This window comes from Xenopus tropicalis, chromosome 3 (assembly GCF_000004195.4).
Source record: "Xenopus tropicalis strain Nigerian chromosome 3, UCB_Xtro_10.0, whole genome shotgun sequence".
NCBI classification, from domain to species: Eukaryota; Metazoa; Chordata; class Amphibia; order Anura; family Pipidae; genus Xenopus; species Xenopus tropicalis.
This window is the reverse complement of record NC_030679.2, coordinates 19,424,422-19,568,600: the sequence shown is the minus strand read 5'-3', so window position 1 is coordinate 19,568,600 and position 144,179 is coordinate 19,424,422. Positions and strand designations below refer to the sequence as shown.

The following is a 144,179-nucleotide window of genomic DNA, read 5'->3' as shown; positions in this document are numbered from 1 at the left end:
AGGATTGTGCAGGGCTGGGGCGTTTGTGGCCTGCCAACAGATCTGGGCCTAGGCTTGCGTTAAGACCTTCAGAATCAAACATAAAGGGTTGTGAGTATCAAAGCCTCCCAGCCGCAGTGCTGACGTCAAAGGCAAAATCCACAATAAGACAGAGAAAGGAAAATCCACCGTTAATACAGAATTTGTCATTCTCCTAAATAAGATTATATACGGTATTAGACTCTGTTCCATACTTAAATGCCTACATTACTAAGCATGATAAATGAACTCTGTACAGCACCAAAGCACATTTTAAAAGGCCTTTCGGATTGGCTGTTTTGACTACTATCTCCTTGCTCCTTGCTGAGTGGATATGTGTCAGGATGACTCAGATGACTTCATAAATAAAAAGAATAGGGAATTCAAGTATTGGCATTACCACTGGCCAGTCAGACTATTTAAAGAAAAAAGTGACAGCCGATACTTTCAGGATCAGGGAGATCTCAAATTTATTACAAGGTGATTGTGACACTTCACATATGATCAAATGTTTTGGAACACAATAGGCCCATCTTCAGTGATTCATAACCACTTGCTAGTGCTGGGCGCCGTCTTCCCTGTGACACTGACTAAGTCACATGTAGTTTATAAGAGCTACACAGTAGTATTCTGGATAGCCAGACTGGGCACAGCAACAAACCAGCATCAGGGTTCTGGTTTAGGTAATACAAATGTAGAAAAGGGAAAAAACTTAGTTTATATTGCACTGTCCCATCAAATTACTGTTAAAACATAACTTTTACTTGTATTAAATTAAAAACAATATTGATTAAACTCTCAAACTAGGTATGTGTCTATAGTGATTTCACCAAAAGGTACATGTGGCAACAAAATATTAAAGTATTATTAATAGCCGTATACTACAGGTATAGGAGCCATTATCCAGAATGCTCGGGACCAAGGGTATTCCAGATAAGGGGTCTTTCCGTAGTTTGGATCTCCATACATTAAGTCTACTAAAAAATCAATAAAACATTAATTAATACCTAATTGGACTGTTTTGCCTCCAATAAGGATTATTTATATCTTAGTTGGGATCAATTACAAGGTACTGTTTTATTACTACAGAGAAAAAGGAAATTGGTTTTAAAATTCTGAATTATTTGATTAAAATGGAGTCTATGGGAGACAGGCTTTCCATAATTCTGAGCTTTCTGGATAACGGGTTTCCGGATAAGGGATCCCATACCTGTACTTGTACATGTGACTCACTACCTAATAGCCACATGGGAAACAATACCTCTTTTTGATAGAATGGTTGGTTTATGCGCCTGATGCATTGTATTGTATGTGTGTGAGGCAGTTCAGCCTGTCACCTCCACCAAAAGTTAATATTTAAAGTTAATACAAGTAAAAGTTATGTTTTAACTGAACCAAGGCAACTATTTGATGGGCACACATACATGTTAGGTCACATGAGCCAATGAAAGGACAGAGTTCTGTCTTTTACTCCCACACTTCTTCCTGTCAGGTGATCTCTGAGGGAGCACACTCCATTACAAAATGGCGGCTCAAGGTGCACAATGTAAAAGGGCAATATTTACTGATATATATATTCCAGTTTGTTAAGATTCTCTACTTGGCCACTTAATATGACATAAACTATCTGTTGGTTAAGCATTCATTCTGGGGATTTCGTTTTTCTTTAACCTCACAAAGGCACAAATGTGCTAAAATGCACCAACAATTAATTTTGTCTACTACATGTTAGAAAGCCAAGATTTGATGGGTAAGTGCTTAGATGCATTTCAGAACAGTGTGATTTCTTTATAAATGCACCTGTGGAGAGGCAAGTAGTTATACACCTTGTCTGCTGTTTTCTATTATCCGTATGATTTCCTACAGTGAAGAGTCATTATTGATTCAGCTTATTCCAGTCACTATGCTCACACGGAAACTGTCAGTCTGGGCCAGAGGGAAGTTTTGCAAGATAAAAGGAAATTCTTTCTGAGGGTTTCTGGCTGCTTGTCAGATACTTACTCATCTGAATGCAGATCAGAATTGGGATGGAAGACATTTCTGGGAGCTCCAGCAAAGTCTCACAAAAAGAAGAGAAAAACAAGACTTGTCTAATTCCTTCATTAGACCCACTGTGCCCTCGGTTCCCTAAAGAAGATAACCAAAACTTAATTGCAGATGCAAAAAAATTCACAAGTGAGAATGCCAATTAGAAGCACTGTGTCAGCCATCTTGCACTTAACTTCCATACAGAGATTACTCTGAAATCGAACCCCAGAAGGGGAGACATGCTGCTGCTGCTTAAAATAATACCCCAAAACAATGTAGGTCTCTATAAAAATATATTGCATAAACCAGCTCATAAACCCTGCTTCATCTAAATAAACTATTTTCATAAAAATATACTTTTTTATAGTATGTGCTATTGGAAATAGAAAATTGCCATTTTAAGAATTCAGGGCCACCTCATGGGATCATAGGATTCACAGTGCACACAAACAAGCCAAGGCACACATACATGCTAGGCCCCATCAGCCAATTAATGGGCAGAGTTCTGCCTTTTACTCCCACACTTCTTCCTGTTACAGTTAGAGCTGCATTATTTCTGGTCATGTGATCTGTAAGTGGAGCACACAGCCCATCACTAAATGGCGGCTCAAGGGAAAGGATGTAAAATGTAAATATTTACTGATATATATATATATATATATTTCAGTTTGGCAAGACTCCTTAATAGGTCACTTAACATAATATAAACATAATAAAATCTGTTGGTTAAGTATTCATTCTGGGGGTATAGTTTTCCATTTAAAAAAAGCCAGCATGAAGCAGCACCTACACTTTAAACCTGCAGGGTTTGTGTGTGTATGTGCTGTGACATCATGTTATAAGGTTTATTAGGAGGGGTTGGGAGTTGTATTTCAGAAACAAATGAAAAAGCAATAGGTGTTGGGCAGGCATTTTAAAGTGATTCTTAGTATTCTGTTGCCTAGATGGAGAAGTATTAATCTCAGTGGCAACAAAATGCCCCTAAGGCAGGTAAAAGACAAATTATAAGCCTTTAAGATGGCTGATAAAAGCTCCTGACCGAGTCAGCAACTTATTGGCCTGCGCATGGGGCTCATGGGAGGTCCCACCCAATCTACATATGGCTGAGAATCAGACAAATATCAAGGTGAAGACTGTTATAGCACATTGGCCTGGTCCTCTCCAGACTGGTGTGCATAGATTAGCATTATATATACATAAGATGATAGTTGGCCTTCAAGCAAATAATTGGTTCATACCAAATCCCCCCTCCCGCCTTGGTACCCAAATCAGGTAAAGAGAAGCTTGGTTGGTGACCTCAGCAAACTAGTGGATCTTACCAGGTATGGCCAGCTTTACCTGCATCTGTTGCCAGGGGATAATTTGCACAGCAGATATTTTTTATGTCCTTGTCTAAAAATAAATCAGAAGTGAGCTGTTTAATATGTCATCAACTTAGCCAGGGTGGTTGTGAGATACAGTTACTGTGCGTAATCCTAGTGTTTCCTATCATGGAGCAACATTTGATTATTTGCCTTCCTCTTCTGACTCTTTCCAGCTTTGAAATGGGGGTCACTGACTCTGGCAGGCAAAAAGTCAATAAAGCTATAATGTTATTGCTACCTTTATCACTTATCTTTCTATTCAGGCCCTCTCCTATTTATATTCCCACCATTCTTTCAAACCACTGTCTAGTTGCTAGGGTAAATAAGACCCTAGTAACCAGATAGCTGCGGAAATACTGGAGAGGTGCTAAACAAAAAGTGAAATATTGTAACTGAAAAGCCATACAAACTAAAAAAAGAAGACCAATTGCATTTGATCGTAGAATATCAATGTCTATGTGATACTAAAAGTAAATTTAGGGAGGATGTCAATAAAATCCAATTGCTCTGACTGGTGACCCAGTTAGGAAAAAAACATTTATTTTGCATGTATACCCAGTTTTAGATTAGTAGTTGTTTTAACCTTTGTGACTTGGCATGGCCTAGTTTTTTTTTTCGTCTTTCCTGAGACTTCTCATTAAAAATCAGGTAATCTTAATCTTTTACATCTTTTATATGTTAGGGCTATAGAAATGGAAGAAGTAATAAGAATAACTAGAATGAATGTTGTGCTGAAGGATTCCAGCTGCATTCAGGTCAACAAAGCAAGATAACTGAAGAGTATTCTCTTACTGGGAGACAGACCACAAGCTATTACATAAACCACACTGGTGTCTATTTAACGGTCTCCTCACCTGAATACGATTCAAATGCTTATGTGTCAGAGAAATAATACTGCAATCCAGCATCTTGAAAGCGTTCTTAGTGGAGGGATATCTGATAGCCACCTCATGCTTAATGTTTTGTGTCTAAACATTTAGTTTGGCATATAGATTAGAACTCTCTGCCCATTGTTGGGATGGATGCATGGGAAACAAAAGATACAGGGGCATCTGCGTATTCATCAAGTAATAGAACCCTGGGAAAGGTCAGATCAGACTATTAGCAATGCAACAGAGCCCAATTATTCCATGTGGTAAGCTCTTGTTCAGCCATCGGCACTCTTCTCTGTGGCACCTAACTTGTAGGGATCACCAGCCCATCTCTTCTCTACTATAGTGTTTCCCTCTGAATTGACTCAATCAGTAGTGACAAACCTTAGCACAACTCATTTCAAGAAATGAGAGCTCTGACAATGTACTAAATATTCTTGTTTGAGATCACAAAGTTCTGTACTCAACACTGTATCCTGTTACCTGAGGAATTCTATCAGTCTAGGAACAGTGGGCACTTTTGGGTGTGCAGCATGTTAGAAGTGTGAGTAGCATGTTTCTAAGTACCATCTAATGCCCCGTACTGGTGCAGTCCATATATCAAGGCAGTTATCACATGCCAAGCTATTGCAGAAGTGCAATTTTGAAGCCCGTCAGTAGGGGAAATTTCAGGTTGCTTCAGAATGTAATGCTTAAAGACACCAAAAGTAAGCCAAGTTCCATTAACCATAAAGGATACCTTTACCCCCAAACAATAAAGGTCTCCACAAAAATATATTGCATACAGCTGCATTATTTCCTGTCAGGTGATCTTTGAGGGAGAACACAGCCCATCACAAAATGTTGGGCTCAAGGGAAAAGATGTTAATAGTATATACAGTGGCTTGCAAAAGTATTCGGCCCCCTTGAACTTTTCCACATTTTGTCACATTACAGCCACAAACATGAATCCATTTTATTGGAATTCCACGTGAAAGACCAATACAAAGTGGTGTACACGTGAGAAGTGGAACGAAAATCATACATGATTCCAAACATTATTTACAAATAAATAACTGCAAAGTTACCACGTGTACACCACTTTGCATTGGTCTCTCATGTGGAATTCCAATAAAATGGATTCATGTTTGTGGTTGTAATGTGACAAAATGTGGAAAAGTTCAAGGGGGCCGAATACTTTTGCAAGCCACTGTATATATATATATATATATAACATTTTTTGTATCTGTACTTTACTTTTTTGCACAGGCTCCCAGGTATCAACCCCCTTAGCATGGGGTGCTACCTTTGCCTGGATTTTATATATATATATATATATATATATATATATATATATATATATATATACACACACATATATATATATTCCAGTTTGGTAATATTCTTTAATAAGCCACATAATACATCAACTGTCCCTGGCAGCCCACTGTGTGCTATACTCTGCCTGCCCCTGCCCTATGCTGCCTGTGTGTGTCATACTCTGCCTGTCCTATGCTGCCTGTGTGTGCCATACGCTGCCTGCCCTTAGCTGCCTGTGCATGTCATATGCTGCCTGCCCTATGCTGCCCGTGGGCGATGAACCTGGTGGGGGTTTGTTTTGGGAGTTTGTTGGCATTTGGAAATAGTTGTTAGTGGGTCCCTAAGGTATTTATGTGCTGGGGGGTTGCTGTGCTATCCACAGGGGAGGAGGAACCATATGGATTTTAGAGTGTGGCTTAATATGACTTGATAAAATTCTTTCTTTAACTTTTTTCAAATATGAGTGATGGTTTATATCCCTCAAGTGAGCACCAACCATTTGTCTTTTTGGTGTGCTACCACCATTAATGTGGGTATGGTCTTAAAAATATTTGTGTTAACATGGGTGTGGTTTAAAGTGGGTGCAGTTTAAAAAAGGAATGATCAAAACTGACTTCCATTATCGGCCCTCTACCATGAAGGTCAGAAAAATTGCAGCCCATGGTACCACAGATGTTGGACAGCACTGATTTAAACTATCTGTTGGTGAAGTATTTACTATCTGAAGGTACAGTTTTCCTTAAAGGACATTATTCTATAAATAAAGAGTCATGGCTTACCTTTAGCATCTCTTCCAGCTTTCTTGGTAAATTACTTATTTATATATTTAATATATATATATATATATATATATATATATATATATATATATATATATACAGTGGCTTGCAAAAGTATTCAATTGAACTTTTCCACATTTTGTCACATTACAGCCACAAACATGAATCAATTTTATTGGAATTCAACGTGAAAGACCAATACAAAGTGGTGTACACGTGAGACGTGGAACGAAAATCATACATGATTCCAAACATTTTTTACAAATAAATAACTGCAAAGTGGGGTGTGCGTAATTATTCAGCCCCCTTTGGTCTGAGTGCAGTCAGTTGCCCATAGACATTGCCTGATGAGTGCTAATGACTAAATAGAGTGCACCTGTGTGTAATCTAATGTCAGTACAAATACAGCTGCTCTGTGACGGCCTCAGAGGTTGTCTAAGAGAATATTGGGAGCAACAACACCATGAAGTCCAAAGAACACACCAGACAGGTCAGGGATCAAGTTATTGAGAAATTTAAAGCTGGCTTAGGCTACAAAAAGATTTCCAAAGCCTTGAACATCCCACGGAGCACTGTTCAAGCGATCATTCAGAAATGGAAGGAGTATGGCACAACTGTAAACCTACCAAGACAAGGCCGTCCACCTAAACTCACAGGCCGAACAAGGAGAGCGCTGATCAGAAGTGCAGCCAAGAGGCCCATGGTGACTCTGGGGGAGCTACAGAGATCTACAGCTCAGGTGGGGGAATCTGTCCATAGGACAACTATTAGTCGTGCACTGCACAAAGTTGGCCTTTATGGAAGAGTGGCAAGAAGAAAGCCATTGTTAACAGAAAACCATAAGAAGTCCCGTTTGCAGTTTGCCACAAGCCATGTGGGGGACACAGCAAACATGTGGAAGAAGGTGCTCTGGTCAGATGAGACCAAAATGGAACTTTTTGGCCAAAATGCAAAACGCTATGTGTGGCGGAAAACTAACACTGCACATCACTCTGAACACACCATCCCCACTGTCACATATGGTGGTGGCAGCATCATGCTCTGGGGTGCTTCTCTTCAGCAGGGACAGGGAAGCTGGTCAGAGTTGATGGGAAGATGGATGGAGCCAAATACAGGGCAATCTTGGAAGAAAACCTCTTGGAGTCTGCAAAAGACTTGAGACTGGGGCGGAGGTTCACCTTCCAGCAGGACAACGACCCTAAACATAAAGCCAGGGCAACAATGGAATGGTTTAAAACAAAACAAATCCATGTGTTAGAATGGCCCAGTCAAAGTCCAGATCTAAATCCAATCAAGAATCTGTGGCAAGATCTGAAAACTGCTGTTCACAAACGCTGTCCATCTAATCTGACTGAGCTGGAGCTGTTTTTCAAAGAAGAATGTGCAAGGATTTCAGTCTCTAGATGTGCAAAGCTGGTAAAGACATACCCTAAAAGCCTGGCAGCTGTAATTGCAGCAAAAGGTGCTTCTACAAAGTATTGACTCAGGGGGCTGAATAATTACGCACACCCCACTTTGCAGTTATTTATTTGTAAAAAATGTTTGGAATCATGTATGATTTTCCTTCCACTTCTCATGTGTACACCACTTTGTATTGGTCTTTCACGTGGAATTCCAATAAAATTGATTTATGTTTGTGGCTGTAATGTGACAAAATGTGGAAAATTTCAAGGGGGCCGAATACTTTTGCAAGCCACTGTATATATATATATATATACATTGGTTTATATGGCCAGTTGTGTATACCCAAGAGATGTACTGGAATATAAGAAGTAACTCAAGGTAAGGTGGCACATATGACTTTCATATGCTTTATATCACCAGTGGGAGGTGAAAGAGACTTGTGGCCAAGTCTCTTTCAAAGCACCTGCATTATAAACTATAGTGTTTTTACCCTCAGTGCATTGTTATATTTGAGATTCCCAGCATCCCTAAAGACTCCAGCAAATAATGTGCTTTGGAACATGTGCAACATTTACTAGTGCAAATGCAAGTGAGCCTCATCATATGTACTTATGTACTTATATGCATGCAAATAGTGTCAGTTCTGGGGCAGCAGTGGAAATGGTGTTTGCTTGCCAATCATTAGGTGCAAGCAAGTTCATGCTCACATTCCCATAACTAGACTAAATGGAGCACACAGTTAGCAAAATTATTCTTGTGTCTAGTCTAGGTGATCAGTGCAATTTTGTAAATTCTACTTAATTGCAGAGCAGAAACATTTCAACAAAATGGTGGTGACAGTGTCCATTAGATGGTATTTTTCCCCTGTATTATTATTTTAATTATGTTTTCCATTATGTGTTATCCTATCCTCTTAATGAGGCTTTTTATTGCTGCTATTAGCAATAATGGACTAGAGGCAAAAGGGGGCTTCCTAAGAATTACATAATGCACAGTCTATAAAAGTAATCCCTAGAACGCTGCAGGCATATATTGTTAATGATAACTATTGTACACACAGGGCACAAGCCAGCCATACATTACATACATAATGTCCATACATTACCAGCCTTCCTATATATGCTGCTTTTTTAAAAATTAATAGCATTACAGACATCAAGTATAATTTTACATTATAAATATACTCAGAGATACTTGTCTAACTTTAAAGGTGCTGGATCCCTTTACAAATTAAATTGCCCATAAAAAGTGTCTCCAAAATCCACTGGAAGAGCAGAGAATTATTTGTGAAATTAGGGCTATACACCAGGTCGGAACTACAGGTAAGCAGAAGAGGCACATGCCTAGGACACAATGGTAAGGAGGCACTTGGCATATACCGTATTTTTCACCGTATAAGACGCACTTTTTCTTCCCCAAAACTGGGGGGGAAAAGTTGGTGCGTCTTATACGGCGAACTGCATCTTCCTCTATGTGCCGCGGCTCTCTGCCGCATCCTCGCTTTTATAAGGTTGTGCCCGTGCGTACTGACGTCACACGCACAGGGCGCAACCTTATAAAAGCACAGAAGCAGCTGGGAGTCGCGGCACAGAGAGGAAGACATCACGGGAGCCGGAGGCCGCCGGGGGGAGGTTAGGGGGGAAATGGAAGGTGCTTGGGGGCCCTGGGGGAAGCTGAAGAATGCTGGGGGTGCCGTGGGGGAGCTGGAGGATGCTTGTAGGCCCTGGGGGACGCTGAAGGATACTTGGGGGGGGCCCTGGGGGAAGCTGAAGGGTACTTGGGGGGGCCCTGGGGAAGCTGAAGGATACTTGGGGGGGCCTGGGGGAAGCTGAAGGATACTACAGTATTTGGTTCAGAATCTTTTTTTCTAGATTTTCCTCCTTTAAAATTGGGTGCGTCTTATATTCCGGAGCGTCTTATAGGGCGAAAAATACGGTACCCCTTCTGTCTGCCTAGCTCTAGTTCGGGCCTTCAAGTTCTGCACACATCACCCACTGTTGTCTGCTTCCTGCCACCCATAGGCGGATTTTCAATAAAGCTAGGGGAGGCTATGTTCTAAAGGCTGAATTACTAGCTGAACTCTTTCCACCTGAAAAAAAAATAATTTTGCTTTTATATATTTTTTGTTGTTTTTTGCACTTATTTTTTCTCTTACTTTTGTCAGAGTTTTTTTTAATTTCTAGTTAGTTATAGTGGAGCCCCCATAAGACTGCATAGCTGGGGAAACAAACCAATGTTGTGTATTAGTGCCAGTGGTACAGAGCAAGGGCCTGAATATCTGCCATCAGCACCCACTACTGCTCACTGCATATAATGTGCTGGTTTTGTAAATGCACACTGCATCTCACTGTATATAATGCACCTGGGATGTTGTTACACACTGCTGTTCTCGCTATAAAACACATTTAAGCTAACTGATCCCAAACACAAATGGATGGAAAACCCCTCACAGAAGTGCATTTATGAATACTTTTACATCCTAAGCATTTTAGGGTTAAAGAAGCTCTCCCACAGTATCCCTTGGAGTCAGTGGGAACCCGTTAGTCTTTGTATCTTTAGCCTCCTCAATCAAAAAAATCAGGAGGAAACGGACAATCATAATTGTAAGATGTATATACTAGAATCTGGTCATGGTCCAGTGGCCAAACAATTGGATTAGCCCGTTGACAGCCTCTCCAAAGGAGTGGAATTTTTAAATGTATGGTTAGCATTAGTCAGTTGGCAAAGTTTTATTTAACTTTTCTCCTGCAGCTCCCCAGTTGGGTTGTCTGGTTGTCAGGGTCCCGCTTACCCTTGCATTCAGGAAGTGGTTTGAAAGATCTGAAAGTGACCCCAACAAGCACACATAATTATAATTGCAAGCAGAATAAGGCAGAAAATGTGAAACCAATAACAACCAAGAGCATTTAAATAGCTGCGTAGAATAGTTAATTAACACTAACTAACCTGCAACAGTTCAGGCCAGGGTTTTGAAACAGGAAAAGCCGCAGGAAAAAAGTGACGTTTTTTTGTGTTTTTTTCTGTAACAATTCCAAATGCAAAAACTCTCCACCTAAAACCTGTTGAGGTCATATAATAGTCAATGTCAGATGTCCCTTCCCTTACATGAAAAAATTGTCTTTGCTTCAAACTTTTCATGTTTTTTGGATTTTTGACACTGGTTTTTGCATGGCCCAGAACTAGGGGTAGGCAGAAGAGCCACCTGCATGGGGAGCAATGGTGGGCGGCAGGCAGGTACCTCTTCTTTCACCTACCTTTAGTTCCGGGCCCTTTCCCCTCACTGCATCATCCCCCTCCAGTGGCTCCAGCAACCACCGGCCCCCATGTGCATGCATCGAGGGGGCGAGCCAAGCCAGCCGGGTTGCCTAGGGCGCTGGCCTGGCACTGGGTTTTTGTGCAACAGTTCAAAAAAGTTTCCCACACATGCTATTTCACTTCAGATTTTTTGATCGATGTCTGACATTCATGGAAATGAGTTTATTGGTGGTTTCAAGAAAATAAAACGAGATAAATTCAAGTTTTAGCAAATCTACCCTTAAATTTTAATTTAAATTAACATCTACTATAACATTGTTAGGAAGTAAAATGAAAAATGTGACAATAACCTTTAAAACTCACTGATATGTGTATAATTTTATTTGCAGTGCCAAGTTGTTATATTTGTAAAAAGATCCTTTCATTAAATAAGCTGTAACACCCTAAGGGCGAAGACAGACAGGGTGATAATTCCCCACAATTGTTAAAAAAAAACCCAGTCGTGGCAATTAAAATTCCAGTTGCAGCAACTAATCTCCGCAATGCTACCTCCAAACAAATATATACAACTTGCCATGTGAGAAATGTACTGCGCGGTACAAGTCGCCGGCACTTTAGAAGCGTTTTTTTTGTCTGTCTTTGCCTTAAAGCAAATATATTATTGTAACATACATGCATTTAGTTATTTCTTCCCACTGTGTATAATCCCTATGTTGGCTCACCAAACTGCTAGGTCAGAGCCCAAATGACACAACTGAATAGTGTGTATTATTTCAGTTGCTTTTGTATACATTTCTGTATGTCTGGTTATAAAAAGACAGAGGTGAGCAGAATTCATCAATCAAGTCACACTGATGCCAAAGAAAGTTGTTTTCTGTGACATTCTAGGGTATCCACATCTGTCTCCTGCTGGGCTTGGCATCTGGGAACAGCTAATATGTCATTTTCTTGGAAGGAGAATGTAACATTCCACTACAGAGCGCCTATAAAATATATATATGCACACAGGTAAAGTCTTTATTCAGCTCCTGTGAGTCTCTGCGGAACAGGGGAATAAATAGAATTAACAGGTGAGTGACATTTCATTTGTGTTGGAGTAAATCCTTCTGTAGGGTAATGCCACAGTTTGATCAATGTTTTTAGTAAAGGGAGTCCTCAGCAAACCACACATTTACCCATTATGTCTTGAGGGGTTTCTTGATGGCTTATTAGGTAAAGGAATCTATTTTGTATAAAGATGACTAATATATCACTACACATGTGTAACAAACAAGTCGCACACACACTCTAAGAGAAAAGGCTTAATGATTACATATACCTAACAGTGTAGTGTCCTTCTGGATAAACTCACAGAAACACAATATATTGGATAGACACAATGTTGGACTGAGAAAAACTGTGGATGCTCCATCCCCACCACTTTTCTTGGCCCGCAAGGAGAAAGTAAAACCTACCAAGATTACGGCTTGTGCATGCTCATAGGGGTGCCATAAGGTTTTGCCATGTTGAGGAGCTCACAATTGGGTGGGAGGGGCCCTGAGGTGGAAGCTCTGGTAGGCCTCCAACACCCCAGTCCTAAACTGGGTAGCCAAACCATGCTGACCCAGCCAACCATTTTGATATTTACAACTATAATTTTATTGTTACCAGTGATTTTAAAGTAAGGTTGGCAGAATTTCAAGGTGAAATACGGGGTCATGCTTTGGTTCATTTATGCAGGGGAAGGCAGGGTGCAAAGTGCAAAAAACACACTTTGCACCCTGCTTTTAGCCTAGATGCATTACTGTATGAATAAAAAAAAACTGCAGCTGCACTATGAATACTGTGCTGCCTGCACCCAATACACCCCCTAACCATTTTGAGGTGCAGAGAGCAGCAGGACCCTGGAAAGAAATGTTCTTTGCATGGCACTCTTAGGGGCTGATTTATTAATCCACGAATCCGAATCCCGAATGGGAAAAAATCCAATTGGAAACAAACATTTTGCGATTTTTCGTAAATTGTCGCAACTTTTTCGTAGCCATTATGATTTGCTCGTAAATTGTCGTGACTTTTTCATACCCATTACGACTTGCTCGTAAATTGTCGCGACTTTTTCATAGCCATTACGACTTGCTCGTAAATTGTCGCGACTTTTTCATAGCCATTACGACTTGCTTGTGTATTGTCGCGACTTTTTCGTATTGAGCGCTCGTAAACGGCGGGCAAACCTTTGCGACTTTGCATGATTTTGGAAGCCTCCCATAGGACTCAATGGCACTCTGCAGCTCCAACCTGGCCCAAGGAAAGTCACCATACTGAAGCTTGAATGAATCCGAAACTTTCGTACTCGGAACGACCGCTACGAAAAAGTCGCTACAATTTACGAGCAAGTAGTAATGGCTACGAAAAAGTCGCAACAATTTACGAGCAAGTCGTAATGGCTACGAAAAAGTCGCAACAATTTACGAGCAAGTCGTAAGGGCTTCGAAAAAGTCGCAACAATTTACAACAAAATCGCAAAATACCGATCATTAAAAAAAAAAACGCATTCGGACGCTCGTGGATTAGTAAATGTGCCCCTTAGTGTGACAGTTGTTCTTCTGTCAGGGATCTTCATAATGGACCCCTACTGCGAGCCAAGGTCCAAGGAAAATTGGGGCAAACATATTGACAGCACTATATATACCTTTAGGATGTGTGATTACAGTGTAGTATCAGCTGCCCAGCAATCTCCCTGTGTTAGATAACAGCAAGATGGCTGTATCGCTGTAGTAGTGGTATGGCAGCACAGTGGGTAGCGCTTCCTGCCTGCAGCACTGGGGTCTTGAGTTTAATCTCAGGCAGGGCACTATCTGCAAGGAATTTATACCTTCTTCCCATGTCTAAGTGGGTTTTCTCCATAAACTGACCATAGTGTGTCTTACATTATAGGCTCCTCTGGGGCAGAAACTGATGTGTATGATAAGTTCTGTAAAGTGCTGTAGATATGTGTTGGCATTATAGTAATAAACAAAATAATTACTATTAGAGAGATTAATTTAGAGCCTCTTTTCAAAGGCTGGCAGGGAGTTGTAACTATAGGCCTACTGTATCTTGTTTAATGACAGGGTGACATCAAGATTTCAAAGTTCGAGGAAATTTTTCTTTTGTTATTTTTGTTTCCACCCCCAAAAATGTTTTATACATCTAATTTTAATTACATTTAATTTTAAAAGAACAATTACAAAAGTTTATTACTACCATAATAAAAATTCAGTGCGCACATTGAATTATGAAATGTAATTTGGTGCCTTGATCTGGACGCTTGTATAATGGGCACTAATAACTCTGAGGGATTGTGCCAGAGAGCGCTAATATGAGCAGTGGCCGCAGTGTGATATCCGCTAGTTAATCCCTTATTTCAGGGCAAATACAAAAGTGGAAAATACCATAATTCAAGTATGAAGAATGTTTTATTCATTATCACAGAGCAGCAGAAGCAATGACCAGTGCAAATGCATTTTTGCACAGACACAAGCTCAGCAGAAGGAAAATGTTTTCATATATTGTTTTCTTAAAAGGAAACTGTTATTATAAAAAATCCTCCAGACTTTAGTGGGGTTCCTTAATGTGACAACCCTAGAAAACCCTGCTTTGAGTTGAGGCCTTTTTTTCCTTCATTGACTTTTTCATACCAGAGAACATACCAGCCCCTAGCTCTATCTGTTTCCAAAAGGAGTAGAATTAAATGGACAACTTAAGCTCAGTTTTCCTCAGGTTTTTCTATTAAAAAGCAGTAACAGATTAATGTCTTGTTTCTACATGTACTTCCACCCCCCCCAACCCTGTAATGACGGCTGTTTGTTTAAATTGAATAAAATTTCTTTCATTTGAATAGTACAAAAATTCTATTGGGCTAGGGAGAGCTGATGATTTTATAACTCAACATAACATCTCTTTATAGATGTACTATACGACTTGTGACATGAATCATTTTCATGAGTTCATTTACAGTAAAATTTTTGATTTATTGCACTTTTTAGATTAACAAACAGACAGTCAGCATTAATGCAAACGGTGTATAGTAAACAAGTCATTGACTATTTATTATTGACGGTTGGTTGTATCTTTTTATCACATGAAAGCTTGTTCATTTCATCGGGGTCTGCCAGTGACTTATGCTAAACACATATGCCTGGTATCTGTTAAAAACATACAGCTTAGATGAATTTGCAGGTGGAATGCAGTATTTGTACAGGCACATATTTACCATAATGTCACTAACTGAAGTGACAGGGGAGTTATCACTCTGGCTTCTGGACCCTAGACCATAGCCTGAGAATACAAACTAACTAATACTATATTCAGATGCTGTGACTTGGCTGGCTGTGGGAAGCCCACCAATGAGATCTATGCCCTGAGCCCCCAGGTACCGCTCTAAAACCAGTATGTCATTTTTCACAAATATAAGGGGGCATTTACCTTTCCAGGGGGGCAACCTGGAGCACTAAGGGACAGTTGTAAACTGCATCCCCTGCTGTTCCCTAACTGGCATCTAAATGATACACAAGTAAGGGGACAGGGTGGGGGTGCACTTTGTGCAGAATGGCTTGCTGGTTCAGTTTTGGGGTACTGGTTGCCAGTACCAAATATGTTGCTTGTGCTGATATTAACGCAGACACAGGCACATGTCCCAATCTTGACACAATAACATCAGGTAACGTTTTGTTTTTTCAGCAAAACAGACTACATGGTGAAATTGAGGCATGGATTTGTGGCAAAAATTGACACCAGCAAAATCACAAATCTTTTTTACTTAGGGATCGGTAATTAAAGCTGACTTTTTTAAGCCATGCAATACCATATGGCAGTGCTGTTTAACTGATATGGTACCGAAGCCCAAAATGTTCCTGGCCTACATGTTGGAGGGCCAATAATGGAAGCCACTTTACTTTTTTAAACCACACCTACTTCAAACCACACCCATGTTATCACAAGAGCTTTTAAGACCATACCATTATTAATGGTGGTAGTGCAGCAAAAACCCAAATGGTTGGTGCTCCCTGCAGGGATATCACCCATCACTGATATGTGAAAGAATTCACATTAAGCCACACCCTTAAATCGATAAGTTTCCTCCTCCCCTGTAGATAGCACAGCAACCCCAGCACAAAATAATAAACTCCCAGAACAAACCCTTGCCAGGTTCACACAGGCAGCATAGGGCAGGCAGAGTATGGCACACACAGGCAGAGTATGGCACACACAGTCAGCATAGGGCAGGCAGAGTATGGCACACACAGCATAGGGCAGGAAGAGTATGGCACACACAGGCAGCATAGGGCAGGCAGAGTATGGCACACATAGGCAACATAGGCCAGGCAGAGTATGGCACACACAGGTAGGGTAGAGCAGGAAAGGAGACAGGAAAACCTATCATGGTGACAGAAACCTATCACAACTACAGTCTGATTCTGAGGTGTTAATAATGCAGGGGCCAGTTAGTCTCAGTAGTAGTACCATTTAAGCTTACACAATGGTAAGCAGTCACAGCAGCAAGACAGGTGGGGGGCCATGGGCCGCCAGTAGTGGGACAGCACTGCCATATGGTATACAGTATAAATGTTGGATTTTAGTCAATAACACGTTCCATAGTCATTACTATAAAGTGACGTCTTTCTCTTTCTGTACCTGTGAATAATTTCCATGTCTTTTCTTTTCTTCACATAGAAGTGCTCGAATCTTCAAATTTGCACATTTCACCCCTCTTGGGTAAATGGATAACATGTCCTTATGTTACCTCTTCCTGCATTCTACACTTTGGTAGGCTGCCTGCTGCTGGGGTGAAACAGCACACAGGACGGGCAGGCGCAACACATGTTATAGCTAGTAGTGCATGCTGTCAGACAGAATGTGTGCACATCTACATCCCTCCTGTGGCCTGCCATGCAGCTCATATCTACAGATGGCTTGTAACATTTCAATTTCATGAGCAAAGAAAATCCAGGTAGAAAAATACATATTACTAAAGGATGCCCTAAATCTTATTTGTATAGACTTTGCACTATTTAGTAACAAAGTACCCTTGTTATACTGGCAGCCAAACTGGACTTTCTATGGGTGATGGAGCCTGCTCCTGCTATGAAGAATCCATGCCCAGGCAAAACCTAATGACTCTCCATCTATACAGGTAAAACAGTAAGGTCAGGCATTTTATAAGACTCTATTCTCTAACTTGTTAAACATTTTTTATCGCATCAGCAGACATTGTTCTGCTGATCGGCTGCTGGGGTGGAAAGAAAAGGGGTGATATCACTCCAACTTGCAGCTCAGCAGTAAAGTGTGACTGAAGTTTATCAGAACACAGGTCCCAAGGCTGTGGAACCCTGGGAAATGAAGAATATGGAACATGAAGCTCTATTAACTGATGACAGTATTCCTTTAAGCCCACATTACTCAAAATTACTGACAATTCGTTGACAATGGTTGGGAGAAGACTCTTTCCTGTTTCAGCAACATAATGCACAAAGAATGGGTTTGAGTGAAAAAACGTGGCTGGCCCTGAAGTTAACCCAACTGAATACCTGTGGGTGAAAATGGAATGTCAATTGTGAGCCAAGTCTGATCACCAATATCAATGCCCGATCCCTGTTGGTTGGTAGCAACTCCCACCAACAATGTTACAACATCTAGTAGGAACCTTCCCAGGGAGGTAGAGGCTGGTATAGAAACAAAGGCAGGGCCAGCTTCATATAAATATCCTTGGTTTGGGAATGAGATGTTGGACATGCAGATGTACAGATATTGTTGGCCACATAGAGTATATATTTTTTTGCACCCTGATTCTCCTGGAAACCTTTATACAGCTACTGTTGTACTTGTTCTCCTGTGTTATTGTTCCTTTAATGCATTAATTGAACTTAAAAGCACACTGCAGCTCAGGCTAAAAAAATTGTTTTTATGTCCCCAATTAAACCTGCATATGTCTTGAATGGGAGGCTCGGTGATTATGCAGTCTGCAAAGGAAGTTATAAACTTTTTCTTTCGAGTCTTGGGAAGTTTGTTTGTGCAGTGTGACATTTTACCATCTGTCTTCTATACTCTTGCTTAATTATATCTGTCCCAGTATCTCTCCTTTCACTATTATGCGCATCATCTACAATGCAAATACCCTATTACTCTTCGCTAATGATGCACGAAATGGCAAAACCGCTAACCTTTCAGTATCTGCAGTGGAAAACCCCGGTGTCATTGTGTCACAGACCGACACGTTTTATCAACCAAGATATCAAACCATCTGCAGGTTTTTATATTACACTCTATGGCTGCATTTTTCCTGAATCCAATTAACACTTCTATCCACCATATCCACAAGATATGTATAATTTTGTGGCTTAGAAGCAGAAAACATTATCCTGAATAATCGTATACAATAAGGCAGGGGTCCCCAATTTTTTTTACCCAAGAGCTACAGTCAAACATAAAAAGAGTTGAAGACAAAACAAGCATTGCAAAAAGAAATCAGGGGTGCCAAATATGGGCTGTACTCATGGTTTTTATACAACTGAAGTTTCCTTCAAGCCAGGAAATCAAAAATAAGCACCTGCTTTGAGGTCACTGAGATCAACAACCAATGGATTGGTGAGCAACATGTTGCCCCCGAGTCACTGGTTAGGAACCACTGCTAAGTTATACAGCACAGACAGAGTAAAGATTTCAAGCTTAAAAGGCATCATCAAAGTTGGCAAAATTGACCCCCTAAATTGCTGAAAAGGGGGAATCTCTTTTGTGAGAGATTTTCATGTGATTTTTTGCTCAAACTGTGTGAAAGTAACCCTGCATTTTAATGGTTGCCTTTTTCATCCGAGATTTCAGCCACCCCATAGGAGGGCTTGTAATTATGACTGTATTTTTAAAACTATGGGGCTTGTGCCCATAGGCTTGTGGCAGGAGGAGCTCAGTCTGAATGCCAGTAAGGGAAGTTTTGGGGATATGTGGGCGTATATGTTTCTTCGTTTTTCCAAAGTCACACGAAGTTGCACACATATGCAATTTAATTTATTGCCAGTGGAAAGGCATTTAAGGGAGATTAATCATCTGCGATAGCAGAGGTTTATCGAGGGCTATTCTCTCTATGGGGCATTAGCCTTACAGTGGCAGATGGGGAGATTAGTTGCCCTGCGACAAATCTTCATTGCCGTGGGTGACTAATCTCGCCGCAATGCCATCCCACCGACAATGTAAATCCCCGGTGGGATGGCATATGCGCCGCTACGATTTCCCGATGGCGCCCAATGCTTTTCAGGAAATCATAGCGACGTGTATGCCATCCCACTGACGATTTACATTCATGACCGGTGGGATGGCATTGCTGGGAGATTAGTCGCCCGCGGCAACAAAGATTTTGTCGCAGGGTGACTAATCTCCCCATCTGCCACTGCCCTAATGAAGCAGAGTGTTTCTATCTGTCACTTTCTGAGTGTTTCTATCTGTCACTTTTGCAAATTTTTTTGTTCCCTATCTTTATACACCGTAACATCCAGATAATTGATAGCCTGATAATCAAAGTGTAAGGTTAATTTAATGGGTGTAGGTAGCTGATTAAGTTCATTCGTTAATATTTTTAGATCTTCTACTGTATCAAACCAAATAAAGAATAAATCATCTATAATTGACGAAAACAGCGGATGACTTATTAAGTACATTGTCTCATACCATTACATATAGATGTTAGCATACGTGGGCGCTACGTTTGACCCCATGGCCGTTCCAGACAATTGCAAGTAAAATTGATTTTCAAATTTGAAATAATTGTTAAAAAGTACAAACGGAGACAAACTCTCTCACAGCCCCTATTCCCTCCTCATGTGGAATGAATGTATATAAACTTTGTACATTCATACTATTCCATGCTCTTTATTACTTGTAGAAAATCATTAGTATCTCTTAGGAAAGTGCTTAGTCCTTTCACTATAGGTTGCAGGAGCACACCAACATATTTTGCTATGCATTCACTTGCATCCCCTTGCTGATATTATTGGCCGCCCCGGTGGTCACGTCTGATTTTTTTGTACCGTATATACTCGCGTATAAGCAGAGTTTTTCAGCACTAAAAATGTGCTCAAAAAGTAACCCTCGGCTTATACTCGAGTATACCTCCCGCCTACCTCCCTCCCTCCACTTGTGTCCGTCCTGCCGACTCTTGATCTGAAGATATAACACGCTTGGAACCCCTACCCCCCCCCCCAATGGTTGGAGGTGAGTGCATGCGCGCGCGGCATGGACACACGTCCGTCCACGGGGGGGGGGTAAAAGTACCCTGCAGCCAATCAGAATACTTAAAGTACCCTGCAGCCAGCTACGTAGCAATGGTACATACAATGTCAAATATCTTGGGTGCTGTCAGAACTCGAGTATCCCTCCCTCCACTTGTGGCCGTCCTGCCGACTCTTGATCTGAAGATGTTACACACTCGCAACCCCCCCCAAGGACGTGCGCCCCCCCCCCCGTCCAGGGGCAGGGGCTTGCGAGCGTGTTACATCAAGATCAAGAGTCGGCAGGACAGCCACAAGTGGAGGGAGGGAGGTAGGGGGGAGGTATGGAGACACAAGTGGAGGGAGGGAGGTAGGGGGAGGTATGTATGCACGAGTGGAGACACAAGTGGAGGGGGGGAGGTATGTATGCACGAGTGGAGACACAAGTGGAGGGAGGAGGTAGGGGGGAGGTATGGAGACCCAAGTGGAGGGAGGGAGGTAGGGGGGAGGTATGGAGACATAAGTGGAGGGAGTTAGGGGGGAGGTATGTATGCACGAGTGGAGACACAAGTGGAGGGAGGTAGGGGGGAGGTATGGAGACACAAGTGGAGGGAGGAAGGAAGGGAGGGTGGGTGCGCGCAACAAGCGCGTTACATCTGCACAATGAGCCAGAGCAAGTAATTGGTACAATAACTTGTTATTTACAAAAAAAAAATTTGCATTAAGTCCAGCATCAAGAATTATTTTGCCCTTGTAACTACTATTGTAGTACTGTGGTGGGACTTGTACACTGGGGTCCAAGTACTTGATAATTAGTATGGCAGCTTCCTTAGCATTCCCAAACTTGCTTTTGTCTGCTGCTGTAGAATTTTTCTTTCCCTAAAGTTATCTATTTATTTATCTGTTATTTATTTGATTATTGAAACTTAGCAGTAGCGGTTGCATTTCCCACCCTAGGCTTATACTCGAGTCAATAAGTTTTTACAGTTTTCTTAGGTAAAATTAGGTACCTCTGCTTATATTCAGATCGCCTTATACTCGAGTATATATGGTACTTTAGGCAGGGTATAAATCACTGGTTTTACCAGATATTCCACATACAGATAATCCCTGAGTTCTTCCGTAATCCAGCGATGTAATACTGCTTCATCCAGGGTCTTCCATAACTGTAATTGAAATTTTATGGTAAGATCAAAAATCAACTTGAAAGATCAGCCAGTTGCTGTAAAATTTCCTCATAATATTGATAGTCCAATACAACAACTGCTCCGCCCTTATCAGCAGATTTTATTATAATATCACGGTTATTTCTGAGATCCTGCAAGGCTTGCCGTTCATCCTGTTTCAAGTTATTGCTATAAATTACTTTCTGTCCCACATCTAGTGTTTGTTCATTAATAATACGTGTAAAGGCTTTAAGGGAAGCATTAGTAACTGGACTCCTCAATTTAAAACCATGTCCTTACCTCCGCTTAAGTGAGCCTGTGTCCTGAGAGATTAATGCTTCCCAGTGCCTGGGTGGTTCATCAGAGGAGGCCTCTATCTACATGTTATACAGTATGCAGGGCTACAGTTATACCCTGTATTGAGCACATAATAAGCCAATATGTAGGATATGCACTTCACAGGGCCCTAAGTAAACACATATCACCAAATTTTATCAAATTTTAAGGGAAGGTAGCAAGTGAGGGACCTAAAACCAATATCATATTTTTTATTTCTTATATATTAGTGATTTACCCCCCATTGGTTTCATAAAATCATACTCCTTATTATATATATAAGTTCAAGCAGGTTGGCACTCACGATAAATGAACCCTAAATGCCTGGGTGCAGTCCTCCACGAACATAGGCAATCAAACAAAAATGGGCCGCTCCACACAGGACTTATGACAAAATACTGTCATTTATTAGGTGTATAACAAAACTGACGGCCACTCCTGCTGCTTTTCTCAAAGTCATCAAACAGACGAAAGAACAAACTTAAATACTAAGGGGCACATTTACTAACCCACGCATCCGAATTGGAAAAATTCCAATTGGAAAACGAACATTTTGCGACTTTTTCGTATTTTTTGCGATTTTATCAGCGCCTTTACGACTTTTTGGAAATTGTCGCGTCTTTTCCGTTACCAATACGATTTGCGCGAAAAAATCGGCCCCCATATGTTTCATTTCAAGTGCAGGTGCCCATTGCAACCAATCAGCCATTAGTTTTGCTGAAACTGATGGGCAACTGCCCTGTTGCAAATGACCCTGGTATCTGATTTTTCGGAAAATTGTTGCGACTTTTTCGTTTCCATTCCGAATGTTGCGCAAAATCTGGCGATTTTTTCGTAGCCATTACGATGCGCTCGTATCTTGTTGCGACTTTTCCGTATTGAGCGCTCATAAGGGGCGGGCGAAACTTTCAGACTTAAGGTGGCCAAGCGAGCGGATCTTCCCCCGATATCCCCACCTACGGGTGGGCGATATCGGGGAGCATTTAGGTAAAAAAAAAAATAATCCGATCGTTTGGCCCTGGGGCCAAACGATCGGATTATGTGGGCGGCAATGGGGCAGTCGGATCGGGGACCGCATCAACGAGCCGATGCGGTCCCCTATCCTACCGGATTTTCTAACCTGGTCGATCGAGATCTGGCCAATTTCAGGCCAGATATCGGTCGGCCAGGCCGCTCTGCCCTGCCCATACATGGGCCGATTAGCTGCCGAATCTGTCCAAGGGACCGATATCGCCAGCTATAGTCGGCCCGTGTATGGCCACCTTTAGCATGATTTTGGAAGCCTCCCATAGGACTCAATGGCACCCTGCAGCTCCAACCTGGCCCAAGAAAAGTCACCATACTGAAGCTTGAATGAATCCGAATCTTTCGTACTCGGCGCGAAGGCTACGAAAAAGTCGCGACTTTTCGCGCAAGTAGTAACGCTACGAAAAAATCGCCAGATTTTGCGCAACATTCGGAATGGAAACGAAAAAGTCGCGACAATTTTCCGAAAAATCGCCAAATACCGATCATTACGAAAAAAAACCGCAATCGGACGCATTCGGCCCGTTCGTGAGTAAGTAAATGTGCCCCTAAGTGTGGCGGGAAAACACAGACTGGTAACATGTATAAAATAGTTGGGGGAAAAAGAGATACCAAGGGATTTAAACATAATAATAAGACAGCATATCACCATATTTCCATTACATTAAATCAAACTGTAATAAAATGAAAATAATAAAGATGACTTCAGCAATCGCTACCTTGTGACTTAATACGTTCCTATGAGCGTGGGTTTTGATAAACGTTACAAGCATTAAGAAACAGTTGATTCAGTTTGTTATTGAAATTAATATCCACTGATTAAATGATATGTTGAACCGTGACCCATAAGTATAGCACAGAAATTAATCTAGAGTTATACAATACGAGGTCATTTATATCCGTTAGTATAGTAGGGTTACAACGCCGTACAATCAAATGAGGTTAGGTAGGACTCTGTATGATCAAGGATTTCATTAGATCTATAGTTCATTAAGAAGGAAATAAAGAAGAGAAATAGATAAACGGAAGAACACCAAAGAATGAACAAACGTCAACAGGACCAGGACCCTGACCATAGGCATAATACATTGGTAGGTTGGTAATGAAAATTACCATATAAGGGAGTCACAGATCGGTAAGTTGGGGAGAATATACTCACTTTGAACAAGGTCGGGTATTGTGTGCCACTAATGCGATCTCCGCCACCCCAGAGCATATCCATGTAACGGACCAACAGGGAACTGAGGCAGCAACTGCGGCCGCTGGGATCGGTGCACTAGTACAATTTGCGTATAAATATATACCAAATAATTTTTGGTAATTTTAGTGTTACTAGCAGGGCTGTGGAGTCGGTAGATAAATTCTCTGACTCCTCAGTTTCTGATACTTCCGACTCCACGACTCCGACTCCTCTGTATTTAATATGCTAATGTATTTTATACATTCATACAGTCAATGAAAAGCATGCTTCATGGTCACTCAACGTGTTTGTTTATGCACTGCGTGCATTGGGCTTTATTCTTATAGCAGAGAAGTAATTAATTATGACTGTTTGTGAATTGGGACATTTAAACTTGCTTTATTTTTTTTTTATTCCCATTTAAATTTAGTAGGAGTCGGAGTCGGTTCATTTTTTGCAGACTCCGACTCTAGGTACCCAAAATTGCCTCCGACTCCGACTCCACAGCCCTGGTTACTAGTGTTACTATTAATACCAAACATTATCATATTTATCTCATATAATTAATCTCATATAATGGAATCTAATAAATTATTTACCACCAAAATACCTATTCCCAGAGTGACACAAGAAACGATTTTAATTCAAACTTCATATTCAAACCTTCTGGTATTACTGTATCAAGTATACGCATATATATATATATATATACCCTATACCAGGGGTGGTCAGACTTTTTCCATCTGTGATCAACCACTGACTCATCCTCCAAGACGTAGCGTACGACCACAATGCAGTGTACGTACGCGTTCACTGCACACTTCCGCATCCTCCGGCCTCGTCGCGGTCCACCAGAAATCCACAGGTGATCGACTGGTGGACCGCAATCGTCGTCTTAGCCACCCCTGCCCTATACCATATAAATAAATATCAGCATAAGAATCAAATAAAATATCACTCGTTTTTTCGGCCTTTAGTGAATGGCCCCCATATGTTTCATTTCAAGTGCAGGTGCCCATTGCAACCAATCAGCCATTAGTTTTGCTGAAACTGATGGGCAACTGCCCTGTTGCAAATGACCCTGGTATCTGTTATAACTGAAAGCTGCTCCTGATCTATTGCCGTATTAATGTAAAATACCTCAGAACTACAATGGAAAAGTATATGTGAAAGCATTTAAATAAAAATCCATGTATGTTTCACAGAACCGCAACAGAAAATGTATCTTTAAGAATTTGCTTGAATATACATATTTATAAACCTGTGACCCCCCTGCTCTAGTATAGATAGTGCTTGGTACTTTTATTGATAAACATCCCATTAGGAGAATTATATATTTCTTTATTTTAAATTTTTATAGAGTGAAAATATTCGTGATTACTCTTGCCATAGAGGAAAAGGATGACGCTGGTGCTTCTAGCTCTGTCCAAGTAGACAGCAATGCAAAGGCATGCCTGAACCAACCAGCATTATGCAGGGCCGCCATCAGAAATCACAGGGCCCCTCACAACAAAATTTTCTGGGCCCCCCTCCTCACATGCCCCACCCCCAATGGCCCCTCCCCCAGTGACCCCTCCCATCAGTACAAAGGACACAGACATTGGTAGCCAGGGCCCCCTAAAACATTGGTAGCCAGGGTCACCCCCCTAAAACATTGGTAGCCAGCCCAGGGCCCCCTAAAACATTGGTAGCCAGCCCAGAGCCCCCTAAAACATTGCTGGTCCTCCCCCATTGTCCTCATACTATGGCCCGCTCCTTCCTGCAATCCCACTCCCCCCAGCATCCTCCAACTCTCCCCCCCCAGCATCCTCCAGCTCCCTCCACAGCCTCTTCTCCAGCATCCTCCAGCTCCCCTACAAGCATCCTCAGCTCCCCCACCCCAGCATCCACCAACTCCCCCAACTCTCCACCTAGAATCCTCCTGCTCCTCCAACTCTCCCCCCAGCACCCTAGTTCAGATCACCCCCATCATCCACCTGCATCCTCCTACTCCCCCCCAGCGTCCACCTGCTTCATCCTGTTCTTCCCCAGCGTCCCCCTGCTCCTTCCTCCAGCTCCCCGCTGCGTCCGCTGCTTGCATCCTCCGGCTCACTGCGTCCTCACTTTTAAAGGTTGCGCCCCGTGCCTACTAACGTCACATGTACGCACGGGGCGCGACCACTCAAATTACCTGCTGACCCACTAATGAAAGGGCCCGTCATTTTTAAAGGGGGCCCGGGCTAATAAACTGCATCACGGCCGGGCCTCCTTTAAAGAGAGAAGTGTCCGGGCCCGGGACGACTGTCCCCCCTGTGCCCTCCTGATGGCGGCCCTGGCATTATGTGGTAGATCAGTAGTCCTCAACCAGTGGCTCGTAAGCAACATGTTACTCACCAACCCCTCGGATGTTTCTCCAAATGGCCTTAAAGCAGGTGCTCATTTTCGAATTCCTGGATTGGAGGCAAGTTTTAGTTGCATAAGAACCAGGTGCACTGCCAAACAGAACCTCCTGTAGGCTACCAGTCCATATAGGGATGACCAGATAGCCAATCACAGCCCTGATTTAGTACACCCAGGACATATTTTTAATACTTGTGTTGCTCCCCAACCCTTTATACATTTGAATGTGACTCACAGGTAGATAAGGTTGGGGATCCCTGTGGTATACTATTCAATCAAAATAACAAGTGCAGTTATGCTGGATAAAGTGTATAATAATAAAGTAATAATGCTGCTTCAGGAGCAGCAGCAGATGAGGAGGAAGACATCCAGCAAAAGCCTCCAGTGGGTGTGACCCGGGAGGAGACCCCTCCTGCTGTGACCCGGGAAGAGACGCCTCCTGCTGCAGAGGAGGCAATAAACATCAGTGAAGAACCTCCCACTGCAGACCAGGAAGAGTCGCCTCCTGGCGTAGAAGAGGAAGAATTGAAGATCTGGGAAGAACCTCCCACTGCAGAGGAGGCAGAGAGCAGGGAAATGGAATCTCCTGCTGCAGCGGTAGAAAGATCAGCCCTGCATAAATGGCTTAGGAAAGCCATCAGAAGGAGTTTCCAGAGGATTTGGGTAATATATCTATTTACTAGTAATCTCTTTTAATTTTCAAATGCACCATGTTAGCCAGCACAGCCCTACCTCACTTCCTGCTGTTCATGTCATTTGGGCTATCTGAATTCCAGGTAGCTCAAATTCTCTAAACTCAGCCTTTTATATGATAAAAGTATTTGTCTGTAATTTACTTATATTGCAACAATTTCTAAAAAAATTCTCTTTAATTTTCAGCATTCCACCCAAAGATTCATGAGGGAGGCCTGCTGCCATCATCCTCCACCTGCTCCCTGATTCACTTCCCACCCACCCATCTCCACCTGCTCCCTGATTTACTTCATTTCACTTACACAAGTTAGAGCTGGGCGGTATGACCAAAATTTTTTATCACGGTATTTTTCAAAATTATATCGGTATCACGGTATTTGACGGTATATAAATAAAAAAATAAATAATAAATATTGGTGGCCCCCCACCCCCCCAACAACCCCAGCCCCCCCCCAACCCCAACCCAGCCCCCCCAACCCCAGCCACAACCCCCCCAACCACAACCCCAGCCACAACCCCCCCAACCACAACCCCAGCCACAACCCCCCAGCAGAACTTACCCAACTTGTGGTTCCTCCAGCTCCAGCGATGCGTCCTAGCGACGTCGCGTGCGCGCTGACGTCACATGCGCGCCGACGTCACATGCGCGCCGACGTCACGTACGCACGGGCGCAACCCGGAAGTAATACGAGAAAAACAGCAGGAGGCGCGCATACCGGTATAGCGGTATGTTTAAAACTCATACCGTTTTTTTTTTAAAAAACGGTATACCGATTAAACCGGTATACCGCCCAGCACTAACACAAGTGTCCAAACCATCTAACCTTTTACACACTTGCCCACGTCTCTATACAAGCCCCAGCCCATCCATTCCATTGCATAAGCCCATACCCCCCACCCAAGTACAAAAGGCCTAAACCACACACTCACCCTTTTACACACAGAACATATAAAGCCCTGATCCAGGGTGTAAAACCGACTGCCGTTTCTAGGAGTCAGGAAGGAATTTTTACCTTCAGGGCAAATTCAGGGTATCATTGGCTTTTAGGAATGCCCAACCTCCAATCAGCTTTTAATTTTAATAAATCCTGTGCCCACCAACAGGTTTCCCCATAGACATGTTGCTGTGTTTTTCTTGAATCCATATGGTGAATAATGAGGGAAGGGAAGGGGCTCCTGGGCTTCATTCTGCTAAGATCTTTTAATCCTTACTAAATGATGAACAGCCTTGTATGCACTGACCTTTACAATCGGGTAAAATGCCAGGAAGTAGGAGTTAGCATCTCTTGTATAATTACTTCATATCTGCATGGGTGACTGTCTGTGTATTGCTGCCAAAACTGGCTAATTGTTAAGTAAAAATCCCTTAATGCAATGTTATGGCTATGAGAAGATATTCTTATTAATCAGTCATATTTAATGCAAACCACACCACTAAACATTGCAGATCTCAACATACAGATCACATTAAACATGGAAGCCAAATTTTTCCCAGACATCCTTGGGTCTCTTTATGGGGGAAGTGCAAAAAGACATCAAAATCCACCATGGTTTTTTTATCTTCACAATGCAGAGTTTGCCTTAGAATTTCAGCCTTTAGAAAAAAAGCAATACTAGAATCAGTCCTGGACTTCATAATAGGCCCTGGTATTTCAAGTACACACAGGCCCAAACAGCCCCCACCAGCCCAATAAATAATGACTGTCTATTGCATCTTACAGCAGCTCCTCTGGCATTTGCTGGAATCCACAGATTGCCAGTCCAGGCCTGGCTAGAATATAGTTTCATTATGAGTATCATGTAGGTGGAATGTACTCTCAAAGCTTAACTGCAAAATTACTTTTATTAATACAACATGTTTTCAGCTTCCAGCCTTTATCAAGATAGACTAAAGCATTTGGAACAAGTACCTTGATCAAATATCACATAGGTGGGGCACAGGGTGCAATGAAATGCTTTAATGCTGCATGGGATTTAGTACCCACAGAATACCCACATGCCCTAATCTTACAAGAGAAGTTGAAAAGGGTATGGTCTTGATGGTCAGACACCAAGAGTGATGTCATTTTTGCATAATAGTCATTATTTTCAGGTAACGCAGTGCATGGCGAGTGCAGGTTGTTATTATGTGGAAACCCCCTACATGTGGTTAGGAGGGCAGAAAAACAGATAGGAGTCCATAGACTGGGTCACAGATCAACGGTTCCAGGTCTAGTGTGGGTCTGCACAACTAGGCATCTCCTTAATGCCCGTCATTCTCTTAAAGAGGTAGTTTACCTGTAAATTAACTTTAAGTATAATGTAGAGAGTGATATTTTAGGATTATTTGCAACTGATCTTAAATTTTTATTATTTTAGTTTTTTTTATTTAGCTTTTTGTTTAACAGCTCTCCAGATTGGAATTTTTGCAGCTATCTGGTTGCTAGGATCTAAATTACCCTAGCAACTAGGCAGTGGTGTTGAATGAGAGAATGGAATTTAAATAGGAAAGGGGCCTGAATAAAAAAATAAGGAATAAAAATTAACCATTACAATAACAATGTAGTCTTGCAGAGCAATAGATTTTGGCTGTAGGTGTAAGTGACAGAAGAAAAAGTCAAATAATTCAAAAACTAGAAAAAAATTAAGACCAGTTGAAAAGTTGCTAAGAATTGGCAATTTTACAACATATTAAAAGCTAATGTAAAGGTGAACCACTGCTTTAATAAGTGTCAAGTTGGATATCTGAGTAAAGATCCACAAGCACCTCACACTAGCTAGAGGTAGGGTTGCCACCTTTTTCTATGTTTATACCAGCCTTCCGGTTGGGGGAGCCGGTGGGGTGTCAACATGGGGAAATGGACAGAGTGGGCGGGACAAAGGACAGACTATAGGTGGTATGGCCTTATAAGTGGTAATCTGCCAGCAGTCAGGGAAAAGATGGATTCATAGGGTTTTACAAATTTACAGACAATTACATTGCCATTAAATCTGTAATTATAGCCCTGGCCCTAGTTGGTGATTTACCAGCAGGGGCAGTCAAATACCGGCTGGGTGGTAACCACAGATGGAGGAACTTGGAACAGTAGGCACAGCAGTGGGTAAAGCCCAGATCCGTGTCAGGGCAGGCAGCGAAGGATTAAGTCGAAAGTCAGGCACAAGACAAAAACAAGAAGCTCAGGAATCACAGGAACGCTTGGTACAAGGTTGAAACTTGATAACCAAGCACAACCAGGAAGTTTCAATGTCACCAAATGACACTTGTTCGCCGTATTGCTAGGGAGCCGCACTGGGGACAACATTACAGGGGTGATTTATTAAAATGTGAGTTTATAGCTTAATACATAAAAACTCACCCAAGTTCTATTCTGGATTTTTAGAAGCCTATTTATTAATAGGTGAAAGGTAAAACTTTTAACTCACATTTCGATAAATTTGCCTCACCTGTTAAATCTGTTAAATCTGAGTCCTCAGAGCCGCTCCATGTTTTCTTCTGCTAGTTCAAAGTACAGGTTTGGTTTGGGGGGCAAGAACTTAAAGACATTGCTCCTGCGGTGGCGGGGTTGTGGTGGTGAGTGGGCGGTGAGGAGCAGCCTGGCCAAGGGGGCAAAGTTTTAAAATCCGGACCTGGCAGTTAAGCCTACAAAGCATAAAATGAGATAACATTGATTAGTTGAACTTGTAGTGAACTTGTAGTTTTTTAACAGGGATGGATAATTGTTTTTCCCATCTTCGACTCTTTTCTTTCTGCTTGGCCAAGCGACATTACAGAATGAAATATTTCCAGCATGGTCTACTAGACATTGGACATTTCTGATCCCTATCACCAAAACATCCCAGACTGGCCTAAAGCAGTGATGTGACTAAATAACAACTTATCTTGTGAAGCCAAAATTTTAATTAGATCTTGTCCCTGTGACAGAAGCCTGTGTATGCATCTGTAGCGCTGGAGGTACGGAGATACGATTGTTTGTACATCTTTTTTTGGGTAACATAATTTTAAACAAAAAGTTGGAAACAAAAATGAAGTTCTATGTGTGATTGATGCTGTTAGCATTTAGCTTAACACAAAAAGATCCTTCAGGCTAAAACTCTGTAGGAGGAGAATGCTAATTTGCTATTGAAGGACCTTCACATCTTTGCATAGACAACGTACAATTTTTATATACGCAGGATATAATGTAGCTGCTATTGTGTATAATATATAACGACATTACAAATAAACAAATATGATTATTCTAAAAAATTAGACCACAGGCTGACTTGCTTTATCCAGGCCATAGAACTCTGATGTGACTTGTGATATTTTTGTATTTGGATAGTATATACCGATACGGAGTATGTTTTTTCTAAGTTCAGAGCATCTTGTGACAAGGATGGACAGTATGAAAGGTTATATTCACTATATTATATATACTGTTATGGATGTTTTTGATAATATATTATTCATTTAAATAATGTGTACATGTGTATATAAACTACTTGTGATGACAAAGCAAGTGAAATATAATTCATTGAGAATATTTAAAAAAAATAATAAAGTTTATGCACTATACATTATTGGAGATAAATTGCCATGTTTTCTTAACCCACAGCCTAGTGTTCCTTTACCAGAATTCTTGAATCATTCCAGAAATAATAATGCGTCATAAGTCCGTGAAAGTGAAGTCAATACCCACACCGTTTGTGTCCATTTTAGCACAGCCACAATTGATGTGTTTATTCTACTGCTACAAAACTGTAATGATATATATATTTGTATTTGGAGCTGTGTTTAAATTGACTTCACATACATACATAAAAGTGGGGCCGACAGTCTGGGATCTTCCAAAAGTTTAATTACAGCTCCCAACGCTGCCTCAAAAAACCCTTCCTCTTCCCATTCTACACTTTCAGTTGCAAGGGAAGAGGAACATATCAATCACATCTTAAGGTACTCCTCATGCTTTATAGGCTAGGGCAGGGATGAGCCACACAAGCATGAAAAAGTTCTTTGGGGGATGCCAAATAAGAACTGTGATTGACTATTTGGTACCCCATGGGGATTGCTAGTCTCTGTGCATCCACAACTTGCCCCTAAACCAGAAATATAAATATGGGCACGTACTCTGAGCCCACTGGGAGCAACATCAAAGGGGGTGATGAGCAATATGTTGCTCACAAGCCACTGGTTGGGCATCACTGGATTAGGGAAACAGACTTAAAGAGGCCACATGTACAGGTTGATCACCTTCGAAACTGCATGAGCAGGTTCTATAAAAATAATAAGTCATCCACATAGGTGGTTAAACTGAGCATAGGATTATTTTTGGGCTAATTAAGCAGATTTAATGGAAACTTTGGAAATGTTTTAAAATTGAAACTAAACTTTGGTCTGAAACACATCCATATAATACTTATTATGCCAGCATAAGATCTCAAAACATTTTATCCCTTTTTAAAATATATTATATTTTTAATTATTTTTGTGAATGATATATTGAATTCTGATGCTAGTTGCCATGTAATGTGAACCTGAATACATTACTAATAAGCTTTATATTGTGACATTTGTATTCTGTATATACAGTATATTGTGAATCAGTCCCTAAGTATCCAAGGGCTTCTGCTGGAATTAGCAGAAAGGAAGATGGGGAGCAGCTGGGGGCATATATTTAGAGGTACAGAAACCCAAAACATAATGTACAACATTTCTAGCCTACTTATTTAGATGCTCTCCTTTAAGCATTCCCACAAGGGACCCTGTACTATTCCGTGGATTTGAGCTTGACCACCTTCTGTAAACCCCCCCCCCCCGTTCTTTTTTTAAAGCAATCCCCCTATTCTTCTTTTAGAACACTGAAACCAATACAATTCTGTGGATTTGAGCCTGACCAATAGATTCATATCATGACTCTCTGAACTTTGCTGTATAGAAGCTTGCAATATATGTCTTCAATCTCGGGTCACATTCAGTTTACAAACACAGAGCGCTCTAGAATGACAATCCAGGTAATGCACTGCGTGTAATAGAGCTCTGGAATGACAATTCTGCCAATGTACATGATATGACCCCAAGAACGCAGTCCTGATAAATGTTCCCAGTGGCAGACAGAGATCTCCTTTGTAATAAATGGGAAGAAAGCAAAAAAAGTTGCATAAGGGAGTTTAAAAACTTTCTGTAAAGTGTGGCCACCAAGCCATTCTTTGGAATGCCAGCACAGGTCCACAATTGCTGTCAGTCACTGGATTATTCAAAAAGTCAACTTATTTATACAAGGTTAAGTCAAAATGATTTATTTTAAAAATAGTGCAAATTGTGTGCAAATCCACTTTGCTGATTGGCTAGTTTTATTTTCACAGACCAAGTAGGGATTTATAGACTAATTTACAGCACTTTCCTCACCTGAATCCCTCCAGTCTGTATGCTTGGCTAGCAATGATTTGTCACAGTGGCTGGAGCCTAGGAGCCTGGTTAGGGCTGTTTCTACAGGGGTGGCTGGCAGTGGTTCTAGCAGTAGTTCTGGCAGTGGTTATGGCAGTGGTTATGCCTGAATCCTGGCCCAGTGGACACAAAAAAAAAATTAATTCTTAAGAAAAAGCTACAAAAAGCTGCAGTGTGAAAGCACTGCTTACACTATGTAATGGCAAAGAAACTTATGGTAAATAAAGTTTTTTTTTTGGCCAACTATAGGAAGTGGAACTGCACCAGATTTTGCACCAGGGGTCATGGGCATCGAGCTGTGCACCTGGGTCCAATAAACAGATCACACAGGGGCCACTACAGATCTGTTGAAAGAGGATCATGTCAACAGCCCAATACAGTCCTCGCCTAACAGGATTTCCCTGTCTGCTCACACAGTATTGATTAAGGAGTCCATAATTCAAACAATAAGCTACTGGCAGCCAAAATCGGCTTATGTACAACAGTATAGTGGTTAGACTGTTACATGGTTTAGTCATGTTAGGGTTGCCACCTTTTATGCCATGTAATACTGGCCTATGGATGGGGGCAGTGACATCATTTAGGGGCAGGGCAATGATGTCACAGGGAAATGGGTGGGAAAATGAGGGAAAATGTAGAACAGAGGCAGGTTTGTGCTTATAAGAGGTAATCCGTCAGGGAAGGGATTCATAGATCCCTGGCCCTAATGAGTGATTTGCCAGCTAGGCAGGTCAAATTCTAGCTGAGTGGTAACCCTAGTCATGATTATCTGCTATAGTAGCTATCCCTTGGATAATATAACATGGTGTAATCATAGTATAAGGATAACATATAGTTCATTTTACTCTTGAAAATATAATGCTATTGTGCTCTTTTACTCTCCACTGATTTTTATGTGTATTTTTTCACCATTTTTCTCATGCACGCTTTAAGGGAGGGACACAAAACCTGTTTCCCTGGTCTGTAAGAAACAGCCAAAACAAAAACATTTGTTATCAGTCATACAAACTCTCTACTCCCCTACCAGCCCCCCCCCCCCCCCCCAGCTCAGGATGGGAGTAGGTGCGGGTTTTACTGCTTGGCCCAATAATCCAAGATCAGACTATGATGCTATTTCCCCTGGGAAAGCAGCAGCTTGTTTTATACAGATACATCACGTATAATAATTGTAAGTTAGATCTGTTCTCCTTCAGCCGATAACTAGAAGAGAAAGGAGCTGCCTCAGGCTCTTTATGATGAATATCCTCTGACAGGAACATGAAAAGTACCCATGTACTCCATTTAGGATTGACCTTCAGTCATCTGGTTATATATCCTCAAAGCCCTTATTTCCCATGCTGTGTGTGACAGCAACTAGGATGAGATGTATTATTTAATCACACATCATTCTAAGTATATAAAGAGACAAGGCAGAGATGGTTTCCCTGGTTCACTTGCTAAATCAACACTATATAAATAAAAGAAAGTAATGATTGGCTACTCAAACATATCATGAGATTATTTAAAACCAAGAAATGTATGAACACCTTGCCTTGATGTATATCACATAAAATTGGTAATAAAGATTTATAAAAAGTATTGCTGAAATGATTTGTAAAAAAATATGTGAGTATAAAGGTCATGAAACTCTGAGGCGACTTCTAATATCCTCATATCTTTCAACAGGGAGTACTATATGGAGTACTATATTTATTATAATACACAAGTTTTGTTACGTCATGTGACAGAAATTACATCACTAAGCACCATTTATAAGGATATAATTTACAGGATATGCATGGCTTTTGTGTATAATATATATATATAAACTTTGTCCTCTGCGCAATGCTGGGTCAATTTATAAGTCAAAGCTGCATCTCCCTCTTCTGCCCAATTTATGTACAGCATATGAAAGATGACGGTCAGTAATAAGGGTCAGTGCAAGCAGTATTCTGGCAACTTCGCACGACTTCGAAAAACGAGGCAATGTGAATCGTTTTCCACTGGCGACTTTTATTGTGCTAGTGGAAAGTCTTTTCGGAGCAGTTACTAGCACTCACTCCCTGGGTTCATACCCTAAGGCTGATGAAGCTAGTTTCCAAGGACAGTCATCCTTTTCTCCACACATTACTGATTCAGTAAATACCTGAATCCATCACTGTAGCACTGCAATGTAAGTTTGAAGTCTTGTTCCACAAAGGACTCTCATCATGCTTCAGGGCAGCCTTTATAGGGCCTCAGAGGTAGAGCTGTACCAGGGCTCTGAAATTCAATATTTAGCATTGTATCAAAGGAGCCAACATATCCTATTTCTACAATGCCGCAGAGATAAGGCATTCCAGCAGGTTCAGGTTTCAGCATAACTGCCTGCTGTTAGACTACACAATTCCTATAGTAAATGATGTTTCCAGACCAACTGTGCAGGTTTCCCACTGGTAGCACTGGCAGCAACTGAGATTTTCATGAGTCTGACAATCCTGGCTATGACAGGAGGCAGTTAAGTAGCCCTGTAGCAGCTAATTTGTCTTCTTATCTCTGTTTTATCACATTTATTTGGGTATAATAAAACTGTCTAAGGTTATAGTGGTATGTGACTATGTAATGAAATATTGCATTATATAATGACCATTTTATATCTAAGCTATATATTAGGAAGCATTGTCTTTAGAAAGGTTAAAACAAACTGTGTATAGTACTGCCTCCCTAAATCTCTTCAAACTAGCGTTTTCTCTGGATCTCCCCTAGGGGAGCCAGTCCCACAGTTTCAGAACCCCTACTTTAAAGTCTATATCATATACAAAATCTAAGGTCAATTTTTATCAGAAGCCAACTAACCTTAATGAATGTTTTTGGAGCAAGTGAAGAAACTGCAGAAGACTTGGGGAAAAATCCTTGCACTGGCTGGAATGGTACCCAGAACCCCAGTGCTGAAAGGCACCAAATACAACCCACTGCACTCCCCTCTTTCCTCAAGTAGGCAGCTGGCTGGAAGGTCCTACCATTATAAGCCTGAGAATGAGTACTTGATAAATAGTGGCAGCTAATAGGCTCACCAGTTACTTATTGCACCTGGCCTTGAGGCAATTAAAGAACAATTGCATCTATACCATTAGGTCAGTTAATATGTACAGGCAGAAAGACAGGAGACAAGTCTGTGCTTTTTTATTTTTAGTAATGCGGAATTAAGCTTAATGCCACTCTACAGATCATAAATAGCTTTGCATAGATAACTATGAATTGTTTCAGTCTGAGCCATGCCGACCTTTTGTACCTGCCAAGTAAATGACTTATTCTTACACATTCCCACATATAACTTGCTGCAGTGGATACTGACATTATCGGAGTGACCGAAATACAATATTCTATAGAGAGCCCTGGAAAATACATCACTTCATATTATTTGGTCAATTGAGAGACGGGTTTAGTTTAAGCCCCCTTTGGAAGTTCCAAGAACATATAAGACAGCAATATATTTTTACCTTAGTTTCTCCATAACAAGGCCCTTGGGCTTATTTTGGAGAACAAACAGGCATTCTCTTTAATCCTCTAACTAGCCTTTACCTTGAGCCCCCTGCTACTTCCTCTGTTACTGTTGCAAATGTTCTGGCTGTTGATGCCAATAGAAAAGTGGCCATACTATGTATGCCGATTGTGTGTTGTCCATCTATTCAGCCAGTTTGTCAGTATCGGTACGAGTATGGCCAATAATGAACAAAAGCAGTATAAGAATTGTCCTGTTATCAACCATTTTGGGCTAGCCACACTTCACGGATTAGTAAAGGATACTTGATTATTTAAGACACTACAGGGGGCAATGTGAAAGTAGGTAAGCAAGGCTGTGTGTTACAGTGTGTAAAAACATGGAATCTTAGGAAACACAGAAACTGCAAGCTAGAAAAACAAAGCAACTGAAAAATAGCTACACATTCATGATGTAGTGTCCCTTAAGAAAAAGAGGAAAGAGTTATGGGCTTGTTTTTCTTTTGGGGACACTTCCCATTACCTTAGTGGTGAGGGTTGTTTTGGAGAAGCTGGTAGCAGGTTTAATTACTGTAGTTATTAGTGCTAGATGTTGCACCATTCTGCTGGACAATGTTGACCAAAAAGGAAATAGTCATGTTTAATGTGCTTGCTAACAAGGTAAAAAGTAGTAAAAGAAGCAATTTAATGCTCTATATAGATGTAATATTTGCAGAACAGCTTGGAGATTGACCAGATATTGCTAACTAGGTTTTAGAGGTCTGCTGTTTCCATGGAAAGCAAAGTCTAGTTGCTAGTAGGAAGTCTGTGAAGTGCTTCGCTGTGATGTTAGTGGCAAATGATTTATTTCTAGAACAGAGATAAGCTAATTTTATAGAAAACAATGTTAATTTATTTTAAAATTCAAATATTTTATATTTCATCATCTCTCACATTGGGGTTTTTGAGGCAAGGACAGCACATGGGGGGGCTTATTTTTTAACTTTGTTCAGATATATTGCTATTGCCAACTTCACTATCTACTAAGTTAGAAAATGATTGCAAATACCTGATCAGTTGCTGTTAGCTACTGCTTTTGGGCAATTCACCTATCTTCATATTTCAGCCCTAAGGTCTTCAGATTTCCTTCATTATTTTTATGCATACTGTTCTTCTCATTTCCACCACCCCAACAGATAGGCTTCCTTATTAAAGTTAGTGTGGAGTCTATAATAGGCGCAAGTGCCTAAACCAAATGGCATCATCATAAGTATCTACCAAAAGAAAATACTTACATACCTAGCCTGTGCTTGATAATACTGCCTATTCATGCTCAAGTCCAGGCCATTAAACTGGATACAGCCTCCAAAGCTTTTCTTAAATGACATTATATTAATATAAAATAGCCCATTATCATACTGTGCTTTGGGTAACCTGCCCGTGGCATATAAAAATTGAACTGTTAGGATTGCCACCTGTCCGGTTTTAAACTGAACCTTTCTAGGGGCTGTTTGGTTTAAAACTGTCTGCCTGTTCATTCAGCATTGTGAAACTCAAACAACTCAGGACAATACCTTCCTCTGATGTCACAAACCTGCCCCCACACATTACAACCCTGCCCCACTGCTCCACCCCAACGTCATCATCCTACCATCAGATATCACTGTTCCACCCCCTTGTCTGACTTGGCTGGCTGGAGGAGGCAACTTTGGTATCGTCTGACCAGTAGCTCATCCAAAGTTTACCTCCCTTATAAAAATACCTATATCAGCCTTAAGGCATGACAGATCAGCCATGCCCCTGCAATGTGCCTTTAAGAAATACAAATAGCTGCCTTCATAGGGTGGCCTATCCTGCAGAAAGGAATAGTCAACTCAACTAAACATAATTATTTACATAATCTATTTAAAAAAAAAAAGAAAAAAAAATGATCTAATGGAATTAATCAGCTGAAGGGTATTCTGCTATTCCAATGAACAATTAAACAAAAAGAATAGATCTCAGTTTGGTGTAAATTATATATACTGGGCATGAAATTTTTTGTGTGTGTAGGTGGCCACAAGCAATGTTTGCAAGGATGTGACCTAAGTGTAGATTGTCCAAAATAGTTTAGCAATAGCAGTTTCTATTTACTGATTAAAGGTAAAAAAATTAAATTGTTAATGGTATTTATATCTGAATTTATGAAAGGACCCTACAGTGTGCTACAGATGTATATTTCATAGACTTGATGTGTCCCTCATTGGAATGCTGCTGGAATGTATAATTAAATCTGATTCATGGTGTCTTGTCCTTTGCTCAGAAGTTATTATCCAGTCAGATCTGGGTGGTATTGTTTTAACATTAAATATGAGCTGCATGACATAAAATATAAAGTACACTAATAGGATCCATAGAGCCAAGAGAACGGAAAGTATTTTTCAAGCTAGATTTATTATTAGTCCAATAGCAAGAGACAGCATTTTTCAACCAAAGGACTAGGTCTCAGGTACTCAATAAAGATGATTAAACATTGCTTAATGGGATATTAACATCCTCTATTTTTAAAATAGTGTCCTGTCACTAAATATGTGCAGATCTTATAAAGTAACACTTTTAAATGCCCTTAGTAATGCCACCAGTAAAACACAGGGTGGTGATAGGTAGACCAATGTGCAAAAAGCTTGCTTAAGGTGGCCATACACGTCTTTTTCTTACTAAAACAGCTTCCACTATGGGGCCCATTTATAAATGTATGATTGGGTACGATTACAAAAAAATTTATATTTTTTCTAACTTTTAGAACTCTGCAATTTTTTCGTTAAGTTCCGCAACTTTTTCGTACTTTGAAACAATTTGTGCGACAGAATCGTATTTGTCGCAACGAGTACGAAAGTTTCGGATTTATTCAAGCTTCAGTATTGTGACTTTCCTTTGGCCGGTTGGAGCTGCAGAGTGCCATTGAGTCCTATGGGAGGCTTCCAAAATCATGCACTGAAGGATCAAAGCCAGAAAGTTTGTTGAGCCGATCGATCGTTTGGATATGAAAATTTCGGAACTTTCGAGTCGTACCATGATATTTTCATACGACCACTATGCGAAATTTTGCACTTTTAACGCACATCAGAAATTATTGGATTTAATCCGATTTTTTTCTATCGTACTTTTAAATGTCTGAAATTCGGACTTTGATAAATGGGCCCCTAAATGTTGGAACATTGTTAGTGGGATTTGCTTCCTTTCACACAAAAAAGGATAGGCACTGCTGTTGGGGTCAGGTCTGGCTCATATTGGGTTTACAATTCAACTTAAAGAAGTTAAGTTGGGTTAGGGTCAGAGATCTGTGCAGGCCAGTCAAGTTCTTCTGCAGCTGCTGTTCAAACCTTACTCCAGAAACCATTCATGCAAAATTGAAAGCACAGATTGTTACTTTATGATGTAGTGGCGCGCATGTCAGCAATGATTGCATGGCTCAAATAGCCAATTTCAATAACCAGATGGTGTAGACTTGGTGTAGTTTATATCTTCCTACAGGGGCCTGACAGAAAGGTCCAAACATATTATTAGGTCACTTTGCCAGTGTTTCTAATAAAAATAAAGTACAGGTATGGGTTCCCTTATCCACAAAGCAAATAATTCTAATTTCTGAAAATGATTTCCTTTTTCTCCATATTTAAAAAACAGTACCTTGTACTTGATCCCAACTAAGATATAATTAATCCTTATTGGAGGCAAAACAATCCTATTGGGTTTATTCAATATTTAAAGAATAAGTAAACTTTTTTTTTTCTATGAGTAAACTTACTCTAAACAGCCTCCAGAATTACCTACCTTTGTCCCAGCATTCTCTCTGACCTGGTTCCTCAGTCAGAAGGTATTCTCTTTCGTTGCTTCCTTGTGCAGAGTGAAGCCCCGCCCCCACTTCCTGTTCAGGTCTCTCATAAAAATAAAAAAAATACCGGCTAATTAACAGACTGGCTCCTGCTGCCTTCAGGCATGCGCAGAAGGCTCTCCACTCCGACAACCTTGTCGAATTGAAAAGAGAACTGAACAGGAAGTGGGGACGGGGCTTCACTCTGCACAAGGAAGCAACCAAAAAGAATACCTTCTGACTGAGGAACCAGGTCACAGAGAATGCTGGGACAAAGGTAGGTAATTCTGGAGGGTGTTGAGAGTAATTTTAAGAAGGGTTACTTCTACATTCTTTAAATGATTTTTAGCAGACATAAGGTATAGTGATCCAAATCTATACTATAGGTCCCGAGCATTCTGGATAATAGGTCCCATACCTGTTTTACAGGTATGGAATCTGTTATCCAGAAACCTATGTCCAGAAAGTTCTGATTTGTGAAAAGGCTGCCTTCATTATAAGAGAATAATTCAAACTTTTTAAAATGATTTCCTTTTTCCTGTAATAATAAAACAGTACCTTGTACTTGATCCCAACTAAGATATAATTACCCCTTATTGGGGGCAGAACAGCCCTATTGGGTTTATTTAATGGTTAAATGATTTCTTTTTCCTGTAATAATAAAATAGTACCTTGTACTTGATCCCAACTAAGGTGTAATTCATCCTTATTGGGGGCAAAACAATCCTTTAATTAACCTTTAAATTATTTTTCAGTAGACTTATGGTGTGGAAATTCAAATTATGGAGAGGTCCCGGGTCCTAAACTTTCTTGATAACAGGTCCCATACCTGTATTTAGATTAAAACCTGCTTTTTTCTATCAGAAGATATACATTTAATTTCACCTTTTCATGCAGAGGAAAGTTCATAATTTTCTCAGGGATCCAATTTATAACATAAAAGGTGAGACTGTCTGTGAGGAGGCCAGATAGGAAACAACTCCATCCTTTTTTTGGCTGGCCTTTACAGGAGGTCAAAGTGGTTGGAAAATCCATAACAGTTAAAAGGATAGAAAATAACATTTAATTCCAGTAAGCAAGAGAGAGGTCAGAGCCATGCAGAGAGAGCTATAGTGTAGCATGTCCCCCTAATGCATTTATCCCTGCCATCCTGCAGACTTTGTATATGAAAAATGAGCCTCACTGAAAGCAGCTGACACCCCGGTCCTGAGATAGAGGAGGAAGCAAGTTTTATAGGAACCAAAGAGCGTAACCATTGCATTGATTGACCAAATAGTATGGTGACCAAAGAAATCCATTTATTCCACTGATAAAATACATTTGTCAAAGTCTGCACTGCATTATATGTGCCTGGATGTATTTAATTTCATTTTTCACTTGAATCTGTATTTCTCTTTACAGCATTCAGTACTCTAAGGGGCCAATTTATTCAGGATTGGTAGAGTTTACAGTAATTACTGCTCAGTAAAACACTACCATTCATTCATTTATTATTTAACAAATTATTTTCCATGCAAGCTGAGCACTACCTTCCTAATAAACTTGAAGCTCTGAAAAGTGGCATTACACAAATTGCTGGAATAAACATTGACTTATGGGAATTATGTGGAAAGATATTATATATGTAGCAAACATCTAGAACTAGTGATCCCTAGATGGCTCCTGGGCTATTCATATGTCCAGCTGTTCTGCACTTAATTTAAGCACCAATTTATGGACCTCAAGGTGGTGGAGCTTACTTGAAAGTGGTCTTGGTACTGAACAGATCAGGGGCATGTGCTGTCATAATGTGGCATTATGCTAGTGGCATTTATCCATTTTGAGGTAAGCAAGTGGCAGGTACACAAGTGTGCATTTTTGGGCTGAAATCCTCCCTAAGTCAACAGTGACAAGCAAATGTCATTAAAGGCATGAGAGGTATCGAGCAGTAGTAATTTGTTTCTACACATTAGACAAGAGACACATGGTAATTAAGTTGCCGCGTAAGGTCAACCTGAGCCTTTTTTGGCAGGGATGATCAATGAAGTAGCTCCTTCGCCCTCTATGGAGGGTCCAACCGTCAATGACCTTTAGAAGGGGCTGCCTTCCAAAATGCAGAAATAATGCAACATACTCTCTTCTATAAAGAGGAAGATCAGCCAACCAGGACCCAAATTAAAGCCACCTGCCCCCATTTAACCCTGGCCCTGTTCTACCCCCTGCCATGATATCTGCTGAATTTTTTCGGACAATACTGGAAGACTTCAGGTAATGAATTCTTACATTTCTGATGCATAAAGCTATTTGCCTCTTACTGAATAACATCTATTCTCAATGTAAGTATTGCAAGTTTTTATGTATAAAATGAAGCTACCCTGGAGTTATGGCCTCAGAGGTTTAGGAATTCATTTTGGATTATGCCCTCTTTTTAACAAAGCTACAGGTATGTTACTTACTGAGTATCAACTGCAGTAATGGGTCAATGCGGTCTTTGATCCTCAAAAATCAATCCTGCCCCATCACCATCTGGCCAATTTTCTCGCAGGTATCAATCAGGTTGGCCCCTCGGAGGGCCCCACACATAGGCAGATAAACTGCTTAGTTGATCTTAAGTGCCTGAATTAGCATCTTAAATCTGCCCCTGTATGACTACCTTTATTTAACAATTGTTTTTATTGGATCATTTTAAAAGCAGAGGCATATGATCAGCACTGTACAGGTATTCATACAACCAATACAGAGTTATTTTTGTATTTATATGCCTTTTCCAATAAAATATTGTTATCCATGTTTCTTGTCTCTGTACATGGCTGTTATTTTGTACTGTATGGCCGCCTTAACCTTTATCCATGGCTTAGCAAGACAGGAAGCTTTAATATGAAGTAAAATAAAAACTGCAGTAAAAACTCAGCCCCTTTGTTAGATAGAACAATGTTCTAAATGAATAAGGTCAGTGCAGGACTTGCCAGACCAGAGAATACTCTGACGCAGGTGGCTAGCCCAACTCTATTGTAATAATGGTTCCTGTTTGCTTACAGTTGAGTGATTTGTAAAGAAAGACTAATGCCTGTAGTAAAGTTAAAGTAGAAGGACAGTTAAAATCACTGGCTTTAGTAAATCACCAGTGGGATGGCATACACGTTGCTGCGATTTCCAGAAGTCGCAGCGACACGTATTCCATCCCACCGGCAATTTACATCCTTGCCGGTGGGATGGCATTGCGGGGAGATTATCCTGATTATTCAGGATAGATTACCTTTTTTAGGAGGGGCAGAGGGATTAAAAAGGTTGGAGGACTTTGTCTTTATGTAAAGGCAGAATTAAATTAATTAATTAATTCTTCCTGTTTGGCTCCTGATCTTCTGAACAGGTGAAATATGGGGAGGCTTAAGGGCACTATTGAGACAACTGAAAGTATGCCTGCAGCTTGAGATTAACTCTTTATTAGCCTTTATTTCTCCTTTAACATTCTGATTTTTGTGGTTTTATAGTTTTTTGAAACCTCGACTTAACTAACTTCTATGAATGTCAGGCATTTATCAAGAGATCTGAATTGAAAAGGAACATCGAAAAGACAAATGGTAAAAATGCGAAAACTGTGACTTCTTCATTTTGACGCATTAAAATCACAAAATCCAGTGTTAAAAAAACCCCAAAAACCTGTAAAACCACAAAGCAAAGAAAGATCTTCCAGTTGTAAAAGGCCCATCTGCCATTGGACAGGTTTTAGATGGCGTATTTTTTCATAGTAAATCACGAAAAAATAGTTTTCTTCTGCAACAAAATCATATTTTGGCTTTGAAAAACCCAACCCTAAAAAATCGAGAATTAGGTTTCGGCACGGAAGATAAAAGGAATGGTTAGTGGCACCACAGGGGACTTGTCCTTGGTCCTTTGCTTTTAACATGTTTATTAATGATCTGAAGGTGGGCATTGTACTGTTTCTATTTTTGCTGATGATATGGAAGATATATCATCGTAATGTTTTTATTTACAAATAACTTTACTTTCATTTTGTTGGACCCAAATCATAAATATCAAATGTTCTATGCACACGATAGGTCAGCTGGGGAGCTGTATACACATTTCCTTCTTTTAAAGGGGACCTGTCACCCTAAGAAATAATTACAAATTGTTTTCTATTGTGTTTGTCAAGCAAATTAAACTTGAGTTACACTATATAAATTATTTTAAACTTATTTCCTTCAGCACTAGAATTCACAATTGCAGAAAACAGGCAGGCTCCATTTTGTGGAAACTGTTAAGGAAAGTTGTGCATCCTGCTAAAATCTTGTTTCTGTGCCAGTATGGGGGGACCTAATACCCATATCCATGCACTGGTAACACAATTAGATGGTGAGGAGGGAGGAGGAATGTAAGGAGTGCAGAAACATCTAAGCAGTTCTGAATTGAAAGTGAAAGTAACTGTCTGCCCCACCCCTATGCCTAAGGCATAGAGGCGGGTCAGGCAATATATGATTGACAGCTGGGACTTTTAAATGCTTATATAATGGGTATAGATGTGTTAATAAAAAAATGACTTTGGGTTTCATGTTTGTTTGAAAAGGGCTTTTATTATACAGCTTTTTATGTCTGTGTGACAGGTCCACTTTAAAGAGGTGGATTACCTTTAAGTTAACTTAATGTATGTTATAGAATTGCCAATTCTAAGCACATTTGCAATTGGTCTTCATTGTTTATAGTTTCTGAATTATTTTTTTCTTCTTCATAATCTATCCAGCTTTCAGTGAGGGGTCACTGACCCCAGCAGCCAAAAACGTTTACTTTGCACGGCTACAATTTTATTGTTAGTTTTATTACTTATCTTTCTGTTCAGGTCCTCTAAATTTTATGGCAGCCTCTCATTTAAAACACTGACTCATTGCTAAGGTAATTTGGATCCTAGCAACCAGATATCCTCTGGCATTCCATGCTGGAGTGTTGCTGAACAAAAGGCCAAATAATTCAAAAACCTCAAATAATAAAAAAAAGAAGATCAGTTACAAGTTGTCTCAGAAAATCACTCTCTACATTATACTAAAAATGTAATTAAAGGTGAACTACCCCTGTAAGTGACTAGCCCGTACATGTACATAATATAAAGAACTAGAGCATTAAGTCAAAATAATTATTGGCTGGGTTTGGGGGCATATTTTTATTTATTTATATTTTTTAAATTAAAAAACGAATATATAGGCACCAGGGGGCCACCCCCCCAAAACCTGCCGCCCTAGGCATAGACCCTTGGGTGCCTTAATACGGTATAGATATGGCCTTTACGGCACCCCCCTAAATCCAGCCCCAGGCCTAGTTTGGAAGTGTCTGCAGGAGCGGTACAAATTTCATGGCCTAGCATGGCCTACAAGTGGTGTGGATTAGGAATCTGCTGGCTCCAGGTTGTTGGGGCCATTGCAGTTAAAATAGTATAGATCTGTTCTTGCTATTATACTCATCAGTGCCATTACAGTTACCCTCACCAATATTCAGTATTAAAGGCAATATACTCTCCACTCCGCAGAACTTATATTCAACCCTCCATGTACCAGCTATCTTGTGTGAAACAGTTATCATTTGCAACCTCCCAAGGCACAATACCGTTTTATATCAATTAATTTAGGGAATGAATGTGTAAATAACTTTGGAATCACTCCAGGCACTATTACATTTGAAGATGAGGAACTGAGTATTGCTGTTAAACGTTATTGCCGTTACACTATACTACCACTAGTCGGTGCCAGTTCACTTGTCCCTTTACTTCATTGAGCGAATATGCTACCTTGGCGTTTTACATAATGTTTCATAATTGGCCGCATCAAAAAAGATGTGAAACCTCATCCTTCTGCTTTTACCAAACAAATTGAGGCCATTTTAGAACACCAAACTGGCTGCACTATACAGTCTGCTAGGAATTCAAAAGATGCAGGATCTTGTTTGGCAAGGTTGCTAAACAAACTGATCTTTACCCAATATGCCAACCTTGACAGGAATACAGGCCTTAGAAGCGAGGACCACATCAAGGAGTTGATGTGGTCATTGCTCCGAGATTTTTAAACCTGTTGGATTAACATCTGGCCAACTTTCAGCCAAATATAGGTCAGGTAGGAGCACCCCATACATGGGCAGATAAGCTGCCAGCTCTGATTAAAGGAGAAGGATAGGCATTTTACTGCCAATAGATTAGAAACATTAGTGCAAGCAGGGAGAGCTGCTCAAACTCCGGCCTGGGGAATGAAGGATTTTCTAAAAGAGTTAGTCTGATACCTAAGAAAATGTTTACACAAAAGAAGACATCTGTGTTTCTTTTGATAGAGGACTCTTTTGATAGTGATTTTTTTTTATTCTGTGCTTATTGCTGTATTTACATAGTAACATAGTAAGTTGGGTTGAAAAAAGACATACGTCCATCAAGTTCAACCATAATGCCTATATATAACCTGCCTAACTGCTAGTTGATCCATAGACCTTTCTAGTAAAGCGTACTTAGTTTTTACCATTCCTTCTCCTTTAAAGGAGGTGAATCAACAGCTAAAATCTGCCCATGTATTGCCACTCTCAGCAGCCAATCTCTCAAACATTCAGATAGTGACCTACTGGAGAAAATCAGGACTGTATTGCGTAGACAAAGCTACCTCTTGTATCACTACTGTGATATCTTCCAAAACTAAAGAACCTGGCCCAATATACAGACTCATTGGAATCTTGCGTGATAATGCTTTTGATTGCAACTTCATTCTCCATGGCAGGGTCAGTAAACTACAAGGAAAGGTAATAGGTACAGTCATAGCACTTCCCATCCCCCCAGACAAGGACATGCACAGTAACTTGAACCAAAGCCATGCACATGCCTTGTATCGGGTTCTTTGGGTTTAATGATGATGACATAACAGGACATAAACATAAGTGAAATGATGAAAAGACTAAGGGGAAGTGACATCAAAACAAAACAGATGGTGACTGTACTATACTAGTTCTAGTGTTAAATACAGGGGTATCATATTATAGTTTAGAAAATTTACAGGCCAGTCTAAGGACATAAAGATGTTAAAATACCTTCCCTTCTGCTTTAAGAGCCACCTTTATCTGTTGGTTATGTGTCTCTGGTGATGCAAGAGCTTAGGAGTTGAAGGTGAGTTCAAGATGTTGTAGAATTTATGAAATACTGTCATTATGTCATCTGGACTGGTAACCGGTTTACCCTAATGAGATAAAAAAAAATTACATTTATTAGCTACATTTTTATTTGTAAATCACTTTTTAAGTCACTAACACCTTGCTGAATCAATCTGTCCAAGAAATACAAACTGCAGTTAGAATATGCTGTTGCCAATCAATATTTTAAAGAGTATTTAAAGAGCCATTTATATTGATGATGTGAAAGATCCCCGACAGCAGAGAATGACGCCTTGCCCGTCAATCAAGGATTGAGAGTGTGTCAATCCAGAACAGTGATGTGTGCCCTGTTTATCAAAACCTATTATTCACAGAGATAAACAAGCAGCCAAGCATGATGCCACTGAATTAGCATGCAAGCAGTATGCTGAGGCCATTGTTGGACAACAGAAAATGCTTTTCCAAAATAGAACAGAAAGAATTGTTTTGTCTGCAGAGGGCAAACTGTTAGGCATGAATGACTGCTGGCACCTACAAACAGCATAATATGTATGAATGGCACATAGGGTATAACAGAGCAAGTTGAAGAATGATTCTGCTGTTGATTCAGGGAACAGCAGGGTGACTTGAAGCTGAAATGCTTTACTGCAGGCACACTATAAAAGAGAATATAAACCAATGAAAAGCAACAAAAGTCCTAAATAGGTAATTAACGCATATGTGTAATTAATGCAGATGTGTACTCTAAATACATTTATTCAGCCAGAATGTAGATAGGCAATATGCAATCAACATATTGATGAACGCATTAGCGGTGTTTGTTATAACTTGAGCTCAGGCCGCCATCATGTGGCCCCAACATTAGTATGGGGCCCCAGCACACTTCATTATACCAAAACCATGCATGTGGTCCAAAAAGCACCCACAATCCCAATTTGCAACCTGCAAATTGCATCCTCACATTTCTTGGGGCCCCCTCTACTATGAACCCTGAGTGTAGTATCCACTAATTTTGTCCCTAAATATAACCAGTTAGACAAGTCCATTATCTGTTTACAATAGTGAATAACCAGAAAATATATGTTATTAAAGGTGCTTTGAAATGTCACATCATTGTGTATTTATAATGTACACGTCTTGTAAAACAACAGAATATCAAAAGTAACTTTAGAGTTCCATGACCTGTACAGAAGCCCTCTTGGGGCTTTCATTCTTCATATCGCCATATGACTCCCCTGTAACTTCTAATATACTTATATTTTACAGTACTGTATGCCTTTATTTAGTCTATATTATTGTACTTTTTACAAAATATTGCTTATGTATGGCTAAAGGGGAAGTAAGCCGTAAAACTAACTTATATTAAATAAGTGCCTTAATCTAATGGAAAGCATTGTTGTTAATTTGCATTCTGGTTGCTAGGGTGACTTAGTCCAGCAACCAGACACCATTTCAAGTTTTACTTTCGATAAAAGCCAAATACGGAGAAAAGGAAAATCACTTGTTAATTTTAATAATTTCCCCTTTCATCACTCCTCATGCTCTGATATTTATGTCTAGTTATTTTGTTTTTGAATTTGTTAAATAGAATTAGAAATATGTATAATTCTTCTTCTTCCAAAAAGGTTTTTTTCCTTGTTCTAGAAAAGTGTTTGTATCTCTGACAGCAGACTCTGCCTTGCATATTCATATAACATAGTTCTTTCCAGTAAAATATACTGTATGTGCTCTGTATGTATTTTTGAGAGCTCTTAGTGATGTGTCATATTCAAGTATCAGGCAATGTGGGGAGGTGGTTGAGTGAGAGAGATGTGGAATAATATCACTAAGGGTATTGCCAGGCCTAAAGCAATTGTTCCTAGAAAAGATCACTGAAAGCAAAATGCCTTCCCACCGGCAATAAAGTGAATCACCAGTGGGAAGGTGTAGGCAGCACTTTGTTTTCCCAAGATGCCTAAAGTGTTCTGCGCATGAAACTTTGGGCAGAGAATGAAGCGCCTCGTATGCCTTCCCACTGGCGATTCATTTTATTGGCGGTGGGAAGGCATTTTGGCACAGTAGCCAAGATAACACTCCGGGTGACTATTTTCGCTATGTGCCATCACACTAAAATGCCAGGGCCAATATTCAATCTAAAGCTGGCCATACACGCACGGATATCACACAAAACCTTGTTTCGTATGATGCTGTGTGTATGGCAAGTTAGCGAGGCGTCCGATATCGCAGAAGACTGCAGATATCGTTCGACTCGCCGATCGTGTGCCATTGATGGGGCCTGAGCAAAATCTACCTTCAGTGCTGAATCGGCAGAGGAAGGTAGGAATTCTATTGTTTCTACCTCCATATTTGACAATTCAGCATCTGTGGAGGGTGGGAACTATCTTTTGTGGGAAATGTGCGTGGCCACCTTTAGTTCAGACCTGGCTAAAGTACACAAGTAGTTTGCTGCTAATGTGCACAGAGTGAGTGCATACAGTGCATACATGCCCCATGCATTTCGCCAAACGGACACACAGATGAATTGATACTGTTTGTGGCCCTGCCTGCCTTCTGTTTTATTAGGCATCACCAACTTCATGAGTGATTAGTACAGGTATGGGGGGGGGGGGTTGCTGGTTATGGGCCACAGCAGGAGCGTTATTATAAAAACGCAATTGCAACCCTACAATATCAAAAATTACACCTCACGTCTTGACATCGTGACCCCCCCAAGAGAAGTGTAGAATTTCCAGCAGGGGGGGCGGCAAATAACATACAGCCAACATTACATAACTGATGGTCCCCAAGAAAACGATGACACAATAGCCCCAAGTGCGATACTCCCTCCTCTCTAAGTAAACTTGCTTTACAAGTCGGCCTCCCCACACCGCACACACCTTTCACCTCCCTCTCCTGCTGCCGAGGTGGGAGGGTGCGTTACGTGTTTCGGGAGCGCGCATTTGTCTCCGCCCCTTTCCTTTGCGCCGGGTCCGCGACTGACGAGTTTGTGGAGCTGCTGCCTGGTAGTGACTGGCGCTGGCGGCCGTGGAGCGATTGTGTCTCGGTGTGTTCGGCTCTTGCCAGGTCAAGACGGGGAGGTAGCAGGGCGTGGGCTTCCCATGCGGCGGAAGGAGAAGCGGATCCTGCAGGCTGTGGGGCTGGCTGTGGCCGCCCTGCTATTCCTGCCTAACGTGGGTCTGTGGTCACTGTACCGGGAGAAGCAGCTGGAGAGTGCGGGAGCCAGGGACTTGGAAAAGGCAAGAGGGGAGGTGAGTTACCTTAGTTATTGCTTGTGATACTTGTGGGGGCAATGGGGGTACTTGTGTCGGGGGCGAGTGAGGGTACTTGTAGCTGTCATGGGTGGGAGAAGAGGTACTTCTAGCTGAGAGTCAGTGAGGCGAGTATGGGTAGGTGTAGCTCAGGGTTAGTAGGGGGTATATCAGGGGTCTGTAGCTGTCAGTGAGGGCACCTGTTGTCAGTGAGTGAGGCTGCTTGTAGCCAGGTGTCAGTGAGTGAGGCTGCTTGTAGCCAGGTGTCAGTGAGTGAGGCTGCTTGTAGCCAGGTGTCAGTGAGTGAGGCTGCTTGTAGCCAGGTGTCAGTGAGTGAGGCTGCTTGTAGCCAGGTGTCAGTGAGTGAGGCTGCTTGTAGCCAGGTGTCAGTGAGTGAGGCTGCTTGTAGCCAGGGGTCAGTGAGTGAGGCTGCTTGTAGCCAGGGGTCAGTGAGTGAGGCTGCTTGTAGCCAGGGGTCAGTGAGTGAGGCTGCTTGTAGCCAGGGGTCAGTGAGTGAGGCTGCTTGTAGCCAGGGGTCAGTGAGTGAGGCTGCTTGTAGCCAGGGGTCAGTGAGTGAGGCTGCTTGTAGCCAGGGGTCAGTGAGTGAGGCTGCTTGTAGCCAGGGGTCAGTGAGTGAGGCTGCTTGTAGCCAGGGGTCAGTGAGTGAGGCTGCTTGTAGCCAGGGGTCAGTGAGTGAGGCTGCTTGTAGCCAGGGGTCAGTGAGTGAGGCTGCTTGTAGCCAGGGGTCAGTGAGTGAGGCTGCTTGTAGCCAGGGGTCAGTGAGTGAGGCTGCTTGTAGCCAGGGGTCAGTGAGTGAGGCTGCTTGTAGCCAGGGGTCAGTGAGTGAGGCTGCTTGTAGCCAGGGGTCAGTGAGTGAGGCTGCTTGTAGCCAGGTGTCAGTGAGTGAGGCTGCTTGTAGCCAGGTGTCAGTGAGTGAGGCTGCTTGTAGCCAGGTGTCAGTGAGTGAGGCTGCTTGTAGCCAGGTGTCAGTGAGTGAGGCTGCTTGTAGCCAGGTGTCAGTGAATGTGAGGGGGAGAGTGGGGAAGTCCATATTTGTATCTCCAGGAAGTTGTAGTTATTTATTAAAGGAAACGTTAACCTTCATATTAAGAGTACTTGTAGCTGTCAGTGTGGGTGAGAAAAGGCTTTTCTTATTACTTCCTTTATTTAGGAAGTCTGTTGCTCCTTTAGTTGTGTATTGTATCCAGTTGTAGGTGTTTTTGTGATAGCTTTATTATGTGTATGGTCATTATAAAACACGAGTGAAGCATTTTTCATAGGTAACATTACAAGGAAAAGGACTGTTTAAAAGTGCTAGTTCTAGGCCTCATGTCCATACACAACACAAGTCCAAATAAAGTGTCTCTGCATCTACTATCTGTTATTGGGAAATAATAATTCAGCATAAAATGAAGTGTGTCAGGACTAAGCTCTGTATATGACCTTACTGCGCAGAAAAATATGACAAGTTATGTTTTATTTTTCCTTGCATTAATCTAATGAAAAAATAAGAAGTGAGTGTATTCAAATTACAGAACCACAGTTGTCTTGAAGGGTCAGAAACACCAAAAAAATTAAAGGGATTTTCTGCATTTAAACATAATGTACTGTTACACTTCACTGACACAAGCTCTGTCTGATGCAGATGTATGAATGTAGTTTGTATAGATAAGTTGCTGTTTGGCAAAACAGCCCAGACACATTTTGTTTTTGGATGAAAAAGTTACCTATATTGCTGTTTACACATTGGCACCAATTTGGGCAGGTGGCAGTGAGTACAGGTATGGGACCTGTTATCCAGAATGCTCAGGACCTGGGGTTTTGTAGATGATGGCTCCTTCTGTAATTTCGATCTCCATACCCTAAGTCTACTAAAAAATGATTTACACAATATATAAACCCAATAGGTTTGTTTTGTATCTAATAAAGATTAATTACATCTTAGTTGGGATCAAGTACAAGGTACTGTTTTATTATTATTATTATAGAGAAAAAAATAAATTATTTTTAAAAATTAAAATCATTTGCATAAAATGGGAGTCGGCCTTCCCAAAATTGAGGATAACAGGTTTCCGGGTTAATGAATCTATAACCCCTATTTGGCTGTAAAAACAGACAATGCCAGCTAAAATAGGTTTAGAGCATGGGGTACATAGGACTTAGTCCCTCAGATGGGCTTTCGCTAAGTGGAAATATCCCGGGGTGTAGGGCAACTACAACTCGCTAAAGTGCGAAGTAAAATAGAAAAATAATGGGCGCCATACACTTCTCTAGAGTGTAGATAGATACTCTAGGGTAGAAATGGCTTTACTGGGGCCCTGTTGATCCCAGGCTCAGTGGACCTTCCTCCTGAGACACCAGAGGCAGCCAAAGAGGAAGACCCACCCCTTTGCTAAACACTATATTGGAGTGCAAAGGATCGTGTCAACCTGTCAACCAATAAGGCACATATGCAAAACTATAAACTGGATACATGGGTCTTTGCCCAGTAACAGCTTAGAAGTGGTAGGGTTTAAAATCCATAGGGGCATGTTAACCCTATGGGTCCCTACAGATCACATACCTGTGGTTCAAACTAGTGTTTCCTCTTAGCTCTTTACATGCATACAATCATTTGTGTTGCAAAGATAGAATTGTGTATGAAGATACACCAGTTTGTACTAATTCTGACCATCCTGCAGTTCAGTGCACTTAGGTTTAAAAAGTGCACACAAAAGATGATTTTTACACATGCAACCAAATAAAAGTTGGACAGAATATTGGCAACATTACGGAAGGCGCGTCATGCCATACTTAAATACAAGTAGTGGTGAAAGCAAATTTTCTCCAGATTTCACTGAGAAAAACGACCATAGACTCCAATGGCTGCCAAAAAAAGTTGAGTGGTATAGAAAAAAACGCCCATTGTCTTCATGGCAGTTTGCAAATTTTCAGCCTAGTGAAACTGGACAGATTCGCTCATCACTAAATAAAAGTATGGGATCTGTTATTCAGTATGCTTGGTCACAGAGCTTTCCTCCACTTCTCTCCGCCTTTGGTTTTCTGTCAGGTGTGGCCAGAAGTACATAAAGAGGAGTTGACCCCTGCAAATGTGTGACCCCTTGCGTAATATCTGTACAGGGCTAAATTACATGAACCCACTGACTAACTAGTGATTGTATATATTAATTTGTTTCCTAAAAAGCTTTAATAAAAAAAACAAAAAAAAAAAAACAGCAAGATTAATCTAAATCACTGAGTTTCAAAATAATTTCTCTTATATGTTTTATATATTTGTATATTAATTTGTTTGCTAAAAAGCTTAAAACAACCCAGCAAGATGAATCTAAATCACTGAGTTTCAAAATTATTTATCTTGTTTTATATATATATATATATATATATATATATATATATATATAAAATATACACACACACATTCATGTGTGTGTGTGTGTGTGTGTGTGTGTGTGTGTGTGTGTGTGTATTGTTGCTGTAGAAAAATGAAAGGGAAACTTCATCACAAATCCTATAAAATCCTAAATTTAAGATGATATGGTCTAATAATGGCCCCAAATTGCCCACAATTAAAAGCAGCATTTTTGCTCAGAATGAGCAGCAATTCCCAAAGTGAGTGACTGGCATGTTTGTGCCTTTTCTCTTTTGCAGCCAGAAGCAAATGCCCTTTTATTGGAGGTGTGCAAACGACATTATAGTGGCTCTCTCAGGCATGAAAGACTGATACCAGGGACTGCGGCCAGGTCTGGCTCGCTAACACGTATCTCCCTTTTTCATCTACTGCTCTTTGACTATCCGTCAGATTTGCCACCTGCAGCAGGATTGGCAGAGAATACTTTGTTCCCTTAGTGAGAGCAGCTGCAAATCTGTCATCTATCCCTATGGCTGCATCATAAGCCTTTTCTTATCCGCCACTCCTGCATGTCCGGCTCCCTGAGATTTACAGCTACAGGCAGGGAATGCTCTGATCTTCAGCCTCATATTGTTTGAAAACATTTTTTTTATATGCTCTTTCATTTATAGCAGTTGGATAGGCTTTTTTTGCCTTATTGGAGAGCTACGTTTGAGCCCTTGCGATGGGAAGTTTATTAGACTTAATTAGATGGGAAGTTTATCAGCCTTAATTATACCATTTCATTTTAAGTAGATATTTTTATGCAAAAAGGGTACCTAATATTTGTCTTATTTGAACCTATATACTAAAAATGACTTTACAGTTATATTATTATGTATTTATATAACTGTAAAGCATTTTTGCAGCTGCAGGAGCCGCAATTGGAAATAGAAGCATTCAACAAGCGTTTGTGATTTATTAAAAAGTAGGTTTCTGGTAAAGAACTGACAGATCTACAAGCAGGGCCTTTGTTGCCCCATGCAGTTGCATCAGTTCTTGTATGTAATTTGTATATTCGATATGTATGACTGTCTGTTACAGTGCTCTTGGGATACATTGGTACATGTTTTAAAGGGAACCTGTTTGTGTATCAGTCTAGCAACAAACATTGCATTTTTGGTATATTTTGGGCAGAAAGTAATCTCTTTAGCTACTGAAATATATACCCATTGGAGCTAACAGTTAAAACACATCCTTAGAGTTGAGTTGCTTTCTTGCCAAGCCTGAGGTTAGAATTTTTGGTAAGCTTTGCTAAGTCAGGACATTTTAATGTATTTTCTCAGACCATTCTTCTGCTCGGCAACAAAAAAAAAATGCTTTTAAAAGTTATAATGATTGGTGTAGTATGCCTTACAGCTAATGCTCTGCTTAAAGATAATACATTATTAATAAGATTAGCTTGTAGGGCTGCAGTACCTGTTCCCACTGATCCCTGTTTGTTCAAAATTATTGTGAAGCACTGCGTATTTGCTGGTGCTATATAAATAAATTATGATGATGATGATAACCAGCCTTATACTTTAGTTGTTGCCACCTTAATGTACTTGCTGACTTATTCTGCGCTTGCAGTTAAGGCTTTAACATGCATGCTGCTTATAGATGGAGGGCCACACTGAAAGAATACAAAGTAAAGTTGGTTTCACTTTAAGTGAGGCAGTACATCCACTGTATGCTTTGAGAGCTCATGTTTAATCAGAGCATTAGTTACCCTTAAAATCCTGAGAAAGCCATCTGCGTGTTTTATACCATTGACTTTCTTGGCAAAAGAAAAGCCTGTCTTGCTAGACACTGGCCGGTGAAAGAGAAAGTCAGACAAGTGATAGGTTGCTTGCAAGCCATTTACTGGCAACCATTCACAGTCAGCATGAAAGGGGTGTATTGTGCAGCAATAAATGACAAGCCCAAGATGAAAACTTAGTGGCCAAACGTTACTACACTACATCAGAGTAAATTTTCTGTTTTGCAAACTGCCCCACAACACACTTTTTAAACTATTTGTAAATGTATAGTACATGCCACCATTATATTTTGTTCTTACTTTTGGTCTTCATTGGGCTTTTGCCTGTTCTGTCCTTTGTAACATTGTGCTTTTAAAGTAAAATGTGTAAATATGTTTTTTTCTGTAAGGGCTCTGGCACACGGGGAGATTAGTCGCCCACGACAAATCTCCCTGTTCGCGGGCGACTAATCTCCCCGAGTTGCCATCAGTTGCCATCCCACCGGCGACAATGTAAGTTGCCGGTGGGATGGCACACGGGCGGCGCAATTTCAGGAAATCGCCGAAAATGCCTCGCGAGGCAACTTCGGCGATTTGCCGAAACCGCCTGCGCAGCGTGTACCATCCCACCGGCAACTTACATTGTCGCCGGTGGGATGGCAATTCGGGGAGATTAGTCGCCCGCGAACAGGGAGATTTGTCACGGGCGACTAATCTCCCCATGTGCCAGAGCCCTTAAACAGTAGCCAGAAGATATCTTAAGTTCTGTTTATATTGGTATTTTCCTTTAAAGGGACAGTAACACCAAAAAAACCCAAAAAATTATCAAAGTTATTAAAATATAATGTACTGTTGCCCTGCACTCTTAACACTGGTTTACTTTTACTATAGTTTATATAAATACCCTGCTATGTAGTCATGGGGACAACCATTCAAGCAGAAAAAAAAGGAGAAAAGGCACAGGTTACATAGCAGATAACAGATTAACTCTGGTGAATAGAATGGTGTTTCATCTGTTATCTGCTATGTAACCTGTGCCTTTTCTCCTTTTTTTCTATCTTGAATTGAACTATGGTAGGGTTTCTGAAGTAAACACACAACTTTTACCAGTGCAAGGTAACAGTACATTATATCGTAATTACTTTGATACATTTTTGTTTTTTGTGTTACTGTTCCTTTAAGGCACTGATGGTATAAAACCGGGAAATAGCATTAAGAAATTAAACTACATGGTCTCTACGTAATTTTCTTTTACAACTTGATGTCATAACCACCGAGCCACAAGTCATAGCTCATTTTTTATACAGTAGCAGAGAAGCGAGGTAGTGCTTAATAATAAGTTATTATTCTCTGATTTTTTGGGTCACTGGCTTCACTGTGTGTCTATAATTATGTATGAGACTCTATTTGCCATACTGAAGTTGTTAATTACAAAGTATAAAAAAAAACACAGTTTGGGCACAAGAAAGCCATCAATATCATTACACCCAAGGGGGTTAAGCCATTACGAACACGGATTGTAATTTACTTTGCCAACATCTGGATTAGATACCAGGGAACATCTGCTTTTGGTTACTCTGGCTGCCTGCGACGGAGACTGTAAGCAACATTGGGAACTGTTAAACATGCTCTCATTTTTACACTGTCATATCCTTGCTACTTTTTTGCACTATTAAAGTGCCACTTAAGAGCTCCCATAGAATGTAGCTCTATTCTTATACTTGAGACTTTAAGTGCTTATATTCACTTAAAGTCATGTTCTATTTTATTTTTTTCTTTTGTGTATATTTGTAAAATGGGCAATGATGGATGGGCCACTTGAGAGACCGTCGCCTTTCTGAAAATACCCCCCTCCCCTTCAGATCTATTGGAATCACAACATATCAAACAATTAACATGCAGTGACCCCGGATAATCACAAGAAATTCCCTCTTCCGTATTGTTGCACAATTACCTGACATCACTGCTGTTAGGTGTCTTACATGTGGTGAATCCAATAAATTTGAAGTTTTACATGCTTTGACGCCCGCGGAAGAGGACCTTTCCTTTGCTGACAAAGCACTCTGTCTGTCATTGCCCTTATCATTTGTTTGACACTTTTTCTGCTTTATAAAACCCAAAATTGTTGGGGCATGTATAGTTTATAACATAGGCAGGGCTGAATTTTCAGCTGGTGACTCCTGAAGCACTGGACCGGATAGGAACTCCTCCCCTTTGTTTGGGTGGTTTACATACTGCACAATCGCCAGAGAAAATGCTACCCCTCAGCCCCACCATTAAGGTGGCAATACACAGGTATAGGCGTCTCTGTTCCGATCCGACTAAATTTTTAAACCTGCCGATTTCAGGCCAGATGTTGGTTGGGCAGGCCCGTCGTTAGTGCCCCATACACGGGCCGATAAGCTGCCAAATCGGTCTAAGGGACTGATATCGGCAGCTAGAATTGGCCCATGTATGGCAGCCTTTAAATATTAAGCACTAAAATGGACATGCAGCATAGTTACCGTACAAGGTACTATCTTCTTGTTTGTATTCGGTCTTCTTTTTATTTATTATTTGCAACTTTTGATTTATTTCATTTTTGTTCAGCAGCTCTCCAGTTAGTAATTTCAGGAGCTATCTGGTTAGTAGTTTGACAGGAGAGAAAGGAATATGAATAGAGGAGGGCCTCAATAGAAATATGAGTAATAAAAAGTAATAATAACAATAAAATTGTAGCATCACAGAGCAATATTTTTTGCTGCTGGGGTCAGTGATCCCCTCTTTGAAAGTTGAAAAGAGTCAGAAGAGAGGCAAATAATTCAAAAACTTTAGCAAGTTATAAATGAAGATCATTTAAAACATTGCTAAGAACAGGCCATTCTATAACCTGAAGGTGAACCACCCCTTTAAACATGTTTGCAAAATAGGACTATTGAAATAGCATACCTGTATTTTGGAGTTTTCTGAATAATGGGTTTCCAAAAAAACTCAAATACCTGTACCTTTGATGATGAACACAGTGATGGCATATGACACACAAATACTAGTTTTCATGCTACTGCGGCTCAGAATTCATCATTTCAGATATAAGTGTAGCTGTTGGGAAAGGAATATGGTATCCTGATTTAGATCCCATAAAAGCAAGTACAAAAAGTACACTATAAAGGGCTGCACATTGTATGTCCATGCACAGTAACAACTGAAAATAAAACAAAATAATTGAAACACATGGGAATAACAATAGGCAGAAATTTATTTGATGAAAAGCTTCCTTAAAATTTCTTCGTCCTATTTTTGGAGATTTAAATTAAAAATAATTAAAACTAGGTGTAATCCTCATGCTTATGCATTTTCCTTGAAGTGCCTCGGTTTTCCTGTTTTGGGTATTTTTATAGTGGCAGCCAAACAGATAACTCCAGTCTACTCAAGGAAACCTGTGATCATTAACTACTTTATGATTAGTTAGTTGCAATATATACGCTGTAAGTAATATATATTGCTTTGAACAAAAGACTCCATCTTCACTTGATTTCCAAATATCTATAAATCAGTATCAACAACTCCTGGTTTTAGGCTCCCGTGCTTGTTCTTTCAACAGGACGGTATTCTTTAGTAAAATGTGAGTGTTAAAGCAACTCTTTATCCCTTGTATCCTCCTCAGTTACAATAAGCATCTGCATCTCCCTACCCTGCATATTAATAGCGGAAAGACTCTTTACTGCTTGGACAGCTGCCATAGGAACCCATGTCTGAATCAGTCAGTGAGCTGAATTTATAACAAAGCTTTGGGTAAGCTTCTTCAAAAGGAAAAAAAAATTGGAAAATACTTTAACATCCACAACAGCATAGTGACTGTCGTATGGGTTTAGATCCATCGATAGCTGATCTCACTCAAATAACCATTATCTGTGTATGTGATCTACAAGTATCAGCTCTGCTCTTGCCACACCTTGTGATGGGATAGTTGGGCCAAGGGACAAATGATCAGATCAGCGGAATTTGATATGGGTGGCCAGATCTAGCAAAGATGTGCTTGTATGGGTAGCCTTACTACAATATCGGGACAGTATGATTTAATTACAGTCTAAGAAAGATTTGTTAGATCATCGTACACTAAGGGGCACATTTACTAATCCACGAACGTCCGAAAAGCGTCTGAATGCGGTTTTTTCGTAATGATCGGTATTTTGCGACTTTTTCGAGCGCTCAACATGAAAAAGTCGCGACAATTCGCGAAAGTCGTAATGGCTATGAAAAAGTCGCGACAATTCACGAAAGTCATAATGGCTATGAAAAAGTCGCGACAATTCACGAAATTTGTAATGGCTATGAAAAAGTCACGACAATTTGCGCAAGTCGTAACGGCTACGAAAAAGTCGCAAAATGTTCGTTTTCCAATCCGAATTTTTCCCATTCGGATTCATGGATTAGTAAATCAGCCCCTAAGCCTGTGTAATAAACAGGAATATATTGCAGCTCAAAAACAGTGTAAGCAACCCTTGCTTTTTAATGCGTATAAAGTATTTGGGGTTCAGAACTTTCTCTTGCTGTACACAATATTTGTGGATTCCAAAACCCACTTCCTCTGACTGTATATAATGCAGTTAGGAATCTGGAAAAACTTCCTCTCGCTGTAGATAATGTATTTAAGGTTCAAGAACCAACATCCTCTTGCTGTCAGGGCTGTATTTATATCCACTGCTGCTCTAAACAGCGGACTTCAGGCCACACACTTCTTTTGGCGATTGTCACATGCACAGATATTCCTGCCCATTCGCCAAGCACAGCAGCGATAAGTAACCCCCCTCAGCTCCAGCTGGGAGAATTTTTTGTTTTTTGATAGCTAACCTATTAGCTATTTCCTATGGAAGCAGCACTGTTGATTGATATAATAACTACTCTGTACTATATTTATTTGTCTAATCATCTTATATTCATCTATACCAGCTCTTATCAACATGGTATTACAATTCATTCTGCTAATAATACTGTAATTGCATCCTCATCACTGTCATGAACACCAAAAACTAATAATCTCTCCATTCCATACTGCTCAATATCTTCCAATAAGACATGAATTTATTTACTATATCACAGAAATCAATAGTATAAGTATATATTTTTTTTATAGGAAAGCTTTATGAATTCATTAATGTCAATTAAGGGGATCTTAATATTTATGTGTGATTTTTATCCTGTTATCCATATGCTGATGCATATTGAATTGTAGGTAAAGCTATACGTATACTCAGGGGCTTATAGATATGTCTTTGCGAATTATATGATTCTAGTAATGTTTTGATAAACTTATACAGGTTAGTGATTTTCTGCAATTAGGGCAATGTAGTAGCTGCCCTCTATATGCCAATGTTACAGTACTCTACTATAGTACAGTGTTCATTGCTTTGTATGTACTAAAGGCATTATTTTTACAGTTGTGTCACCGCTGATCATTTCATTGTATTCACAGTTAATCGATACACATTCGTTCAAGGCAGGAGATTTGTCATCCGCAGTGTAAATGCGCTACCACTGATGACAAATCCGCCAAAAATGCCATCCCCTTCACTGCAAGTAAATTAATTTACCAGCAGTAATCCGCTTAAAGGAGAAGAAAAGGCTAAATAACTGGAGGGGTGACAAATGTTGTGTACCCCCCCCCCCCCAGTGATTTTAATCACTTACCTGAAACCCCCGGCCGGTGCACCAGCCAGGGGTTAATGCAGGCAAGTGTTCCTCTTCCTTCATTGCCTTGTGATGAGATCCCGGGGCCTGCGCATACGCAGTTGAGCGAAAATGAATTAAAGTTTTCAGTTTCCCTCCACTGCGCATGTGCGAAGACCCAAGTAGGAAGAGGATCTCTTTGTTGCAGTTTTCTCCAAACAGGAGCACCGGACAGGGATTTCAGGTAAATGATTACAGTCATTGGGGGGTGCCTAACATTTTACCACCTCCAGTGATGTTGCCTTTCCTTCTCTTTACATAGCTACGTAGGGTTGAAAAAAGACCAGAGTCCATTAAGTTCCACCCATCCAAGTAAACCCAGCACACACAACTTATACTGACCAATCTATACACTCGCATACATAAACTACTGTATATGTACAAACATCAATACTAACTGTAGATATTAGTATCACAATAGCCTTGGATACTATGCTTGTTTAAGAACTCATCCAGGCCCCTCTTAAAGGGGAAGGAAAGGCTAAGTCACTTGGGGGTGCCAAAATGTTAGGCACCCCCAAGTGACTTAGATCGCTTACCTTGTACCCTGGGCTGGTGCCCCTGTTAGGAGAAAAAAGCACCAGCCCAGGGTACCTGTAGGAAGCTCTTCCTCCTTCCTTTTTCTTCTGCCGGCGAAATCCGTCTGCCGGCGCATGTGCAGTAGAGTGAAAAGCCGACTTTCTTGTTTAAGTTCGGCTTTTCACTCTACTGCGCAGGAGGAAACGCTCGCTGCTACCCCGGGCTGGTGTTGTCTCCATACAGGGGCACCAGCCCGGGGTAAAAGGTAAGCGATCTAAGTCACTTGAGGGTTCCTAACATTTTGGCACCCCCAAGTGACTTAGCCTTTCCTTCTCCTTTAAAGGCATTAACAGAATCTGCCATCACAATATCACTAGGAAGGGCATTCCCAACCTCACTGCCCTCCCCGTGAAAAACCCAGATGCTGCTTCAAATAGAAGCTCCGTTCCTCTAATCTAAAGAGGTGGCCTCTGATAAAAGAACACCCCCTATCTACCTATAATACCCTATTAATCAGGGGAAAATGCAAAAGAGAGAAAACAAAAGATCATAATTGTAACATGTAAGGCCACCTTAACACACACATCTGTCTATATATATATATATATATATATATATATATATATATATATATATATATATATACACTCCATTTTGCCCCAGATTACTTTATTACATTGGGGTAACATGTAAAATCCTGTGTGCTCTGTGAGTAAATAGAGCATTATAATAATATATAATTATAATTCCATTATATAATAATTATAAACTCACCAAGGTTGGCAGATTTCTGTGGTAATAATATATAATTATATATATATATATATGGAATGCACCCAAAGCAGGAACAGGTTCTGATGGGCCAAACACTAGGACTTTTTTCAGGACTCAAATTTGTCTGTTTGAATCCTGAGTGCTTGGCCAAACAAACTATGGTATTTTAGTGTGCCGTTGCCATCCTGAGGAAAACATTGATTACAAAACACTCCTCTCCTATCACTTGTCATCACTCCTGATGTAATTTAATGACCAGCACAGAGAGAGACAGAAAATGTTTGAGTGGTGGGCAACTGTAATTTTTATATGGGAAATTATTCAGTATAGAGCTGAATCTGTAAATTATTGATTTGCTACATCCTTAATTATGATGTTATTTATACATGCATGAAAGTATTTGGGTAATTATTTTACTTTGTTTGTACCAGTTGAGCAATTCAGAAAACGATTGCATTTTTTATGTATTGTTTATTTTAGTTTTAATAACATATTCTGTATGATTTATTTTTAAAAATGTGGGAACTTCCACACTGCATCCTCTATTGAGATAAGATACTCTGTATGAATAGGATATCGTCAATAGACTTGAAGTGAAACTGGAAACCCAGTTATGAGATTACCATGACTGGGGGACCTGATGCCCATGCACTGGCTACACAATTAAATGGTGAGGACGGTCGGGGAAAGTTGGAGTGCAGTAACATCTAGCTAAAGTGCTAAATGGAAAGTGAAAGTAAATGTAGACCCGCCTCTATAGGCAGAGCAGGCAGTATATAGATTGACAGCTGGGATTTTTAAATGCCTTTAAAAGGGCTATGGATGTGTTTATAAAAAACACTGATGAGCCCCAAGAAGGGCGAAACCGGTCTGTAGTTGGGAATCTGATCAGCTATTATCCTGGCTTCTGCTTTAAAACCCAGTGGGTAAGCTTTAGCCTATAGGATAAACCCATGTAAATGGGATTTTTCTAAGAGCCTTAAGGAATTTGTTCCCAGAATCCCTTTTTGACTTATTTGCATACGTATGAGGCGGTCTCCTCAACCCTTTTGACCTATTTGTGTATTTATAAAAAAGGAATTTGGGTTTCATGGTTAGTTTCAAAAGGCCTTATAATTAGGATATTATTTCTGATGTGTGACCACAAAATTATTAGTTGGTGCAAATGTTGTTCATTCTAGAACACTAGTTTGAAATGTGGTTTCAGTAGCAACAGATCAAAAGGGCCCATTAGATTATTTTTTTCCAGTCATTTTTTTTACTTACCCGAACATGGTCTCTACCCAAGTTCCCCTCTAGGATAAAGCTTTAGTTGTCAAGATTTTCAGTCGATCAATGTTCACTTATTATTTAGCACGTTGGCTTTTCTTTTAGCTTCTTTTTCTTTAATAGGACATTACGTAATCTTTCCACTTTTATATTTGTATCGCTGAGTAGAGTGAAATGTTTTGATAGGAATCAATATGCTCTTTAAATGGCTTTGTAGATTTTTTCAGGTTCGAGACTTATGGCTATGGTTGATACTAATTGGGTACAGTATCATGAAGATGGTGTGTGTGTGGGTGATAATAATGGGCAATATGTGAAGAGCTCTGTTTTAAAAGGAGTGGAACGTTTTGGCAACAAATTCTGAGGACATAATTTACTCTTTAGAAGTACATTAAAGGACATTATAGACAGATAGCATGGATTCTTTTTTCCCATATGCACCAGAGGCAACCCATTTAGATTTAAGGAACAGATTATTAGAAGCAATATGGGTGGTTCTTCACTGTGAGTACAGTGCGGTTGGGGAATGCCCTTCCAAATGATGTGTGATGGCAGATTCTGTTAATGGAGAAGGAAAGGCTAATAAAGAGTTAATCTCAAGCTGCAGGCATAACTTCAGTTATCACAGTAGTGCCCTTAAGTCTCCCCATATTTCTCCCGTTCAGATGATCAGAAGCCAAACAGGAAGAAAAAACGCTGAGCTGTGTAAAGAAAATTCCCATAATACCTCACTCCTGCACCGAGTGAGACCAAGTGTACATGCTCTGTTTGTAAGACTATGGGGCACATTTACTAACCCACGAACGGGCCGAATGCGTTTTTTTCGTAATGATCGGTATTTTGCGATTTTTTCGGAAAATTGTCGCGACTTTTTCGTTACCAATACGATTTGCGCGAAAAAACGTGAGTTTTTCGTAGCCATTCCGAAAGTTGCGCAAAATCTGGCGATTTTTTCGTAGCGTTAAAACTTGCGCGAAAAGTCGCGATTTTTTCGTAGCGTTAAAACTTGCGCAAAACGTTACGCCTTTTAAGTTTTAACGCTTCGAAAAAGGCGCGACTTTTCGCGCAAGTTTTAAAGCTACGAAAAAATCGCCCGATTTTGCGCAACTTTCGGAATGGCTACGAAAAACTTGCGTTTTTTCGTGCAAATTGTATTGGTAATGAAAAAGTTGCGATAATTTCCGAAAAGTCGTAAAGGCGCTGAAAAAATTGCAAAAAATACGAAAAAGTCGCAAAATGTTCGTTTTCCAATCGGAATTTTTCCAATTCGGTTGGAATTCGTGTCTTAGTAAATCAGCCCCTATGAGTCAGCTTCCTGCTGATTGGCTCAGATCCACATTCCTTATGGGGGTACTTGAGTTCTTAGCATTCTTGAGTAAGGGGGGTGCAGGAGAGGGGAGAGAGCAGAACAGCATTTCTCTGGCACAGGAATTACAGACACAACAAATCTTTTGACGGAGAAGTCAGTGCAGCATTTCTGTGAGTGCTTATGGCTGTATTTACATAGACCTTTCTGATAAAGCTTACTTAATTTTTACCTTTCTTTCTCCTTTAATGCCTTTTTAATAGTTGTTTGAATAATTTCCTGAACAAGCATAAAATCCAAGTTTACTGTGATCTACAGCTAGGCTGTATAAATTGGTATATATAGTTTATACATGTGCATGAATAGATTGGTCCATAAAAGTGTGTGTGTGTGTGCATATGTATGTGTATGCCAAAATCTTTATTTCTTGCGGGGTGCACAGCCAAATTTAATTATTTAGCAAAAAAGGTTTCACGACCGGCACACCCTTTTTAAAAAAATATCACATGTTTATTGCAAACATAAAATATTGTGAACAAGGATGCTTGCCTTTTTACAAGCAGGAACAGGAGGAGCACTGCCAGAGACCTGCAAAATGACCTCCAGCGGGCCACAAATGTGCATGTGTCTGATCAAACGGTCAGAAACAGACTCCATGAGGGTTGTATGAGGGCCCGACGTCCACAGGTGCTTACAGCCCAACACCGTGCAGGACGTTTGGCATTTGCCAGAGAACACCAAGATTGGCAAATTCACCACTGGTGCACAGTGCTCTTCACAGATGAAAGCAGGTTCACACTGAGCACATGTGACAGACGTGACAGTCTGGAGACGGCGTGGAGAACGTTCTGCTGCCTGCAACATCCTCCAGCATGACCGGTTTGGCAGTGGGTCAGTAATGGTGTGGGGTGGCATTTCTTTGGGGGGCCGCACAGCCCTCCATGTGCTCGCCAGAGGTAGCCTGACTGCCATTTGGTACCGAGATGAGATCCTCAGACCCCTTGTGAGACCATATGCTGGTGCGGTTGGCCCTGGGTTCCTCCTAATGCAAGACAATGCTAGACCTCATGTGGCTGGAATGTGTCAACAGTTCCTGCAAGATGAAGGCATTGATGCTATGGACTGGCCTGCCCATTCCCCAGACCTGAATCCAATTGAGCACATCTGGGACATCATGTCTCGCTCCATCGTTGTACCACAGACTGTCCAGGAGTTGGTGGATGCTTTAGTCCAGGTCTGGGATGAGATCCCTCAGGAGACCATTCGCCACCTCATCAGGAGCATGCCCAGGCATTGTAGGGAGGGCATACAGGCACATGAAAAGACCTCACTGGCTGCTGGGTTATTACCCAGGTGCAAATTTGTCCAGTATTAATAAATATGTCTGATTGTTACAGCTAAATGGTTGTTTGGACTGGTACACAGGCTTAAAACATAGGTAGTAGCAATTCTAGCCTAATTCCTTGCTGCAATTTTAGTTATCATTTAAAGACAAATTATGTACAAATATTTCTTCCCTAAGTTATGGTTCTATTAACACATATTTTCCATTCACATTATCCAACTTAACTCATTTAAATGATGCCTGTTCTTTATAATCACCTGATACTTCTGAAGCCAAAACTATATGCAGAGCAATACAGTTATTAAATGGAACCACAGGGATTTCAAGTAAATCCATCTCTCTCATCTTAGTAAAAGCTAACACAACAAATCTGCTCATGTATTTGTCTATAAAGTCTAGTTAGACACATAGCATCCCTGGAAAAAAACAGGTAAGATTGAGGCACAGTGCTAAAGATAGAAAAAACTTACAGTTAAATAGTTTGAAAAAAGGCCTATGTCCATTAAGTTCAACCCCTTCAAATAAACCCCAGTGCGCACAGTATATACTCGAGTATAAGCCGATCTGGAAAAACTTGTTGACTCGAGTATAAGCCTAGGGTGGGAAATTCAGCAGCTACTGCTAAGTTTCAATAATCAAAATAAATACCAATAAAATTACATTAAATCAGTGGGGTATAGGTTTTCAAATATTTATTTAAACAGTAAACTAGCTCTAGCTTGATACCAAGCTAAAACACAAAAGGGCTGATTCCCTAAAGTGCGTTAAAACGCGCGTTATTTATAGCATGCGTTAAAATTTTTATTGTGTCTAATTTTGCGTGTCTTAAAGCGGACCTGTTACCTTAAGAAATAATTCCAAATTGTTTTCTATTGTGGTTTTCAAGCAAAATAAACTTTACTTACACTATATAAATTATTTTAATCTTAGTTTCTGCAGCCTTCTGCCAATATCTTGTTTCTGTGCCAGTATGGAGGGATTTAATGCCCATGTCCATGCACTGATTACAAAATTACATGGTGAGGAGGGAGGGGGAATGTGAGGAGGGCAGAAACATCTAAGAAGTTCTGAATTGAAAGTGAAAGTAACTGTCTGCCCCACCTCTATGCCTAAGGCATAGAGGCGGGGCAGGCAATATATGACTGACAGCTGGGATTTTTAAATGCTTTTATAATAGGTATGGATGTGGTAATAAAAAAATTATTTTGGGTTTCTTGTTTAATTTGAAAAGGGCTTTTATTATACAGCTTTTTATCTGGGTCTGGGTGACAGGTCCACTTTAATGCACGATTCACTAAAAGCATACTTGCATTAATTTACGCGCGATACTGCTTGCATTATTTTAGTCGCGAAGACTATTTTTGTGCGGTATTTGACGGAACAAGCGCTAATCAACGCACTGCGTATAAATAGTTGCCGCGTGTGAAAAACGCAAGCCTTGTTAGCCATAAATGCCAATACTTACGGAAAATTACTGTACTGAAAATGACCATTTCCCTGCAAACTGGAGGCTGCATCACTCTAGGGCCAACACAGACTTGAATAAATAACACTGCAAAGTCCATATTTTATTGCCAAAACCACATTAACTGTACTTTTCTATAATTACCGCCTGCCTCAAGTAGGTGTTAATTTTCGCATAGACTAATGCGATATTTAGCGTGTCTAAGTGTTTGTGAATCATGCGTTATTATTACTTCGGTGCGCAAATTAACGCATGTGTTAAAATTAACGCATGCGGTAGCACGAAATTTAACGCATGCGGTAATACTGTAGTGAGTCGCGCGTTAAAAAGCGTGCGATAAAAATTAACACACTTTAGTGGATCGGCCCTAAAGAGTTAAAAAAGAGCTAAAATGTGTGCCATAGGTGCGTCTTCCCTGAACAGTGCATTTGTCTCTGTGCCATTTTCTGTTATCTGCAGCAGAGAACAAATCCCTGCTTCTGCCATTGTACTGTAACAGCGCTGTATGTGATTTATTCCCAGGCTTTTACACAGGAACCAGCGGCTATGTAAATATATGCTAAAGGCTTAGGGTGCTGATATATTTATGTACAGGTAACTCTCCCATAGTCATGGCCTTAATGTGATCAATAGTAGAGCACTGACATTTCACAGCTTTGTGTCCCTTACCTTGGAAGAAATGTCAGGGATGATAGTGTTGCATAGTAATCACTATGTACATCATATATTTTAGAAACTCGCCTTCCCCTTGCCAAGTCTGTGACAAGTTAGATTGGATGCCTCCTTGGCAGCTCAGTGCGGCAGTGCTATTAAAATAAATGTTGAAACATTAAAAGACAACATTGTTCCAGTCTTTTGCAATTTCATTTATACATAAAGATGTGTTTTCCATTTTCTGCATTAACTCCCTAGCTACTGGCCAAATAAAACAGCATTGTTATTTAATACTGATTTTTATAATAATAATAATTAGAAAATACCTTTTACAATGCTTCTTGTAACACAGTGACATTTCTATTACTGTACAAAAGAGTAATTACTCTTTACTCATTACTGATTCTAAACTGAATATTGGGATGTGAAACCAATCCATAGACATAATATGAGTCCCTCAAGGAAAATAAGAAAAAAAAAAACCCTTGACTTAAATAGCAGCTACATAATATATATCTCACAGCTTCACTTGGGCTGTTGTTTGTGTATATGCCTGTTTTAGATTTAATATAGGTTTTAATCTATTTATTGTTCTTTAATCACTTAAGCAAGTGATTAAGCCATTTTGTGATTGGTTTGCAATATTCTCAGTTGCATCCATCCAGCTGGGTGACATCTCCAGTTGCAAACTTGCCAGTTGGGCAGATTGTTGGCCTATTCAAAGTGATACTATAAATCCATGCTAAGGCAACTGGAAGCACTTTAAGAGATATGAATTCATCCCCAGCCTTTTCAAGACCTCTACAGTCAACTCCTTATAGCATTTGTATATATTCTGGTTTTCACATATGTGATATAATCAAATATTTTGCCCAACGTTTGAAAAGTTATACAGAACCTGTAAAAGATGTGAGCAATAATAAGGTACTGTTATTTTTTAAACTGATTACATAGATTGGTAGTAAATGGAACATTTTCTAATTGGACCAGTTTAACTGTTTAACTAATTTTATTCAGCCACAGACATGAGAAATAACATAAATACAAAGAGAAAAAAAACCCATAAAGATTTAGTTTCCTGTTAATTGCTTAGAGATGGGTAACATTGGGCATGTATAAACAGCAAGCTCCATCCATCTGGATGTCCTCAGAAAAACCTATTTATTTCTTATGCCATTAGAAGTTTGTCATTTTTTCTGACAAGGAAACGCAACTACGTTCTCTTGATGCCTGTCAAGAGGGCCTTGACGTTACCTCTAAACAGTTTCTATGGAAAAAGCTGAAACATCTCATTCAGAACTTGTAGGTAGGTCACGTTTTCCCTTCAATAGCTGTGATGGGAGCCCTAACATGTAAAGCTGTTAAAGAAGCAGCTCTTGATCGGAGAAGAGTTCATAGAAACCTTGTCTCTATTGCCTTCTGTTCTAACCCTGATTATTAGTGCTTTGCCATTAACTAACCAGCCCACTGCATTCTTCCTACAAATCTGCCGATGCAGCCGTGTGCACGGACTGAAAAATGGGCTCATTAAAACTTGGAACATTGGCAAATGCATGCAGATTTGTTCTTGCTATTACAAGTCCTTTATGCTTTCAGACGATACTAGTGAGGGAAAAAAGGGAGATTTTAAAAGTTGTCAAGTAGCAAGAGTTTCTACATTATTTTCCATGGCTATTAGGCTGCACTGTCTGTGCCAAATGACAAGCAGCTGAGCTGAGCAAATGAGCTGAGAAGTAAGGAAAGGTCAGGTCGAATGAAAGCATAGGAACTAATGCATACCTTTTTCATAGGAGTATCATGATGATTGGAGGTAGAATTCAGATTTAGAATGTAATGCTTCCAAATGGGTGTAGGAGCTATTCCAGGCACCCACCATTGCCCAAATTTCCTTCCCATGTTTACCACATCTGCACTCTGACCAGGGTAAGGGGCAAACCATTAAAGGACTATTAAAGTTACTGGGAAATGCTGCCTGGGTAAGGTTCTCAGTGAAATCTATTTATGGCAAGATAAAGTGGTATGTATATTGTTGAATTATAAATATAAATGCTATACACAAATGAACACTTTAGTCCACCCACCCTGTGCCAACCTTACTATGCCCCACTTCCTCCTCCAGCCGTCTGTAGACTTGCACACACTCCACACTGCCCCCTTCAGTAAATTATAAATGGACAGGTCAGCATCTATAAATACAGACCTCTCCGGGTTGAAAAGGGAGCAGTTGCATCTGGCAAGTTTTTGTTGATCTGCACCTTATTAGCCTAGTGTATTACAGTTACACCATTAAATTGGGGTTTTCCTCCTATAAATACTCAATTTCTGACTTTAGTATAAAGTTATAAAGCAAGAAATAAATAGCAAATTTATGTAAATGGCTTTAAAGGACTGTTCAGAGTAAAGGAGGGCCATACATGGGCTGATAGAAGCTGCCAATTCGGGTCCTTCAGACCGATTCGGCAGCTGATTTGTTTTGTATGGGGCTCTCCAACAGACCTTCTCGACCGATATCTGACCAAAAATCGCCCATCTGTTGATTGGGCAGGCTTGCTTTTTCTGTCAGATCAAGGACCATATTGCTCGTTGATGTGATCCTCACTCCACCTTCACTGTAATGCAGTGATTAGGCCCTAGGACATTAAGAGCTTTGAAAAACAGTTTGTGGTTGGCCCTTTTTTCTTTTGCAAGTTGTTTTGATATTGAAAACAGTGTGGGGGGCATTTATTAACTTCTCTCAATTTTGCAGTTTGAGCTCAGGACCCCAGCGCTGCAAAGCAGAATTGCTACCCACTGAGCCACCATGCCGTTTAGCTGTATATATCCTTGCCCCAGTGGAGCTTACAATCTAAGGGGCCTATCCCATTCTCACACACTGGGGTCAATTTTGATTAATTAATCTGCCAGTATGTTTAGGAGAGAACCATAGTACACAGAGGAATCCAGCACAAGCAGGGAACATACAAACCCCTTGCCTACAATTTGGTATTACCATTTTTTTAATTTATGTATTGACCTGCAAAGAAGCATGCAAGATTTTGTGGTAATTGGAACCTTTGCCAGAGGAAAGCTGGCACTGCTACATTATTTAAAAAGTCATAACCAGCTGTACAGAAAGCACCAAACAAATTAGCTTTTTTACCTATTATCCAGAATGCTTGGAACTTCAGGTTTTCCGAGTAATGGATCTTTCTGTAATTTAGATCTCCATACATTAAATAAACCCAATTTGATGGACTCATGCGGCCTAGTTAGGATAAAATAGAAGGTATTAGTTATGTTACTGGCCAACTCAATAGAACATTTTTTTGGTTCACAGATGGTTCATTATTTTCCTCATATTTTCATATGCAAATTGGAGTTCAGATGCAGCCAAACCTTTTATTGGTAGATTTGATATTTGGCTCAGTCTGAAAATGAATTAATAAGGTTACCTGGAGAACAGACCAGTAAATATTAGTGAATTCTCATTATATTTAGGTATCCGTCTGACTAGAGTTTTTAATGGGGCCGTCTATGGAAGAGCTAATTAAAAGATGGATTAAGGTCAAATAGAACCCCTTGAACTGGTAGAGCTTTAGGGACCACCTTTCCATTGTTAAAGTTGTGAATCTCTAAGAGTGCAGTCCTGGCATTGCCTTATGCTGCCTCTTTAAAGTAATTCTGTACAATTTAGGCCTTTTCAATGATGGAGTACGGTAACTTGCATGCGTGCAAATTATAAGTAGCAGGCAACTGGGCTATTACCGCTTGGGATGTACCGGTATCACTTTTTCCATATGGATTTGGCTAAATCCCATGCCGAGTAATAATTTGCATATGCTCTGCATATATCCTAACACAGGGAACCTCTATCCCTGGCGGTAGCGCTAGGCAGAAGAAGAAGCCTTTTGCCTAATTTGGCTCTGGCTTCGTTAAAAGGAATGACAGGTAACTGTGTAGAGTTACAAATTGAATATTTCCTTTAATAATGAAGAGCTGCAGGAACAAGCTGGGATCTTGATTCTTGTTCACTAGCGGAGTGGCTTCTGCAACTGGTAGATTAATTACTTCAAGTGATCTGCATCAAAGTAAGTGTGATATTACTGTGCAAATTGGCACTGCCTGTGCCTGGAAAATCTGACACTTTCATGTTATTTCAGAAGGTTGCACAGTGTAATTTGCATCACTGTAGCTGTATCTTGATTAGCTGGATATAAGAAAGAAAAAGACATTGGCTGCCTTTGCAGTGCTGAGTTTGTAGTTCAGCAATAGCTAGAGAGAGCAGCCACAGGTTAAAGATCCCTGTCAAGCAGGTATGACGTTATACATTCTAGGGGTCATTTGACTGACTTCTTCCTGCCTCCTGTTCCGATTTGAGGGCTTATGTTGCAACTGATGCAGAGGAAGCCTATAGCTACCACTACCTCCAGAGCAGGCAATAGCTTCACGGTACCTCCGTGCCCTGTGTCAATGAATGCAGCACACTTGCATCTGGTTCACGCATCACTCTTACACTGATCACCATAAATTGATAAGAGCAATTTTTTTTATGTAGTTTGTGCGATTTATGACAAAGTGCAAATGCAATAGTGTTAGTTTTGACAAGTTGTCTGCAGGCTGCCATAGTGCTTCTCTTAAATGCTATTTTTTACATCAATAGCAGCCCACTCATTACTTCACTGAAGCAAGCTGCATGACATCCTAGGCTAAGGGCTCTGCTACACGGGGAGATTAGTCGCCCGCGGCAAAACTCCCTGCTCGCGGGCGACTAATCTCCCCGAGTTGCCTTCCCCCTGCCATCCCACCGGCGAACATGTAAGTCGCCGGCGGGATGGCAGACGCGGCGGGGCGATTTCGGGAAATCGCCGAAAAAGCCTCGCAAGTCTTTTTCGGCGATTTGCGCGAAATCGCGCCGCCGCGTCTGCCATCCCGCCGGCGACTTACATGTTCGCCGGTGGGATGGCAGGGGGAAGGCAACTCGGGGAGATTAGTCGCCCGCGAGCAGGGAGTTTTGCCGCGGGCGACTAATCTCCCCGTGTACCAGAGCCCTAAAAGTATGTTCATATAATGGTAACTATACAGAAATGAAATGTCTAGTGTGAACAATGAGTTATCATTCTGGCAGTGACAATAAGATATTGAATTTACAGGATCTTGTCTTAGTTTTTTCTAATAAGCTATATTTTTAAAGTAACATCTGCCTGAAATTAAAGTGTCATCCTCAAGATATCAGGTCCTAGAGGTGACACTTCTGTCTAAGCTATTAATGACTAGTCCGTTCTTCCCATCCTTTCCTTTCTGCTCCCACCAAAATCCACCTTGGTTTGGTGCAAAAGCCTGGGTCTGCCTTGTACCCTCAGTCTCGCCTAACTAGGTGCCACTCTGGTTAACCCAGATGCATATAAGGGCTACTATTTGTAAGTGATACCTGGCTGATTGAGCCTACTAATTAAGGGGGAGGAGTAAATCTGGTAAATTCTCACCAGGCGCTTGGCTGTTTGGTTTGAACCTTTATAAGTTTCTGACTGCACAGCGAGTGTGGGAGCTGCTAAGCGAGTGTTGCATGTAATCTAAGTGTTGCATGTGAATTAAGTGTTTAGCAGGCGTTAAAAACAAAAAGGCGGTTGAAACTAAAAAGGCACTATACAAGGGATTGCACTCGGGAGACTGTAAGTACCCAGTACGATTGCAGTATGATTGCTGGTGTTACTCAGTGTGCATCTTTTGCATGTATGTGGTCCTGGAGCAGCAGTTTCATGCAGCATTTACTTGTAAGAGATGCAGGTGGGTTTTCCTCTTGGAATCTGAGGTGCAGAATCTAAGGGGGGAACTGGCAGCACTGAGGGCAGCTGCAAATGTGGGGGAGAACAGGAGGCTTACTGAGCAACCACTGGCAGGGGCCGGTGTAGTGGGGGGTGGAGAAGGGACAGGGGAGGTTATTGAGGGAGACAAATTTGTGACAGTTAAGAGGGGCAGTAGGGGACGGAAGGGTAGGGGGGCTGGTTCACAGCTTGTACAAACCAGCAGATTTGCCGCTTTAGGTGGAGATGCTGGGGATGACAGCTCTGAGCTAGCATGTATGGAGCAGGCTGACTCTCAGAGCACCCTGGGAGCCGGCACCTCTAATACAGGTTTGGGGGGAATAGTGCTAGGAAGGGAAGGCAGGCTATAGTTGTAGGGGATTCAATTATTAGACAGGTGGATAGGGTAATTTGTCGCAAAGACCCTACATGCCAAACTGTGTGTTGCTTGCCTGGTGCTAGGGTTGGCCATGTGGAACGAGTGGACAAATTGTTGGGAGGGGCTGGGGAAGACCCAGCAGTCTTGGTACATATAAGTACCAATGACAAAGTTAGAGGAGGGGGGGAAGTACTCAAGAACGATTTTAAAAAGCTAGGCGAGAAGTTGAGGGCGAGGACTTCCTAGGTAATTACCAAGATATTACCTGTGCCACGAGCAACGTTAAGAAGGTAGCGGGAGCTTAGGGAGATTAATGTGTGGCTGAGAGATTGGTGCAGGGAGGAGGGCTTTGGGTTTCTTGAGAACTGGGCTGATTTCTCAATTGGCTATAGGCTCTTTGCCAGGGATGGGCTGCACCTCAATGATGATGGGGCAGCTGCTTTGGGGGAAAAGATTGCTAGAGGGTTGGATTTTAAACTAGGAGTGGGGGGGGGGGTGCAGCAGGAAATTCTGTGGTGGACAGGATAGATGAGGTAGTGGGCATAGTAAGGGAAAATGTGGGAGGAGACTTGCTTCGATACTGATAATGGCAGGGAGGCCCATAAGTTGTTTACACGTCATTCTCACGCTGGTGTTTACCAATGCAAGGAGTCTGACTGGTAAAATGGGAGAGCTGGAGGTACTGGCGTTGGAGCGGAAATATGACGTGACTGGCGTTGCTGAAACTTGGTTGAATGAGTCTCATGACTGGGCAGTTAATATTGGGGGTTATACATTGTTTCGGAGGGACAGGGGCAATAGAAAAGGAGGAGGAGTGTGTCTGTTCGTTAAACAAGAATTAAAAGCAAATATTAAGGAGGAAGTGATGGGGGTAACAGAGGGAGCTGAATCCTTATGGGTTGAGCTTCTCACAGATAGTAAAGAATCTACCAAACTAATTGTAGGGGTGTGCTATAGACCCCCTAATGTAAGCGAAGAGGAGGAGGCCCAGCTCCTGTTGCAAATAGAAAAGGCTGCTAGTTTGGGGCAAGTGATAATAATTGCGGATTTTAATTACCCTGATATTGACTGGAGCCATAGTACTGCCAGGACAGTAAATGGGAACAAGTTTATAAACTTGCTGCATGACAACTTTATGTCACAGGTTGTTGAGGAGCCAACCAGGAACCATGCTATACTGGATCTAGTGGTCTCTAATGACCCAGAACGTATAGCAAATGTGCAAGTGGTTGAACCCCTGGGTAATAGTGATCATAATGTTATTTCATTTGATGTTTGGTGCAGGAAACAATAGAGGATCCGGAGTGCCAAGTCCCACGCAATAGCTGTACTGTTTTCTCAGCTCCAACTGCACAGTGGTTGCCACAGGATATGGTGCTTAAAGGGTTATACAAGATAAATGTAAACAAGGCACCTGGGCCAGATGGAATACACCCTCGGGTACTGAGAGAGCTAGGGGCAGAATTACAGTGGCCCTTGTTTCTGATATTCTCAGACTCGCTTTCATCAGGTATGGTACCTACGGATTGGAAGAAGGCGAATGTCATTCCTATATTTAAAAAGGGAGTAAGATCTCAGCCTGGCAATTATAGGCCTGTAAGTTTGACATTAGTGGTGGGCAAGTTATTTGAAGGCTTGTTAAGGGATCATATACAAAATTATGTACTGGAGAATGCCATTATGAGCAGTAATCAGCATGGCTTTATGAAGGACAGGTCATGTCAGACCAATTTAATTGCTTTTTATGATGAGGTAAATAAGAAGCTGGACAGTGGGGATGCAGTAGATATAATCTATTTGGATTTTGCCAAAGCATTTGATACCGTTCCCCACAAACGACTGCCTTCTAAACTAAGGTCTATTGATCTTAGTGAAGTCATTTGCACATGGATAGAAAACTGGCTACAGGATCGGGTTCAGAGGGTGGTTGTTAATGGTACATTCTCTACTTGGAATAAGGTTCTCAGTGGGATCCCTCAGGGTTCTGTACAGGGTCCACTTTTGTTTAATTTGTTCATAAATGACTTGGGGGAGGGTATTATACAGTGGTGTGAAAAACTATTTGCCCCCTTCCTGATTTCTTATTCTTTTGCATGTTTGTCACACAAAATGTTTCTGATCATCAAACACATTTAACTATTAGTCAAAGATAACACAAGTAAACACAAAATGCAGTTTTTAAATGAGGGTTTTTATTATTTAGGGAGAAAAAAAATCCAAACCTACATGGCCCTGTGTGAAAAAGTAATTGCCCCCTGAACCTAATAACTGGTTGGGCCACCCTTAGCAGCAATAACTGCAATCAAGCTTTGCGATAACTTGCAACAAGTCTTTTACAGCGCTCTGGAGGAATTTTGGCCCACTCATCTTTGCAGAATTGTTGTAATTCAGCTTTATTTGAGGGTTTTCTAGCATGAACCGCCTTTTTAAGGTCATGCCACAACATCTCAATAGGATTCAGGTCAGGACTTTGACTAGGCCACTCCAAAGTCTTCATTTTGTTTTTCTTCAGCCATTCAGAGGTGGATTTGCTGGTGTGTTTTGGGTCATTGTCCTGCTGCAGCACCCAAGATCGCTTCAGCTTGAGTTGACAAACAGATGGCCGGACATTCTCCTTCAGGATTTTTTGGTAGACAGTAGAATTCATGGTTCCATCTATCACAGCAAGCCTTCCAGGTCCTGAAGCAGCAAAACAACCCGAGACCATCACACTACCACCACCATATTTTACTGTTGGTATGATGTTCTTTTTCTGAAATGCTGTGTTACTTTTACGCCACATGTAACGGGACACGCACCTTCCAAAAAGTTCAACTTTTGTCTCGTCGGTCCACAAGGTATTTTCCCAAAAGTCTTGGCAATCATTAAGATGTTTTTTAGCAAAATTGAGACGAGCCATAATGTTCTTTTTGCTTAAAAGTGGTTTGCCCCTTGGAAATCTGCCATGCGGGCCATTTTTGCCCAGTCTCTTTCTTATGGTGGAGTCGTGAACACTGACCTTAATTGAGGCAAGTGAGGCCTGCAGTTCTTTAGATGTTGTCCTGGGGCCTTTTGTGGCCTCTCGGATGAGTTGTCTCTGCGCTCTTGGGGTAATTTTGGTCGGCCGGCCACTCCTGGGAAGGTTCACCACTGTTCCATGTTTTTGCCATTTGTGGATAATGGCTCTCACTGTGGTTCGCTGGAGTCCCAAAGCTTTAGAAATGGCTTTATAACCTTTACCAGACTGATAGATCTCAATTACTTTTGTTCTCATTTGTTCCTCAATTTCTTTGGATCTTGGCATGATGTCTAGCTTTTGAGGTGCTTTTGGTCTACTTCTCTGTGTCTGGTAGCTCCTATTTAAGTGATTTCTTGATTGAAACAGGTGTGGCAGTAATCAGGCCTGGGGGTGACTACAGAAATTGAACTCAGGTGTGATAAACCACAGTTAAGTTATTTTTTAACAAGGGGGGCAATCACTTTTTCACACAGGGCCATGTAGATTTGGAATTTTTTTTCGCCCTTAATAACGTAAACCTTCATTTAAAAACTGCATTTTGTGTTCAATTATGTTATCTTTGACTAATAGTTAACGGTTTTTGATGAGCAGAAACATTTAAGTGTGACAAACATGCAAAAGAATAAGAAATCAGGAAGGGGGCAAATAGTTTTTCACACCACTGTAAGTAATGTATCAGTGTTTGCAGATGACACAAAACTCTGCAGACCAGTCAGTTCTATCCAGGATGTGGCATCCTTGCAGCAGGATCTTGACCAACTGGCAATCTGGGTGGCTAAGTGGCAGATGAGATTTAATGTGGATCAATGTAAGGTCATGCACCTGGGATGTAAAAATATGCAAGCCACTTATACCCTTAATGGGTCTGCACTAGGCAAATCCATAACGGAGAAGGACCTTGGAGTCCTTGTAGATAATAAACTTGGCTGTAGCAAGCAATGCCAGGCAGCAGCTGCAAGGGCAAACAAGGTTTTGAGCTGTATTAAAAGGGGTATAGATTCATGGGAGGAGGGGGTTATTCTTCCCCTTTACAGAGCACTGGTAAGGCCCCATCTAGAATATGCTGTCCAGTTCTGGTCTCCAGTGTTCAAACTAGACATTATTGAATTAGAGAGGGTCCAGAGAAGGGCAACTAAGTTGGTAAAGGGTATGGAAAGTCTCAGTTATGAAGAAAGACTGGCCAAGTTGGGTCTGTTTACACTGGAGAAGAGGCGCTTAAGAGGTGACATGATAACTATGTATAAATATATAAGGGGATCATATAATAACCTTTCTAATGTTTTATTTACCAGTAGGTCCTTCCAACGGACACAAGGGCACCCACTTCGTTTAGAAGAAGGGAGGTTCCATTTAAATTTTCGGAAAGGAAGCTGTGAAGTTGTGGAATTCCCTCCCCGAATCAGTCGTGCTGGCTGATACATTATATAACTTTAAGAAGGGGCTGGATGGATTCTTAGCAAGTGAGGGAATACAGGGTTATGGGAGATAGCTCTTAGTACAAGTTGAACCAGGGACTGGTCCGATTGCCATCTTGGAGTCAGGAAGGAATTTTTTCCCCTCTGCGGCAAATTAGAGAGGCTTCAGATGGGGTTTTTTGCCTTCCTCTGGATCAACTAGTAGTTAGGCAGGTTATTTATAGGCATTATGGTTGAACGTGATGGACATATGTCTTTTTTCAACCCAAATTACTATGTTACTATCAAAACGGTCACCCTTGACTGCTCACTGATGTGGGGTATTTAAGAGTCTAACTCCTTTCCAGTACTCTTTAACTCTTTATATTTTTTTTAGCATTGCAAAGTCGATAGAACTCTTGTTGCAAGTTGAAGGGGCAAATAAATGGCTCCATAGGCTATGTGCGTATGCATCACTTGAGCACACCTGCTCAAGAAAACATATGGGCTGCACGGAGTACATCTCCTAAAAATGAGGTTTAGGCTAGGTATGATTGATCAGATATTCGTGGAACATATGTGGATAATCAAAATTTTGAAGTTACCTAATTGCATAATACCCACTATAAGTCATTATTTGTCTTGTTTTCCTATTTCTGCTGATCACCCTTGGAGCAAATGCACATTACATTGAATGGCTAAATTATTCAGCTTGTCCCAGCAGATGAAATTATCTTCAGAACGAAGGGTAAATGTTTGTATTTTATTGAAATGCAATTTGTGACTTAGTGATGAATTGGAAGTTAAAAATATTCATATATCATATACAGACAACAGCTATATTTGTTTTTGTCTGAGGTCCTCCTATGTATTACTGACTAGCAGGATTCTGCCAATCAAGGGCTACTGAAATCCATTCGCTGGTGAAATTGTCATATTTGAACCTGAAACTCTGGATCTGTTGCTAAATATCATTAAGTTCATACTACAAATAGTTGGGTTGCAACTAATTCATTATTCTAGTAGTGCTTGTGGTCAAAAATAGAGGTTATGGCACCAGATATACTGCTCTGAAAGGAAAGACCATTAGTTATTGCAGGCCTACACAATCTAACCAGTTGCTTATTTAAAAGTACAGTATTATTGCTTTTGTATAGCCCAGTGACTGTATTTACTTACCTTATACCCTTACTGGTGCTCCTGGTAGCAGAAAACTGCACTTTTGCCCGGAGTACATTCAGGCAAGTGATCCTCTTCCTTTCTTCTTCTTTCCCTACGATCCCAGGGTGCAGTAGAATGAAAAGACTGGCTTTTCTGTTCAAGTTCTGCTTTTCACTCTACTATACATGCACTATGCAATTGAACTGCTATTGTTTCTCCTGCTCAGTGTTAAGGTGGCCATACACGCACCGATATTATCGTACGAAACCTCGTTTCGTACGATAATCGGTGCGTGTATGGCATGTCAGCGAGCCGACCGATATCGCAGGAAGCTGCTGAAATCGGTCGGCTCGCCGATCGGCCAAGTTAGAAAATTTTGATCGGGCGCCATAGAAGGCGCCTGACCAAAATTCTCCCTTCAGAGCTGAATCGGCAGAAGGAGGTAGAAATCCTATTGTTTCTACCTCCTTACCTGCCGATTCAGCCCTGAATGGTGTGTGGCGGATCTGACGATGTTTCGTGCGACCGACGGTCGTACGAAACATCGTGAGATCGCCACGTGTATGGCCAGCTTAACTGGAGGAGTCATGACTTGAGTGAGCTGGACTTGACTCTTCACTATTGAGTGCCATACTCCTATCTACTGCTACGGTGGGCATGTTCTGATTCTAAAAGGATTTAAATGTTTCATTGGGTCATTTGTCATTAAATATGTGTATATTAAAAAGGGTGAAGAAAGTACTGCCACAAATATGTGAATGTGGAGTGGAGTTTTAAGACAGCCTTATATAGCATTGCGTGCATTATTTCTTACTTATTATGTTGTGTTTTAGCAATTCCTTTCCAGTAGGAAAGGAAGGGACCTTTGCAAGAATTTAAAAACCTAGTGGGAATTTGTGCATCAAATGTAATCGGTTGGGTGCAAGATCGCTGCAAAAATTGATGGAGATTGTCAATAGCTCCAGGGGTCTGCCTGCTTTTATAGGCATTCTGCCTTTAATTCAAAACAGGAGGCAGGATATAGTGAGTGACATATGCAACTGTACTGAACTTCAAAGAGCAGCTTTTGACACAAGTACCCTCATAAACAAGCCCCATGGATTTGTGGGTGATTTATGTACTGGGCAACAAGTGAAGAACAAACAGGGCTTGGGAACAGTCAGTCTTAGAGTTGGTGGTTGTTGAGACAAATAATGCAATAGGATGTTTCTGTTATACAGTATAAGTGTACAAAGAATTTTGCCTACCATTATTAGTCTAGTTTCTCCAAACACACCACTGTATACTTTTATTTACATGTAGACATCATATAAGATAATGGAGGACACCTGACACTGCAGGGCTTTGTTGCAATTAGCGTTTATTAGTGTGTTCCACTACATGTTTCGGGCAAAGCCCTTTTTCAAGTGAACAACATAACATCTGAACAAGAAACATTTAAGTGGTTACAAGACCCAAGTCCAACCTCCCCCGTCACAGCATTGGTTCCAAGCAGTCCAAGGGAGGGGTTACTGCTCCAGGGCACTCAGTTAGGAGCCTAGCCCCAAGGAAACTTTTTAAAGTCCAAAGTTATTTTTTATACATGGCCCAGAAACTACCAAGCAAATTGGTCTTCCACCATAGTGTAACTGTAAAAGAAAAACAAATTCCAGGTACAAGCACAATACATATACTGCCCATCTTAACTGATACCTATTTTCTACTTGGGTGTCTTACCACATGCTGACCAAGTCTCACTAGGGCAGTTTATTAATATCTGTAAAAGAACAGAGGTTACCATTAGAGGTGTATAGTTTACAGAAAACATTTTACACTCCATGCATCATTTAAACCGTTAGGCGCTAAACTGTTCAGTTTTTTTTTATCCATACTGCCTCCTTTTGCAAGAGTAATACTTTTATTTACCAGCTTCTGGTTTCCAAGGATTAAAAAGTGATAAATTGATAAAGGGTTTATCTCAGTCACTCTGATAAGAATGGCATATAGGCAAATTATATTAAAGCTCTGTACAGAACATCAAATCAGAGTTCTGTGTGTGTATTTTCCAGTGGATCATGTTGGTGAATGTATTGGTTTATTTGCGATCAGAATCTTGTGTAAATAGAAATATTTTTTCAATATATATTTAATTTTGAAATCTGACGGGAAACCATTTTCTTACTTTTCCAAGTGCCCCTAGCCATGTGACTTGTGCTCTAATAAACTTCAGCAGTCACTCTACTGCTGCACTGCAAGTTTGAGTGATATGCCCCCCCCCCCTCAACAGCCTAGCAACAGAACAATGGGCAAGTAACAAGATTACAACTCAATGACACCTCTGTTGAAGGATTTAGCTCCCAGAAGTGATAGAAGCTCCATGTTTCTATGCTGCTGGCACTGCTCTGCTTTGAGCTTACAGAAGACACCCTCCTGTAGTTTCTCAAGTGGGGGAACTGGGAAAACTGCCAACATGCAAGAAGTCAGTTCTGTCTGCAGTAATTTCCAGTGGGTGCAAATCAAAAGTATTTTCAGGTACTCTCTTGCTTGCAGGGAGGACGATATCTCAAAGGCAACAAAGCAGCCCATCTGCAATCTCCTAAAGGCAAAACAAAATGGGGAATTTGGGGTTTGATTGCTGCTACTGTCAGGGAAAACCAGCAGTTAAAATGGCTGTCTGGTTTCTGATAATTTAAAATGTGGCTGATGTACACAGAGAAATGAGAGGTGGAGTTATAACTTTCACTGCTCCATGTTAGTAACTCAAAGTACTTGATATTTGAATGATCATGCCTTGTAAAGGCTAACTGTGCTAGTACTGAAAATATGTAATAAATAATATGCATGTACATGTGTACATAACTGCAACATCTGGCACAAGACTATCCCCCAAATGTAATAAAAGGCACAAAGTTTGCCCAGGAGCAGTAAATCTTAACCAATAAGATGCTTGCTTTTAAACAGGTGACCAGTAAATGCTATCTGCTGATTGGTTGCTTTAGGTCATATATGTCAAACACAAGGCCCGGGGGCCAAATCCAGCCCAAATGGAGTCTGGGATCCCACAATGCACTGTAATGGGTCACATGCCCAAAAGGGTCAAGGATGACACTGAAAATGATTCCCTACTGATATAACAGCCAGCCAGCAGAAGGAGTTCACCACAAGAGTAAAGAAATAACATATGCCTTAAAGGAGAAGGAAAAGCTAAGTCACTTGGGGGTGCTAAAATGTTAAGCACCCCCAAGTAACTTTAATCGCTTACCTCGTACCCTGGGCTGGTGCCCCTGTTAGGAGAAAACAGCACCGGTACCTGGAGCGATGCGATTCCTCCTTCCGGCTTCGTTTCGCTGCGACTAACACAATAGGCGCATGCGCAGTAGAGTGAAAAGCTGACTTCTCTGTTAAAGTTCGGCTTTTCACTCTACTGAGCGAAGCAGGAAGGGGGAAGCACTGCAGGTACCCCGGGCTGGTGCTGTTCTCTCTGAACAGGTGCACCAGCCCGGGGTAAAAGGTATGCGATTCAATTCACTTGGGGGTGCCTAACATTTTGGCACCCCCAAGTGACTTTGCCTTTCCTTCTCCTTTAAAGCTTATGCAGGAGAGGCATGACAGTGTGTCAGACTGGTTCAGTTTACAATAGAAAGGGGCATGGGTGGCTTCAGGTATTTATCTGCAAGTTAACATAGACTGCTGAAAAACCGCCCCGTTCGTCATTAGCCTGAATTAGCTTTTACAGCAAAGAATATAGATACATATATACACAGTATGCGCTTGTAAATTACTCCAGATCCTGCCAGTGAGTGGTAAAGGTAGTGACACCACAAACACATTATATACATTGAGACAATAGAAACTTAAGCCACAAATTATTATACAGTGTCATGGATCTTGACACCACTGATCCCCTTACCCTTCCAAAAAGCAAAAGGATGTAGAATGTTCCAACATTGTGTAGGTTAACCCTTTTACTGCCAGCTGTTTTGGTCAAAGCGGAACTTGTATTGCCAGACAGTTTGAACATTTTGCACGGTTTCACTTTAGGGGCCTTTCCTCGGGGGGACTTTTAGTTTACCCAGGAAAACAATATATCGTTTTTTTCAGAACAACCTAAGCTTTCAAAATATGGTAGAATTTTTGTGTAATTCCAATTCTGTAACAAGATATAGGCTTCTAAAGGTCTAAAAATGCAAAAAAAATATAATTTTCCATAATATAAACACACATACTAGAAACAAAAATTATTTTATGCACGAATATACAACTGATTTGGAAAGTCCCATGTCTCCTGAACGTGCCAATACCAAATATATATAGTTTTATGGAGATTTGTCACTTATATAGGTCAAAAACTCCCAGCAGTACATTACCAAATTTCCAAAGCACTGCTCCAGAAATCTGCATACTTTAGATTTCAAGGACAAAATTTCCACTAACAGAAGGTTTATCCCAGAAAATTGTACATTTTTGGAAAGAACAGATTCTGGGGAATACAGAATAGGCACAACTGTCTGTCTACTCCAAACTATCAAGTCGCAATGCTTTCCTAAAGTTATTGGTTTTTATAAAAATTTGTGATTTTTTTAAAAAATTACTTCAAAGCTTCCAGTTGATAGTATCTTATCTCCTACAGGTCATAAAGTAACCAAATAAAACACCCTAAATATGAACGCCAGGGGTCCACTGAACAGTTTGATGCCCAATATGTATAAGTTTACCTAAGTATGTGGCATGTAGGGGCCCCAATGTGAACATACCCCCATATGATCTATCATTTCTGTCATTTCAGCTCCTGCAAAATCAACACATTTACATCATTATATGTGGGATAAAGCTAGTAAAAAGTACACTCACCCCAGAAAGTCATATATTTTTGGAAAGTACACAACCCCCCGAATCTAAAATGGGTACCCATGTTTTTCTACTCCAAAGTACCAAGCCACAAAGCTTTCCTAAAGCTGGCAATTTTGATGACATTTCCAAAAATCCCCTCAAAACTTCCACTTTGCAGCATCTTATCTCCCACATAGTATTAGGTACCAAGATAAAACACCCTAAATTTGAACGCCAGGGGTCCACTGAACAGTTTGATGTGCAATATGTATAGGTTTACCTAAGTATGTGGCATGTAGGGGCCCCAATGTGAACATACCCCCATATGATCTATCATTTCTGTAATTTCAGCTCCTGCAAAATCAACACATTTACATCATTATATGTGGGATAAAGTTAGTAAAAAGTACGCTCACCCCAGAAAGTCATATATTTTTGGAAAGTACACATTCCCCTGAATCTAAAATGGGTACCCATGTCTTTCTACTCCAAAGTACCAAGCCACAAAGCTTTCCTAAAGCTGGCAATTTTGATGACATTTCCAAAAGTCCCTTCAAAGCTTCCAGTTTCCAGCACCTTCTCTCCCACATAGTATTAGGTACCAAGATAAAACACCCTAAATTTGAATGCCAGGGGTCCACTGAACAGTTTGATGTCCAATATGTATAGGTTTACCTAAGTATGTGGCATGTAGGGGCCCCAATGTGAACATACCCCCATATGATCTATCATTTCTGTCATTTCAGCTCCTGCAAAATCAACACATTTACATCATTATATGTGGGATAAAGTTAGTAAAAAGTACGCTCACCCCAAAAAGTCATATATTTTTGGAAAGTACACATTCCCCTGAATCTAAAATGGGTACCCATGTCTTTCTACTCCAAAGTACCAAGCCGCAAAGCATTTCTAAAATTAGCAATTTTGATGACATTTCCAAAAATCCCCTCAAAGCTTCCACTTTGCAGCATCTTATCTCCCACATAGCATTAGGTACCAAGATAAAACACCCTAAATTTGAATGCCAGGGGTCCACTGAACAGTTTGATGCCCAATATGTATAAGTTTACCTAAGCATGTGGCATGTAGGGGCCCCAATGGGAACATACCCCCATATGATGTGTCATTTCAAAAAATCAACACATTTACATCCTTTATGTGGGATAATGCTACAAAAAAGTACGCTCACGCCAGAAAGCCATATATTTTTGAAAAGTACACTTTCCCCCGAATCTAAAATGGGTACCCATGTCTTTCTACTCCAAAGTACCAAGCCGCAAAGATTTCCTAAGTTTGCCGATTTTTACAATATTTCAGAAAATCGCCTAAAAATGTTGAAGTTTGCAGCAATTATCTCACACAATTTCTTGCGTACAAAGGCAAATCACCTCAAATAGGAACACTTAAGGTCTACTGAACAGTTTCATGCCCAATAGGCATAAATATACCAAAGTCTGTGGTATGTACTGACCCCAAAATGAAAATAGCGCTTATGGATTTCTCGCCTGCAACCCCAGCTTTTGCATACAGAGCCCCCTGTCAGCGTATTATGTGCAGTAACACCCCCAAACTATACAGAAAAATCCAGAAAACCATATATTTTTGGAAAGTACACATTCTGACAAATCCAACAAGGGTAAAGAGTCCTTTCTACACCAAAGTACCAATCTGCAAAGCTTTCCTAAAGTTAGTGGTTTTTATGACATTTGAGAAAACCGCATAAAAATGTTGCAGTTTGCTGCATTTATCTCACACAATTTCTTGCGTACAAAGGCAAGTCACCCCAAATAGGAACACCAGAGGCCTACTGAACAGTTTGATGCCCAATATGCATAGATATACCAAAGTCTGTGGTGTGTACTGACCCCAAAATGAAAATAGCGCATAAGGATTTCTCGCCTGCCAGCTCAGCTTTTGCACACAGAGCCCCCTGTCAGCGTATTATGTGCCGAAACTTCCCCTAACTATACAGTGACCCCCAGAAAACCATATATTTTTGGAAAGTACACATTCTGACAAATCCAACAAGGGTAAAGAGTCCTTTCTACACCAAAGTACCAATCTGCAAAGCTTTCCTAAAGTTAGTGGTTTTTATGACATTTGAGAAAATCGCATAAAAATGTTGCAGTTTGCCGCATTTATCTCACACAATTTCTTGCGTACAAAGGCAAGTCACCCCAAATAGGAACACCAGAGGCCTACTGAACAGTTTGATGCCCAATATGCATAGATATACCAAAGTCTGTGGTGTGTACTGACCCCAAAATGAAAATAGCGCATAAGGATTTCTCGCCTGCCAGCTCAGCTTTTGCACACAGAGCCCCCTGACAGCGTATTATGTGCAGTAACCCCCCCCCTAACTATACACAGACCCCCAGAAAACCATATATTTTTGGAAAGTACACATTCTGATGAATTCAAAATAGGTAAAGTTATTTTTGTACACCAAAGTTACACCTGGCAAAGCTACGCTAAAAACAGATCAGGAATAATAATACATGGATAAAAATGCAATGAAACCACAAAAATTGTGCAAATCAGCGAAACAACAAAATAAGTCACACAATAGTGTAATTAGTGGTCAGAATATCTGATCCAATAGTCACGCTGTCAAAATAAACAGTTTTCAAGGAAAATAAACTAAAAACAAGCAGTAAAATGAAAAATAAATAAATAAATAAATAATACAAAAAAAAGTGTGCGTATACACGTGTGTACATATGTAAAAGTAGTGTAACAATGTGTAAGTGTGTATATGAGTGTATATAAGTGTATATTAGTGTGTAAAATGAAAAAAAAAACAAAAAAATAAACAAAAAAAAGTGCTAAATTATGTGCTGTATGTAGGTATAAATGTGTGTAAGTGTGTAAATACAATAAATAAAAACACACTTACCTGTCCAGAAGATCCGGATCGCATGGCTGGCCCTCCTGCAGTAGTCCCGGTGAGTGGGCGTCTCGTTGGGGGGGGGGGACAGGAAGCAGGAAGCGGGTGCAAGCAGCAGACGCGATTCGATCGCGTCTGCTGCTTGGGGGGGGCCCTGCGACGATCGAGTCGTAGGGCCGACATGATAACCCCCCTGGCTCGTTGCCCAGGGGGCTGTCATCTCTAAAAACTCTATGCCGAAGCGGCGCATGCCGCTTCAGCAGAGAGAATCTTTATCTGCCAAAAGACGTACGGCGTTGCCAGATAAAGACTTTCCCTGCAACGATGTACGTCGTTGGCAGGGAAAGGGTTAAAGGAACAGTAATACAAGAATATTTTATTAACAAATTAAGTCTATCCTGTTTTATTAGAAAACACCACTGTAAGATGCATCTTCCAGCTCTGTACTACTAAAATAGGAAAGACTTAAGGTGACCACACACGTGGCGATTTGCGAAAGATCATTAAATCCGCCACTAACCTTCAGGGCTGAAACGGCAGATAAGGAGGTAGAAACAATAGGATTTCTACCTCCTTCTGCCGATTCAGCCCTGAAGGCAGATTTTGCTCAGGCGCCGTCTATGGCGCCCGATCAAAATCTTTTAAGCTGGCTGATCGGCGAGTCGACCGATATCGGCAGCCTCCTGCGATATCGGTCAACTCGCCGACTTGCCATACACACACCGAATATCGTACAAAACAAGGTTTCGTACGATATTATCGGTGCGTGTATGGCCAGCTTTAGATTTAAACTAGAAGTCAGTTCTGCCACTTTACAGATAGGCAAATTTCTCAGCAGGCTGAAAAACTATCTGTTTACTTTTTCATGGCATTAGGTTTACTGGGAAGATGTATGTGTGACAGCCTTCCCCAGAAAGATTTATTGCCACCAAGAGTTGCATGCAGTGAACAGATCAGAGTGGCTAACATTCATTTTGTGAAAGATTTATGACTGAAGTGAAGGACTAGAAGTGAAGGAGGGAGCATGCACGCTGAAGTCAGAGGCTATTGGGGCAGAAAAACATGTTAAAGAAGCTTTATGGGCCCTTTGAAAAGTATCAAATTTTCCAAATGCTGCAAATCACCATGCATCCACATTTATTGACCTTACTGATGTATAGAGGTATGAGAATGAATATAGAGGTATCCAGAATGCTCGGGACCTAGGGCTTTCCAGATAAGGGAATTTGGATTAAGATAGGGATTAGGACTTCCATACCATAGGTCAGTGCTGTCCAACTGGCGGCCCGCGGGCCGCATGCGGCCCTCGACCCCCCTCTGTGTGGCCCCCCCACCTGTCTGGCTGCTTTGATGGCTTACCTTTGTGTAAGCATTAAATGGTATCAGTTCAGTACTGAGATTAATTGGCCCCCTGCATGGTTATCACCTCAGATTCAGGCTATAATCCCTCTGTATTGTTTAAAAATGTAATCCCCTGTGTTGTTCACACCTTTTAATCTCTGCATTGTTCACCCTCTGCAGTGTTCACACCTCAGGCTCAGGCTATAATCACCCACATTGTTCACCTCTTCACACCTCAGGCATTTTATGTACTGCCTGGCCTATGCTGCCTGTGTATAGGCAGCATAGGGTAGGCAGAGTATGGCACATAGGCAGCATAGGGCAGGCAGAGTATGGCACACACAGGCAGGGTAGGGCAGGCAGAGTATGGCACACACAGGCAGCATAGGACAGGCAGAGTATGGCACCCACAGGCAAAATAGGACAGGCAGAGTGCTGCCTGTGTGTGCCATACTCTGCCTGCCCTACCCTGCCTGTGTGTGCCATACTCTACCTGCCCTATGCTGCCTGTGTGTGCCATACTCTGCCTGTCCTATGCTGCCTGTGGGAGGTGAACCTGGCAGGGGTTTGTTCTGGGAGTTTGTTAGCAGTTGGAAATAGCCATTAAATGGTCCCTAAGGTGTGTAATTATATGCTGGGGGTTGCTGTGCTATCCACAGAGGAGGTGGAGGCATATGGATTTAAGGGTATGTCTTAATATGACATATTATAATTCTTTAACATATGAATGATGGTTGATATCCCTGCAGCGACCATTGTGATAAAATGGGTGTGGTTTGAAGTGGGGGAGTGGCCAAAACTGGCTTCCATTAGCAGCCCTCCACCATGTATGCGAGAGAAATTCCGGCCCTCGGCACCGCAGAAGTTGGACAGCACTGCCATAGGTCTATTAAAAAGATCATTCAAACATGAAATAAATTCGCTAGGATTTTTATGCCACCAATAAGGATTAACTATATCTTAGTTGCCAGTACAAGGTACTATTTTATTAATAAAAAAAAAAAAAAAAAATTGTAAAAATGAGTATTATTTACTCTGAGTCTACGGGAGATGGGGGGCAGATCCAGGGTGAAGACTTGTGGGAGTGGGGGAAGAATTCAGGATGAAACTAGGAAGTGGGGAAACTTCAGGGAAGCAATACCAGTTTCGGACATAAACATTATGTAAAAGTGCAGCTTCACAAAGCAATAGGTTTTTTGCTGTGGGTCAGTTAGTCGGGTCCCGTGCTGCTTGACCCTATGGACCTACGCATGTCAGGCCTGTCTTCCGGCAAATGATTAATTCAGTGATACTGTCTATCAATCATAATGCATATTCCTGTCATCAGTAAATGAGGGGGAACTGCCACACCATGCACAACATATCATGCCAGGAAGAGTCAGAACCAAGACAGCACAGGGTACCATGGCCTTGAAGACAGAGCCAGGGGCCTGTGGGTAAATCTGCACATACAAATTTTATTCCTTATCAGTGGAAATTATTTAGACAATAAATTTAATATTTTATCCTTCAAGAATATGGGGCTTGCATGGGAATGGGTGGATTTTGAGTTAGGGGTATGGACAAAGTTTGAGCATAATTGGGGCATGGTTGGAGTGGAACAGTGGCATTTTCTTTTATTTCAATCGTTTTTATTTGCTTTTTTAACTTTTACAGATTGGATATCAAAATAAAATTTTTTCTTAATGTACAATTTTTATTCTAAAGGACAGAAAAGAAAGGAGGAAAAAGGAGGAGAAGAGGGCCTATTTTAGTGAACAATGGGCCAAAGGGTGGATAAGAAAGAAAACAGCATAATAAACTTGTAAACAAATCATTAAAGTGACGGTTCTTTTAATCATTAAGTCCAGATATCCTTATGTAATAGTGCCTTTGAGGTCCCGAGTTATAGATAAAGTTCAGAATGATTAGCGTCTGTGGGAATGTGGTTCATGTATACCCCAAATAAACTTTCTTTTCATTCTTATATCTCCAGCATATTATTTCATCATTTGACTTAGGAAGTAAACGGAAATAAATCATTAGCGTTTGGAAAAGAATAAGTATACCATGGTTCCCATATTTTCATAAATTTATCGTGCTTATCCACAAGTACACTCGTTAGTCGTTCGTTAACCATTACCCAGTTCATCTTGTTTTTAAAATGAAAAATGGGGATTTGGGTGGTTTCCAGAATTTAGCAATCGTTATTTTGGCCGTTAGAAAAATAAAACTTATTAATGATCTAGTATAATTATTGAGGTTGGGTATTCTAACGTTCATTAATGCATTCTGAGGGTCTTTTCTCAAGTTTATTTGCGTCACCGAGTAAATAATATTGTATATTCTAGACCAAAACCTTTGAACATTTGGGCAGTCCCACCAGATATGAAACATTGAACCAGTTTGTCCGCATCTCCTAAAACAATCTTTACTAACTTGGGGATGTATCCTGTGTAGGCGCGAAGGGACCATATACCAGCGCATTAGAACTTAATATGTAGTTTCCAGCAGTGAGATATTTCTAGAGCAGCTGGCCGTAGTTTGCCATATCTGGGTTCAATTTTCATCGGTAATCGTGGTATTAAAATCTTTACACCATGCCTGGGTATGTGGAAAGGGGTCTTGTGAGAGTGTGTGCTCAATAATAGATTGTACAGACTAGAAATTAGTCCTTTTGAATATGGGTATTTAATACAGACCCTTTCAAAATAGGTAGGGGTCAGGGTAGAACTGTCTTTGTTAATTGTGCGAATAAAATGGTTTGTTTGTTGGTAATGGAAGATTTCTGTAGAGGGTGGATTATAGGTATTTTGTATCATGGGCCATGTCTTTAGGCCTGTTAGGGAATAAAAGTTGTATATAAATTGAAAGCCTTTAGACATCCACCATTGGAAAGCAGCGAAGGAAAGTCCCGGAGGGAAGAGTGGGTTACCAAATAGTGGTGTTGCTGGGAGGGTTGGTGATATAAATTTAGCAGAGTGTTTGTACTTATCCCAGACTGTCATAGAATGGGACAAGAAGGGGTCTGGATATTTTGGCCGTTTTAGAGAAGGGAGCCAAAGTAATGCACATGGGGAAATCGGGTATAATTGATGTTTTAATATAGCAACCCATTTAATAAGGTTAGGAGCGTGCCTATGGATCAATGGGACCAGCTGTGCTGCTATATAATAGTTTTGTAGTTGTGGAACGCTCAAGCCTCCTTGCTGTTTAGATCTGTACATAGTTTGTCGGGTTATTCTGGGATGTTTATCTGCCCAGATAAATTTAAATATTTTTCTCTGCATGGTCTTGAGGTCTTGATCTGGAATAGGAATTGGTAATGTTCGAAACAAATAAAGTATCTTTTTGTAAAAGGGTAATTTTCAAGGCATGGATTCTCCCAAACCAGGATAAGTTTATTTTGGACCAGAATTGTAAATTTTCTCCCGCCATTTTCCAGAGTTGAGGGTAATTATATTGGTAAAGGGTAGGTGTGTAGGATGGAATATTAACTCCCAGATAGTGTATAGTCGATTTTTGCCATTTAAAGTCTAAGTTTAGTTTCAATAGTTTGACAGTATGTTGTGGTAGAGTTATGTTTAGGGCTTCTGATTTGTTGTGATTAATGGTAAGTCCTGATATGTTCCCGAATGTATCTAAAAGGTGGATTAGATTAGGTAGTGAAGTCAATGGTTTTGTTATAGTCATTAATATATCATCTGCATAGAGGCATAGTTTATGCATTATTTGTCCAATTTGGGGACCTGTGATATTCTTATCCTGTCTAATAAGTTTGGCTAGAGGTTCAATTGCTAGAACAAACAGAATAGGGGATAAGGGACATCCCTGTCTGGTTCCCCTTTCTATGATGATCGGGTTCCCTTGGTATGGGCCCCATTTTGGAATAGCTTTGGGGAAACGGTACAGGGATTTTAAAATTGTGATGAAGTGAGGTCCTATACCCCATTTGTTCAATATGAAGTATAGGTAGTCCCCTGAAATAGAGTCAAACGCCTTGTGGATATCAATAGATAGTAACGTTCCTTGTTGTTTAGTTGTCTGGAAATTGTGTATCAGTTGTAGGGTTCGTCTTATATTATCGGGGGTCTGTCTGTTGAGAATAAAACCTGTTTGGTCCAAGTTAATGAGACCAGGGAGAAACTTATTGAGGCGATCTGCTAAAATTTTTAATAGCTTAATGTCAATATTCATTACTGATATTGGTCTGTAGTTTGCGTATTCAAGGTGGCCTTTCCGAGGTTTCGGTATAAAGAACAGTTACGCTTTTAGGGATTCCTCATTACATGTCTCCCCCTAGTCTGATTGCGTTGAACATGTTTGTTAAGTGTGGGGTTAAAAGAGTAGTCAGTTTTTTATAATAAAGGCCAGAAAATCCATCCGGTCCTGGAGATTTAGCTATTTTTAGGTCTTTAATTGCCTTAGCTACCTCTTCGTGTGTGATGCATGCATCTAACGTTTCTGACTGTAGGGTAGATAATGTGGGAAGTTGTAATGTGGACAAAAGTTTGTTGGCTGTTGATGAAGGGAATGGTTTAGTTTTGGCATATATTGTAGAATAGTATGCAGAGAATTCTTGTTATATTTTTTGGGGGTTACTTGTTAAGTGTCCTGTTTTTGTGCGAATTGTAGTTGGCGGTGGGATTTGATTGGTCGGTTGGTTTAATTTCGGCATTTTCTTTTAATTGGGGACCAGTATTACTTGCTAGGAGGGCCCATCCCTATAGCTGTTTGTACTCCTGGCATATGCTGAAGTTAAGGATGCACTGAATCCACTATTTTTGGATTTGGCTGAACCAACAAATCGTTCATAAAAGATTTGGTGAATACTGAACCGAATCTGAATCCTAATTTGCATGTGCAGATTAGGCCACAGAAGTGTTAAATAGAAACCTGCACACTTTGCATAAACTTATACATTTTTTTACTTTCATGATCACATGACCAAAAGTCAGTGATTTTAAGGATTCGATTCGGCCTAATCCTGCCAAAAAAGGCGAAATCTTGGGCGAATTCTGAACTGAACCCTGCATTCGCTGCACCCCTATCTGAAGGCAGAACCCTGCGCTGCACTGAGCAGAGAGCAAAAACAGTGAACTAAGCCTCCTTCTGCCTGTTTTTATATAGTAGTGTCCTGGTCCTACTTTTCAGCTTGGCTTCCCTAAGCACTTTTAAGATGGATGAGACATTGCACTGACAAATTATTAAAATATAAATATTAGAGCTTGGTAATTATTGTGAAGTCATTATGTTAGTTTGTCACTGTGGGTGCAGTTTAATAAGACTCCTTGGTATATATAATTTTACATAAGAACTCTTCATAGTAAAACATACAAACAGTGGCTTCTGCATGGGCAGCACTGTATCTTAATTATTAACACTCCTGTCTTACCTTACTAGGGCTCTAAGGTCAGTTCAGACCTCAGCACTATTTGTTTGTATGTTGCCCACTTGCTGATTGGGTCCTGATGAAATTAACTATAGTGTGAATGTGATAGGGAACTTTAGTGTAAATGTATTGGTGCTACACCATAATTAAATAAATTGGCCAATGTTATTACCATTTACACTTAGGAAAATACACTTTTTTAAAAGGAAAATAAAATTGGAGGTTGATTGTTGTAAGGCAGTACTGTCCAACTTCTGTGGTGCTGAGGGCCAGAATTTTTCTAGCATACATAGTGGAGGGCCACTAATGGAAGCCAGTTTTTTCTGCCCTTTTTTGAACCGCACCCACTTTAAACCACACCCATGTTATCACAATGGTGGTAGCACAGAAAAAACCCAAATGCTTGATCCTCATTGCGGGGATATCAACCATCATTCATATGTGAAAGAATTATATGTCATATTAAGACATTCCCTTAAATCCATATGCCTCTTCCTCCCCTGTGGATAGCACAGCGACCCCCAGCACATAATTACACACCTTAGAGACCATTTAATGGCTATTTCCAACTGCTAACTAACTCCCAGAAAAACCCCTGCCAGGTTCACCTCCCACGGCAGCATAGGGCAGGCAGAGTATGGCACACACAGGCAGCATAGGGCAGACAGAGTCCTATGCTGCCTGTGTGTGCCATATTCTGCCTGTCCTATGCTGCCTGCATGTGCCATACTCTGCCTGTCCTACCCTGTCTGTGTATGCCATACTCTGCCTTCCCTATGTTGCCTGTGTGTGCCATACCCTGCCTGCCCTACGCTGCCTGTGTGTGCCATATAATGTACAATTGTACATACAATGTTGGCACTGCTCCTACAGTCTGTCTGGGGGTGTGAACAGGTGAACAATGTGGGTGCTTACAGCCTGAGCCTGAGGTGTGAACAATGCAGGGATTAAAGGATGTGAACAGTACAGGGGAATAGATGTTTAAACAATACAGGGGTTTACAGCCTGAATCTGGGGTGTGAACCATGCAGGGGGCCAGTTAATCTCAGTACTGATACCAATTAAATCTTACACAAAGGTGGGGTAGCAGGTGGGGGGCCACATAGAGGGGGGTAGCGGGGTGTCAGTTGGACAGGACTGTTGTAGGGTATATTTCTACAGTATGTAAATGCTGTGCAACTCATTGCATTGTTAACCTCCAAGAAAGATAACACATTTCTTTAACCTGTTGCATTACTTACTGGCAGACTATATATTCTGCATTCTATGCTGAAAAGCACTTAACATACCATCATGTATATTGATCTATTGGAAAAGCTTTTTCTGGTATTTCCTTAACCTTATATTATCTTAAGAGCTCTCCATTATTTATTTGATAGCATTAGCTCTTGTATTGAGATGCTTGCCTTACCTGCTACAGGTATAGGATCTATTTTCCAAATTTTCCAGAATGCTTAGGACTTGGGATTTTCCAGATAAGGAATCTTATCACCAAAATAATTTTTATAAATCAAAATTATTGGCTTAAAATAGACTATATGGGAGATGGCCTTCCTGTAATTCAGAGCATTCTGGATAATGGGTTTCTAGATAAAGGGGGCACTCTGGGCCCTTGTCCCCCCGCTGCCCCCTGTCCTCCTCACCACCCACATTACCTCCATCTCCACCATATTTAGCGTGGTTGTGTACTTGTTTGGCTAGCTTGATCTGGCACTGAGGCCGTGAGCAGTGGATGGTACACCACTTGTGACTGTGGCCTTACCTTAACGGCACATGGGGCAGTTAAGCAGTGCACTTTTTGCCAACAGACTTACATTTTAAGCTTTCCTCTCATCTGATTGGGTGCTGATAGATTGGCGGTATGCCTTTATAATTGCATTCTCAGTCTGGTAGTTACAGTCCAGTGAGTGTGACTGGAGTTGCTGAGATGATGCTTAAGAACATGTATTAGTGAACAGCATAGTAAGTAGTAGTCATTTTTGTATGAAGAACCACTGATCAGAGTGAAATAAATGCAATTCTCTTGATGCAGATGCACTGCTACAACCACAATTTTGTCCCATTCGCCAAAATGACTACAACTGCATGTGTACTTCAGTGCGAATCGTGCGCAGCTGTGGCAAATATTTTCTGGCTGACGTCATTACTGGTGTTCTGCATTTGAGTGATGTGTGCCCTATTCTTTTGGCACAACTTAACTGTGGCAATTGATGCAGGGCGCTGCCGGAACCCTGGAGCTACCACCTGGTCAAGATATGACAGCTCCAGGGTTCCCCTGCTTCAGTAGGTGCAAGAAGCGCTTGATTTGGAACAGAAGGCTGTGCAGCTGTAGGGAAGTGCAAGAAGCACATTTTGATGCAAGGGCTGGTTCACCTTTATTACAGTTTAGAAACATATATATATATATGTCATTTAAACCATATTTGCGATATATGCCGGCACTTCCTCAACTCCTTACTCCTCATAGCTGTTTTGAAACCAGTCCATTGTTTGTTTGTTTTTTTGTTTTTTAAATTAAAGCAAATTTACAAATATGATTTAAACGACTGTATCTATTTATATATTTTTAAGTTCCAATAAATGTGAATCACCCCTTTAATGAAAGTGGTTTTACATGCAACTGATTGTGGGGGCCTCAACTGCACTTGTGGGCATAAATGAGTCCTCTGATCCCCAACTTCAGAGCTAAAAGTGCTCTGAAGTTGCCGTGGTTATTGCAGTTTCTCAGATACAGGTGCCATAAAGTTTTCTAGCAGTGGTGTAGCTAGATATACAGCAGATCCTGCGGTGGCTGGGGGCCCAGACCGCAGGGTCTGCTGAACCACAGATTCCCCTTCACAGCCCTTCTCCTACCTTTAAATGTAGTGGTGCAGTTGGGGCCTCTTGAACAACTCATAATTTAAACCCTGCGCAGTATCTGGTTAAAGGGCAATTGTTTCCAGTGTCTCCTTGACATTGCAGCCCATATGTTTTTTTACTATTTTAGCACACTGAAAATAAGTTTGCCTTACATTGTCCTTGACTTACTTCTTACACAAAATGCCCCTTAATGATATTTCTCCTGCCTTTGTGTGCATGCAGTTAAACATAAGTGGGTACTGTCTTGCCCTGTCTATGGCATATTTCCATACCCTGTTGTAATAACCACATAATATTTGTATTTGTTTTTTTTTTTCTTTTTTATATAGATGTTCTACAATCCTATCACTGCCAGTGGATCATATAAGTGCTGTGCATACAGATGTGGTTGTGCTAATGACAAGGCTACCCCATCTGTATGCACAGTGCAAACTATTGACAGTTGGGAGTGCATCCTCCTGCAGTCACACAGAACGCTGTGCCACTGCCTAGGACACAATACCAGAGCAGGCTCCATGGTTACCACTGGGAGCAGAGACTTTTAGTGACATGCATTTCAAATTAAAGCTACGCAAAATGAAACACTCATTTTATGCAGCTGCAGAAAACAGGCGGAGATGTTAATCTTGCAGATTCTGTCTACCCTGTCTCAATGAGCATAATATAATCTATAGAAATCCCTTCTTTATATATATTTACTGCGTGCGTACCGTGTTAATTCTTCATTCAACCTAGTTAAATTTTAAATTTAAGTAATATGTATGGGTTTAGATTTATAGGTGCATGCACTTTATGATATTTTTATATGTTCTTGTGTGTGAACTGATAAGTAATCTGTAGATGATAGTAGTGAAATAAAAAATTGGTAATATAGTGTAGTGATTGTTTGTATCACAGGTTTTCTTTTGGTGTAGGTGGGATTTATTTTATAAGGTGTGTTTGAGATTGTGATACTTCCTTCTAGTACAGGTATCGGAAACCCATTATCCAGAAAGTTCCGAATTACAGAAAGGTCACCTCCCATAGACTGCATTTTAATCAAAAATTCTGATTTTTAAAAATGATTTCCTTTTTCTCTGTAATAATAAAACAGAACCTTGTACTTGTTCCCAACTAAGATATAATTACCCCTTATTGGAGCCAAAACAATCCTATTGGGTTTCATTTGTGTTTAAATAATTTTTTTTTTAGCAGATTTAAAGTAGATCCAAATTACGGAAAAAACCCTTATCCAGAAAACCGAGCATTCTGGATAACGGGTGCCAAACCTGTATATTTGAACCATTTTTACCACTACTCCAATCAATGGGGGATGTATCCTTTTATCCATGATAAATTGTAGGGGTATACAGTAGTTTACACTGCAAAAAATTGTTTTCCCAACGTGTTATGTGGAGTTAGGCATGTTTTTTTTAAAAAAAAAAAAAATAAAAATGTAAACTTATTTTCATCCTAAACTACTGCTATGTTAGTGAACGCTGTGTGTTCAGTTATCTAAAAGTGGAAAGGACATTAAGCCACTTAGATGTTGCCCTTGAAATCTGTCATTTCTCCAAACCTTTTGCACAACCCTGAAGTAGAATTGTTAGGAAGGCAACAGAAGCCATTAATCAGTTTGGAGTTCAGTAGCTGAGACTAGAGGAACAATGCACCAGATCAACCATAATAAGAGGTCTAAACAACACTGACCTATATGGAACTGGCACACAGAAAGAATCATTACTCAAAAAGCGTATATGTGAAAGCAAACCTAGATTTCACCAATTCACTAGTGACCCAACTGCAGTATTTACTCTTTAGAAATTCAGCAATGCCATCAGAACATAATAATTCTTGTTAAATTTTAACACTTTCTTATTTTCATTTGTAGGTTTTATTTGTCAAGCCAAGGGATGAGAAAGTCAACGAAAAAGTACCTGAAAAGAAAGACTGGCACAACTATGAGCAAATTAGGAAAGAAAGTGAACAAATAGGTAAATATTTTCAAAAAAAGCTTATGTAGAATTCTGCTGGAGAAGCTCTGTTAACATTATCTATTCCTTTAAAATAGAACTACCTTCAGCTACTAGAAAGGCAAATATATTCCTAAATGGCCACTTAAATATATAGATATTGGACTTGTCAATGTTTTCAGTGACCTGGGGTATTACTATAGAGTAGGGCGCTGACTGATATAAGTTGATGAAAAATATTTCCATTTTAATTTGTTAATAAAAAGGTGTATTCCCTAAGTTTAGGGGGTCCTATAATGATTTTGCTGTGGGCCCAGTCATTTCTTGTTATGCCACTGTCACTGACAGCTTTCCTACCTTGTGCAAATAAAAGTTACATAAGATGAAACAGGGACACAAATGGATGCATGCAGGAAATATAAATTGTATTATCTTAAATGGCGATCCTCTAATTCACATTAACTTTGTATTTTTAGTGCTTTTTGGAATATTAGCTGTTACTAGGCCTTTGCATCAACAACAAAAGCCGAACCTGATGGCCTTTTTGAACCCAAAGTAACTATGTAATTAACTATGTAATAACTGTCTCTGAAAGTCAAAGATTCAGCAACCATGGGGTCGCTGATGCTACCAAGGGTCACTGATCCTCTGAGCTTCAAAGAAAGTGAGCCAAAAGCTAATGTAAACTACAGGTGTCCTTTTTTTGTGCCCTGGGTTGTCCAACTATTTTTTGAGGACAACTTATGCTTTCAAAATATGTTGAATTTACAGGCTTCTTAAAGGGGCTGTTCACCTTTAAATTAACATTTAGTATGATGTAGAAACTGCTATTCTGAGACAATTTGCAGTTGGTTTTTATTTTTTATTATTTGCAGGTTTTTAGTTATTTAGCTTTTTGTTCAGCAGCTCTCCAGCATATAGAGGAGGGCCTAAATAGAAAGATAAGTAATAAAAAGTAACCATTTTTGTTTGGTGTTCATAACTGTTTGCAGTCTAGCCTTTATAGCTTAGATCACACATTCCTAAGGGGGGGGGGGGGGGAGGGAGTTTTATGAATTGTTATGGGAGGGTGAGCAGGAGAGGGGAATGAGGAGGGCTGCTTAGTCTCTGGCCTGGGAATGAAGGATTTTTCTGCAACAGGAAGTCTAACACCAAAGCAAATGTTTACAAAAAAGGAGACAAGAAATCCTGTGTTTCTTTTGATAGAGGACTCAGTGCAGCATTTCTGTTAGTGTTTTAGCTGTATTTACATAGACCTTTCTGATAAAGCTACTTCGTTGCTTCTCCTTTAAAAAATGGGACCTAAAAGCCCTAAAAGTAGATGAAGGAAACTTTTCTTTAAAAAAAATAAATTAATTTGTTGAAAAAAATGATCCAATATCATATCTGCGTGTGGCAAAAGTAAGTGAATCATATCATTTAAAGGTGAAAACAGAGCCTGGTGTTTTCAGTCTATGGGATGCCAATCAGGTGTTCTTACGAACAGGGATCGAGCAAAGCCTGATAACAGGGCCGGATTTCATTTTGGCCCCCATTCTCCGCTCCCCTCTCAGGATCGCGTGCATGCGCATCCTTGCAGGTTGCATGAGGAACACTGGGGACAGGACACGCATCCCATCCCCATCCTTATGTGAGCACATTTTACGTGCGGCTGGGCAGCATGCTGCCCCAAAATTTATGCTACCCTAGGCCCGGGCATTTGTGGCCTCGCCACTGATGGCCTGTCTCACACTGGCGAATGTTGGTGTTCATGAGTGCCACCATCAGGAGAACACTGAACAGCAATGGCGTGTATGGCAGGGCAGCAAGGAGAAAGCCACTGCTTTTCCCCCAAAAATATTGCTGACTGTCTGGAGTTTGCTAAAGGTCATGTGGACAAAAAATTGCTTACATTTTATTCACAATGTAAAAAATATATTTTAGGTGGAGGAACCGTAGACACAATAGATGATTTAATGATGATTTCTTTTCTCAGTGACTATTTTATTTTCATATTCGTTCCTTATTTCACAAGGGAACGGGGAGCAGGGAAAGCCTTTCCCAATGACAGATGCAGATCATGTGGACCAAGCTTACAGAGAAAATGGATTCAACATATTTGTCAGCGATAAAATCTCTCTTAATCGGTCTCTTCCAGACATCAGACATTCCAAGTGAGTGCCCTTATTATGTGGATTCAGAGTTCTTCCTGTATAAATATGTGATAGATAATACCTTTTAGTTTTGTGTAATAATATGGCGTGCTGTATATATAGCTGCAAAATCTGCCCTATCAGACGCAGGTTTTCACCAACTAGACAAACTGCCTCTAGCACTTAAGCGCAGTGGAAGACGGGGAGATGCTAAATTGCTACGCTTTGCCAAAGTCGCCAGAAGTTGCCTTGAGAGGAAACTTCGGCAACTTCAGCAAATCGTAGCAGCGCGTATGCCATCCCACCAGTGATTTACATTCTTGCCCTGGGATGGCATTGCGGGGAGATTAGTTGCCTGTCTGCCACTGCCCTAAGACTTTTTAATGAACAGTAACAAGGGTTTTAATAACAAAATCCATTCATTAATAGGTCCGTTCTCTTGCAGTTTTGCTATTGAAATGTTGGCAATTTGGCAACATTCTCTCTGCGTGCACACTTCTCTTCTCTCATAGTCTGACTTCCAGTTCAAACCAAGTTGTCAGTGTTTACCTACAGAAGGTAGCACGCCCTTCCCCTTTGAAAGCTGCGAAGTGTGCAGCTTGGAGAATGCCGATTAAAGCATCCTCAGCTGGTAAACTCTAATCCACAATTAGTACAACCACAGTGAGGGCATACGCACTTTTCTTGACTTAGTAAAAAGTCTTCTGTCTGGCTCTGGTCCTAATACTCTAAAAACATTTCTAGAATCATAAAATTGATCTTTTCAGCTAAAAATCACAAATACCTTATCACAAATGTAAATAAACTCAAAGGGTTCAATTTATTGATACTCACAGTCAGGAAATCACATATTTTATTGGCTAATCATGGAAGCATTTAACTTATGAAAGCTTCGCTGGTCAGTTTTGCTGCCACTGCTACTTTTTAAAATTTTTGATTGATGTGCCCTGAAGTACATTATATAGCTTTAAGAAGGGGCTGGATGGATTCTTAGCAAGTGAGGGAATACAGGGTTATGGGAGATAGCTCTTAGTACAAGTTGATACAGGGACTGGTCCGATTGCCATCTTGGAGTCAGGAAGGAATTTTTTCCCCTCTGAGGCAAATTAGAGAGGCTTCAGATGGGGTTTTTTACCTTCCTCTGGATCAACTTGTAGTTAGGCAGGTTAGGTATAGGCATTATGGTTGAACTTGATGGACGTATGTCTTTTTTCAACCCAACTTACTATGTTACTATGTTACATATAGGGGCGATACAATAAAGGTCGATAAAGCTTATCGCATAGTTTTTTGTGTTAAAAACATGCGATAATTAAGTACCGATTCATCAGTCATTTCGCATGCGTTAATCCGCATATCGCATGCGCAAAAAAACGCATCATCGCAAAGCGTTATTTCTAATGCATTTCGTTAATTAGCGCATAGAAATAGTACTAACGCATGAGTCACAAACGCATATGAAGCGCTAAATGCGCAAAATGTTGCATTAGTCTGTGCGAATATTAACACCTATTTGGGGTAGGCGGTACTTAAAGTAAATTGGGGTTCGTGAGCTTTTGGCAACACAACATGGAATTTGCAGTGGGATTTATTCAAGTCTGTGTTGGCCCTAGAGTGATGCATCCTCCAGTTTTCAGGGAAATGGTAATTTTCAGAACAGTAGTTTTCAAAGTGTAATATCGTGCGCTAATATCGCACGCGGCGGAAAGTAACACAAGAAAATCACGCATCACGAGTTAAATAACGCGAAGAACATCGCTTCTTAATTATGACAAGTGTCCTTTTAGTGAATCGAGCGTTAAGTCGCAAAAAATAAGAAGTGATAAAAATTTTTACACATGCTATAAATAGCGCTCGTTTTATCGACCTTTAGTGAATCGGCACCATAGTATGTTGTTATGAATATATCTCCAATACAATACCTTTGATACATCAACTTGCGTAAAAGGCCATGTAGCTTGAGTTTTATACTACCAGGTAGCCCAAGCAGCCCCTGCTCACTTCCATTCTGGATTGTACTTATAGTGATAAAATATATCTGTAACCTAATATATGAATATTTGAATGTGTATTTATAATATTGGCTTTCATATAAACCAACATTTATTATGGTTTGTTGTCATCTTGTACTGATAAACAGCTATAAAACTAGTAATACTCTTGGAAGAACATTAGATTTCCAGCAGCCCAGGGCTAGGAGTTTTATTGAGGTTTTTTATAGTGTTCCAAGCAGGTCGCACAGGTGCCTCATGGAAGTCATATGTACTGACTTGTGTACACTGAACTCATGCTCTTTCTTCTTCTCCCTGATTATTTGTATTTCTTTCTTTATTTCTTTTCACTTTAAACAAATAACTCTGCGTTCCAGCAGCTTGGCTGAGGCAAATACACCTAGGAAAACCATTGAATTGTAATAAGCAAGATATCAAACTTTAAGTAGACTACCAAATAATGGAAATATTAAATTAATGTGAAGGGAAAACTGCCTTGCTATTCAAGAAAGATAACAATGGAAGAAATATACATCAGACAGGTTTCATATGAGAACATTTTTTATTTGTTTTATGCTTGGCTTGTCTGTAAAAGTTTTACCAGTAAACTAAACTTTTATTACAAGGAGTTCTGTTACCCCATCTCGCTGGTTACCCCGTATATGCCATATTGTTGTTAATTGCTTAGTTTAATGGAACTGCTCAGAAAAATGCCGTTAATGTGGTAATTAGCGATGAGCAACATTTTTCACCAGGTTTTGATGCTTAAAAATGCCCATGGATTCCAAAGGCTGAAAAAAAAAAAAAAGTTGTGCAGTAGCCACAAAAAATGCCCAAAATGCATTGAAGTCAATTTTTACTGTTTAGTGATTTTTTTTGGCAAAGCGAAACAGGACAGATTTGCTCACCACTAGTAGCAATTCTTACTAACTAATCACTCTTTAGCATTTGTGATGTTTGAGAGCAAAACATCTAGAGCAAACATTTGCCAGACAGTCCATAGTCTGTGATACATGTATGACGCAGAATTGGTTAGTTTAGAAGTGGAGCTATCATAGAGCAGTTTTTAGTGTGGAACTGTGCTCTTATATGATCCACAATGAAAATAACCAAACAGGAAAATTGGAGAGCTATAATCTGGCACCAAATATCGCAGGGTGGAAAGAGAATCAGTGCTCCATACGCTATACAATGACTAAAGCTGGCCATACACTGAAAGATCTGTCGCCAAATGAGCAGCCCCGATATGCCCACCTTGAGGTGCTATTGGAATTATTAACTGTAAGAAAGGCAGACAGGAGAAGTATAAGGTATGGGAAAGTTTTACGAGCTGGCAGCCAAAATGTTGGAGTAGCCTTGGTAGGTGAGATGGTATACTTTGTCAAATGCTTTAAAGTTCCATGCTTGTGATTTTCCATGTAATGCAGATATACTGAGGCTAGGATTTGGCATATGGCTTTAACTTAATGTCATCCTTTTTGTTAAGCCTAATTGATAATCGGGTAAAACTAACTGTAGCTGGTCTGCCATAATTTTAGAAAGGATTTTTTCCTTATTTTCAATAGATCTTTTTAGATTTTCATCAAATAAATTTTTTTTTTTTCTGAGAACATAGTTATGTTTACGGCATTGTTACAAGCATGGCATTGATATTTTATCCCTGCTTCTGTGGATGGTACATCAAGAATGTTTTTGTCCTCTATCATTGGTTTGGGTAAATTTGCAGAAACTTGATTCCGAAGCAGCAGGGGTGTCTGTTTCCTCTGCGTAGAGTGATTTGCAATATTGTGCCATTTCCTCGGTAATATGGGCTATTTTTAACCTTGTTTAGCATTAACTTTGCTACTCTGTGAATAATTGCTTTTTCCTCCTGGTTAATCAACAGGTGCCCTCCCTTCTTATCAGGCAAGTTAAAAGAAATATGCCCAGGCAATAATACATTTTCCCTGAGAAGTTTATGAATACCAAAGGTCTGAGAACAATTACAGTGCACAGATGTTGTACTCTTTAACCCTCTCACTGCCAGCCGATTTGGTGCTTCTGGTACTTTAATTGGCAAACAATTTTTAAAGATTATTGAGACCTTTTTGAGCAAGGTCCCGTTGTGGACTGAAACGTAACGTTGGCTGTTCATGCTGTTATAAAAATACACGTTTTTTCACAAGAGATCTCTGTGTTGCTGGTAATTTTTACAGTATTGGAACCCCTTACTGGGCACCCGAGGTATGATATGTAGTGGTGTGCCATCATTTATGTGTGTATGTATGTATATATATATATATATTGCAAGAAGACAGGCACTCACGTATAAGTAGGTCCAAGGGAGCCTGGGTGCAGTCCCAAAATAATAGATGGAGTAGCTGTAGAGAGAGTCCGCACTCACAGGTCTTAAGAAAATATAGAAGTTTTATTCAAATCAACATCAACGTTTCGGCTGCATCCACAGCCTTTCTCAAAGACAATGTGAAACAAACAATGGTGCACTGAAAAAACCGAATTTGGCGCCAAACAATGACGTCATAGGTGTGAATACATTAGCATACAGTGTGAAAAAAAAAACCCTCTCAAAACACATTGAATCAACAAAAAATGTTAAGATAATATGGATTAGGCATAGAACACAAACAAAAGGACTGTCAGGGGAAAGGAAAAGTGGGTGTGTATTAAAAAAGCCCGCTTATGTATCTAGTGCTGAACTGCAACTCACACATGTCGCAAAGACATCCCCAAGTTATAAGTTTATAAATGTACAAAATCGAACTGGCCCAAGGAATAAGAAATAATGAGGGACAGTAGGGCAAATATACATCAAGGAGTTGCTGAAAATGAGTAACTAACATGGCTGTTCTGTGCAGCATGTATTGCCTGACATGACTGACATTTCTTTCAAATAATGCATTATATGGTGTGCCTTATGGGGAATTGGTCCGCTTATTTGTAGTAAAGCTAGGATAAGGGGAATAGAAGAGGCAGATGGGAAGAAAAGTAGTCAAAGAGAAATATGGAAAATAGTAACTGAGGAGAGACAAAGTAGAGAGGACAGAGTGAGGTAATGAGAAAGGGAAGATGACGGTGCGATGGTATGGCCGTGGGAGGGGACTCTGCGCTCCATACAGAGCAAAAGCAACGGCACCGATTAGTGCGTTTGTTAGCGTGGAAAGCCGATCAGTAGTACTCGGCCATCACCAAGAACATTATAGATGCGACTCTCCTTTGCAGGTGCTGTCAGGTGGCGAAGGGCTCAATACTATGGGAGACAGACCAATGATGTAAAAGGCAGCGGGGTTACTGGTATGCCAGAGTAGGGAGATTAAAAGGTATCGTGTCATTCTCAACGTATCTTGGACGCAGGTACCAAAGGAGGGAAAATTTCTCAAAAAAGATAAATATTATGGCAGAATCAAGCCCAGGTTGTAACGCACGGATGGTGCGATCATACGTCACGAGGAACCTCTATTGTTAAGGTCCATTGGACAGTATTACGCACACTATTGCACCTTGTGTGTTGTATAGGGCATCAACAATAAAGTGTTTATAAAAAACAGTGTCATATGTAATTCTTACACAGTTTGTCACATATGGTGCACCCATACGCACAAAGAGACCCCATATGTAATGGGTCCTGTAAGCAGTACTTAGCACACTATTACACCGTGTGTAGAAATAAATAAGGTATGTGGATCTGTCATATCGCTGTAGGAAAGATAGTTCATAGTGGTGGGACAGTTGATCAGCACCGTGAGTGGAGAAAAATAGGCGAGAGAAAAAAGAAGAAATACAGGAGAGAAGGGAAAAAGGAGGAAAAGCAAGAGGACAAGAAGGAAGTGGAGACAAAGGGAAAAAGAATCCAGTTATGGGTGAAAGGCGTTAAATAACCAGGGGAGCAAACTTGGTATAATATCAATGAGGAGTTAAACAAATAAGGGCCTTCTTATATAGACCAGTCTTATATAAACCAGTCTTACACATAGGAGTAGCCTATAGTCCTAGATACCGGGCTGCGGGTGACACACGGGGAGGGGAAAACTGCAAAAGTCAGAAGATACAGATAAAAACAGAGAACAATCTTAGAAGAGAAAAGTGGCCAAAAAGGCAAATGTCAACTATGTATCAACAAATGTTGCAATGAGGTCACAGGATATAACAGAGAGATCATAGTAGCATAACATATATAGTATGTAACAATATCAAACGGTCATTTCAAGTAAAAGGCAGAATATGAAACAAGTTCATTGAGGCCGTAGGGACTCACAGTATTCAATTTATGCATCCATTTTAGTTCTCTTTGTAGTAACAATTTCTCACGGTTACCACCGCGGACAGGAGGAGGAATATGATCAATGATCATGCATCTCATACTAGCCAGAGAGTGTTTATGAGCAAGGAAATGCGCTGCAACTGGGGTGTCAGCCTTATCATCAGAGAGTGCAGTCCGGATTGCGGAACGATGATTCGCCATACGATCCCGGAATGTTGTGATGGTTTTAACAACATAAAAGAGGCCGCAGGGGCATTTGATGAAGTACACAATATATTTTGAGGTACAGGTGACCCTATGTTGTATAGAGATGTTCCGACCGGAATGTGGATGATTGAAAGTCGGACCTGTCAACATGGAACTGCAGGTGATGCAATTAGGACATCTATAGCAACCCAGTTTGGTGGAAGGTAGCCAGGAAGTTGGATGAGACATCTGATAGCAATGTGTAGGGTCCGTTTTGACCAGTAGGTCCCTAAGACTGCTGCCTCTTTTGTATGCAATGCGAGGTGGAGATCTGAAAATATAAAACTTCTATATTTTCTTAAGACCTGTGAGTGCGGACTCTATCGACAGCTACTCTATATATATATATATATATATATATATATATATATATATATATATATATATATATAGATAGATAGATAGATAGATAGATAGATATAGATATATAGATAGATAGATATAGATATATAGATAGATAGATAGATAGATATATAATATATATTTTTATATTTATGGAGATTTCTGACTTATATAGGTGAAATATTCCCAGCAGAAATCGGCATAATTCAGATTTTAAGGCCAAAAATTCCACTAACCGTAGGCTTTGCCTAGAAAACCATACATTTTTGGAAACAATGGATTCTAACAAATCCAAAATAAATAAATGTCTCTCTACTACAAAATAAAGATGCACCAAATCCGATTTTTTGGATTCGGGCGAACCCCCGAATCATTTGTAAAGGATTCAGGCGAATACCGGTATTTTCAACTTCCGTATTTATGTTACATAGTTACATAGGGTTGAAAAAAGACCAGTGTCCATCAAGTTCAACCCATCCAAGTAAACCCAGCACACCTAACCCACACCTACCAATCTATACACTCAGATACAGTGGTGTGAAAAACTATTTGCCCCCTTCCTGATTTCTTATTCTTTTGCATGTTTGTCACACTTAAATGTTTCTGCTCATCAAAAACCGTTAACTATTGGTCAAAGATAACATAATTGAACACAAAATGCAGTTTTTAAATGAAGGTTTACGTTATTAAGGGAGAAAAAAAACTCCAAATCTACATGGCCCTGTGTGAAAAAGTGATTGCCCCCTTGTTAAAAAATAACTTAACTGTGGTTTATCAATTTCAATTTTCAATTTCAATATCAATTTCTGTAGTCACCCCCAGGCCTGATTACTGCCACACCTGTTTCAATCAAGAAATCACTTAAATAGGAGCTACCTGACACAGAGAAGTAGACCAAAAGCACCTCAAAAGCTAGACATCATGCCAAGATCCAAAGAAATTCAGGAACAAATGAGAACAAAAGTAATTGAGATCTATCAGTCTGGTAAAGGTTATAAAGCCATTTCTAAAGCTTTGGGACTCCAGCGAACCACAGTGAGAGCCATTATCCACAAATGGCAAAAACATGGAACAGTGGTGAACCTTCCCAGGAGTGGCCGGCTGACCAAAATTACCCCAAGAGCACAGAGACAACTCATCCGAGAGGCCACAAAAGACCCCAGGACAACATCTAAAGAACTGCAGGCCTCACTTGCCTCAATTAAGGTCAGTGTTCACGACTCCACCATAAGAAAGAGACTGGGCAAAAACGGCCTGCATGGCAGATTTCCAAGGCGCAAACCACTTTTAAGCAAAAAGAACATTATGGCTCGTCTCAATTTTGCTAAAAAACATCTCAATGATTGCCAAGACTTTTGGGAAAATACCTTGTGGACCGACGAGACAAAAGTTGAACTTTTTGGAAGGTGCGTGTCCCGTTACATCTGGCGTAAAAGTAACACAGCATTTCAGAAAAAGAACATCATACCAACAGTAAAATATGGTGGTGGTAGTGTGATGGTTTGGGGTTGTTTTGCTGCTTCAGGACCTGGAAGGCTTGCTGTGATAGATGGAACCATGAATTCTACTGTCTACCAAAAAATCCTGAAGGAGAATGTCCGGCCATCTGTTCGTCAACTCAAGCTGAAGCGATCTTGGGTGCTGCAGCAGGACAATGACCCAAAACACACCAGCAAATCCACCTCTGAATGGCTGAAGAAAAACAAAATGAAGACTTTGGAGTGGCCTAGTCAAAGTCCTGACCTGAATCCTATTGAGATGTTGTGGCATGACCTTAAAAAGACGGTTCATGCTAGAAAACCCTCAAATAAAGCTGAATTACAACAATTCTGCAAAGATGAGTGGGCCAAAATTCCTCCAGAGCGCTGTAAAAGACTCGTTGCAAGTTATCGCAAACGCTTGATTGCAGTTATTGCTGCTAAGGGTGGCCCAACCAGTTATTAGGTTCAGGGGGCAATTACTTTTTCACACAGGGCCATGTAGGTTTGGATTTTTTTTCTCCCTAAATAATAAAAACCCTCATTTAAAAACTGCATTTTGTGTTTACTTGTGTTATCTTTGACTAATAGTTAAATGTGTTTGATGATCAGAAACATTTTGTGTGACAAACATGCACAAGAATAAGAAATCAGAAAGGGGGCAAATAGTTTTTCACACCACTGTACATAAACTATAAATACAACATGTGACAAAAAGTAACGTGACTTTAAGGATTCTGTTCCGCCAGGACTGTGGATTCGCCCAAATACCGAACTGAATCCTGGATTTGGTGCATCCCAACTCCAAAATACAGAGTCACAATGCTTTCCTAAAATTAGCAGTTTTTATAAAAATGTCTGATATTTTTGAAAAATTACCTCAAAGCTTTACAGCATCTTATCTTCTACAGGTCATTAGGTAACCTGATAAAACATCTTAAATATGAATGCCAGGGGGCCACTAAACATTTTGATGCACAAAGTGCATAGGTTTACCTAAGTATGTGGTATATAGCGAATTAAAAATGAAAATGCCCCCATATGATCTATCATTTCTGTTATTTTAACTTCTACAAAATCAACACTTTTACTGCATTTTATGTGGGGTAAAGCTGCAAAAAAGAAAGTTTACCCCAGAAAGCCAGACATCCAAAATGGGTAAATGTTTCTTTATATTCAAAGTACCAAACCACAAAACTTTCCTAAAGTTGGAGATTTTGATGAAATTTCCAAAAATCACCCTGGAGCTTCCACTTTGCGGCATCTTATTGCCCAGATATCATTAGGTACCAAGATGAGATGTCCTCAGTATGAATGCTAGGGGTTCAATGAACAGTTTGATGCCCAATGTGCATACTTGTGAGGCATGTAGGTGTCCCACAGTGAAATTACCTACATATGAGTAATTATTTCTGTCATTTCAGTTACTGCAAAATCAACACATTTTATGTGGGGTATTTTATGTGGGGTAAGGCTACAAAAGAGTACATTCAACCCAGAAAGCCATATATTTTTGGAAAGTACACATTCTGACAAATCCAAAATGAGTAAAGGTACACCAAGCTACCAAACTACAAAGCTTTTCTAAAATTAGCAGTTTTTATGACATTTCTGAAAACCACCTAAAAATGTTGCAATTTGTCACATTTTTCTTTGGCTATTTGTAGAGTTAGGGGGTCTCACGACATAATATGTCTTTTTACATTTGACTGTGACTCACAAATAAGAAAGGTTGGGGGGGGGGGGGCCCTGGTGTAACGCATATTATGTCATGAGACCCCCTAACTCTACAAATAGCCCAAGGAAACCATATATTTTCAGAAAGTACAAATTCTGACAAATCCAAAATAGTAAAAGACCTCTTTCTACACCAAAGTACCAACATGCAAAGCTATGCTAAAAACATGTAATAAATAAATAATGCAGTGATAAAAATGCAATAAAGCCACAAAGATTGTGCAAATCAATGAAATAACAAAAACTGATCCAACAGTGTGTTTAGTGGTCAGAATATGTGATCCATTAGTCATACTGCTAAATAAGCACTTTTTAGGTGCAAAAAGACAACAAGTAGGTAAAATAAATAAGTAAAAAAAGAGACAGCCCTGTGTCTGTCATGAAATGATTGGGGGATGTGATTTTTGGCATGTTATGAAATATATTATTTTATTTATTTATTTATTTTCGCCCTGCATATTGGCCAATTTTTGGGATTTTCAAAGTGACTTTTGACTAGATTTGGGCAGGTTTGGAACCTGGCAACTGCATAGATCCGATCGTGTCTGCTGCTTGGGGGTCAGTCCGTAGACAATCACAGGACCTATCATTCAAGTTTATGTGAGTCACCATTCCAATCCAGAATATGATCTTTACAAGAAAAAATACTAAGGTACATAACCTTAAAAGCAAATTTATCTCAAAATAGGCTGAAGTTATAACATGCCGCTTATTCATACATACAATTGAATTGAATTGGCACTGCATGACACTATAAATGGACACAGCTAAAGGAAGCAGACATCATTTTTTTTGAACATTTGCAATTTTATAGATTTATAATGGATAGGGGTAATTTGTATCTCTAGACCATTTAATGTGATGTTTGAAAAGTTCTCATGCTCTCTCACATTATCTCATCTCAGATTTGCTGCTAATGATTTGTAAAATGCTAAAATAATATCACTGATTAGTTTAATATGGTACTTAGACTTAGGGGCACATTTACTAATCCACGAACGATCCGAGCGTTCGATCGGCGTGTTTTTGGCGACTTTTTCGTACTTTGCGACAAAATTTGTGTGACAAAATCATATTGTCGCGCTGAGTACGAATGTTTTGGATTCATTCAAGCTTTGCTATCGTGACTTTCCTTGGTTAGAGCTGCACAGTGCCATTGATTCCTATGGGAGGCTTCCAAAATCATACACAGAAGGATCAAAGTCGGAAAGGTTTTCCTGCATTTTACGATCATTCGGATACGAAAATTTCGTGACTTTCGGATCGCCAATACGATATTATCGTGACTAATACAATTTTCTCGGAAGCATATTCATGATATTTGCGATCTTAAGAAATTATCGTATACAATCTGAATTTATTCCATTCGGGATTTGAACTCGAGTTTTCATGAATGTGCCCCTTAGTGTTGGGATAATAATGCTAAAGAAAATTTAAATAGTAAACAAACCAGTCCTTTGCATATGAGGCACATCCTTGGCTTCTTTTCACCGTGTTTTCTCCTAAGGTGGAGGGAAGCCAATGCGCTCTCATTTGCTTCCCCGGAATATTTCCCCTTCCTTCCTTCCTTCCTTGCTTACTTCCATGTTTTCCCCAGGAAAGGGCCACCCAGCTCTGCCTTGATGGTCTTCTTTGTTTTACCCAAATTCTTTTTTGATACTTTTGCTTTTCTTAACCATTTGTTAAAACCCCTGGTGTGTGGAAATGTTACATTAAATATGGGGGTTTTATTCGAGGATTCTTGAGACAAACGTATTTCTGGCACTGCTGAATGCTTTATCTGTTTTGTATACAGATGTTTATTGCCCAGAAGATTTCATGATGACAGTTTTTAAGTTGTTCTGAGGATTGTTTTACAGGAGGATGATAAATTGCTCTGCCTTGCAGACATTTTCCCATTGGGACCTGTTCTGCTCACTCTCCTTAATATAATAACATTCAGCTATCTAAATAGCCTGTTGCTGGTCGCATCTGTGCTTCACATCTCTCAGTTGCTTTTTTCCCCAAATGTAAGCTTGTTGCTCCTTAGTGGATATGAGGTCAGGGCTTGCTCTGCATGTAAAACTGACACTGTCCGCTTTTCTGTCTCCCCTGGTTTTCTAGCTGCAAGAACAAGTTTTATTTTTCGAAGTTGCCGAACACAAGCGTCATCATTCCCTTTCATAATGAAGGATGGTCCTCACTCCTGCGCACAGTGCACAGCGTACTTAACCGGTCGCCCCCAGAACTCATTGCAGAGATTGTGTTGGTGGATGACTACAGTGACAAAGGTTTGTGTGTTCTTTCAGAAGTTCATTGGTTTTAATATTACATTTACAAAAACCAGGCAATTATTAAACAGCTAGAGGTTTGCATGCCAAAAGGATGAGTAATAACATTTCTCCTCCCTTAAGGTAGGTCTCAGTATGGGGCTTACTGACTAGCCTGCCCAACTAGGGTTGCCACCTGCCCGGTTTTGACCCAGACAGCCCGGTTTTCGGGAGACCTCTCCGGGTCAAAACTCCTCACCCAGTCTTCCAAATTAAGTAAACCGGGCAGGACTCCTTTAGATTGACAGTGGCGATCAGCCATCACTGTTTGCCATGTCATAACTCTGCCCCCCAAAATCATCCATCCCCGTGACATCACCACCCTGTCCAGGTTTCCCCCAATCAGAAGGTGGCAACCCTATGCCCTGCCGATATGTGGCCAGATTTTTTTCATTCCAATGGGAACAAAGTGTCCTTGCATAAACGAGCAGATATGGCAGTGTATGGCCAGCTTTGCACGGGGGAATAAACCAAATGTGAACTACTTGATAAAGGGAAGTATCCCAAAAACATGTTTTGACCCACACTCTAAAGTATTGCTGGCATTTTTCAATATACTTATTTTTGGACTGCATGAAATTAGAAGAGCTTTGTGGGCAAACAGGACAGGGTTGTTGCGTATCTGTCCCACAATGCAAAAACAATTGGACCACATTGATGTATTAAATTACCTTAAGTGCTTTAGCAGGAATACACAGCTAATGGGGTCAATAGGCCTTGGGAAAGCCAGATAGGGCCCAATATTGGACTTTACTGTGGGGCACCTGCCCTGATAGTCTAATATCTGTCCAATAGTAACCAACTGGGAAAAGTGGCACAGAAACCCTTTGCTATAATATTGGTAAACAAGGCCATATTAAGTTTGATCTTTTCTTGCCCTTTAAGTGCAGAAACAAGATTTCCCCATTTTATAGTTAAAAACCCTGTTTTTTTTTTCACTTTAACAATAATTACTCTTAGACAGCATCTCAGACGTGCTTTGTTTGTCTAAGCCTTAAATCAGCAATTAGGTCAGCCTGATCTTGTTTTACAATGACTTTCCTTGTTCCAGTAATCTTTAGCCCCTCCAGACCAAATCGACAGCTTATCAGTAGTGTTAGGGCCTACCCATTAAAAATGCACTGTTCCAGGGTACTATTCTATTTCCCAGGGTACGAGGAAAGCTATTAAAATTCCCCATAATAAACCTTTTGCTCTTTTTTTTTTTTTTTTTTTATATGATATGATTTAAAAAATAAACATATTTTTACTGACACAAACTGATAAAATGATCTTCAGTCAGGCAAGAAACTCTTTCCTCTGGCATTGGCACAGTTGTTATACCTAAACTAGACCTTCTGCTACCCAGGGACCAGGTCGGCATTCTGACAAATTAAAGCATTCTTAAAATGTAGGTTGAACATGAAGGTATTCTAAGGGGTTTTAGATTTGAAGTGCACCTTGACGAGAGAATGAAGAGATTTGATGAATTCACTGATCCTTGGCTCTATTTAAAATGTAATCTTTCTAAAATGCATTTTTATTGCCCTGCGTTCCTTCTGGTCAAAGATCATTTGGAAACAGGCATTAGGTAACTGTGGTGTTTATCACACTAATCAGGCGGATTATTTGCCCAAGATAGACTCCCATTGGAGTGTCTTGCTCTGATAAATGGGTGTAGTTAATATGTGCAACTCTGGTACAATAAGGCAGCGCTGCAGTGGCTAGCGATTTGTCTTTGGAACTGCATCTCATTTGTATACATGTCTGCAACGTGGACAGTAGGAAAGTTGTGGCTAAACTCACTTTGCTCACAGGCTGATGTCTCTATTTGCAGAATTTGTCATTATGCAAGGCTAATTGTTACATTGTGCCATTTGCATTTTAATATTTTATATATAGTGGTGTAAGTGTATGGTGGGGTCCCCATCATTCTTGCATGTATTAAAACTGAGCAATAACCCTCTACAAAGTGTAGGCATGTGCGCTGCCATTTGGTGCATGTGCATCGATCGGGTACTATATTTGCTAGTATGTTTTAAATGGGACTGTCCATCCTGTGGCCCTAGCTGGTATTGAACTTCACTTCCAAATGCCCCAGTAGCCTTTGGCTGTTCATGTGTGCTGAGAGATGCACTTTAGCAAAAACTATAGGACTATAGTTCTTTCTCACCCTATTAGGGCTCTGGTACACGGGGAGATTAGTCGCCCGCGGCAAAACTCCCTGCTCGTGGGCGACTAATCTCCCCGAGTTGCCTTCCCCCTGCCATCCCACCGGCGAACATGTAAGTCGCCGGCGGGATGGCAGACTCGGCGGGGCGATTTCGGGAAATCGCCGAAAAAGCCTCGCGGGCGACTAATCTCCCCGTGTACCAGAGCCCTTATATTTGCTGTCCCACCATACCATCCTAGAGTCTGTTAATCCTATTGCTAATAAAGACACTTCTTTCCCAATACCACAATCGCTTCATAATTTCTATTATTCCCACTGCTACTATAGGCACAATCTCTCCTAATATACCTGCTATCCCACAGCCACAGTCCCTTCCCAGAGGCTATTATCCCCACTGCTACTATAGGCACCATCTCTCCCTACTATACCTGCTATCCCACAGCCACAGTCCCTTCCCAGAGGCTATTATCCCAGTGCTACTATAGGCACCATGTCTCGCTACTATACCTGCTATCCCACAGCCACAGTCCCTTCCCAAAGGCTATTATCCCCACTGCTACTATAGGCACCCTCTCTCTCTTCTATACCTGCTATCCCACAGCCACAGTCCCTTCCCAGAGGCTATTATCCCAGTGCTACTATAGGCACCATGTCTCGCTACTATACCTGCTATCCCACAGCCACAGTCCCTTCCCAGAGGCTATTATCCCCCCACTGCTACTAAAGGCACCATCTCTCCCTACTATACCTGCTATCCCACAGCCACAGTCCCTTCCCAGAGGCTATTATCCCCCCACTGCTACTAAAGGCACCATCTCTCCCTACTATACCTGCTATCCCACAGCCACAGTCCCTTCCCAGAGGCTATTATCCCCCCACTGCTACTATAGGCACCATCTCTCCCTACTATACCTGCTATCCCACAGCCCCAGTCCCTTCCCATAGGCTATTATTCCCACTGCTACTATAGGCACCATCTCTCCCTACTATACCTGCTATCCCACAGCCACAGTCCCTTCCCAGAGGCTATTATCCCCCCACTGCTACTATAGGCACCATCTCTCCCTACTATACCTGCTATCCCACAGCCACAGTCCCTTCCCAGAGGCTATTATCCCCCCACTGCTACTATAGGCACCATCTCTCCCTACTATACCTGCTATGCCACAGAGGCCATTATACCAACTGCTGTACTGTATGCTTATTGAAAAGATAAAATATATTGAAGGGATTCTGTCACGGCAACACATGTTTTACAAAACACATCCATCTTCCTGCAAAATCCTGAACTGAAATGTGTTTTTCAAAAGAGCAAACATATTTTAATTTGTCATGGGGCTAGACATATTCTTAGTTTCCCAGGTGCCCTGAGTCACGTGACTTGTGCTATGATAAACTTCAGTCACTGTTTACTGCTGCACTGCACGTTGGAGTGATATCACGCCCTCCCCCCCCCCCCCCCCCCCCAAGCAGCCTATCAGCAGATAACAGCTCCCTGACACCTGTATTGCTATAAATGCTCCAGTGCACCTTCTGGATGTGGATATGAGAATAGCGCTCAATAGTAATAATCCAAGCCTGGCTTACCTAAAGCTGGCCATACACGCACCGATAATATCGTACGAAACCTCATTTCGTACGATATTTGGTGCGTGTATGGCAAGTCGGTGAGTCGATGCTGCTGCTTAAAAGATTTTGATCGGGCGCCTGAGCAAAATCTGTCTTCAGGGCTGAATCGGCAGAATGAGGTAGAAATCCTATTGTTTCTACCTCCTTATCTGCCGTTTCAGTCCTGAACGGTTAGTGGCAGATTGTACGATCTAAAATCGCCACGTGTGTGGCCACCTTAAAGGTGGCCATACACGCACCGATATTATCGTACGAAACCTCGTTTCGTACGATAATCGGTGCGTGTATGGTATGTCAGCGAGCCAACCGATGTCGCAGGAAGCTGCTGAAATCGGTCGGCTCGTCGATCGGCCAGGTTAGAAAATTTTGATCGGGCGCCATAGAAGGCGCCTGACCAAAATTCTCCCTTCAGAGCTGAATCGGCAGAAGGAGGTAGAAATCCTATTGTTTCTACCTCCTTACCTGCCGATTCAGCCCTGAATGGTGTGTGGCGGATCTGACGATGTTTCGTGCGACCGATGGTCGTACGAAACATCGTCGGATCGCCACGTGTATGGCCAGCTTAAGAGAAATAGCTTATCTGAACACTGTTTCATTGTGTAGTGCCAGCTGTTTCTGAAGTGCATATGTTTGAACTGCATTATAATGAAATAAAGTATTTTAAAGTGGAGATTTTATCAAACTTATAAGTAAGTTGCTGCTTATTAGGAACACGTTGGCTTAAGTGATGTATAAATGCCATTACATCAGCACATAATTATTCTCTACACTTTCCATGTTTAAATTCTTTCTGCTCTATGGTTGTGACCTCTGTGTCCTGTTAGAGGATCCTGTATTTACTTTACCATTACCCTTTACTCCACATTTTTGTGTAGCCAGACCACATTGTTCCAGGAAGACAATGGCTTTGCAGAGTCTATATTGTTGGCTTTGGGTGTAACATGGTTTGAATCTCTTCACATTTTAGGCAAACATTTGTTTTGTAAATTTATGGAACTGGTTTCTAGATGTGCAAGTGTCTTGTGGAATCTCTGTATTCCAGGGATGCTCAATAGAATTTTATTGTCATGTACCCCGCATTCTAGCATGAATCAACCTAAAACCAGTCATTATCTTGTATACGGGAGCTGTTATATTAAAATAGCTATGTTATACAAAGAAGCCTATTGTTTGTATGTTCAAAGGAGGTGAAAGGAATGCAACTTGCACACGGCATTACCTAAGCATCGCTATACGCGCCCCCCCCCTTTCTGTACCCCTTTAATGAGAGCTCTGATATGTCATTTATATAGTGTATTCTCATTCCTAGAAACAGTTTAAAGCAAAACATAGTCACTTATGTGTGTTCTGAGGAGGCAGAAATCCTTTCCCACAATATGTTCAGTTTGGTGTGTAAGGCTGCTAAGTGACCCGCTTAATAATCATTGAAATTAAGATCAAGCGCCTATTTTTTTTTTTGCTTGTTGTAAAGCAGATGTCGTGAGGGACTGATATAGTGATGAGACATTGTAAGACACATTGTGTGGGTGTGCAAGTGTAACAGTACATAGAATTTAATGGAAGAGAAGTTTAAAAATTAAATTGTTAACTTAGGGAGAGTAATGAAAAAAATGTAATGTAATGTAGCACAGACCTGCTTTTGAGAGAATACATTGCAAGGGTTGGCAAATGATAGCATATAATATATATACAGGTATGGGATCCCTTATCCAGAAACCCGTTATCCAGAAAGTTCCGAATTACGGACTCCATTTTAATCAAATAATTCAGAATTTTAAAACTTATTTCCTTTTTCTCTGTAGTAATAAAACAGTACCTTGTAATTGATCCCAACTAAGATATAAATAATCCTTATTGGATGCAAAACAATCCTATTGGGTCTAATTAACGTTTTATTGATTTTTCTGTAGACTTAAGGTATGGAGATCCAAATTACGGAAAGACCCCTTATCCTATCTATATATATATATATATATATATAGGACCATTATCCAGTATATATATACACACACATACAGAAGAACTTATGCATTGTGTGCAGGGAGCACTCTGAAAAATGAACCCATGACTAAAGCTGCTGATGGCAAAATGCAAAAAACATGGCGCCTTGTGTTTTTAATGTATTTATTTTTGCACCCTGCTGAACTGCAGTCTTAATAGAGATAAAAGGAATTGGCCACAATGGTACCTATTTCATCTTTTCATCAATATTTACAGACAATTATAGCAAAATGAAATTCACAATGTATTAAATAATTTTAGGCCCCTTACTTGTTCCCCCCTATAGACAACACTGATCATAAATAAAAACAATACATGCTCTGAAGTATAGTTCTAAAATATATGATTATCCAATATAAATGCAAGCGGAAACTTAGGGAAAGTATCTCGGTTGGAGATCTCGTAAAGTGAGGTAGCACTGACATTGATAACATGCTCGGCACAGCTTCCATTAGCCAAGCAGATAATAACGAAAGCAAATAATTGGCATTTAAGTTGCACAGCGGTATCCTGCAGTACAGTTTCCTCGGCGCAGTAGCCATGACAATTCAGGCATCAGAATATTTATTTTTCAAATTTGATTCTCTTCTCTCTGATAAATAATTTCCTAGGCGTTGGCAGCAGTGCCACTGTGTGATTTTTCATGCTTCAATTTAAACAGCTGTTCTTTTTATTTTTTTTTTTATCCCTCAGCAATCAGAGTAAATTATTTAGCTGCGCTCTGTCTGCCAAAACCCTAATTGCCTCCCTGAGAGCCTCTTTATTTTTGCTGCAAACCTCCCTGTCTGCTCAGTCCCCAAGATTGTCTTTATAGTGCAGCGGAATTTAGTTTTACTTGGTTGCCCTTTTGCTAGAGGTTGCCCTTCAGTGCTGACTTGAATTTTTAATGGGACAGTTGGTGCTAAAACTGTAATCGCAACCTGTTGAACCTATAAACAGCCGGCATATGATGCGTGAAAGCAATATTACCCTTAGCAGCAGCAGTTATCACACTGTCAGGTAAATATCTCATTTTGGAAAATGTGGCCTTCATTTAACTCAACCTTCTTACCTGCACTGGCATTCTTATTATATGGTTGTTTCTCCAAATGTTAGTGTTGGGGAATCAGCCCCTATAAAAATATATTACTGGCAAATGTTTGTCCTGGGACAGCTTCTAAACTAAAGCACAGAAAAAGGGCATAGCAATGGAAGTTCTTCCAGTAGTCTGCTGAGCAATGCTCCAACCTAGTCACTTGTCCAGACACTTCTTAATCCACCAATGTGTAAAACTGTCATTATTAATACAAAAACCCAACTTAACTCTCTAGACCTCTGACAACAGCCGTACTCCCCCATACCTAACCGCAAGAAATGGAAAAGGTTTAAACAACATTCAGAGCTCATCTTTAAGGGTCCAGTGGAAGGTAAATGCTGTTATCTCATACCTCCCAACATTTAAAGAATGTAAAAGAGGAGCAAAAAGAAATGCACATAGTGCGGCAAAATGTTGGGCATGCTCACTGTGTGCGTGAACACACCCTCTAAATACCACGCCTGTTTTACAAAATTTGGCAGGTTATGTAAAGTTTGAACACATTTTCTTGAGGTTTTGGGGTCTTGTTTTATGCAGTTTTGCCAATAAAGGTAAAATTGCCCTTTAAGCTGCAGGTCTCCTTTGCGAACTAATTACAACTGTATGTAGGTGTTGCCTGTTAAGTATTCTGGGCTCTCTGCCAAAAGCCTACTTATATAAGTAAGGCTAAGAAACCTTTTTTGGTGCAGGAAAATAGGACAATAAGAATCCGGGACTGCAGGAGTTATTTTATCTGTAGTTATAGGCTGGAGAGAAAGGAAGAGAAATTTATAACTCATGGGAAGACATCAGAAGAGGAGAGCAAGAAACTCAGTGCTTATTTTAAAAGATACAGTGATTATGTAACTTCAAAAGCAAACCTAATCTTTGCAAGGTATAAATTCTATAAAAGAGTACAAAATTCAGGTGTAAAAAACAGTCCAAGAGTAAATGCTCCTTGCAGTGTCCCAGTAGCCCCTTAAGGAAAGACATTCCAAAGAGATTGACAGGAAGCAAAAACTGGGTGTAAAGATGATGATCCTACTAAATGAGCAAATTCATACTAGAAAAGACCCACACAGGAGAAGTAAGGTTTTTTCTAGACCCCTAAGACTAATGTCAGACGAAGCGTAGGGCGGATATTTTCGGCAAGCGGGAAAATGCTTGCCGAAAATTCCGCGCTCCGCCTCCTACATGTGCTTGCACCCGAATGAATAAGATACGCTTGGGTGCAGGCACATGTAGCTGAAATACATATAATAATGCGAGACTTTCAACCTCTCGCGTTTTTATGCGTATTTCAGTTACATGTGCCTGTACCCAAGTGTATTCCATTCGTTTGGGTGCAGGCACATGTAGGAGGTGTAGGGCGGTATTTTCGGCAAACGCTTTTCCGCTTGCCGAAAATATCCGCCCTACGCCTCGTTTGGCATTAGCCTTAGACCCAAATAAAGCAGTGAAACAAGAGCACTATCAAATGCCTACCCTAGAAGACATTACTAGCAGACTAGCAGATGCAAAGTATTTTTGTGTCCTAGATGCCAGATCAGGGTATTGACAAATAAAAGTAGACAAGGATAGTTCCATATTAACAACCTTTAACACACCACAAGGAAGGTACCACTTTAACCATCTACCATTTTTGGAAAACTATACACTACTTCTAGAACAAGATTTAGAGCTCTAAATACAAAAAAATAATAAATTCCTGTAAAATAAAAATGCCTGTTTTCATGATATAAAGATTTATACCAGAAAAGTATTTTATTGTATAGACAAAAATTAAACTGATTTGGAAAGCGTCATGTCTCCTGAACATGCCAGTACCGGATATGTAAGTTGTGTGGCGATTTCTGACTTATATAGATCAAAAACAGCAGTAAATTACCGAATTTTCAAAGCAAATATCCTGGAACATTATGTTTACCCCAGAAAACCATATATAAAATGCTGAATCCGAAATGGGTAACCTTGTCTTTCAACTCCTAAGTACCAAACAGCATTGCTTTTCTGAATTTAGCAGTTTTTATAAAAAAATTATTAGAATTCTGAAAAATCTCTTCAGAGCTTTCACTTTCAAGCATCTTATCTCCCACATAATATTATTTACCAAGAAAAAAAAAAAACAATGGTCTACTGAACAGTTTGGTAAATCTATGCATATTGGGCATCAAACTGCTGTGTTCAGAGGCACCCAAATGGATATTTAGCAGACAAAATTTCCATGTGTTTGTACAAGTAACAAAGAACAATGCAAAATGCAATAAAATCACTTAAATCCAATAAAACCACTAAAATAAATTCAGAAGTCAGAATCACAGTTTGGATATTTTAGCTTATACAAATACAAAATGCAATAAAATCGCTAAAAATGCACCAAAATCACCAAAAATTTTATATAATCACTGAAATAACATACAAAAGATATTGCACAGTGCAGTTAGAAAATAAACTATTAAGAATGGCAATAAAACAATTTTCAGAAGGAGCAAGCCTTACACATTAGATCTGCTTTCAGGTAACCTATTTTTTCTCCTACTCCCATGTGACTGGAGGAGTCCCAAGCTGGATGTGGCTTGCAGCTCAGCAGTAAAGTGTGACTGAAGATTATCAGTGCACAGCTCACATGGCTGTGGCACCCTGGGAAATTAAGAATATGGCTAGCCCCATGTGAAATTTCAAAATTAAATATAAAAAAAAATAAGTTTATGTTTTTGAAAAACAGATTGCAATGCAGGATTCTGCTGGAGAAGCTCTATTAACTGTTGGGTTTTGAAAAAAAAAAAAAAAAAAAAACATGTTTTCCCATGACAGTATCCCTTGGGAAAAAAAGTGGGTAGGCCCTAAAATTATGTTACGCAGTAACTTCTAATTATGCCACATGTCAATATCAGACTGTAGAATACTGTACCAGGCAACAGAGGTTATTTATGACACCCAAGGCATTGTGGACAACTAAAAGATAAATAAATAAAGGACAGAAATACCATGGGTCTCTTTGCTTCTTTTTGGAGCATAGAGACATGTGTCTGCCAAGAGGAAGCGCTGACTGCATTCATAAGCACAATATTCATGAGGGGTGGGAGGTTGGAGGCATCTAGACATGCCCCAGCAAGAGACATGGGGCCCATAGGGCAGGCTTTAAGGACATGGCTGGCCCATACCCCGTGTGCAAGTGATGTTAGATGGGCAAGAAGGGGCACACATAATACAAAGTGCCCTGTTGAGGGATGAAGGGAAATAAAGGTCCACAAGTGTCAAAAATTTCTGGCATGATTAATTCTGGTAAATGTTGTCTGTTGCCCAGGTAACAAGCACAAGAGCCTCTCATTCTCACACTGAGATGATGAAAAGACAATGAAAAATGGCTAATACAACACAATGAAGCCAGTGCAGTGGCCCTGGGGCTCAAGCTTATTAGGGGCAAGCTACAAATAATTTTAATTTCTCTTATGAATTTGCAGAAATAAAAGCTTAAAGCATATTTTGTATTTGCATTGTAACCGTTGCCACATCACTGACATCACTGGCAGGCTGCCCACAAGCTTCTTGACTACCTTTTGTGGTCCTTATAATTCAATTGCAGAAAGCAAAAAGACAGCTGGACCTAGCAGTCCAAGGGGTACAATATGATATCATAGAAGTGCCTTCAACTGAATGGGGTTGTAAATGGAATTTTTCTTAACAGATAAAAATCCCCCCCCCCCCTTTTTTCAATCTGTAATTATAATGCTATAAATATATGTCAGTATATGTATCACCCTGTACTAAGCACATCAGAGCTGGAAAACTTGAGGATGTTGGCTGTGACAGAGCCACGTATTGGAGACCATAGTCAATGGAATACCATTATATTAGCGTAGACTCCTTAGAATGCAGCTTTTAGCTCTGTATTGTTCTAGCCATTTTAAAATGTATGATGCACAGGTATAGTATAAGGGCAATGGCACACAAGACATATGCTATTGCTCTAAATCTTTATTGAAAATGACAAAATGGCTGAAGAGAGATTTTCATTTGTGTCATGTTAATCACCAGGGGTAAAACATTTGTATTGCCAAAGTGGTGTAAAATGCAGGATAAAGCAATTTTCTGCACTTGTGCAGTACAGGTATGGGATCCCTTATCCGGAAACTCATTATCCAGAAAGTTCTGAATTATGGAAAGGCCATCTCCCATAGACTCCATTATAAGCAAATAATTCTAATTTTTAAAAATGATTTCCTTTTTCTCTGTAATAATAAAACAGTACCTGTACTTGATCCCAACTAAGATATAATTACCCCTTATTGGGGGCAGAACAATCCTATTGGGTTTATTTAATGGTTAAATTATTCCCTTTTCTCTGTAATAATAAAACAGTACCTGTACTTGATCCCAACTAACATATAATGAATCTTTATTGGAGGCAAAACAAGCCTATTGGGTTTATTTTATATTTGAATGATTTTTAGCAGACTTAAGTTGTAGAGATCCAAATACAGAAAGATCCCTTATCTGGAAAACCCCAGGTCCCGAGCATTCCGGATAACAGGTCCCATACCTGTACAAGTATTTTCCACTTATGCCAATTAAAAGTTAACTTTAAATGTTTTGTTGCCTGCGCTAAATCGTTTCCATTCATTACCCTAAGAAAGGTACAAGTGGATTAATAATTGGGACTTGCTGTTGAGACTGTCTTGTTTCTTATTGGGGTTAATTAAGGTGTAGGAAATGGTGCAAATGTAATATCTAAGTGACATTTTCCTGACATGCAGTTGTAGTAACCCTCTCAGGTGCAAAAGTTCCTGAACTCCCTCATGGTAATGTCATCACTTATGTGCATTTTCTTCCCAAAATCTGCCCCTGACAACAAGCACGGGAAAACAATGGGGTGTGGCTTTTCCACTCTCTATGAATTTATTGAATAAATAATGTTAATATTTTATGCAGAGAAAAATACAGCAAGCACGGCTTCTTGTATCTTTATGTTGTTGCCTACACATCTCATTACTTAGTATTATATTGATAACATTGCTAATGCTGTGAATTTCTGGCAAATGTATCAGCGTGGGTCTTACTGATCTTCATATTCCCCACTGAGCCCATTTTGCTGTATCTATTCCTTGTCAAGGCCACTAGTAGCTCCTCAATTATTAAAACAGTAAAGCTTTAATGTCTGTTGCAGTGACCCCGAGGAGTTTAGGCGTGAGAAGTTAACACAGCTATTTTTATTTTTTCCCCTGACATAAAAGAAGCTCTTCTATTATGGATTTTTTGTAAATGAAAATGGCTGCTTATCATATTTGGTGGTACAAATAATTAGCCATTGTAGTAGGGTTTTTTTCTAGTTTCTTCCATTACCCTGCAATGCCTAGTGATGTTCCAAAACACAGCCACTGTTGTTCAGGACTATTCTGTCCTAGGAATTCTAAAAACCTTTTCAATTGACCTTTTGTTGCAGCGCTGCCCCATAAAGCACGCTGGAACTGAATTATCCTTTAATAAAGATAAACTCAAGGATAACAATAAATGTTGTTGCACTTTGTGAATATACACTTGTCCGACTCTGCAGTTTGAGAGCCCTTTATGCAGGCCACGTAATTTAGAAGTAGCTTATCCCTTACAATAATTTATTATTTTGCAAAAATCTAATTAAAGGTTAACTAAAGTTACAGGAATACAAACAATTTCCTACTCCCAAGTTTTTCTTTTGGCACAGAGTTTGGACCCTGAACAAGGAAGTGCTGAGAGTAGAAAGCTGAAAAGCCCATAGACAGAAGGGAGTTTATTTCATTTGTAGATTGTAAGCTCTTATGGGCAGGGCCCTCTTCACCTCTTGTATCGGTTATTGATTGCTTTATATGTTACTCTGTATGTCTATGTATGTAACCCACTTATTGTACAGCGCTGCGGAATATGTTGGCGCTTTATAACTAAATGTTAATGTAATGTAATTTCCGGTTCATCCTTCAGCTATAGTACATAGGGAATATGCTTTTCCAGCAAGAGCTAAAGCGTGCCAGTACCATTTAAGTTAACTGTAGTTGACAGAATCACTTTCTGGCAGTTTTTCACTGATATGTGCCTGTGCCTGTTTGTCAAGCAAAGCTTAAATGGTATTTTTGTACCTAGGACAACTCTTGGTTTTCTCATAAACTGTACAAGGGGTATTCCATAAACCTGTGCATAGCTATCTCCAGTACTAAACACGACCAATTAAACTTTTGTGCCCTTTCTACCGGAAATCTACACACTGAAATATGTGGCTATTTTTTATTTGTCACAGAGAATAGCATAATGGGCTAAATTTCTGCAAATCACTGCAAATAAAAACCTCTCTCAGCTATGCTTCCATGTTGGAAAAACAGATCACACTGGCAGATCATTTTTGGAGAAGAAGAATGCATTTTTTTATTGACCCATATATACTGACCTTTCCTTTCTGTCCTGTACAGCCCATTTGAAGAGCCGCCTGGAAAAGTACATGGCTAACTTCCCCAAAGTGAAAATTGTGCGCACAAAGAAAAGGGAAGGGCTGATTCGAACTCGCATGTTGGGTGCCACTGTGGCCTCAGGAGAGGTCCTCACTTTCCTGGACTCTCATTGTGAAGCCAATGTCAACTGGCTTCCACCTCTGTTAGGTGAGTAATGACCAATCTACTGCACTACTTCTCATGTAAATAATCATGCTCCAACTGCTATCTGGTGTTGTTGTGACACCCAGGCTAAATAATAAAGGGCAGCATAACATGAAACCACTGGAGTGTGCCAATTTGCTGCCAGATTTTTTTTTGTTTACTCAAAGGTGCTCCAGCACTACTGCTGTCGTCCCATATTGGCTTTTTGCCACCCTTGGTAAAGTGGGGGAGAGCCTTGCCTCAAGGCTGAAGCTTTCTTCTCTGTTCTGTACATTCCCCTACCTTTAATCAATCCAAGAGATACCTGTGAGAAAGAAATGGTGCACTGCAATGAAGTACCAAAGACAGGTGCCTTTGTTATGGAAGAGGTGCACAAACACTAACCAGAAGGTTAGGGATTTGGTTCAAAGGGGGGTGCAAAATGTCCCCTTACAGTAGTTTCATGCCTTGTTCTCCTTTAAAGGAAAAGTAACACTAAAATTTTTTTTAAGTAAAAAAGCTATTCTACCCTGCACCAATAACTGCCCTACCCTGCAAACCACTTAGTATTTTGAATGCTTTAATAGAACTACCTGCTAAAACTTGGCTTCCTGTCAATTGAAATACGGCGATGTGGGTATTTTCTATTAAAGCATTCAAAATACTAAGTGGTGTGCAGGATAGGGCAGTTATTGGTGCAGGGTGTAGAATAGATTTTTTACTTAAAAAATGTTAGTGTTACTTTTCCTTTAAGAAACAAATACTGCAAATGCTCCTACAAGTGCAATGTGCAAATTCAGATACTATTCACCATGGGTTTTTTTTTTTGTTTTTTACCCCAAATTCAGCATTTTCCCCCTATAATTCCAGCATAGTTGCTGGCAGAAGGAGGAGTTGTGACTGACTTGTCAATACACTTGCAATTGTGTGTTTGCATCCCGATGACTTTAATTGCACAGAAGATATTCAAACTGAAGATTATATCATTTCTGAGAAATCAGAAACCCAAAAGTCGCATTTGGGTGCCGGCACAGACTGGCAATCTGTAGACTCGGGAAGATGCCAGAGGTGATGCTGTAAGATTTCATAGATCACTGTTTATGGGGCTGGTGGGGGGCTGTTTGGGCCTCTGTGTACTTGGATTGCCAGAGCTGAGCCTAATTTAAATCCCTGTCTGGGCATGATTGTTTAGGCACAAATACATTGCATCTATTGAAACAGCTCACTGTGGGAACCCTAAATGCCAGTTTTTTGGCCCTTTTAATTCTGCAGAAGAAGAAACAAAAATTGTTAAATGAGGACCCTGATGTTGGAGCATCATGTAATTGATGAGAAAGCCCTGCATATCCGGCACAGCGTGCCAGCACTGGGATCACTCACCCTGCTTTCTTGTATCCATCTACAAAGCCGTTTTGTGTGTCTGCAAAAAATGGTTGCCATGAGAATGGCCCGGAGTCAGGTGGCATTTGTCATTGACATGCTTTCTTTTTGGCCAGCTGTCTGACCTGATTCTCTAATCTCTGCAAGAGGGAATCTGCAGAAACAGCATGGCCCATTGTTTACAGCTGTTCTGCACAATTACTGGTTTATTTTACCTGTAGAGATGTGACAGCACATCAGTGTTATCTAAGCTGGCACTTGCCGAAATCTCTTTCCTTTTTACTTTTTGCAGATCCCCTTGTCCAGAACTACAAGACTGTTGTGTGCCCCATGATTGACGTTATCGACAGTGACAATTTTGGATATGTAACACAAGCCGGAGATGCAATGAGAGGAGCCTTTGACTGGGAGATGTTCTACAAACGGATCCCTATCCCTCCTGAGTTACAGAAGGGAGACCCCAGTGATCCATTTGAGTGAGTTCTAATTAAAAGGAATAATATAGTTACCTGATGGAGCTCAGCTATATAATGACGCTGAAATCATATTTGGTGTGCTTCCCTTTCAGCCCTCCTTTTCCTTCTGTTTAGGTTCAACAGCAAAATTATTTTTTAAGCTCAGTTTATTGTTTTCTCCAATGGTTCTGATGCCTATGATTCTTTTTATTGCAGTTCTCCAGTCATGGCTGGCGGGTTGTTTGCAATAAACAGAGAATGGTTCTGGCAGCTTGGAGGATATGACCCTGGCTTGGAGATTTGGGGTGGGGAACAGTATGAAATTTCTTTCAAGGTGAGTGGTTGGCCTTTTGTAGTAGATGAGGCTGAAAAAAAGTCTTACATTTATCAAGTTCAACCTTTGCTTTCTAAATGAAACCTGCCTAACCACTAGCTGATCCAGAGGACAGCAAAAAGACTCATCTGAAGTCTCTCCAATTTGCCTTGGCAGGAGAAAAATCGTTTCAAACTCTAAGATGGCCAATCTCTGCATCAGTTTTGTACCGAGAGTAAAAAAAAAATCCTCCTTCTCTTGTTAAAGAACTATAAAGCTTAACAAAGAATTAGTCCAGAAATGCTGTACATTATGTTTTAGAGTTCTGTACCAACCAAAGCAACCACAGCCCTTGAGCAGGGAAGATCTGTGCTTCCGAATATGCAAATAGTAGCTCCCCATCTCCTTTTCTGTTGATTCACTGCACATGCTCTGGGCTGCTGTCAGTTACTAAGCTTAGGGACCCACGCCCAGTATACTGTATGTATGTGTGTTTGTATATATATATATATATATATATATATATGTATATATATATATATATATATATATATATATAATACACACACACACGCACACCTCATTTTCTGCTTGATGATTTGCAAAGACCGCTAAGCTTAGCTTCAGAGCCCACTGAGTATGTGCATGTCACTGATACGCCTAACAAAATCCAAGATGGTAACCCCTGTGCACAACTTTAAAAGCTTGAATCTTACTATTGAAGATTCACTTTAGGCTCATACAGTAAGTTCAGTATATAAAATAATGGCTTTCTACACATATCTGTTTCTAGGGTTTGGTTCTCCTTTAAATAGACAACATATCCAATTTATTAGTCTCTATGGAGACATTTTTTAGAAGAGTATGACTTTTTGTGTGCCCCTAATAATATCCTGACATAATTAACACCTTTTTAATTATACAGTTATTTAATTTTGCTGTTTCCTGACACATGACAGGTTCCGATTTTATATATTCAGATCACTTATTAGTATGATGTTTTTATTAAGCCTACGATAAAACAGAATTTCCAGAATGGAATGTAGGGTGCCATTTTTTGGCACTTTACTCTCTGCCTTCCAGCAATAAATTGCTATAGGTGTCTCTGCTCCGTTTCTTGGGGGCATCATAAACGAGCCCAGTTGTATTCTGCACAGCTTATTTGTTGCCCTTTTCAGCTTGAATGCCCATGTAGCTACACAGTGGCTTAATTTTATAGAAACTGTAGGAGAACCTCTGGAGCAAGCACACAGTTGTACCCTTGCATAGTAACCCTATATTCAGTGATACAGAACAGAACTATTACATTTTTTGGTTTTATTTGTTTAATGTTTTCTGTGCGTCTTCATTTGGATCTGGTAGTGCCTCTTGTATCAAGTAAAAATGTGGCTCCTCATATATCAAAGAGAAACCTGCAACAGTAGAATCAATTGCATTGGCACCTTAGCTTGTACAGCTGGTGGCACGGAAAGGTTAAATGCTGTGTATGCAAGCTAGACATATAGCTTTTTTTGTCATGTAAAGATTAAATAGACTTGTAACATAAAACTGTTCCACTGGCCAGTAAACATTTAGTATTGACCAGGTCATCGACACTGAGAAAATACCACTACCACCTGCGTCAGCCGACATATTTTCTGGGAAAATCACACATTCTTCTACCTACTTGGCAGTTTTGGCCAAAACTGCAAATTGTCAGGAATGAAGGTGGAAACCCAGCAATAAGTTTCAGGGGAGCATATCAATGTAAAAATGAATTTATACTATAAGATCTGACAGATCTTTAAACCAACATTATGGGCCAATAGGCTGCTTACTTTGGAGTGGCTGATTTGCAGCTGTGATCTGCCCAAATATGAGAACTTTAGCCAATGGCTTAGGGGCTTCCTTTGGGCTTTCTTCAGTTAGGTTGTTCTTACTAGCACCTGCTTGTTTCACTGTTCACTGTCTTCTGTGTAAAATGGTGAAACACCCCCCCCCCCCCCCCCCGCGCACACTCAACATTTGCTATTAGCAGATAGTAACTAGCTGCACCCATTGTAATTAGTCACCCACAGTGAGCTGCTTTTATGGGGAAGAGACAAGTCACATAGAAACAGCTCTGTTTATTGTGTTGAAATTAAGATAAAGTGGTGCAGTCATGTGTAGCTAATAGATTAATAACTGTGCTGAGATTCCAGGCTCAGAATGTTGGATACTGCAAGAGGGTGGCAAAGGGTGGCATCACTTTAGGAGATGAAGGATAGCGAGGCTAACAGGGCTAACTGGGCTTATATATTATCTTTCTGGGCTGACAGCACTGCACATAACAATACTTGGAATATCTAGATATGCTCACTACAACAGAAGAAAATCAACATGGTAAGAAATCACAACTCATTGCAGATCAGTGCTGGGGTTCATGCCATTACAGATATTAAAGTTAAATTTTTTGATAAGTTTTGTGTGCCAGTGAGTGCACAACAGTGCACTGTTTTATGGAGTGCAATAGCTATATACTATCGCCAATGGTAATTAATCTCCCAAAAATCCAGAATTTAAAATAAGGGGATTTTTATGTGCTTACCAATAAATCCCTTTCTTTGATATCTGTATGGGAAACACCAGAATTAAAGAACAGCCCCTGTATACCAAGCTTGGTGTCCTTTCTTCCTCAGTTGGTACCAAAGCCGTTAATAAAGGCAGATCTGAGAATTCTACATAACAAAGAAGCCAAGTCAGACTATTTATCTATAGGGCTGCACTGAATCCAGGATTTGGCCAAGATTCAGCCTTTTTCGGCAGGATTCGGATTCAGCCGAATCCACGGTCCTGGCCGAACCGAATCCTTAAAATTATGTGACTTTTCTCTACATAAATGCGTAAGCCCCTCCGCCTGAAGCATCGAAAGGATCAATTGCTGGGTGGATTCCATCTGCTATTATTAAAGCTTATAAAGCTAGCAGATCAAATCTACCAAGTACTGCCTTATCCTTAGGGAAAATCAGTTAAGGTGATTTATGTGACAAAGCTCCCAACTCGGATACCCGCTGAGTGCTACATTTTGCTGGACCGGAAGTAACCTTCCAAGAGTGAAAAAGCTTATTGTATGATTACATGGACATGTGGGATTATTTTCTTTAAGGAACTTTCCCCAGTACAAAAGATAATTGCAGTGTATGCACCAGCAAAATCAGAGGCTGCCCGCGATCCTGTCAGTGTCAGATAAGAGACTTAATAGTTGCAGGATCGAAAACAATTGGGTCAGTAATGTGTTCAATCTCTATTTCCACCAAATGTTATACAGTGTGTCTATATTTACAGGTGTGGATGTGTGGCGGCCGAATGGTGGACTCTCCTTGTTCCAGAGTAGGCCACATTTATAGAAAATATGTACCATACAAAGTTCCTGCTGGCGTCAGCCTAGCGAGGGTAAGGTACCTTCTTATTCTATTTGAGAAATGCATGGATCTACAGTTATATATGCAGAAAAGTAAAGTAAAAATAAGTAGTTTAGACATAAAGCCAATGTTCATTATTTCCCTGGCATAGGCCAGTGTTGTCCCAGCTCTTATACTGTACAGTCTGGAACCAGTTATTCTGTAAATACCATGTTTCTTTGGTGGAGTTTAGAAGGAAACACATATGTATTTGGAATGTTGTGCATGCTGTGGTGTGCAGGTTCTTCCTTTGCTCAGAGTGATACTTCCATAGAGAGACTTTGGCTTTTTTATGTTTGAGCTCCATCTACAGGCATTAATAGATATTAAAATTAATTTAATTGCTAAGTGTTATTGCTGTTAGCAGGTCATTATAAAGTGCTATATATTATGTATTACTGTATATTATATACTATAGATATATATATATATATATATATACAGTATATATGTATTATATAGTGAATAAAATCCCCATATTGTAAAATATAGCGATATTACCATATATATACCAGTCATGAGGTGACTTCTGATATTTTACAACAGGGGGTAAGCTTGGTCAGGGCTTTGCTTAAGTTCAAGTTGCCACTGATTTCTTTACAGAACTTAAAGAGAGTTGCGGAGGTTTGGATGGATGAGTATGCAGAGTATATATACCAGAGGCGCCCTGACTACAGGCACTTGTCGGTTGGTGATGTTGCAGCGCAGAAGGAGCTGCGCAGGAAACTGCAATGCCGGGACTTTAAATGGTTCATGAATGAAATAGCTTGGGACCTGCCTAAATACTATCCTCCAGTGGAACTGCCCCCAGCTGCTTGGGGAGAGGTACAGTTGAACCAGATGGCACTGCATTCTAGATCACAGATTACTATGAGAAGCAGTGACATGCAGAAAGGGGCATTTTGACTACAGGCAGACCTAGATGTTTCTTGTTTAGTCAGAGTTAAACCAACAGTGTTTGGTGCCCATGTTATTAGCAGCATTCTGATATCATCTTATTTTTTTGAAGATTCGTAATGTAAGGATGGACATGTGTGTGGGCGTAAAGCATGTCACTTCTGGCACTGAAATCCGCCTGGAAGCTTGTAACAAAGGACGCAATAGTGATACGTGGGGAGCCAGACAGGTATGAAGGTGACTCTTAGCCGCACTGGGGCACTAGTTTGTGCAAACGCACAGTTTCTTACACTGCTTTTCTGTGCAGGTGTTCACTCTGGGTTGGAGAGAAGATATACGCCCTGGGATCCCACAGCACACTATGAAGTCTTGCTTCGATGCCGTGTCGCAAACTAGCCCTGTCACCCTCTTTGACTGTCATGGCATGAAGGGCAACCAACTGTGGAAATACAGAAGGGTGAGATGCCCAGGAAAGGCTACAAAAGCCTACATGTGTCAGCAGAGCAGAAAGGGACAACTTTAACAACTTTAACTTTGGTGGTAGCCAATATGTTATAGACACCCCCCTCAAATTCAGCTGTTAACTTTGTTTTCAAGGCTGATACTCCTTTTGAGAAATAAATACACCAGCCCGGGAGCTCGCTATTGCAGCGTTGTGCTGCTCCCCTACGTTGCTTCACAGTCCCTGGTGTAGTCTTAAGCTGTCCCAACACTGACAGATTTAAGATGCCAGATTAGGCCGCTACAGGCCAAGTGCTTATTTATATGCTGGTTAAGGGCCTTCCCTGGCAAAACTTTTTCATTTTAATTGCTTACATGTTGATTGTTTAAATTACTGCTCTTTTAAAGGTCTTGTACTCACTTTATATGTTTTCTTTGCAACAAATTCCGTGCCTACAGCTTCTCTGCCAGCAGCACTGCTGTTAAAGGGGTAGTTTACCTTTAACTTAATGTTTAGTATGATGTTGGCAATGATATTCTGAGAAAATTTGCCATCATTTATTATTTTTTGTGCTTTTTGAATTATTCAGCTTCTTGTTCTCCAGTATTTATCTGGTTACTTGGATCCAATTTACCCTAGCAACCAGGCAGTCACTTATAAGAAAGAAGTAAAATTGTAGCCTCGAAGAGCTATAGTCTTTTGGAAGCAAATAATTCAAAAACTATGAAAAACATAGACCAATTTAAAGTTGCTAAGAATAGGCCATTCTATAACATACTAAAAGTTAACACAAAGGCAAACCGCCCCTTTAATTTAGTTTAGCAGAGTTTAGTAAATTCTAGCAAGTGCCTATTATTGACTATGAATTAATATTGGGATAGTTTGTATGGGGTCGTATGGAGATCTAATGCTTTTCTTGGCTTTCCTTTTAGGATAAGACTGTGTATCATCCGACTAGCAACAGCTGCATGGATTGCAATGAGGGCGAGTACAAGATCTTCATGAATAAGTGCAACCCCTCCTCGCCGACGCAACAATGGACTTTTGAACACATCAATTCCACTATACTAGAGGCCTTTAACAGAAACAAGGACTTATAATAGAGGGAGAAATATACAGATATAAATAGGAATATATATATTTTAAATCTATATTTTTTACTGGTTGGGGTTTTTTTTGACGGGGGCAAGAAGATTTTTATATGTGAGTGTTGGATAAAGGGATATTTTGGAATCATTGGTGCAGGCTGGCTGTGTTATTAATCATGCTTTGACCAATCAAACTGTTAAAATGATCTGTCATTTAGAATTTCTTCCCAGTGACTGTGAGAGACAGCAAGTAACAATACTCTCCTGTTTATTCTAACCCTGTTCAGCTCCACATTCATATTTATTGTTTTATTTACTCAGGTCATAGCAAACAGCCTGCTAACATGTGCCACATGCTGAATGTTTCTTACTGGGTCCTTCCTTACACCAGGATCTTGCTTATCTGAGCACTGTATTTCTGCAACTGGCCAAACATGGCTATTGATTACCAAATTGGCAGTTGGTCGGTTTGCTAAAGATTAGCAGAGGCTCCTTATACAAATTCAAATTCTAATGTGCTAGGTGGGCATTCATTAGAGAGGAAGCCAAACACGTCACAGGTTAAACTGTAGCAAGATGTGGGGCCGCACACCTACATATCTGCCTGCATTAGTGTCCCAAAATCCTCCAGTGTGGCTTATATACAGTGGCTTGAACTTTTCCACATTTTGTCACATTACAGCCACAAACATGAATCAATTTTATTGGAATTCCACGTGAAAGACCAATACAAAGTGGGGTACACGTGAGAAGTGGAACGAAAATCATACATGATTCCAAACATTTTTTACAAATAAATAACTGCAAAGTGGGGTGTGCGTAATTATTCAGCCCCCTGAGTCAATACTTTGTAGAACCCCCTTTTGCTGCAATTACAGCTGCCAGTCTTTTAGGGTATGTCTCTACCAGCTTTGCACATCTAGAGACTGAAATCCTTGCCCATTCTTCTTTGCAAAACAGCTCCAGCTCAGTCAGATTAGATGGACAGCGTTTGGGAACAGCAGTTTTCAGATCTTGCCACAGATTCCCGATTGGATTTAGATCTGGACTTTGACTGGGCCATGGACTGGATATGTTTTGTTTTAAACCATTCCATTCTTGCCCTGGCTTTATGTTTAGGGTCGTTGTCCTGCTTTAAGGTGAACCTCCGCCCCAGTCTCAAGTCTTTTGCAGACTCCAAGAGGTTTTCTTCCAAGATTGCCCTGTATTTGGCTCCATCCATCTTCCCATCAACTCTGAGCAGCTTCCCTGTCCCTGCTGAAGAGAAGCACCCCCAGAGCATGATGCTGCCACCACCATATGTGACAGTGGGGATGGTGTGTTCAGAGTGATGTGCAGTGTTAGTTTTCCGCCACACATAGTGTTTTGCATTTTGGCCAAAAAGTTCCATTTTGGTCTCATCTGACCAGAGCACCTTCTTCCACATGTTTGCTGTGTCCCCCACATGGCTTGTGGCAAACTGCAAACGGGACTTCTTATGGTTTTCTGTTAACAATGGCTTTCTTCTTGCCACTCTTCCATAAAGGCCAACTTTGTGCAGTGCACGACTAATAGTTGTCCTATGGACAGATTCCCCCACCTGAGCTGTAGATCTCTGCAGCTCGTCCAGAGTCACCATGGGCCTCTTGGCTGCATTTCTGATCAGCGCTCTCCTTCTTCGGCCTGCGAGTTTAGGTGGACGGCTTTGTCTTGGTAGGTTTACAGTTGTGCCATACTCCTTCCATTTCTGAATGATCGCTTGAACAGTGCTCCGTGGGATGTTCAAGGCTTTCGAAATCGTTTTGTAGCCTAAGCCTGCTTTAAATTTCTCAATAACTTTATCCCTGACCTGTCTGGTGTGTTCTTTGGACTTCATGGTGTTGTTGCTCCCAATATTCTCTTAGACAACCTCTGAGGCCGTCACAGAGCAGCTGTATTTGTACTGACATTAGATTACACACAGGTGCACTGTATTTAGTCATTAGCACTCATCAGGCAATGTCTATGGGCAACTGACTGCACTCAGACCAAAGGGGGCTGAATAATTACGCACACCCCACTTTGCAGTTATTTATTTGTAAAAAATGTTTGGAATCATGTATGATTTTCGTTCCACTTCTCACGTGTACACCACTTTGTATTGGTCTTTCACGTGGAATTCCAATAAAATTGATTCATATTTGTGGCTGTAATGTGACAAAATGTGGAAAAGTTCAAGGGGTTTGAATACTTTTGCAAACCACTGTAAAAGTGTCATATGTAAATATTTAGCCCTAGAGCCAACTTTTTTTTGTATTTGCTGATTACCTAACATCAAGGGGCTGGGTTATATCAAAATTATGATGGAAGAAATCCCTTGGAGCTTTTAGGTAGGGAGCCGCAGCCGGCCTGGTTATTATATGCAGCTGCTGAAATGTGGCACAGCCTTGTAGAGAAGAAGAACCAGAGCTTAACTTGAAATTTGCATCATAATTTGTTATTAAAGTGCCTTACAAATGTAGTCAGACCCTTGGCTGATTCTCACATTTTACTGAATAACAAATCCTGATGCCAACACCAAGGGCTTCATTCATGAAATCACGAATTCGAATCCCGAATGAGAAAAATTCGGATTGGATACGATAATTTCTGAAGATCGCAAATATCACGGAAATGCTTACGGAAAAATCGTATTAGTCACGATAATATCGTATTGGCGATCCAAATTTTTTCGTACCGAATGGTTGTAAACAGCGGGAAAGCCTTTCTGACTTTGATCCTTCTGTGCACGATTTTGGAAGCCTCCCATAGGAATCAAATGGCACTCTGCAGCTCCAACCTGGCCCAAGGAAAGTCTCCCATAGGGCTCAATGGCACTCTGCAGCTCCAACCCAGCCCAAGGAAAGTCTCCCATAGGGCTCAATGGCACTCTGCAGCTCCAACCCGGCCCAAGGAAAGTCTCCCATAGGGCTCAATGGCACTCTGCAGCTCCAACCCGGCCCAAGGAAAGTCTCCCATAGGGCTCAATGGCACTCTGCAGCTCCAACTCGGCCCAAGGAAAGCCTCCCATAGGGCTCAATGGCACTCTGCAGCTCCAACCTGGCCCAAGGAAAGTCACGATAATGAAGCTTGAATGAATCCGAAACTTTCGTACTCGGCACAACAATACGATTTTGTCAAAAGGTATGAAAAAGTCGGCCAAGCGGCAAAAAAGTCGCAGAAAATAGGCACGAAGTGTTCAAACTCTCGGAATGTCCGTAGTTTAGTAAATCTCCCTCCAGATGTCGCTGTAAGTCTCACACAACCATCAGTAGCTCTGAATAAGGGCGATGGCACATGGTGCATTTTGCTGCCAGTGTAGCAGACTAGCTCATAGAAGGGCACCAAAAAGCTAGCAACACCCCTCCATAGACTATCATAGTAACCTGCTGACCATGCCAGTGCAGTTGCAGGTCAGGAAATTGTGTCTCAAAAACACGTTTGTGCAATTGCACTAGCAGTGTCAATGTGATAACCATGATAGTCTCTATATGGGTAAAAAAAAGAGAAGAAGAATTTTGTATACATTTTACCTCCTTAAAGCTAGAAGTCACCCAGACAGGAAAATGTGCCATGTTTCACGCTTGCCTGTGTGGGAGAGTAGCACAGATGGAGCCATTAGTCAGAAGGAACCATGGGAAAGCACATTTGGAGTTTGTGTGGTACCATTAGGAAAGCTGGACATACACAGCAATTAAGGTATGTGTATGCTGGCCAGACAATCCTGACTCATATACAAACCATTTGGTTGGCTTAGTAGAAAATTCCAGCCGCAAATCCACCATATTCTCTTTCACTTCCTGCTGCTTTGACCATTCAGGCTATTAGCCATATAGTGTGTGGCCACTCATATAATATATATCCATTCAGCCCATACAGCCCTTGTTCTGTGGGCAGGCAACAAAGGCCCAGGCCATCTCCACTTGGGGACTGGGCGAGAGATAATGACGGCTGTTTGATCTCCTGCCTGCCCAGTCCCCAGTGGAAGTGATCATGCTAGACCAGAAGAAGCTGAGCCGACGGAAGAATCTGCAAGCAGCAGGTTGGTCTAGGGACCTGAGCCCCAGTATGGCCACCTTAACTTTTCATAAACACCATATCTACAGTGAAGTATGATGGTGGCAGCAGCATTCTGTGGATCTTTTATCCACAGGGTCTGGGCATCTTGTTAAAATAGAAGAAAGAATGGATGATGCCAACTACAGGCCAGTGAAAGAACAAAACAGAAGCTTGGGTGATGCCAGTTACAGTGCCAAAGTAACATTGGAAAGGCTTCAGGAACTGAGAGTCCTACAGTGGGGCAGTCAAACCCCTGTACTTGTCTCTGCTGGGAACCTGTATGTGCCAGTGAGTTTATTCTGTACTAGGGATGCACCAAAACCACTATTTTGGGATCTGACCAAACCCTGAATCCTTTCTGATTTACATATGCAATTTAAGCCACGAAGAGGCTAAAGAGAACCGTGTGGAAAGCGCGTGGTTAGAAATTTTGAATTTCCGTGTTGAAAAAAGTGTGACAAAAAGTCACATGATTTTAAGGATTTGGTACAGGCAGGCAAATGAATTCGGCCGAATCCTGGATTTGGTGCATCCCTATTCTGTACATTATTAATCATATGCTATGAGGGTAATTGATTTGCCATCAAGTCAAATTCCTTAGCCTGGCAGGTTCTGTGCCAGGGACTTGCTAGTTTAGCTACAGGATCTCACTACACCTCAGAGCATGGAGTATTTCTGAAATCCCATGAATTATGCCACTAACTATCGTCATTGGAGAGCAACCCCAGTGCAATCATTTATATATTGCTTTTTTTTAGGCTGATTTCTTTGTTTCTAATAAAGCATTAATACAAATGGGCAGCACTGCAACTGCTGAAGTCTGAACTACTGTATATCGTAGTGCCTTGCTGGACAGGAGAACAGAGGGGCTAAAGTTATGAGTTTGCACTTTGTACATGTAATAACTGTTATGTTTCCCTTAATCTCTCTGTGCCCAGAGCCACAATCTCTAAATGAAAGTTTAGCTCTCTATACAGAGGTATTACCCCATAAGTCTCTTCTGCCATACAGTTCATTGACTCTCCCTGCTTTGTAAATCAATACAGGTCCTTCTCAAAAAATTAGCATATTGTGATAAAGTTCATTATTTTCTGTAATGTACTGATAAACATTAGACTTTCATATATTTTAGATTCATTACACACAACTGAAGTAGTTCAAGCCTTTTAGTGTTTTAATATTGATGATTGTGGCATACAGCTCATGAAAACCCAAAATTCCTATCTCAAAAAATTAGCATATTCCATCCGACCAATAAAAGAAAAGTGTTTTTAATACAAAAAAAATCAAGCTTCAAATAATTATGTTCAGTTATGCACTCAATACTTGGTCGGGAATCCTTTTGCAGAAATGACTGCGGCGTGGCATGGAGGCAATCAGCCTGTGGCACTGCTGAGGTGTTATGGAGGCCCAGGATGCTTCAATAGCGGCCTTAAGCTTATCTAGAGTGCTGGGTCTTGTGTCTCTCAACTTTACATAACATAATTTAACATAGATTCTCTATGGGGTTCAGGTCTGGAGAGTTGGCAGGCCAATTGAGCACAGTAATACCATGGTCAGTAAACCATTTACCAGTGGTTTTGGCACTGTGAGCAGGTGCCAGGTCGTGCTGAAAAATGAAATCTTCATCTCCATAAAGCTTTTCAGCAGATGGAAGCATGAAGTGCTCCAAAATCTCCTGATAGCTAGCTGCATTGACCCTGCCCTTGATAAAACACAGTGGACCAACACCAGCAGCTGACATGGCACCCCAGACCATCACTGACTGTGGGTACTTGACACTGGACTTCAGGCATTTAGGCATTTTGGCATTTCCCTCTCCCCAGTCTTCCTCCAGACTCTGGCACCTTGATTTCCGAATGACATGCAAAATTTGCTTTCATCCGAAAAAAGTAATTTGGACCACTGAGCAACAGTCCAGTGCTGCTTCTCTGTAGCCCAGGTCTGGCGCTTCTGCCGCTGTTTCTGGTTCAAAAGTGGCTTGGGGAATGTGGCACCTGTAGCCCATTTCCTGCACACGCCTGTACACGGTGGCTCTGGATGTTTCTACTCCAGACTCAGTCCACTGCTTCCGCAGGTCCCCCAAGGTCTGGAATCGGTCCTTCTCCACAATCTTCCTCAGGGCCCGGTCACCTCTTCTCGTTGTGCAGCGTTTTCTGCCACACTTTTTCCTTCCCACAGACTTCCCACTGAGGTGCCTTGATACAGCAATCTGGGAACAGCCTATTCGTTCAGAAATTTCTTTCTGTGTCTTACCCTCTTGCTTGAGGGTGTCAATGATGGCCTACTGGACATCAGTCAGGTCGGCAGTCTTACCCATGATTGCGGTTTTGAGTAATGAACCAGGCTGGGAGTTTTTAAAACTCAGGAATCTTTTGCAGGTGTTTAGAGTTAATTAGTTGAGTCAGATGATTAGGTTAATAGCTCGTTTTGAGAACCTTTTCATGATATGCTAATTTTTTGAGATAGGAATTTTGGGTTTTCATGAGCTGTATGCCACAATCATCAATATTAAAACACTAAAAGGCTTGAACTACTTCAGTTGTGTGTAATGAATCTAAAATATATGAAAGTCTAATGTTTATCAGTACATTACAGAAAATAATGAACTTTATCACAATATGCTAATTTTTTGAGAAGGACCTGTATACCAACAACACCAACCTTGTAACTACCTTAATATGTGCCCTGCTATAGGCGCATGATCATGTAGATGTTCAGAATACTCTCCTCTACTTATCTCTATGATACATTGACTAGTCCTTATCTCACATCTGAACAATACACTCACTAGTCCCTCTCTCACATCTGTACGATACACTGACTAGTCTCTCACATCTGTACGATACACTGACTAGTCCCTCTCTCACATCTGGACGATACACTCACTAGTCCCTCTCTCACATCTGTATGATACACTGACTAGTCCCTCTCTCACATCTGTATGATACACTGACTAGTCCCTCTCTCACATCTGTATGATACACTGACTAGTTCCTCTCTCACATCTGGACAATACACTCACTAGTCCTTATCTCACATCTGTATGATACACTGACTAGTCTCTCACATCTGTACGATACACTGACTAGTCCCTCTCTCATATCTGGACGATACACTCACTAGTCCCTCTCTCACATCTGTATGATACACTGACTAGTCCCTCTCTCACATCTGTATGATACACTGACTAGTCCCTCTCTCACATCTGTATGATACACTGACTAGTCCCTCTCTCACATCTGTATGATACACTGACTAGTCCCTCTCTCACATCTGGACAATACACTCACTAGTCCTTATCTCACATCTGTATGATACACTGACTAGTCTCTCACATCTGTACGATACACTGACTAGTCCCTCTCTCATATCTGGACGATACACTCACTAGTCCCTCTCTCACATCTGTATGATACACTGACTAGTCCCTCTCTCACATCTGTATGATACACTGACTAGTCCCTCTCTCACATCTGTATGATACACTGACTAGTCCCTCTCTCACATCTGGACAATACACTCACTAGTCCTTATCTCACATCTGTATGATACACTGACTAGTCTCTCACATCTGTACGATACACTGACTAGTCCTTCTCTCACATCTGTACCATACACTGACTAGTCCCTCTCTCACATCTGTACCATACACTGACTAGTCCCTCTCTCACATCTGTACCATACACTGACTAGTCCCTCTCTCACATCTGTATGATACACTGACTAGTCCCTCTCTCACATCTCTACGATACACTGACTAGTCCCTCTCTCACATCTGTACCATACACTGACTAGTCCCTCTCTCACATCTGTATGATACACTGACTAGTCCCTCTCACATCTGTATTATACACTGACTAGTCCCTCTCTCACATCTGTACTATTCACTGACTAGTCCTTCCTTCTCACATCTGTATTATACACTGACTAGTCCCTCTCTCACATCTGTATTATACACTGACTAGTCCCTCTCTCACATCTGTATTATACACTGACTAGTCCCTCTCTCACATCTGTATGATACACTGACTAGTCCCTCTCACATCTCTACGATACACTAACTAGTCCCTCTCTCACAT

General features: G+C 40.6%; 1 protein-coding gene and 1 long non-coding RNA gene across 2 annotated transcripts; one reads left to right on the top strand and one right to left on the bottom strand.

Moving 5' to 3' along the window:
- Positions 1-30,362: 30,362 nt before the first annotated feature.
- Positions 30,363-50,745, bottom strand: LOC116409700. Its single transcript, XR_004221930.1, has 3 exons — positions 50,671-50,745; positions 47,735-47,880; positions 30,363-30,633 (listed from the first exon to the last, which is right to left on the bottom strand). It is a non-coding gene; the product is annotated as an uncharacterized LOC116409700 (long non-coding RNA).
- A 104-nt stretch (positions 50,746-50,849) lies between these two features.
- On the top strand, positions 50,850-136,186 carry galnt10 (polypeptide N-acetylgalactosaminyltransferase 10). The gene is given in 12 exon segments (NM_001078976.1): positions 50,850-51,042; positions 100,038-100,140; positions 102,134-102,272; positions 114,407-114,573; positions 127,886-128,071; positions 129,720-129,903; positions 130,099-130,216; positions 133,499-133,606; positions 134,218-134,439; positions 134,624-134,740; positions 134,819-134,968; positions 135,886-136,186. Coding segments are annotated over 12 exon segments (1,812 nt in total). The 5' UTR covers positions 50,850-50,892; the 3' UTR covers positions 136,054-136,186.
- Positions 136,187-144,179: the final 7,993 nt, after the last annotated feature.